Consider the following 144,179-nt stretch of genomic DNA (forward strand, 5'->3'; position numbering starts at 1 on the left):
TGATACCAATAATAATAATACCTTTCCATTATGCTTAGGTGCTTGTGGAGATGTGTCCAGGTCTTGTGCTAGAGAAACATGTCCTGAGTGCTGATCAACTCACTTCCCACTCGTCTACTGTGTATGCCTGGCCCCCGGCGGACATCTACACATCCTTGCTTGGCGGTGGTGTGCGGGCATCTCTTCATAACCCATTAACAGAGAAAGATGAAACATTCTCCCAGTTAGTGTGTTTTGGATCACAGGATGTAAGTGTTGGTTACATTAAAATTGAATACATAAAGATACATAAGACCATATAAAGATATTTTATGTAATCGGGAACTTTCATAAAATATTTTTCAAGTAGAGTATAACTTTACCTGATTAATTAATTATTTTACCTTTTTCACTTCTTGTCCCTAATTGACAAGGCATAATAATATGATAAAGAATATATAACATTATGAATGTTTTAGCAATTTAGATCATTTGTAAAAAAAAAAAAAATGATCTGTTGAAAAAAAAAAGTTGTATACTGTGCTGTATATAAATTGAATAAATGATCTTTTAGATTACCATGTATGGATGTTGCCAGGTTGTGTCCAGTTTAGTGGTTGGTGGTGAGGTGCACATCTCCAGCCTCTGTACAGTGACTGTCCAGCGTCTAGCAGCTCTCATGGATCCACCACACCTTCGTGGCTCAGACTGGTGAGGACTTTACTACCTCTTTTATTCTAAGGGTCATTAATGAGTGACCTGTAAAATACTCATCCATTACTCACGGTGAGTTCCTTCTTCATCCATCACAGGTCCAGTGTTGGTACAAGAGGAACTGAACCACCTAGAGTAGATTGTTCATATTATTAAGCCCTTCACTACAGGGATACTACTTTTAATATTTTATTGGGTTAACAGCAAACAATTTTATTCAGTTCAGAGGTGAACCCATACACAAGAATTGTACATGTTAAAAATCAACTGGAAATTTTTGAATTTATAACTGGTTTTCATGATTTTTAATTTTCTAAATTTTGAAAGGGTATATGTTATTTGTTTATGTTTTTTATGTGTTAGTTTTTATATTTCTTGGTGCAAGTCCCTCACCTCTTAGAACTTAAAACTTAAGCCTGGTAGGTCAACTATGAATAAGACATATGGATTTACATGTTAGTTAGGTCTTAAAGTATACCAGTTGTTCTGAAGATGCTGTTTTGTCTAAATGATTGCAACTCACAGTGTATTTTTACTTTTTTGACATACTCTGGGAATCAAAATGAAATGATAGAGGAGACAGAGAAAAGGTACACAGACACAGGATATTTGTGGTGTTTGCGGTGTGAGGTGAGGATTGGAGCACAGTTACAGTGGTTGAGGTGGACCAGATGTGCAGCAACCAATCGTGGTGTGCTATATTTTACACCTATAATGTGTAACTCGTATGTTTGTATGTGTGTGTGTGTGTGTGCACGCTCGCTGGCATCAGTCACATTGAGAATTTGGTTTCCCTTAGGTGTGTTCTGGCAGTCAAATTGGGACTACAACATCTATTGCCCTCACTGGACACGCAAGGTGGCTCCTCCCAACACTCCCCAACTGCCACTCTCTTGCACTCTTGGGGTCAGGCTCCCACAGCCACACTCGGTAAGTTAAATACTACCATCTGTAAGGAGCTTGAAAGTTAGGAGTGACTGTGTGATTATTCTTGTAAACTTCATCCACTCTCCCTCCCTCTGTTTCTTAACCCAAGTCAAGGTCCTCTCTTTTGTTACTTCTGTGGGTGAGCTGAGATAGTATCATAATATTTTAACCATTAGTCTCCTCTCTCTATTTAGTAATAATGGTTTCTTTTGTAAGAACTTTTTTATTTTCTTAACCTTCAACAACAGCCATCATCAGTGTAAGTTATGTTAGCTGTGAGGATGCAAATTATGCTATGCCTGTAAGTTTCAAATGACTTTTTATCGATATATAGACTGAATTATCCATTTAAATATGTTACCTATCACTTCCCAGGGGAAAAAAATATTTTTGACCCAAAACACAACTGTCATATTATCCTGCATATACAGTGAAGTGTTTGGTGTGTGGAGATAGTTCAGTGTTTTTTGTTAATTTTGACACATTTTTATTATTAATAATCAGTACAGTATATGCCACATGATCTTTCTTAAAGGTGTGCAAAATAAAGAGGTTCTACTGTAACATTAGTTTTAAGAGTTTAAATGTATTTAGGGTAACATATACTAATGACTTGGGAGGCCGGAACTTAACTGTACTTTCATTTTAATCCTGGATATTTACAATGTGTGGGATCTTTAGGAATCTGTTGGGAATGAGATATGTATTGAGTATATATAAACTATTACTAAATGTAAACAAATTGAACAGGTGCTCTAGTAAATGAACTCCGTGGAATGGAACGCGAGGATGCGGCAATAGCTGTGATGTGTGGTGCTCCGCTGTACCAACTCGCGCCCCCGGACGACGACACAACATCAGACTCTCCGCCAATATCTTCCACCTCGGCCACGTCCACTTCTAACCTTTCCAGATGAGCTACAGCACCACAGGAACCCCACCAGACCTCAACACCATCTACATAGAAATACCATCTACCATTGCAATAATATTCTTATGGCTAGTCTCTATTCCGCAGATAGGATAATTAAGACATGTTACGTCACTTTTTGATAATACCCTGTTTTCCACTTCTCGAATACAAAGACTACCTGACATGAAGAACCATTCGGGTATTGTAGTTTGGTAGGTAGGTTGTCGTGTTTAAATACATTACTGTACTACAATGAAAGGTGCAGCACAAAATGGTCCTAGGTGTTTCTCTCCGTTGTTTTAGCACATGTAATAAAGGCTTGAAACTACTGGAAAGTTACTGTATGTTTTTAGAGCTTCGGAGTAACTTTTCACAGAGAGAGAAATAGAGAGAGAGCATCAAGAGCATCACATGAAGCAACAATCCAGAAAGTGTGTGTTATGATCTTCCTGTCCAGTTCAGTACAGTATGCAGTGCAGTTTGATACTGTAGTTATACATATATTATGTTTGTGTGCCAAGTTGTTTCTTTCTTAATGTTATTGTTGGTCATTTATACTTGTTATGTAGGGTTTTTTTTTTTTTTTGTATTTATTGGGTAAAGCTAAATGTTATATTTTATACATCTGCCCCCACTGAGAAAGGCGACATCCTCCGAGGCAAAAGGTGTTGTGCTCAGTAAGGCCTTTTCTCCCATTTGGTCTGTAACTATAATGGTCCATAATGCTTCATACCACACCATGTTGTCTCCTTGTTTGTAGTGAACACCATGTGACTATGTGATACTTATGGTTTATTTATTGTAGTGCAACAAATTCAGAACAAATAATCACCAATTGTTGTCCGTAATTTACCTTTAAAATTAATGAAGAAATTCCTTGGAGTTCTTGAATTATATAAAGTTACACACGTTTTTGTAAGAGTACACAGAGTTTCAAAATCTCTCTTTTTTTCTTTAAATGCCAAACATAATTCTAACTTGAATCCTATCATGTTTGGTAATGTTGTTACATATCTAAATGCATTCATGTTGTATAAATGTTCTTACTATGTATAAAGAATCACATCTTTTCATGAATATGTCATTTTTTATAGTATTTGGAAATAGCTTAAAATAACTTATACACTCATTTGGTATTCTCAGATGAGTGTTCACGATTGTAGGTACAGAGTCAGGAACCTGTGAGAGCATTGTGATAATACTCTCCAGAACAGTGGACTCTTTTTAGTCGGCCAGCAACGCCTTACAGATCCTGCACAAAGCTGTTAGTAAATCTTTGTAGAAGCTTTTGATATGGAACTTGGTGGCCGGTTGCTAGTCTCATGCCGTCCTTCCAGCGCGAATATTATGTCCATCGGGGGGCTAAAAGTCATCGTAGGTAAATGGTTTTCATCTTATTATGTCACCAGTTGCATTTACAGTCTTATATATTGTAAATGGTTTTCCATTATATAACTTATGAAGATTTTTTTATACCTTGAACATGTAATGTGACTGAACAATTGCATAATCATACACAACTCCAGCATCCAGTGATAGTCCTGTACCTTAGGTTGATGGTGTGGGTTTAGGAGCATATTTATCATTAACTTAGTGATAAAGTTTCCTGCAGTGTAGAAAAAATGTAGATGGAGATAGAGGTCTAGTCTGCTGTAGCATTAAATAAGCTAAATTGTAAGGTATTATTTTATGTGATATACTAAATTTGTAAAATGTTGATTATTTTCCTTGTTTAAATGTTTGCAATTTTTTTGGTGCAAAGAACTTCATAGAGTTTGCATTCTGCTGCCCTAAATTGAGAACACGAAAACTTGCAAGCTGGACTCTACTTTACCCAGGATCAGCATCTAAGGAAGCGAGTTATTAGAAGCAGGGAAATGAACTCTCCAATTTACTGTGACTAAGAAACCATGCACAAGCTGGTCCTTAAATTGAGTTAATTCCCATTGTGCTAATGTTAGGTAATATACGATTAAAAGAAAGGGTCGGAAATGACAGAAAGACTTAAAGAAATGATGATAGAGCAAAGTCAAAATATACTGTATGAATATAGTAATGTAGTAAAAATCTAGTACAGGTACCCATATATTCACCCTTTTCCTGTGTGTTTGTTTTAAAGCTCAAATGGTTCACCAAGAACAGTTGAGTGGGAAGAAAACAAATTCAATATTTTTTTGTTTAAACAATCATGACCTGCTCAAAAGTAGCTGTAGCTATATTATTAATTCTGCATAGCTTAGTGTTCCTTCGTGCATTCTCATACTCCACACTGTACTGTCTCTACAGACATATTTTTTTTTCTCATCTGTCTTTCTAAGCTTCCTTCCTTCCAGATACACGAGTCACCCTGGTTTTGTATCACATTCCTGTACAGTATTGTATTGCAGATGCTTGGTAGCATTTCTTGTGTATCTACCATATCAAAATGTAAAATTATTTTGTATATGTTTCAAATACTTTTCGTTTTTGACACAAAGGTGTGTAAAGTAGTCAAAAGGCAGTAAATTTGGAGGCAGTTTTGTCTGGGCCAGTGTGCATTAAATGTAAGTAAAGGGATTATTTATTGAGTAGTGAACACTTTGTTATTCAAACAATCTTGTAATAAAGTCTTTGAAAAGTATAATTAACATATCAGCAAATAATGGCCACTAAGCCACTCTAGTCCTTTAAAGCTTATTTCTTCATCAATGCAATCAGAATTCTCTAAAATACAAAATTCAATTAATTTCAAATACTATACACAAACATCTTTCTAATCTGGCATGATAGTATAATAGTCTGGTGCTTTTCAATTACAACATAGCTCTTGGTAAACCAATTATTCAGAATACTTTTCACTATCATACTCTGGCAACACAGGACAATACCTCTTATTGGCTGATGCTTGGTAATGTTGCCTTGCCATTGGCTGGGGCTTCCAGCACGCTTGCCACTTCCTGGCCTCCATTGCACAAGGAGTGTGGGAAGAGGGTACACCATTGGGAAATATAGAACCCTTGCTGATAAACACCACAACTGCGCATCTCCCAGCAGTTATGTTCAGGCACTGGGGAAAGCTGGGCTGGTAAAGACTAAAGCTCTTGTCAACCTTTTTTATTAAGCTGAAGTGTTTTAAAACCTTAGTAGAGACCACCAGTGTTGCCAGTTACAATTTATTAACATATTAGTGTATCAGGGATGTGTACCAGGTTGTAGGGGGAACATTTAGAAGTTCAGAAAATCCACTGATCTGGTATGACTGGTACTAATCATGCTGGGGCTAAAGAGAGATTGATGTATTTGTATCTGAGAACTTAAATAACCACATAATTATTCCCCAAATCTGTTGTGTTTCAGTGTCCAACATCCAATACAAGAAATACTGGAAAATTGTATTTAGCCACAGATAGTGACTAGTAAGGCTATATGTTTGCTAAAATTATCCCTGAAGAGTTTGAAACCAGTAATGGCAATTTTGTTCAACAAGAAATTGCATATTATGTGTTTGAAATAGTTAATGTTATTTACCACTATTGTTACCCAAAATTGTGCTTTCAGGTCTTTCACCCACTTCGGTTCATGTGTGATAACTGACCACTAGCTTAGTAACTCCTAATGAACTGTATTTGCCTTTGATATTTAAAGCAGTGACAAACAGTTATGTAGAAAAGTGAATACTATATGGAAGTAGCATAATATTCTGGGGATTTTGTTTAAGGGATGCCATTCAGACCATAACCAGATTCCTAAATGTAAGTTTTAATCATATCACAAAATGATAGTTAATGTTGCTTTTTTCACATTCCATTATTGTATAGCGGTGTGGCTGTCTCTCCAAGGTCTTGCGTGGGTGCCATATGCACTTATTTATTGCTTTTATACACATCTTAATTTAAGGAAAATAATTTATTTGACTTGTTTTATTATCCTTACAGTATTTAATGTTCTTTGATCCATTCTGAAAGACTAAGAATTCCAGAGAGCTGTACTGTATGACTAAAGGTTTGAAAAAATGGACTACCTACAACATAGAGCTTTTCATACTGAACAGAACTGTATTTGTCTGATTAACTTTTGGTCTTTAGTCTGCCTCGAAGGGTTTCAGTAGGGGCACAAGTCAACCAGGTGTCATGGGGATTATGTATAGGAAGTACAGTAAAAATCTCCATTATACAGAGATTTTATGACATACTGGATGAGGGACACCCGAGAAAAAACAACAACAATGGTACTTTTCCTTTATGTGCCCCCAATCAAAACTCAATCCTTTCTAAGTACAGTACAGTACCAGATTTAGGCTTAACAGACAAAATGGCTTAAACACTGAGCAATGATGGAAAAACAAGTGGAAGAAGCTTGTGAGGCATGCACTCTGACTGACCAAGACCAACAGTGTTGTCATTATTCCACATGCATGTATAATGTCACATTTTCTCCGGTTTATTTTGAGACCTTGTGTTAAGGTTTTTTTTTCCCAATTAAAAGCTACATGCAAGTTTGAAAAAAAAAAATACAATCATGTAGCATACGTGCGTTTAATTTGCCTGCATTCAACTTGGCGCTTGGCTTAGGAAGAGAAAAAGAATGACGCAGTGAGCGTAGGTGCTTACAGCTTGGGGAGATGCTTCCAAGGACTAAAATCAGTAAGGACACACCGCTGTAATGTCATAAACTTTAGCTCCGCCCCATTCAATAACATTACGCAAGCACACGTCATCTGAAGACTTGGAGGCAGTCACGAGATGGTGACGGCCTTGCCTTGGTGGACGTTTGATGTTTCATTTTTTGAGAATACTGTACTGTACTAGTAAGGCTGAGGCTTTTCTATGGTCAAAAAAATATGTGAAAAAAGCAAAATATTACAAGGACAAAGGATGGTGGGATGCCAGACATTTTGCTGATGACATGGACAAAGCAACTCTCAACATTTTGAGCATATTAGCAATGCAAAGATTTTCCTTTTGCCTGACATGGCAAGGTGAATGTCTGGTGAACAGTAATAAAGTCAGAAAAAAAGAGTCACAGTTTTGGCTAGGAAAAAAAGTCACATTAAAGGTAATACAACTAAAAATATTTTAAAACAGTTATTAACTGACAATACATGACTTTTACATATTGACAACACAATTTATATATGATGCACGTAGCTTTGGTTAGGTTAGGTGACTTTTTTCTGTGACTTTTTTTACCTGGATTCGAATGTCTGAGGGTACTCTGGACAACTGGATATTGCCTTACAATGTAGACCTAAGAAAAAGAGAAAGTTTCTCTAAGGGTTAAGCATCACGACCGTTGCTGGTGATTGGTGAATTAAGTTAGTATGTAACTCTGGTTTTCTTAAAGTTTGGGCTATATTATTGTTTTCGGTAAAGGTGTAGAATAGCGCTAACACCAGAAGTTGTTTGATTTTCTTTATTTTTCCTTTACTTATTGTTTTGGTGATTTTAAGTACAAGTATATTAAAAGAAACGACAACTTTCTAGTATAATTTTTATTTTAATTTGTTTTATTTACTCTATCCCGCGTCACAGTTCTCCCGGCGCCATTTTTGTTGTTTGCCTCGCTGAATCCCTTTTTAAGAGACGTTTCCTTAATGATGGTGAACGTTTACACGAATTCCTCCTCGCCATTGCTGATGTATATAAACCTCAATATTAAGGTAAGTATCGGACATGAGGCTTGAAGATGGTAGTTACGCAGATTCTGACCAGAGGATGCGAACAATATTCCTGCGTTTAAGGATAGACGGTTTGGCACAACACTGATCCACATTGTGTTCGCAGAAGAGGTTATAAGAAATAAATTGTTAAAGCTAAAGGTTCATAAGAGTCCCGGCCCTGACATGGTGCATCCCAGAGTGCTAAGAGAGTTGTGCAACGAGCTTGCTGAGCCCCTGAAGATCCTGTTCTGTAAATGCCTGGATGAGCAAAAGGTCCCCAGTGATTAGAAAATGGCTTATGCGAGTCCGTCTTCAAGAAGGGTGATCGTCACTCCACGAATAGCTATATATACCAGTGAGCCTGACCAGCATAGTATGCAAAGTACTTGAGAGCATTATAAGAGATGCCATGATGGAACATCTACGAAACAACCTTGCAAAGGATTGCCAACACGTTTTATGCCGGGACGCTCCTGCCTAAGGTAATGGATGTTTGTACCCAGATTTTGCCGAGGCTTTCGACAGCGTACCCCAATGAAAGCTGAAAATTAAACTGGAAGGATACAGGACTCGGGGAAGTGTCCTAGCGTGGACCGGAGACTTTCTCCATGATCGCAAGTAGTGTGTGAGGTGATTAATGGCACAAAATCGTCAAGTGTACCCGTCACAAGCGGGTTACCACACAGGGCAGTGTATTGGGCCTGGTTGTTTGTTTGCTTCATAAATGTTTGCGGGTGATGCCAAGCTATTTCGGGAAATTAAGAACGAAAGCGGACTGTGAAGAGCTGCAGAAGGATATCTGTGAGCTTCAAGAATGGTCGAAGAAATGGCTGCTAAGACTCAATGTCACGAAGTGTAAGAGGCTGCATCTGGGACGTACCATCGATAAGGATGCGTATCATATGTCCCAACGGGACGAAGAAACTGCATTGAGACAATGTAAAAAGGACCTAGTTGTGTATGTTGACAATGAACTGGAGTTCTCGAGCCATTGTGAGAAGGTGAATCAGGATACTAAATTATTAGGTCTTATAGTGAGGTTCTTCCCCGCATTGAGTACTGTCACCCCGTCTGGTCCCTAAGATATGCTAGGGACTGTCAGTTGATTGAAAATGTCCAAAGGAGGTGTCACCAGGCTGGTGCCAGCACTTCGGCACCTCAGCTACCCTGAGAGATTACTTCACCTGCAATTGCCTAGCTTATACTGCAGACGGGCAAGGGGGGGCCTAACTGAGGTGTATAAACCTCTTAAAGGGCACTACTCAGTCGAGTGTCCTTACCTGGAGCTGGCGGACGCTCACACCACAGGGGGTCACAGCTCAAGGTTGAAGAAGCCGCAGGTCCAGAAAACTGTGAGAGGTAACTTTTTCGGAGTGAGAGTTGTGAACTCGTGGAGCAATCTGCCAGAGTGTGTTGTGACGGCACCGAGTGTGAGCTCTTTCAAGACCAAACTTTACAAGCACTGGAGCAGTGTTCAGGTACATTCAGGAGCCGGTGCATGCCCAGTTCTTGCCAACAGTGCGTAACAGAGACGTGACCGATCGCCCAAGCGGCTAACGAGCCGATCAGTGGTTAAGAGGCTAAAAAAAAGAAAAAAGTAAAAAGTAAATACTAGGAAGACACTTCAGTATTATAATTCGATCTATTCGGCCACAGATCCTGAATGTGCGCGTCAAGGACTACCTATAACAATATTTTAACCAAAACTTCGAAACAGAAAATGCTAAAATTAATCTGGGAAATTAATTATCAAATTTCAACTTTTAGACAACAGATCCATAATCTACATGTCGAAGAATACCTATACTGAGATTTTAACTTAAAAAAATTGCAAGGTATGAGCCTACGCAGACCCGATAAATTGAACACAGACATTGTGATACCCCATGTGGCAGTAATATTCCACCAGTTGCAAATATTTGTACCACATAATCTCATGTACAGTATATTACAGTGGTAGGGAGCTGGTACTAATTAAATATGAAATATCGGTTCCTTTTATCTCATAAAATTATACATAGGCCTAAAATGTTGTTATAACGGCTAACGGGGAGATTACTGTACCTGTAAAAAGGATAAATCAGATAAAGTTATTAATTTTTTTTAACAGAAGTAAATTATGGAGCGCACTGCTTTATATTGTAAAACTATGTGTTCAAAATCAAATCACATAAATGTGTATAAAAATTGCTGAGAATATGATAAATACTTTTATTTAGAGGAAAAAACTGCATGTAAAATAATAATTCAGTTACACATAAATATTTCCTTGCATCTCATCAAGGAAGTTTTTACAACCTATATAATTATAAACGAGACGAACCCAAACCTGCCACAGTTGTTGCACCGTTTCAAAGTACCAACTTAAGTATACTAGTTATGAAGTATTTATTGGCAATATTGGCTTATCTGAGTTGAATTATTTCAAGAGTAAGATGAATTTCAAGTAAGTTATGTTCACCTTGAGAGTAATAAACTACATGAGAAGTTATTATCATTTACTTACACAATGAATAACTGATATTTATAACTTCATATAGTTTTAAATTAACTGTCGTCTGCTATGAAAGCTACAAAATTTTCTAGCATAAAAATACATTACAAGTATTATTAACCGTCACTTGTAAAGTTTAATAACTAGAGAATAGTCAACTATACAGAAAACTTCAAAATTAACCTTATACCGTAGTTTTAACTTCACTGATGCCGAGTTGAACAGCTAAATTACCTGCTCAGGTGTACAGCAACACAAAACTGTACAGCACCTCAACAGGTGTAAGAGTTCAACACACGTACAGGGTGAGTCACTCGCTGGTAACCCCAGAGACTAATATAACCCTTACTCATGAGACAACAAACAAGAGAGAGAGAGAGAGAGAGAGAGAGAGAGAGAGGAACACTTGAGAATAAAACATAAAAAACATGACTGAAAATACACAAAACACTTAATAGACCATAAATAATTGATATATTAGCAGTACACGGGGGCTACCAGCTAGTGACCATCCCGGGTATATAATATTATAACTTTTAGTGCAGAGTTAACAACACTGCCAGCTACAGCCTCCTTGAGTGTGCAGTCAGCAGGACGGATCCAGGAACAGGACTTGAGGAAACGGGTGTGCATAATGTAGTCAAGTAATCATTTATGGTATCATTCATGAGATCTGCAGGTTTGTACACTTTTTTTTTTTAGGTAATTCATTAAGCCTTTGAACAATTATCATTTTAGAGAGAGATTGTGTATTTGATGTATAAAAATTGTTTGTTTTTTTGTGATCGATAAAAAAATAAAAATATCCGTTTCGTATGTACACCCACCCAAGAAAGTGCTATCAGTCCTCGCTCTTATCCATGAACCCTGTGAATCCGAAACAACACACATAGTGGAACCTTTTTTTTTCGGATTCACAAAGACATAATGGGAGAGAGAACTGACAGGACTTCTTTTGGTGGATGTACATAAAACTTATTAGATATGTTTGAATTATTATTTTTTTTTTACATATGAGTATTATTAAGGAGTGAACTAATGTTTAAATCAAGTTCATTATTATAACTTCCTTTAAATACCAATATATTACTTATTTTTTTTTTAACACGAACTGGAAATATTAGATCATATTTACCTTGGGGCTATTGTCGTCATCAGCAACCTCTTTCTCTACATGGAAGCAAGTGCAGTAAAAGGCTGTGATTAAGACATAGTTATCTATATTTCATTATACTATAGATTAGCTATTTTAAAAGCAGATATATAATGCTGTTTATATAGAGAAATTTGTTTTAAAAAGCAAGTTAACCCATAAAAATCTCCTGAGATACCAAAAAAAAAAATGTTTGTAAGTTAGAGCACACGCGGGAGGAGTCCTGATATATTTCTATGTGTGTATGTGTCTATTTCAATCATAATTACTCTAAATTTACTCTATTTTATTTATTAATGAGGAAAAAAATAAAATAGGCCTTGTTTACATACACCTGTGATACTCTTCCTTATCAATACCCAACTCTCATTTTGATACCAAGTTCTTCCTTCCCTCATAACTTCTGTAGATGCCAAAATGAGAGATGGATAATGTAGGTAAGATCATCACACAGAGAGAGAGAGAGAAAAAAACAACATTATTTATGGGGTGTGTCGATAATTAATTTACTTTGCATGTTTGTTTAATTAATGGTATTGGGAGTGACTTTATGAAACTTACACAGGGCGATGGATAGATGCATACAGGGTCTAGTGGAGAGTGTTCAGTGGCACTATACTATGAGGGAGTGTGTTCAGTGGCACTATACTATGAAGGAGTGTGTTCAGTGGCACTATACTATGAGGGAGTGTTCTGTGGCACTATACTATGAGGGAGAGTGTTCAGTGGCACTATACTATGAGGGAGTGTGTTCAGTGGCACTATACTATGAAGGAGTGTGTTCAGTGGCACTATACTATGAGGGAGTGTTCTGTGGCACTATACTATGAGGGAGAGGTGGCACTACAGATACTGGACAGGTGAGACAGGTAGCACTACAGCTACTTCTAATGAGAAACAAGTATCTTTTGGAGTTAGGTAGTACTGTAGTTACTCGGGAAAGGAGAGGGGACAGAGAAAGAGAAGGAAGAGAAAGAGATAACTAAGATAAAGAATGAAAGATAGATATAGACACTGAGATAAAGATGTAGCACCTTTTTTTTACTGGAGTGAGAGAGAGAGAGAGATGCTGAAGTACAAAGGGGAGGGGAGGGGGGCAGGACTGGCAGACGAGCCTGTGAAGAAATCAAATAAGACAGCTTGTGTTGGGTCAAACAGATGGAATGTGTGAGGTGCTACGGAGGACGTGAGTAGGCAAGAGAGGTGAGTTGAGTACCGAAATGTGTTAGTAAAAGTGCACTGAGACTACGACTGTCGACATACTGAATTTGGGGAAAATCGTGGATATTACTAATTTACTGATACATACAGGGACGGGTTGACAATAGTCACTGTATACTGGTCTGTAAAAACAGCAAGGCAAATTTTAAGTGGGACTAGTATGATCACCCTTTAATTAACCAGTATCTACATTTTTTCCGGTTAGTTGAAATTACAACAAAGTCCTGATATTAAACTTTAAGACAAATTTCAATGGTATAAAAATCTCTTTCATAGTCCAGAAGAATGTGAAAGGTATATACATATAGTGTGGGTGATTATCCAGGTTCCTGTGAAAATTGTCCTTCCCAAACAAGGGCCACGTGTGTGTTTCAGTACGAGGTCTCACAGGGTATGAGGGAGCTGAACCACCTGGTACAAGTGATCTTCCTATATCACAAGCAGCACAGGCGAACTTAGTACCGAGTCACCCATAAAATACTCCGACTTACTTATTACTACAGTGAAATACTGTACAGGTATCTTCTAAATTAATAAATAAATAAATAAATAAATAGAATAAATAGCACCATCTACTTAATACCTAATATAACAACCACTTCACAGGTATTTTTCTCAACTATTTCCAGCTAACAGACAACAATGTTGTTTCACCTGTCTCTTCCGTTATCTTCATCAGATTATCTTTCCAAACTGCTTTTATCTTGATTGTGATGTACACTTATTGAGCTTTTCTTCTCACTTGCTATATCGTGGTAGCGTTTGTTATCACTATTTCCAAGATTACAGAACCATCAGCGCTGGTCACTTACTGAACACACAACACCATCAAGTGTACCTATAGCATCTCATATGATACGTCTATGCTTCTGAGGAACACACTGTTTTGCTAATCAATAAACATAACACTTAGTTGAGCATTTAGCTTCCAGATGCATGAGAGATGTTTATCAGAGAACACCTGGGGTAGCAGCAGGAGTACTTCCACTTGGAGGGAGGGCAAGGGACCAGAATGGCCATCACAACCATGAATGTATAAGACACATCAGAATCAGAGTGACAACCGCCTTTCAAGAGCGGGTGTGTAGGTGGGGGTTTAGTGTGGATGGGGTGAGCGTGATGGGTGAGCATGAGTGGGTGGGACCGATATGGCCCAAGGCTATGGGGGTCAGAAGCGAAACTCTCTGAAATCTGGGTGACTATTGGAGGTGCGAGCTGAGTGACGAAATGGCGGAGCAGCCATAGCTGAGTTGGTGGAGGCATTTGTGGAACGGTTACGTCTGCTGGAGAAACGGCCAGGTCTTTTGGGCACTCGCGGCAGGGACCAGGGCTTGCCCTTACGACTCCAGGAGTGAGAAGACATATCCTTTTGAATGGCCCCCCGAGTACCTGCGTGGTCTCCAGCCATCAATGACCTGGAAGACAGTGTGAGCGAAGTCTGGGGAATATCCAGTGTGTTTCGGGTTGATGGCTGTGGTGTAGGGGCAATGCTCACATGATGACCACCTATTCCTTTACAATTTAGATGATCCAGGAGGTGTGAGCTGGGCAGAACAGGGCCTGAGACAGTGTGTACTGGGCGGGAGTACGGGGCAGGTAGAGGCAGACGTTGCAGTCCAGAGTATGACGAAGCCGCCATAGCCAAGAAGGAATCGGGCTTAGGATGACACGTAGATGTTTCTGCAGTTGTCTGGGGAAGGGGGTGACACGAGGAGGGGCGCCGGCTGCCCTCACACTGACAGGTCCGTCCAGCACGACACCCGCGTACCCGCAGTGTCATCTCCACCCCAGTAAGGCACGGACACGGACACCCTTGGGTGCCCGGGGCCATCTGCAAGATAAACTCATAATTATTTTTCTGTTTAAAAGTAGACTAAGAAATAAACACAAGTTCATATACTATATACATGGAAAAATATTAATAAAGACCCTCCAAGGTTAATGACAATGTTTAAAATACGGTAGTAAATTGTTTATCTGCAGTAGTCAAGTGTTCTGTTACGTTTTATATATATATATATATATATATATATATATATATATATATATATATATATATATATATATAAATTCAAAATCTTGTGTCCAGTATTGCGATAAATTTAAATGTTGCAAACGGTATCAAGTTGTGTTGCTCTATAACCAGCTTGCCCCATAGACAGTTAGGTTAGGTTAGAGTTCGCCAGATAAGGGCTCCTTGCCAGTACTGACGTTTAGTTAAGTACGGCTTAGTCATAATAATGACTGTCACCACTGATTAGGCTGAATGTGAAGTCAAAAAATGGCAAGGGGCGAACGGGTAGGAGGCGAACGGGTGACGGGGCAAAACAGCTGTACACCGCAGTTAAATACAATATACAGTACTCATAACCTTATAACATCACCACAATAGCTACTCATCAACAGATAATATTTAACTGATGTGCATTATGAATGACGCTAATCCTCGTTAGATGCATAAATAATATTCACACCTATAATTGGACGATTAATCTTGATATCCCATTTTAAGACTGAGTTTGCCCCAGGTGACTCATAACGAGTGCAGTAAATCAAAGACGTCCGTAACCAGAAAATCCCCAAAACTATACTGGCTGATGACAATAACCCCGTTACTGTCATTACCTTAAAAACATGAATAATTAGAAGCAAAATTTACAATAAAGGCTGAAGACTAACGAATTATGGAGTTAAATATCCCAGGTACCTGTCACCCAGATTTCAAACCATGTCAGGAGTGTTGAGGTAAAAGTCACCCCTTTGATGGCTGTATTTACGAACACTGAGGAATAATATTTCAGGATAAAGATCTATTATTTACATCTATTATTTATAACCTATCGGCCATCATAGGTAACTCGTATAAGGAGGCAGAAAAGGCACTACAAAATCTAATGTGATGCGCATCCCACTAAGAGACTAAATTACTGAGAATTACATACAAGAAACTGACTTCATGAAATCGACTGATGCCCCAATGCTGTTTTGAGCAATGTTATAACCTCAAACTAACCCAGTGATTCACACATTTTCCTGGAGGAGTCCTGTCAAACACACTCACACACACACACATTTATAGAACCAACACGTGTCATTCCACCAGCCAGACGCTCCCAATGAAAACAAACATATCAGATCTACAGAATTGAGGATTTTTTTTTACGAGGATTAGCCCACCCAAGGCACAGGTCACTGACCCACATCGGGGCCTGGGGAGGCGAAAAAAAGAACAAAAAATATATACAGAAATGGAAAAATTAAAAAAAAAAAGAGAAACGATACATATGTTGTGTTGTCAAAGTAAGAGAAACAATTGAGACCCTGCAATTGTGTGTAAATGAGGCAGAAAGTCAGATCATGTACCTAGGACTTGGTCACAATTTTCGTGATGCCATATGGCAGCAGAGTCTACCATTAGACAACACATAATGCTTCCAATATCTTCCCAGGCGGTAGTACCTCCCTGTCTACTACCTACTTCTATTAACATCATGAAAATAAATGTACATTTCAGGAATAAAAAAAATGTGATACGAAACAACTATATAACTAAATTAGGTTATTTTACTTTGCTTGATATTTTATTTTATTTAATTAACCTCATTATCGAGTACAGATCTTGACTTACCAACGGAAATAGGAGAAGGTAAATGGGAAAAGACCCTCGAAAAGTTGACGCAAAAAGTTAAAAATAAATCTACGACAATAAATAACAAATAAATAAATAAACTACTACTGTGTTGAAGTTAAGAAAGGAACTTAACTCTAGTAATAAGGTCAATGGGTTTTAGTGCTGTATACTGTACGGCGCAGAAGAACTACTTAAATAATTCTCCCACGTTCTCTCCATCCTCTTATGGCGTCTTATTCCATTAACCTCCAAACACCGTGTTTCTTTTATTAATTACGATTTACAGTATCTATGTAATTACAGTGAAACCGATATTGTTGACGGACTATATGGAGAGGAAAGTCCATTATATAGTGTTTTCCGTTAATGTGAAGCCTCCATCTAACAAACTATTCGTCATTCACTATCTGTCCAGCCCTCATTCACTACATGTTCAGTCCTCATCCACTATCTGTTCAGCCCAGTCCAGCCCCTATCCACCACAATAAGGCGAGGAAGACCACACACTTATAAGATATCTTAAAAAAAAAAAGTCAACAAATTCACAAATAAATATATAACCACAAGAATATATTTTAAGTGCTGAAATCATGGTAGTCAATATACGTACAGTAATTTATAATTTATGATTAATTTATAAGCGATTTTATCATAGTGTTTGTATTGAACTAAATAAACCACCTGGCAAGTGTTTGTCATCTTTGTTTATAAGTTAAGTTGGGGGGAGGGATACGAAGCGGTGATACGGATTCTTTTAATAATATGGGCGACGGTCCTCACACCAACCCACCCTCCCTCACCACTCAACTACACTGTCAAGCTCCTCAAAGAGCGTCTACCTTAATTAATAACTCCATCTATTGCGACTGTACATAAAAACTGAAATGAGTTAAGAGTGTTCGTTCATTAGCTGTCGTGTGGAGGACGTCTTGCCAACACCCTCGGCTAGTGGGACTGTAACGGGAGTGGGTGAGATAGTGACGTGTGTAGGCGAGGCAGTGACGTGTATAGGGATGATAGTGATGTGTTAGGATGATAGTGACGTGTGTTAAGATGATAGTGACGTGTGTAAGGGAGGTAGTGACGTGTGTAGGGGAGACAGAGATGTGTGATTTGATAGGCGGCTTGTCCACCTTCCTTGCCCACACCTCACAACACCCTCACCTCATCTCCCATTCATAGATCACTGACCACTCCCAACACGAGGGGACACGAACATAAAATTTACTCCTAAAATTTATTACATCTGAGGAGGTTAAAATATTACAGGTAATAACAGAGACCAACCCGATACTGTACCTCTAACTACCCGTCATTAGTTAACCTGTATCTTTTATGTATTTTCTGCATTAGTACGTTTCAGGTGAGTACAATATTTCTCTACGAATGTTACACAAATAATATCAAGACTGGGAACTTGATATATAGCCACACACACACATACAAGTATAGTCATAGTTCTGTATCTTCAATGGACTGACGCTTTCAATTTATATATCTCTTAACTTTCCTTCTGTCTTTATACTGTTGTTATCAGATCTCTCTCTCTCCCCTCCATCATCAGGGTTCATAGATCATTCTTTTCTTCTCTAGAGAGGTGAGTGTTACGTGGAGTGTTAGAGAGGGGGATGTGTCACCAGCCTTCAACAAGTGTGAAATTCAGGTTCAGATTTTGCTAGTTTATTAGACACCCCCTTACATCCTGTGTAAGGCGAGGTGTAGGAGGGTATATGTATACTGTATATATATTACATCGCCCATCAGGGAAGCATGTGTAGTTCATGCTCGTTTTCTTTTGATTTATAAGGGACGTAAGTACCTGAGAGGCCATTGGTTGTGTTAGCAAGTTACATGTAGTGAAGGGAGGGAGGATATAATGTGTATACTCCCTGAACAAGTGCATCTGTTTATGGCAAAGCGTGGCAGTTCCTTAATGGTGATGATGATGATGATGATGATGACGATGATGATGATAATAAGGATGATAATAATGATGACCGTGATGGTGATGATGATGATGAGGATGGTGATGATAAGGATGGTGATGATGATGAGGATAGTAATGACAATAATAAAGATACTGATGATAATGGTGATAATGATGATGATGATGGAAGTGGTGGTGGTGGTATCTCGACAGGGAGGTTTATGTGGTCAGGCATGGATGACGTGAGGGTGATGGCTGGATACCTGTAGGAGGAGGAGGAGGAGGAGGAGGAGGAGGAGGAGGAGGAGGTACTAGGACAGGTATTGATGTATTGAGGGAGGGGGGTATGAGAGTCGGGTTGCCCACAGTGTTTTATACAAGTAGTGGGATGAAGTTCCGAGTTGTTGGTGTACTCCAAGTTGCACCTATATCCAAGGCGCGGTCTTGGATACACAATCTGTTGAGACCAAGAATGCATTCACTGTAGACACAACTGGGATGGGAAGACGGGCATCGTAATACTCAGTTGGCAACACAATACCAAACCTTCCTCTACCTTACGAAAGTTGATTATAATGTTACGTGTATGCAGTTTCCTCAGTGGTGTGTGTGTGTGTGTGTGTGTGTGTGTGTGTGTGTGTGTATGTGTGTGAAGTAATGTGGCTCATTTGTCACACCTCCTCCTATGTCACACCTTCACCTGTCATACCTCCACCTTCACCTGTTGTCATACCTCCACCTTTGTCATACCTCCACCTGTGTCACATCTTCACCTGTGTCATACCACCACCTGTTCACACCTTCACCTGTGTCACACCTCTGTGTCACACCTCTACCTGTGTCACAACTTCACATGCGTTTGTTTACATACTGATAACTCCTCACACAGTCTTCGTCTCTACCTCTCTTCTCTTCTCTTCAGCATGATTCTCCAACCATCATTCCTCTCTCCCAACTCCTCCTCCTTTATCTCCTTTTACTCTTTCTTCTTCCTCTTTCTCCACATTCCTCCTCCTCCTCCGTCTCACCTGCTAGACATCATCATGCTCCTGTAACAGAGGCTGGGAAGCGGGGGCGTCCTGAGCAGGGTCACAGGCGGCGTGGGGACAGGCATGTAGGTCCAAGGCGCATGACCCCCCGCCCATGCCCATGCCCGACGCTGAGGTAGGGGTCATGGGCGTTAGGGGAGACATGGGAGTCACCGGTGTCAGAGGCGTAACTGTAAACAAAACATGGTCAAATGAGTTAAACATTTCTTGATAAATTGGTCAAATGAGAGTATAAAATAAGAAAAGTTAGAGGGCAGTGTGGATATAGTACACTGTATACTGAAGCAAGGAGGTAGCAAGGCCAGTACTGCACTCGACCGCATTCACTTTCTATTATTGTACATTAAATTCTAGTAAATATGAATATCTACATTCTGGCTGTCCAAGAATTAAGGTTCAGGTAATGACAGCAGATGAAGCATAACTCAGGCAAGACATGTCATGAAGTCGTAAGTCGCTACCATTCGCGTGACAGTCGCACATTACGCTCACTACCTGACACTGTACTCCGGGTGCTCTGATCGTGATTGCCAGTATGTTGGTTCGATCCCCCCAACAACCAGGTCATGGAGTAAATTGAAGTCTTATAAAATATTAACAAAAAAAAAATTAATGTGCCTTAATAACACACGTCTACACCATAATGAGAGAGAATGAGGGAATATATTTCAAAATAACCGAAAACAGATGAGAATTGAGAAGCGCAGTGAGTTTGTAGTGGTGAGCTGGACAAGGATAAAAATATTACCCGTTGTCCCCCCAAAGGCTTTATTCTATACCACATACGGCTGGCCAAGGTCGAAGTGGCTCAGCTTTAAGTATATTTATGTGCTTGTAGTTACGTTATCTACCCAATAGTAACCATATTCCTAAGTTATCTATCCCCTTTCAATATTTCTCTTCTTCTCTCTTCTCCCCACAGTTTGATATCAAGGAATTACTGTATCTCCCCTTTAAACATCCCATACCTCGTCTCCCATATTTATTTTATTCTTCCCATCACCCTCCCCCTCCCTTCTTCTCCCCTCTAGATCTGTAAACATCCGCTAAGTGTACAATGACAAACTCCTCACTTCGTCTTTATCTACTCACAACACGGTACAGTATCTTTAAAGTCTCTCTATAATTACATTCATTTATGTGTTATCTGATCCATCAATATGCTATATAACCCTGAAAATATAATTCGTATAATCATTTCGCAATATGTAACAACCTTGAAAACGAAACTAAAAAAAAAAAAAAAAATCCGGGCGTAAGCCAACCACATTTAAAATTCATTCAGTAATCGACTTTGTAATCCCGTAATGTAAAATATCTCATCAACAGTTAGGAAAAAAACCACCCCAACCCCCCACACTACTACTGCTACTTTGTTGTCACTCTGAGGTGACTCGAAAGGCCGATACGGGACCGGCAGGGCCGTCCACAGATGTTGCATGTGTGGAGAGCTACGTCTAGTGCGGGAGGGGCGGCGGCAGCGTCTTTCCGGAGCTGACACTTGTCTGCCTCAGTGATGCTTCTCCAAGCGTTAAGGTGTGAAGTTATCGTCTCCCAGGTGAGGGGATCGATTTGACACTTTTTCAGGTTTGTTTTAAGACTATCCTTATACCTTTTCAGTTGCCCACCAGCTTTACGTTTACCAATCGTTAGGTGAGCGTAAAGTAGTTGCTTTGGCAGTCTACTGTCGTCCATGCGGGTAACATGGCCAGTCCAACATAGTTGTTCATGGATAATGGTAGTCTCGATGCTCCTACAGTTGCTGTTAGCGAGAATACTGACATTTGTTCTCTTGTCTTCCCAGCGAACTCGGAGGATGGAACGTAGACTACGTTGGTGAAAGTTTTCAAGTGCCTTAAGGTGCCTCCTGTATGTGACCCATGTCTCGCTGCCATATAGCAGGGTGGGGAGGACCACTGCTCGATATACGTGCAACTTTGTAGATAATTTCAGCTCCATACAGCTGAGGACACGGATACGGAGTCTGCCAAAGGCTTGAGATACACATGTGATCCGATGTTGAATCTCTTCATCGATGTCTGCGGTGGTGGACAGGTGGGAGCCGAGATACTGGAAGTGGGTAACGTTAGAGAGGGTAGTACCGTTAAGCTGGATAGATGGTGGAGGTGTGGTTGAACCAGGGGCGGGCTGAAAGAGAATCTGAGTCTTATGTACATTCACCTCAAGGCCGAAGTGTGCATACGCATCTCTGTAGGTGTTCAGGATCTCCTGTAGATCGCGTTCAGTGTGAGTGACAAGGGTGAGGTCGCCTTCATATTGAGGTTCAGTAATGGAAGCTGCCAACACCTTTGTTCCTGCCTGGAGTCACCTTAAAAAGACCCTTCATCCGGTACTCGATGTCCACCCCGCAGGCTAAATTGGCACTGGCCTAAGTAAGGAAGGCAGCCAAGAAAACTGAAAAAGAGAGTTAGTGCCAGTAAACATCCTTTTTTACCCCCGTTTGGATGGGGAAGATCTCAGACTGGGTGCCATTGTGCAGGACATTGCCGTTCATGCCATTGTGGAGCCTCACAATGGTGATGAATTTTGGTGGGCAGCTAAAACGGCTGAGGGTCCGCCAGAGGACTTCCCTGTTGACCGAGTCGAAGCCCTTGGTTAGGTCGATGAAGGCCATGTACAGGTCACGATGCTATTCTCTGCACTTTTCCTGTATCTGGCGGGCAGCAACGATCATGTCAATGGTGCCACGTGATGGTCTAAAGCCACTTTGAGATTCTGGGAGGAAGTTTTCCGTCTCAGGAAGAAGTCTGTTTAGGAGGACTCTGGCAAAAATCTTGCCAGTTACGGACAGCAGCAAGATCCCGTGGAAGTTGCCACAGCCTGACCAGTCTTCCTTGTTCTTATAAATATTGACAATAGAGGCATCATTAAGAGTATGGGGGATTTCCTCCTATTCCCATATATTCTCCAGGAGAGAGTGTAGACGGATGGTAAGCAGAGATCCTCCTGCTTTATACATCTCGAGACGGATGGGAAGCAGAGATCCTCCTGCTTTATACACCTCGGCTGGGATTCCATCAGGCCCTGAGGCTTTGTTATTTTTCACCTGTTTGATGGCAGTAGCTACCTCATCCAGGGATGGAGGATAGCTGAGGTGGGTCAGGTCTGGATGCTGAGAGACCTGCTGGGTAGTCAGGACATCCACATTGATGTTCTGATTGAGCACTGAATGGCAGTGCTCTTTCTAGCGCTGAAGGATGCCTTCTTCGTCTTAAATTAGGGAGTTACCATCGGAGGAGTGGAGGGGGGCTGTGCCATGAGTGATTGGCCCATAAAATATTTTAATGGAATTGAAAAAAATCGCCCATCTTGTGTTGATCTGCAAGTTTTTGCATTTCACATGCTTTATTTTTAAACAAGTCGTTCTATAGATTGGGAAAGTTCGCACTGGGACGCTTTCTTCTTGCAGAAGGTGTCAGCTTTGGTTTGAGACTGAGGGTTGTTCTGCCAGTCAGTTAAAGCAGCACGTTTATCATCGACGAGTACAGTACATTGATTTCCGGGTTATTTTCATCAAACCAGTCCTGGTGTATTCTTTCGATATGGCCGAGGGTGTCTCTGCAGATTTTGTCATGACTATGTCGAGATTACCCCATTCGGCACTGGGAGTTGGGTTGTTTGTTGCTGGGTTGTTAATCAGGCCATGTTCGAGCTGCTCTTTGAAATCATGTGCTACCGCTGGACCCTCTAGATTCTTAGTGTGCTGTCTTCGCCGTTTTGGGGCGACGTGAGGTGAGAGCTTGGCTCTGACGAGCCGATGATCAGTGTCGCAGTGGTCTGAGCCATGCATGGCTTGGGTAATGAGGTTATCTCGGCGATCTCTTTCTCTGACAATAATGTAGTCAATGAGATGCCAGTGTTTGGATCGTGGGTGTTGCCCAGAACCCTTGAATTTGTCGGCCTGCCTAAACAAGGTATTTGTGATAGTGAGGTTGTGTACAGCACACTAGCTGAGGGGGAGTAGGCCGTTGGGATTACACACACACACACACACACACACACACACACACACACACACACACGTGTAAATTTCATCATGGTGGTGTGGCTCGTTGAGAGTGACAGCCAGGGCTATAACGCTCAACCAAGGAAGGAGGCGGTGGAGTGTCTCGATCGGCGCAGAAGTAGATAAGTGACTTGAACCCAGCGAGTCAGCCAGCCAGTCATGCTATTTCTAGTCACGAGGCTTCACTGCTGCTCCTCGCCTTCTTCCCTTTAACTGGAATGAATTTTAAGCGCACGGAGAGTGAATTATTCAAAGACAGCCAACCAGCCTCTCTCTCTGTCTCACCTCCGGGATGATGGGGCGTTTGAGACACATGATCCGATGCCTGAGATTATATACTAGGATGATGGGAAGTCTGAGAGACACACGAGGATGATGTGGCGTTAGGATGATGTTCAGTGTTTATATTAAGTGTCTAACGTCCGATGTTTGTTGAGCATTCGATGGGAATAAACATATGATATGACTGTTGGGTTTCCTTGATCGACTTGCTTTCCTGTTTACTATTGCTTATACAGTACCTACACTATCTCCTGTAGGTACGTTGTGTGTTTACCTGCCCTGTCTAGGCACATATCTTGTAGACCTGCACAGTTTTTGTACAATGTACAACCTGTATCGTCTTAATACATGCTGAATTAATGTATACATGTATAACGACAGAACCTTTAAACTCATCGAAACAAAGAAATTAACTAGGGGACAGTTACCCAGTTAGCGTAAGAAAAGAAAACGGAGCCTTAACGCATCAAAATATACAGGGGAACTACTGAATATTGAACCCGTCCGTTTATTGCTTTACATCCCACACACTACAAGACTTTATCGATGTATGCACCGGGTATGTATCTATTCAAGTGATTGTGTTTACAGGGAAAGGTTTACCAGTCAGAAAACGAATCAAGTTCCTACTGAAATAAGACCTCTCTGGTAAACCTTCAGGGCACGGGGGACCTACCTATATATATATATATATATATATATATATATATATATATATATATATATATATATATATATATATATATATATATATATATATATATATATATATATATATATATATATTAGATAGTAATGAGGAATAATATCATGAATATTTTTCGTGGAGTATTTTTTTTTTCGTGTTCCAGTTATCATGTTTACCAAATCTATCTATCTATTTATCTGTCTATCTGTCTATCTCCCTTGTTTCTATGGAAGGGGGTAAGGAAAATAGAAGGAAAAATAGACGAAAGGGTAGGGAAAGACGTGGGACAGGAAGAGGAGGAGGAGGAGGCGTGGGCGAGTAAGGGGTGAGGAGGCAATAGAAAGAGGAGAGAATAGTGAGGTGGTGGAGGTAGGAGAAAGAGTGTATCGAGGAAGGGAAGGAGGAAATTAAAGAAATATCAGAGGTGAGAAGTGTGACGTCAGACATAGGGAAGTTACGTCATAAATTGGAAGCGTGACCCCAGAGGAAAAAAACCCAGGGCGTCATAGAACTGAATGACGTCATGAAGCTGCGTGACGTCAGGGAGTTAATTGATGTCATCGATCGGCAAGAGAGAAAAACAGATGATAAGTAATAAAAACAAAAGAGCATCGAGAGGAGAACAAAAAAAGGATAAAAATGGCGTCAAGGATAAAAATAAACAAACCCGGTGCAAGAAAAAAGAGAAATGTCAAGAGGGGAAATAAATTGGGAGATTTTCGTAAATGTTAGAAATAAGAAATACACAAAACAACATTGCTATGGCCACCGAGGAGGAGGAGGAGGATAGCCACAAGGAGCTCTCAAGTACCCACAACCACTCACAAGTGTGTACAGGTGCGCGTGAGTACCTAATGAGCTTTCCTCCTCACTCCTCTAAGGCACGACAGGTGTGGTTGACAGGTGCCAAGACTGTCTCCCTCAACCCAACACACGTGGGAGGGAGACTGTGTTGCGTGGTACCTTGTGTTGTGTGGGGTGAATGACTCTTCTCTGGTGTGTGTGTGTGTGTGTCTCAACCCAGGTAAGTGTCCAACCGGGTGTTTCATTAATGCTGTTTACCTGTGATGGAAGACCCACACCCACCCACACCCACCCACATACTCGTACACCTACATGCAAGAACATACATGACCTTCGTAAATCCCCTATATACGTGTACACATCACACACCCACACATTCACCAACACACCCACTCTCCCATCAACACACTCACTCTCCCACCAACACACCCACACATTCACCAACACACCCTCACACCACAACACACCCACACGTCCCCCACCAACACACCCCCCCTACCAAAACACCCACAACACGTCCCCCACCAGCACACCCACACGTCCACCACCAACACACCACACACCCACACACGTCCACACACGTCCACCACCAACACGTCTCACCAACACCTACCAAACACCACCACCAACACACCCTCATACCACAACACACACCCCCCACCAACACACCCAGGACCAGAGAGGTGAAGACAACACCCAACTGTCCCCTCATATATAACTCGCTACCTGGGACCACACCTCCCCCACCTGTTACGTCACGGTACCCCCCCACCGACGAAACTGCAACACGTCATCAAACTTTCCTCGCCAACAGTGACGTCACAGAACGAACCATGATGTAATATTGACCTCCATTCATCTTCTCTCTCCCGATATACTGACCTACGAGACCGCTGAAGACTCCATACTAGTGACGTCATGGTTTGGTATTTTCCCCTCCTGGTGACGTCATGGGTTTGGTTCTCCTCATACTAGTGACGTCATTGAGGGTTTCTACCACATTGATGACGTCATAGAAGGGTTCCACCACATTGATGACGTCACAGAGGGGGTCTTGTACCTATGGCCAGTTAACTACAGCGCCATCTTCAGGACTTAGGGTTGGCTTCCACGGCCCACCACGGTAATAATTTTTTCGGGGTAACTTTATTAATTCTCTTAGTGTGTTTATAAATAACTCTAAGGACTTATTATTATGTCCTTCCTAACAATGATAAAAGATCTTATATGAGACAATATGACACAACAGACGAAGAATTATAATAACCCTACTGAGACAACAGGAGTCATAGTGTTCATTCTGAAATTTACCGACCAAACCGTATAGATATTTTTTGGGGGTGAGGGGGGGGCTGTGGGGGGTGGTAGTGTGTTGTATAGTCAGGGTCGTGTTACAAAATTATGGTAGGTCAGGTCAGAGGTCACATCAATATTGGTAGGGTCAAATTTGGTGACCTTTTTTTTTTTTCAAATACACAAGATACATATAGTTTGTCATATATAAACATACTGATGGGTTAAAAAGCGCGCGCGCGCACACACACACACACACACACACACACACACACACATTAAAAAATCACAAAAACACACAAAACTCCACCCAAATCACACAAACAAACACAAACAAACACTATAATACCACAAAACTAATCACTATCAATAATACAAACACACAGACAAACAACTTCAAGAAGGGCAAGTAAAGCCTCTAGAGTCTATAAGACAACAACTATGACTTATCAAGGCTAATGTACAAGACTTTAGTAGTAGTAGTAGTAGTAGTAGTAGTAGTAGTAGTAGTATTTTGACAAAAAAGTAGCTATAGCGCAGGAGGTGGGCGTCGAACTGGTTAACTACGTTACCGGGATATGTTATAAATGGCTCTTGGTAACAAAATGGGTAACTCCAGGATGCTAATGTTTCAAGGTAATGGTTACCAGTAGATGGTTTGCCCTCCCAATGCGTGTGTGGCTATTCCTATGATGGCGATCACGCCATGGTTTGCAAGAAGGGGGCTTCATATGCATGAGGCATGACGAGGTAAGGGATCTCACAGCAAATATGTTGAAGGAAACCTGCCGGGACGTCATGGTAGAACCGACCCTCCTTCCACTGGATGGCGAGATCCTCCAACACAGGACTTCAAACACATCTAACGAAGCCCGTGTGGACGTCAGTGCTCGAGGATTCTGGACGCCGGGACAGCGAGCCTTCTTCGACATCAGGATTTTTGATCCCATGGCCGTTTGTCACCGTAACCTAGCTCTCGATGCTGCACATAGGAGGAACGAGAACGACAAGAGAAGGGCATATGGGGAGAGAATTCAAAATGTCGATCAAGGCAGCTTCACTCCGCTAGTGTTCACAACCTCTGGTGGGATGGGCCCAAGCGCAAGATGTTTCTACGCCAGACTCGCGGAGCTGATCTCCGAACAGAAGCAGCAGCCCAGAAGTTGTGTCACAGCCTGGATGAGATGTCGACTGTCCTTCTCTCTCCTTCGGTCGGCTTTGCTCTGCCTCAGGGGAACGAGAGCTTCTGCCCCTACTCCGTCAACTGCTGCAGATATCGACTATGAGGCTACAGTCACCGAATGCCGCATCGATCTGCGGCTCAACTAATTTAACACAGATAGGATAGTTGCTTATGTATTAGGATATTTAATATTAAGGTAAATAAATGGTGGCGAAGGTGTGGCTATTGGGGGAGGCTGGAGGCCACGTTTAAAAAAAAAAAAAAAAAAAAAAAAAAAAAAAAAAAAGTAGTAGTAGTAGTAGTAGTAGTAGCATGCAAAACAATTCTCCATCCAGCTATTTAAGAACACATCAAGCTAAGGTATAAACACAACTACTTAATAGAAACTCAAATAACAATCATGGTTTCTAATATAGTTCTCTAAGACAACGATGTGGTCTCAAATAGCCGGAGTTGAGAGAAAATCCAAACAAATCACGTACGGATGCTTGAGGTCTGGGAGGAGGGTGGTGATGGTGGGTGGTGGTGAGGTAGGTGGTGGTGGTGGTGGTGGTGGAGGATCAGGAGGAGGAGTACCTGGTAACATGATCTCCTGCTGAAGGGACGACGGAGGCTGTGGCTCTTCCTGCTCACGCTCTGGGGGGGGGGGGGCACCGCCACAGAGAGAGAGAGAGAGAGAGAGAGAGAGAGAGAGAGAGAGAGAGAGAGAGAGAGAGAGAGAGAGAGAACAGAAGATACATTAAGTCATGGATAACAAGAGTGTGCTGTCATGCAGAAAACAATAACAAATCCATAATTAGCAACAGGTACAGGTGATGAAGAATACACCTGTCATGCACTAATACATCAACCAGATAATGAATACAACAATATCTACTACATTATGAAGAAATACACTATAGTGAATAAAGTAAAGATAAATACCACAATTATAGATAATAAGGAAAGAATGTGCCAAGAATTATACGTGGCTAAAGTTTCCACAGCTATAATAAGAGATGTGAAGTTTGATATATTACTTATGGTGAAGGGAATTACTACTTAGATATACAGTACATAAGTAAGGAAGGAGCTAATTACCATGCATTTTTTTATCTGGACAGAGAGGTAGTAGGTGCCACGTGTACATACATACATACATACATAGGACAGAGAGGTAGAAGACATATACATACATAAATTTAGTTGTCAGGTCATGTCATCCACCAGATCATGTCATCCATTAGATCATGTCATCCACCAGGTCATGTCACCCACCAGGTCATGTCACCCACCAGGTCATCATGTCACCCACCAGGTCATAGCCACCCCACCAGGTAAGACAGGTGGTAGCAGAGGGTCTCCAGGTAAGTGGAGGTGAATCGTCATGTGTGTACCTGGTCTCAGGGAGGGGGGAGAGTTTTAAAGGTACTTGGAGGTGGCACGACGTAGGTAATTGGGAGGGAAGGTGTCAGAACTATCACCACTGCCACCACCACACCAAAACATCACCACCACACCATAGCATCACCCGCCACATCAACACCTTCAGGAGGGCGTGGCAGGTGTGACAGTAATGACAGGTGTAGGCAGGTGTTGACAAGTGGCCAAGCGAAGATCCTCCTAAAAAAAATGTACACACACACACACACTGTACACCAGCCTGAGATCCACCTTTTCTCTTCCTTCCTTCCTTCCTTCTCCCTCCTCTTCCTTCCCTGTCTCCTTTCTTCTCTCCCCTTCTTCCCCCCCCAGTGAGAGGTAGGTGTCATGAGGGAAAGTTGACAGACAGTTTGACACTCGAAGGAGGTGCTGAGGGACAGAGCCTGGCAGGAAGGAGGAGGAGGAGGGAAAGGGAGGAAGGAGGAGGAGGAGGAAGAGGGCTAGGACATTACACACACACACACACACACACACACACACACACACACACACACACACATATCAATAACCCAAGTTAAAACCAACAATAATAACAGAATAACTACAATAATTGTCTTCCTTGCACCAGGTAAATCATTGTCCAGGTGTATATAAATAATAATTAACGAGACGCTAAAGTGCTTGAGTGCGCACGCAAAAAAAAAAACATCACACAAGAATATATAGTTTATTTTTAGACACGTAATTATATGGTGTTAATAATACCTCTTAATGAAATAAGTTATGGTAATGGGTTGGTCTTTAGAGTACGAGGATAATCCCTTGAGTACTATGGTTTAACGTGTTGAGTACAATGATGGTTTTAACCTTTTTGAGTACGACATCGCTTTGATCCTTTGAATACGATGAATTAATCCCTTGAGTACGATAATTTAGTTCCTTGAGTACGAAGATTTAACCCTTTGAATACAACGTTATCGTACTCAAGGGGTCAAGTCATTGTACTCAAGGGATTAAATCATCGTACTTCCAGTTAGCAGTTACCTACAGTCACTACCACCAGTCAGCTACCTTCAGTCGATAGCATCAGTCAGTTACCTTCAATCAGTAGCACCAGTCAGTTACCTTCAGTCACTACCACCAGTCAGCTTAACAGTTATAACTGGGGTCATCACCTGGGTTACATTAGGACAATTCGATACCCTCCCTCCAGGTCAACGGCCCTATGAATATTTAATGATCCTCTGGCCAGTGTGGAGGGAGGGAGGGAGGGAGGGAATGAAGGTGGAATGGAGGGAAGGAAGGAGGAATAGAATGACGGTGAAGGGACAGAGAGAGAGAGAGAGGTAGGTGAGCCAGGTATGGACAGGAAGGGATGGAGGTGAGGGAGGGTTGGGAAATGGCGCAGTCAGGTTGATATGGACAAAGGTCAAAGTTTATATACCCGGAAAAATTTGGGAGGGAGGGAGGGAGGGAGGGAGAGTGGAAGGGAGTTTCGGAAAGATAAAGGAAGAGGATGAAAGAAGAGCCAAGGAAGAGGAGAGAGGGAGGGAGGGAGGGAAGAGGATTGTTGTCATGTAAAAGGAACCACAACAAATCCACATCCACCTTCACCACACAAACACATACAATCATCATCTTCACCACAACACCTCCAGCCCATCCAAAAAAAAAAAAAGAGTTAATCACAAAGACACAACAGACTACTCAACAAACACACGATCCCACTTGTATGTAAAGCTTACCTGGTGTAGACTCTTGGCTGTTGAGTCTGTCGAGCTCTCTAGCGGAGTACAGAGGCGTGTTAACTTGATAGGTGTTGTTGAAAAGAGAATAATCCACGGCATACTCCCCCATATCCTTGCTAAACGTCACTAGGGGCTCGAAGCGGTACCCCCATAGGATCTCATTGGGTAGATAGGACGATCTAGCTTGGGTGGTCATACCTGTAGGAGTCGTCGACGAAGGAAGAAAAAAAGAGAAAGGAAAAAAAGGTGGTGAGTGAGGTGTTTCCTGAGATGGTTATGATGACTTATGATCTACATACAGGACAGATGTTGATGGGAGTTTTGATGCGTTCCTAACTACACTGATTTATGGGTTCAAACGTTCTAACTACACTGATTTTGGGTTCAAACGTTCTAACTACACCGATTTATGGGTTCAAACGTTCTAACTACACTGATTTATGGGTTCAAACTTTCTAACTACAATGATTTATGGGTTCAAACGTTCTAATTACACTGAATTATGGGTTCAAACGTTCTAATTACAATAATTTATAGGTTCAAGCGTTCTAACTACACTGATTTATGGGTACAAACGTTCTAACTACACTGATTTATGGGTTCAAACGTTCAAATAATATTAATTTATGGGTTCAAACGTTCTAATACCACAAATTCGGGGTTCAAACGTTCCAACAACACTGATTTGTAGGTTCAAACGTTCTAATTTCACTGATTTATGTGTTAAAACGTTCTCCTAACACTAATTTATAGATTCAAACGTTCCACCGACACCTCAAGTAACACCATAAGAGGTTCAAGCACAGCAACAACAAGTAGCACATACTGTAAACTAACCTGTCGACTCAATAACACCCTCGAGTATGACGACGATCTCAAACTTCTCTCTGAGCAGGTCGTGGGCGGACAGGTCATAGAGAGGTGAGTTCTCGTTGATCTTGTGCACGATGGTCATGGGCCAGATGAAGAAAATCCGATCTTCACCGATATCGTAACCCACATCGAGCTCGTATTGGAAGAATGGTAAGATTTCCCCCTCTCTCGTTACTCTCTTCCGGATAAGTTGGGCCCTCACGTGTGCTTCGATAATGTGGGATTTCCTCATGTCTCCTACACGGAAGAGGAGACACATTTCACCGTCACGGACACATAGACACGCATTCCTGGAGAACATCAACGTCTGTGTCCGTTTTTTGGGTCGTGATAATTTGGCGAAGACGATGCCGACCATAAATGCCTGTGTGGGGAAGAGAGAGAGAGAGAGTGAGTGAGTGAGACGTGGTGGGTGTTGAGGTGGGGTGGAGAGAGAGAGAGAGAGAGAGAGAGAGAGAGAGAGAGAGAGAGAGAGGAGGTAATAAATATGACAATAGTATGACAGACAATTCCAGAAAGTGCTCATCAACTACCACACACACACACACACACACACACACACACACAGTAATTACCATGAGCATCACACCTTGACACCACCACCAAAACACAGAGTTGCCTCATTTACGTGTGGTTATGTCAGGTGAATATTTCAACAGGTTTCACCACAGGGTTCCCAGTCATGTGTTAGTTACCCGAGTCCTACATATCCTCAAAGTGAACCATTCTTAACTTTTATTTAACCCCGAGAGATGTGAAGGATCCCCGTAGCTAACTGAGTGAGAAATATTATACAGAAAACAACAAGTAATTTGAGAGAGAGAGAGAGAGAGAGAGAGAGAGAGAGAGATAAGGGAATAATAGGGAGGAGGAGGTGTTTAACATTTATGCAAGAACTAAAGTCTTACTGAAACACCTGTGATATAGAGACACCTGTGATGAAGGAACACCTGTGACTAAATAACACACTATGGAACACATATTTGACTTAACAACACACTTATGACTCAAACACACCTGTGACTCAACAATACACTCTCATGTGACTCAAAAACACACCTGTGACTCAAAAATACACACCTGTGACTCAACAACACCTGTGACTCAACAACACACCTGTGACTCAAAAATACACACCTGTGACTCAACAACACACACCTGTATCATAACACCTGTGATGCTCTGGATGCACATGACAAATATGGCCTCGGGACACTTCTCGGTGGTGTGTCTGGAGCCGTAGCCGATGGTGTGCTGAGTCTCCACGCTGAAGAGGAAACAGGACGTGAAGCCGAAGATATTGAACACACACGGCGTCCACCTGGGGGAGGAAGAGCCACCTGATTACACCTGGGTAGAGGAATCTTAAGTTAATTTCACCCATAACTCGCTTCTCATATTTACCGGGACTGTAACTTGCCTCTCACACACTATAACTGACCCCCCCCCTTCCTTCCCACACACACTATAACACCACGTTCCCTTTATACTTACTGGGAATCGGTCTGTTTGCCGGGAAGGTTCTGCTCGTCGAAGTCACCGTGGACATAGGCGATGAGCCACCACACCACAGCGAACATAAGCCACGAGCTGATGAATGACATAGCGAACACCAACAGCGTCCACCGCCACTGTAAATAACAACACAACCTACGTCAGATGTAGAAACAAAAGACGGATGATACTTTTTTTTATTCTAGATATTTGAAAAACAAAAGGCGAAAGATTCTTATTTTTTTATCTGAATAACAAAATACAAATGATTCTGTTTTTAATCTTAATAACAAAAGACAAACGAATCTTTTTTCTTTAAATCTCAGTAACAATAGCCGAGCGATTCTTATCTTTATATCTGAATAACAAAAGACTAATGATTCTGTTTTTAATCTTCATAACAAAAGACAAACGAATCTTTTTTCTTTAAATCTCAATAACAATAGCCGAGCGATTCTTTTTTTATATCTGAATAACAAAAGATTAACGATTCTGTTTTTTAATCTAAATAACAAAAGACAAACAATCCTTATTTTTTAGATATCTGAAAAAAAACCCAAACGTAATCATTTTAATGTTTGTAATCGACAAGAAATTATTATTTATGTTTACACCACAGAATAAAATATTGAGAATTACTAATTATTAAGAGGACAATGTTTACTTTGTGATGTGTTTACCTGTCCGAAGTGTTTGAGGATAATGTTTAATGGTTAAATAATAGTTTGAGGATAATGTTTAATGGTTAAATAATAGTTTGAGGATAATGTTTAATGGTTAAATAATAGTTTGAGGATAATGTTTAATGGTTAAATAATAGTTTGAGGATAATGTTTAATGGTTAAATAATAGTTTGAGGATAATGTTTAATGGTTAAATAATAGTTTGAGGATAATGTTTAATGGTTAAATAATAGTTTGAGGATAATGTTTAATGGTTAAATAATAGTTTGAGGATAATGTTTAATGGTTAAATAATAGTTTGAGGATAATGTTTAATGGTTAAATAATAGTTTGAGGATAATGTTTAATGGTTAAATAATAGTTTGAGGATAATGTTTAATGGTTAAATAATAGTTTGAGGATAATAAAGTCATTAGTTCCCAAGGCCACACTACAATACCAGGATATCGTAGGAAATATAGCACAACACAATACCTGGATATCAACAAGCGTGGTGAAGATGTCCTGTAGGTACCGTCGGCGCCTCTTGGCAACGTTGGACGGGGATACATTACACTCGCCGTTTTTCTGCACCACTCTCTTGCGCATCTTCTTGCTGCTGATGCGTGTGTGTCTGTACCTGCCGACATCAAAAATCTGGATTACTTATGGATTCTCAATAAGCGGGATAAGAAGGCGAGATAATTAAGTAAGATTTTTCCTGGATTTTTATTTTTATATTTTGGGGGAGGTGGATTCAATTTTGGATTTTTCACCAACCCAAAACCAAATAAAAAAGTGGATTGATTTGTAATTAAAGAGATTTGATTGTTGGATTAGGATGTTATTGAATGATTGTGTGTGAAATATTAAGTTTATTCGAATTATTTATGTAAACCCAGAGTTTATTAGATTAAACAGATTTTAACAGTTTACTGTAAATATGAAAATTTGTATAAATCTTTCGTTACTTTATTAACGTCAAAACATTTTTTTTTCTGGGATACAAATAGTTTTTAATGTCCAGGTTTTTATGATGGTCAACCTTACGACTAAATATAGTATAGAAGGGGTTGTGTTGTCTTAATACTATGTCCGGGTTAAATGAGTGATTTAGAGTACGGGTTGCAGTGTTGTGAGAGAACTTGAGGAGATTCTCGTGGTTTGTGAGTTTAGAGGCAGAAGATACAAAGCGTGGAGTGTAAAGATGGAAAATACATCCAATAACATGTAGAAATGGGAATCAGATACAAAAAAATTATTCACACTAAATATGGCAATAGTTCACAACAGCGCTCATGAGAAGAAACAACTTTCGGGGAAAAAATCTATAGATGAAAATTATTTCTTATTTCTCAAATAAAAATAAATAGTTTGAGGAATTACGACTTTCCTACTTTAGTATTTCTCTAGTTATTGTTAAGATCCGGCGGGAAAGTGAGGGGAGCTGCCTTCTTGACGGTTAAGCGACCTTCCTAGCGAACGTTAAGTACAAGCTATTAATAACATAATAACACCCTAACCAACCTAACCTAATCTAAAATAATGCACTACCATCCTTTGATAGGTACGTTAGGTTGGGTTAGGTAGGTTAGTTAAGGTTTGGTTGGTTGGTTTATCTTATTTTCGAGAAAAAAATAGCTAGTCGCTGGGAAACGTTCGCGGGCATGATGTATAAAACGCTGGCCCGGACAAAATCGCCACACTAATAACACGAATATTTCCTTAATACCTCGTCGTTTGTTGGTATATTAACTCAAAAAATAAAATTTAAGAATGTCTGTACATATATATTTAAAAGTTACAACCAGTTTTCCGAGTTTATGTAACAGCAGCATTAATAACTGTGAGAAGTTGATTTGTCTTATAACGCTTGCGTAAACAGCTGACAATGGCGGCGTCAAACTCGAAACAAAAAGTAGGAAAGTTACAATTACTCCAAACTATTTTTTTTTTAATATTCAAGAGATAAGAAACATTCCTTTCTATATAAATTTTTCCTCCGGGTTTCTTCTGACGAGCGCTGTTATACACTATTACCCTCAACACTACTACCAATGCAGGTTATTGCTTAAACTATCAAGTGAATAACTTAAAATAGGTAATGCAAATATTGACCTGTGATATAAAGGATCCATAATAATATAACTTAATGTAAAAGATAAATGTATTCAACTCATTGCCTCTAAATGTAGTCATGTTGCCTCAGTGCCATTATGCTACCTTAGTTGCCATTATTCCTAACCCCAGTGCCATTTTCCTAACCCAGTGTCGTTATTATTAAACCCAGTGCCATTTTTCTAAACTTCAGTGCCATTATTCTTAACCCCAGTGTCATAATCCTAACCCCAGTGCCATTATTATTAACCCCAGTACCATTTTTCTAAACCCCAGTGCCATTATTATTAACCCGTGTCATAATCCTAACCCCAGCGTCATAATCCTAACCCCAGTACCATTATCCTAACCCCAGTGCCACTATTCTTAACCTCCGTGCCATTATCCTTACCCGTGTCATTATTCTTACCCCCATGCCATTATCCAAACCCCAGTGCCATTATTCTTACCCCCATGCCATTATCCAAACCCCAGTGCCATTATTCTTACTCCCCGTACCACTATCCTAACCCCAGTGCCATTATTCTTAAACCCCGTGCCATTATCCTTACCCCAGTGCCATTATTCTTAACCCCCGTGCCATTATCCTTACCCCAGTGCCATTATTCTTACCCCAGGACCATTATCCTTACCCCAGTGCCATTATTCTTACCCCAGGACCATTATCCTCACCATAGTGCCACCCATCCTGTAAACCTTTAGTGGTAACCCTGCTAAAATTACTAACCAATCTAGGAGTTATCTTGGCACCCCTGAGCCAGTAGTGCCAACCTAGCGAGACACCTTGTAGTGCCACAAACCGAGCGTCAGGTGAGGTGTGTGCTTGTTAATTAGTTACCTGAGATAATTAAGGGAGGTTCAACACATCTCTGGGATCAAAAGAGGCTGCCAACTGTGCTCTTTTTTCTGTCTGTCTGTCTGTTTGTGTTTGTCTCTGTCCATGTCTCTCTTTCTCTCTGTTTGTTTTCTCTGTCTGTCTGTCTATCTGTCACTGTGTGTGTGTGTGTGTGTGTTTGTTTGTTTCCGGGAATCCAATTGTATATTTCTATTCATTTACAATTAATTTCTTATCAACATTATTACGAATCACGCCATCTATTGTGTCATGATCTAACTACCCAGCACTACCGAGCAACGCCATCTAGGGACGCGACCCGAGTATGACTAGTCTTAGTCACCACTCCGGGTTTCCTTTCTCCATATCCTGGTTGTTGAATCACCCCCTCCAACTCTTCCTCATCAGCTCCGGATCGAGGAGAGTTCAGTTCACCCTGGGAAGTGACCACACTTGGATTACATATCCTGGAAACCTACGGCACAGTGACTACCTACCATCTTCTTCAATACTCAGCCCTACTCGTCAGACACTTCAGCACCGCACGTGAGTATTGTAACCCTATATTACCTCCCACCTCCACTTGTTTCAGATTGTTGTATGTTGTATAAATATGTATATACTGTTAAGCCAATGTTGCGTATGTTTAAGTTAAGTATGGTTAAGGGTAAATTATAGAAAGCTGGATATTTTGTTAAGGAATTTATTGTACTTTATTATACACAACAAAAACTCGCATCCTTTGTCTACCCTTTTATAGTCCGATTGTCTTTGTTTGTTTAGTTTTTTTATTGTTGTTGCCTGTTGGGATCTGCGTAGACTTTTAACCATATTCTAAACCAGTTTCTAAATCCCCAACTCGTAACAACATTATATTAAAAATAGAAAAATAAGAAGATAAATCTTGAACATAATAATAAATTGTATCACACATACACACACCACCAACTCTTAATATAAAAGAAGCCACTATCAAGCCATTAAGTAATACACCAATAATGCCAGTGTATTATTTTGGTGTTAAGTTCTTTCATTATTATGTTTTAGTAACTTGTAATTTGGGTTCGTCTATGTAGCACCCTCAAACACCACATATAATGAGACTTGGAAGGCTCATGTGTTGTCGTTTGTCCTTATGTTCTGTTATACATACAAAAAGAGGAGAAAAAATGAACGTCAACATTACTATAGGGAGAGAAAGGAATAAACAAAAAACAAATGAACATAAAAATTACTATAGGGAAAGAAAAGAATAAAAAAAAATGAGCATCAAAATTACTATAAGGAGCGAACAGAATAAAAAACAAATGAGCATAAAAATTACTATACGTAGAGATAATAAATCAAACGAGCATCAAAATTAATATAAGGATAGAAAAGAATAAAAAAAATGAGCATCATCTTTACTTCACTTATACCCTCGTTTATAATATGCCAATGATATAATAGTGTTGAATTTTGGATTGAATTTAACAACGAAAAAAAAAATGCTCTTTGTTATGTTAGGAGAATTGTCCTCAGTTCAGGCTATTTATTGTAGTGATATGAGAGAAAGATAAAGCAATTTAGTTTTGTTATTCTGTATGACTGGACGTGATAAGGAGTCGACCTTCAGTTTTCGCGGGTTTTATTTCTGGCTATTCACCGTGTTTATTATTCTTGTTTATTATTACTATCATCATTTTTGCTTATTATTACTGTTATTTTTTATTATTATTATTATTATTATTATTACTATTATTACTATTATTACTATTATTATTGTTACTATTATTATTACAGTCTTTGTTAATAGTGAGCTTCAAGGTCGTGTTGTGATTTGTGTTGTGTTAATTTCTTTCGTACTGTCTAGTGTGGTGGTGAGAGTAGTGGTGGTGATGGTGGTAGTGGTGATGGTGGTAGTGGTAGTGGTGATGGTGGTAGTAGTGATGGTGGTAGTGGTGATGGTGGTAGTGGTGATGGTGGTAGTGGTGATGGTGGTAGTAGTGATGGTGGTAGTGGTGATGGTGGTAGTGGTGGTAGTGGTGATGGTGGTAGTGGTGATGGTGGTTGTGGTGGTGTTGGTTGTTAAGGTTTTAAAGTTAGGCTAGGTCATGTCTCCTCCTCCTCCTCTTAGCTTTCAGTTTAATAGCCTTTTATTGAAGCGTTTTTATGGCCCAGTTTTTATTACACACCAAGAGACGATAAACTACGAACGATGAATTAAGGGAATGCGGCGAGGAAAAGGTAAATAAAAGTGTAGAATAAAATAAACAGTTAAAGTAGCCACAGTCAACACGCAAGGTGAGAGGCATTTGTTTCTGTCGACCCCAAATGTAAACACGAAGCGCAAGAGGTCGTCCGGCAATACTCACTTTGGGACGTAGAACGAGGACTTTTTCTGACGTCAGGGGCGGGGTGGGGGGCACACACACACACACACACACATGCTTGCTTGCTACTCCAAAAGGTTCAACCAAAGTGTAATGATCTCAAAGCAAGCATAGATACGCACAACCAACCCACGCAAGCACAGACAGGACTGATTACTTACACACACACACACACACACAAACCACTGCGTCAAACACGCCATGTTATTACCAAGATAAGATTATGGCTTGCTGCAAGAACCAGAGGTGGGGGTATGTGAGAGGGGGAGGCGAGGTGGTGGGGGAGAGGGAAGGGGGAGAAGGGGGAAAGGTGTGGGAGGGGAGAAAGGGGAGGGTGGGAGGGAAGATAGATGTGGACAAAGGAGGATGAGGAGGAAGGAGCAGAAAGAGGAAGAGGGAAGTAAGGAAACGGTGAGGGGAAGGGGTAAGTGAAGATGGAGGAGAAAGGTGGAGATAGAGGGAGGAGAAAGAGAAGGGGTTGGGGAAGGAAGATCGGAAGGAGGAGGAGGAAGAAGAGGAGGAGAAGAAAGAGGAGGAGGAGGAGGAGAGGGCAGACTTCATGACGCCCCTACAGGTAGAGACACTCACTAGACAGGTAAAGGCTTATTCTCATACACCTGACCTTGGTACTGTCGGCTCCTTTACCCGCTACAACTCTTCTGGTCCGACAATGGCGTAGTTTAACTTGTTTCTGCGTATATATGTGTTTTTATATGATTTGCGAGTTGTGTCAAGAGCCGTAGTTATATAGGAGAGGTTGAAACAAGAACCGTGGTTATGACAGGTTGATGGGTTAAGTCAAGAACCGTAGTTATATATGACAGATAAGTCAAGAGCGGTAGCTGACAGGATGAATCAATAGCCGTAGATATACATGACAGGTTGAGTCAAAAGCCGTAGTTATACATGACAGGTTGAGTCAAAATCCGTATATACATGACAGATTGAGTCAAAAGCCGTAGTTATACATGACAGGTTGAGTCAAAATCCGTAGTTATACATGACAGATAACAATAGTGGCGTGGTGGTAATTTGTCACTTGGTGGTGTTGGGTCAGACAGTTGTGTGGTTTATTCAACAGATGTGGCGGTGTAGGTTGCTTAGTGACGTGGAGTGTCGTGGTTGTGTAAAATGATGTAGTGTCGTTAGTAATGGATTTATTCCATATACTGCACTTGTTATACACTATAACTACGTCACACACACTCACTCACTCACTCACTCTCTCACACACACACACACACACACACACACACACACACACAGCTCAGTTTCAACCAATTGTGCCCTAAATCATTGCTCTAAAGGAAAATATGACCACCTGAAGATTAACCACCGCCCTTATTTCATCATGCTAGAGTGCCTATCCTAACTTACAGGTGCCACAAGTGCCAAAAATGTGACACCCAGAGCCAACTCTCTTAATCTCTCATCAGCCGCTGCCAGGCTAGACGGGTCACTGAGTCATCTGTATGGGGGGGGTATCTCCATCATCAGAGGGGAGGAGAGGGTAGAGGAAGGGGGTGAGAGGGGGGGAGGGAGCAGAAGAGGGAGGTGAGAGGGGTGGGGAGGAAGGAGGGAGGTGAGAGTGGGAGGAGGAGAAGAGTGAGGGTGGGAGGGGTGGAGGGGGAGTGAGAGGGGGAGGAGAGTGAGGGTGAGAGGAGAGTGAGGGTAGGGAGTAGGGATGGAGAAGGGGAGGGGAGAGGGAGAATGAGGGAAAGGGGAGGGGAGGGGTGAGAGGAGAATGAGATAGGGTGAGGGGAGAGGGAGGAGGAAATGAGAGGGGAGGGGAGGAGGATAAGGGGGAGAGGAAAGTGATGGGGAGCAAAAACAGAGGTGGGGGAGAGGAAAGAGAGGGAGTGGGAAGAGTGAAAGGGAGGAGAATGAGGTGGAAGGGGAGAGTGAGGAGGAGAGGAGAGTGGTGAGGAGAGTGGTGAGGGGAGAGTAAAATTACACTTGTACAACACACCTGTACTAAAATCACACCTGTGCAACTCTTCAGGTTGACTCGTTACACCCGAGAGCTTTCGTTAAATACCATGACAGGTGCACGTACATAAAACTCCTATAATTCACAGTTGTTGATATGGTTAAATCGTGTATGTTATTGTAATCTACAAGTGAAGTTTATCAGTGTGTACTTGTGCGACTCTGTGTCCCATCATAATAATAATAATAATAATAATAATAATAATAATAATAATAATAATAATAATAATAATAATAATAATAATAATAATAATAAAATTAGCAACATCAACAACACAATGGTAAAATTTGGGCTAAACAGTGACACACACACACATCACACACACACACACCTCGCCTTTCTACCCCCACCACAACATACTACCTCCACCGACCACCAACACGAACTACCCTCATAGACATCCAAAACCCGATCCATCCTCGAGGTAAGCGAAGGTAACCTAAGTAATGTCACCTGGGGAGTTATGTAAGAGGAGGAATAATGCTCTTATCTAATTCAGTCAAGATGGAGTTAATGATCTACTTTAATAAATTATACAGAAAAAAAGGATATATTTACGTTTTAGTTTGTCCAATTAGCGTAATGTATTGACCTACTGATTGATATTTTCAGTTGATTATTGAGGTACAGGTAGACCCAAACCCAGGTGAAGAGGACGTCTCCCTCCCCGTGACTTACTGTGGCTTGGATGGTCCACCAGCACTACACCAGGCCATAACCCAGTCCTGTGTCAACCCTCCGACACGACGGCACACATGCCTATGTCAGAGCCGTCGCATATGACACAGAAAGCAGGGCAAGGTCCTCGGTAACTGTGGCATGACACTCGTCGTCAGGTGATTGCCGGAGATAATGTTGGCGACGTTCTTGTCTTGTACGAGTAGCAAGATCCAAGCTGTCGGACCCCTCTTAAACCTGAGTACTTGTCTGTACTCTCACGAGTACAGATCACTTCCTTGATCACTCAGTAACCTGAAAGGACGACCACCACTAATTCCTTTAATACAATTTTGAAACTGACCCACTTTGTGCAGCACTTTACTGCCCCGAGCCGCGGCTACTGTGCGGTGAACGGCTGTCAACACCTTCCCGACCTCTGACACTCGACAGTGCCGGAGCGCCTCCACCTCCTCCTCCACTATAACTCTTTCACTTGTCACAGGCAAGAACTCTGGCCTCGAGGGCTACGTGTACTGGAGGAGGTCTTAAGCGTACACCACTCTCAGGTCACCAGCCTCACCCAGGATGGAACAGTCCAGCTCATAACCTGTAGAGTGTAAGCAAGACCTCTGAGCACCAGTGAGCGGAGGCACCTAACTCGGGCGCGTCCACCAGGTGTGAGAGCCAACACATGAACACCTTTAACCTCGCTGCAATATTCACGGGTCAGCGCCCTGGCGCCCATTGGGTCCGTGGCTTCGGGTCTGTAGCCCAGTTATGCCTCTAATCCCAGTTTTCTGTCTACTCATCCCTGTGGTGGTGACCCCGGCGGAGACCGTCTCTTCTGAGCTGATATACAGCAAAAACTATTCAGTTGTTTGGGTCAAATCTGTATAAGCTTCTCGTCCACATCTCGCCTGACCTAAATGCTCATACAAGTTTGACTTAAGGCAACTGGATATATCCAACTAAACATCGCTGTTTCAAATAACATAACCGTGTTTAATTATCATCATCTAGTTTCCCGCAAGGTGAGGATTCCACGCAGATTCTTCATAAACCCTCATTTTTTTACGAACATCTTTAAAACCCAACTTCTATAACACCCTGAGCCGTCATGTCTCCAATCTCAAGACTCCCACTAAGCATACCATCCTAAACAGACCAAGTACATTCACTAAAAAATTATTCGGCACCCTTACGGCGTGATACAATATGACACGGGCGCCGAATAAATTTTTAGTGGGTGTACAATATGACACAACAAACGAAAGATTTTTGACAACTCACCCGAGACAACAGGAGTCGCGGTTGATCATTTAGAAATTCACCGGACCTCTCCGTGAAGCTAGCGAGTGTATCATACCTTAAACAACATCCATTAGCTTGGTGTAGCAGGACCCTCCCTCAGCGCCTCCTCTCATGATTTTAGACTCTGCTGTGTGTTCCCTATCGAGTGACAAGGTTCCCCGGTCCCTTTAAGTTCCCCCTCTCCCTATACCTCCTAGGACAGTGGGATGGCCTACTATATCTTGCCCATGTTTCATTACCCTGTGAGACCGTGGGAAGGAATACAGCCTCCACCCCCTCTTTCCTTTTCCCCTCATCCGCCTCCATCATGGTCAACTTCTTCTCTATCCTCGTAACCTTCTCGTCCTCCTTCACTCTTCATCATCGCTGTCTATTCCCTGTCACCACCATCCCAAACCTATCCACCCACCTGCCACCACCATCATCCCTAACCCACCACCACCATCCCTAACCCACCACCACCATCCCTAACCCACCACCATCATCCCTAACCCACCACCACCACCTCTGGCCCACTACATACCTCCAATTGCCACACCTTAACAGTAATACACCTCATTCATTAGTCACATCTACATAATTCTTCTCCCTAAGTAGGTTCTTTGTTTTAGTATCTCAAGAAGGTTAAATATCAGCGGTCAGATACTTTTTTTTACCCCTGATGCAGAGTCAACCAAGCAATACCTAAAGCTTCTTGTACTTTATAAACAAGAATACGAATTTCCTGTCGAATTATTAGTCTTATTTTCGTTTTTCTTGTGATTACCTGTACAACAGCTCCTGCCCCTTAGCTTATTTCACCTGATAATTAAATACTCTAACACTAAATGGAGGAGGGTTAGGTTAGGTTAAGTTGCATTATACTAGATTAGATTTGGTTAGATTAAATTAGCTTTAGATTAGATCAGGTTAACTTAAGTTGTTTAATCATCAAATGAAATAACAGGGGGGAGGGGGGGGGAGGGGCTAATCATCAGGTAATTTCTCACATGATTGGACAGTAAAGGCTCTAAGAAAAACACCAGCCATTTTTTCTTCTCGGTTTTCCTTCTCACAGTGAGAATAATCGTCTCTGAGGGGATAAATAACATATTGTCTGATCAAGTATTTATCCAGCTAGCGCTTAAGAGTTGATATACCAAGAGTTTTCTGCCACCTGGTGTAGGATGGCTGATGGATTAGCTCACCTGAGGGAAGGGAAGCTTTTTTGGCTTAACACATAGATGGATACAGACACACGCCAGGAGAAACACATACATATACGGACACGGACACACACACGGACACACACACACTAGGAGGTGTGGCGTCACACTATCTTCCCCCCCCCCGTCTGACCTACATAGTTAGTCGACCAAGAAATCCTCACGAAGGACACTGTCTGGCCATTCTTGAAGCCCTTGTTAAGAGAAGCCCCAAGAAGCACATTAAAGGACTACCACGCTAAACTAGAGAGAGAGAGAGAGAGAGAGAGAGAGAGATGACTCCTTAACCTGCAGACAACGATATACTGAACAGGACACAGAAAAATAACCAAAATCACCATATTTAGCATAAAAAACTAGTTACTTTTTTGTTTTACGAAAATAACGGTTATAACGGAAATAACAGTTATAACGGAAATAATGGTTATAACGGAAAGAAATATTTGTAACTGATAAAAATAACAAAACCATATAAAGAATTTAATGGGAAAATAATTATATAAACGGCAAATAATGAACGTAACGGAAATAGCGGCTTTAACTGAAATAACGTTTAACATAAATACCCACTTTAACGTAAATAACTTCTTTAACGGAAATAACGACTATAACCTAAATAAATTCGTTAACGGAAATAACGACTTTAACAGAAATAACGTCCTTGGTAAAATAATAACCGCTTATAAAACCAAACTTTAACGGAAATCACAATATCAACGGAAACAAACAATAAATACCTAAAAAATACACCAAAAATAACGAGATAAATTACAAAGACTCAAACACTCAATCATCTTAACCACTTGAATACGATGTCATTCCACTGAGTACTTTAAATCCTCCCATTAACTAACTAACATAAATTCTACCCCTTGAGTACGACGTTTCTTGACTTAACCACCACCACCACCTTTGAGTACAATAACACTCTACTCATGAGATCAAATCATCAGTACTCTAAAGGATTAAATACTGAAGAAAAAAAAAACCCTACACCTGACACTCAAACAAAGAGTAAATCGGTCTACAAAAGAATACCACACACACACACACCCCCCCCACACACAAAACCACCCACCCCCTCATCTCTTAAAAAACTAACTACACAAACCAAACAAAGACAATACCTCCCTCTTACCTGTGAATAATTAACCCGTACCTGAGATATGAAAAAAAAACCGAATGCGCCTATGACAAGAGAGTATGACCCCTTACCCTACCTACCTACCTCCCTCCTTCTCGTCACGTTTCTTGCCCTGTTGTTCCCGTTGAATGAAGAATCAGATACGAAGAATAACGAAGAAGGAGGAGGAGGAGATGGAAAGGTGGGCAACGAGAATCACGTTTCTTAACCTGATGCCGATGAATTAAGAATCAGACACGAAGGATAAAGGTTTTAATAGACATAACGAAGAAGGAGTAGGAGAAGGAAGGGTGGACAGTGACAAGAGAAGAATACCCCCCCACCCCCCATCACCTCCCACCACCACCTCCTCTCCTATCACGTTTCTTACCCTGATGTCGTTAAATGAAGAATTAAGAAAGGTTTTAAAAGACAAAAGAATGGTTGGTTGACGACTATTTCTGCACACACACACACACACACAGTCACACAGTCACATGTCAGGTGTTGTGTTGCGGTGTTTCTATTATGTTGTGTTGTGTGTAGGTGTAGAGAGAGAGAGAGAGAGAGAGAGAGAGAGAGAAGGAACGAAAGAAAGAGAGAGGAGAAAGAAATATAAATAAAGACATAGAGAATGATAAGATAAAAAGACAGAAGAAAAGAAGGAGAGATAAAAAGAGAGACAGACAGTGATAAAGAAAAAAAAGAGAATACAGACAAAATTGAAAAGAGAGAGAAAGAAATAAGAAGGAGAAAGAGAAAAGAGAGAGAAAGGACGAGAATGATAGAAAGTTATAAAGAGGAAGAGAGAGAGAGAGACCACACCTCCTCAGGTTCATTTCAGTCATCAATTATTCTGTCAATTAGTGGTAACCGAGTCGACTTTTCCGCCACTACCAAGCCATGATAAACTCTCTCTCTCTCTCTCTCTCTCTCTCTCTCTCGCCAACTTAAACTTGTCTTCGTCAATATTGTTGTCCTCGCCAACTTAAAACGTCCTCTTCGCCATCTTTAAACATCCTCTTCGCCATCTTTAAACATCCTCTTCGCCATCTTTAAACATCCTCTTCGCCAACTAAAACTTCCTCTTCGCCATCTTAAAACATCCTCCTCGCCAACTAAAACATCCTCTTCGCCATCTTAAAACATCCTCCTCGCCAACTAAAACATCCTCTTCGCCATCTCTAAGCATCCTCTTCGCCATCTTAAACCCTCATCTTCGCCAACTTCTTGAGACCTTCTTTGAGATATCTCGGGAATCTTCAGGTTTCTTACAAATTTCTCATCTATACATCTCTTGTTTCGTCCCTTGAGTCAGTTCACCTGGAGGTCAATTTGGCCCAGTCGTCAAAATAATTATGAAAACTTTTGACGGTGTGATCAGACCTTTGACATTAACTTGACTTGACCTGACCTGACCCAATCAGACCTGGCCTAACCTGACGTAATGCAATCTAACCAAACCCAATCAATCCTGACCTAACCCAACCTAACCTGATCTAATCCAACCTGACCTGACCTAATCCAACCTGACCTGACCTAATCCAACCTAACCTGACCTAATCCAACCTAACCTGACCTAATCCAACCTAACCTGACCTGGCTTAATTTTGAAAATAGGGCAATTTTTGTTATTAACTTATGTATTCAGTACACAGGGGAGGGGGTGAGAAAGTCAATCCTCTCATTAGCGGAAACCTCCCAATAAAGGTCAGAGCTGGCACGAATTAGTCCGGTATTGGGAGGGTTTACTGTATTCTTGTAACCTGTTGCTTTCATATATGGATACAGGAATGTCGATACAGCACTGGGTCTCCCCTTAGTGGCTGGGTGGGTGGGTGGGTGTCTGTTCCTTCATTCCTTCAATTATAGGAGACAGAGTCCTTCACCAGTCCTTCATTCCTTCAATTATAGGAGACAGAGTCCTACACCAGTCCTTCAATTATAGAAAGCAGAGAGTTTCATTCATTTCCATAAAAAGGCACCAGTCCTTCGTTCCTTCAATTATAGAAACAATAGTCATTCGTTCCTTCAATTACAGGAACAAGAATCCATCATCAACCACAATAAAATGCACCACAGTCCTTCACCAATCCTTCAATTACAAGAACCAGAGAGTCCTTCAGCCCCCCCCCTTAATCTGTCTGGCTCCCCCGTCTGGCTCCTTCGTCAAGTCCTAACAAGAGAGCCCCGGAGACCACTGTTGTCATCATCAGTCTGTGTTGACGCGTTCCAGTATAAATATATATATATATATAGAATCACTTCGTTGTTGACCTGTAAAGATTTTTACGGAGGCGCGTCTACACTGCTCGTGAACTGTGTTGTAACGTTACTGTACCCTGCTGTAATGTTACTGCATCGTGCCTGTAATGTATTGTAACGTTACTGTATCGTGCTGTAATGTATTTTAACGTTACTGTATCGTACTGTAATGTATTGTAACGTTACTGTATCGTGCTGTAATGTATTATAACATTATTGTATCGTGCTGTAATGTATTGTAACGTTACTCTATCGTACTGTACGGCTGCTGTAATGTACTGTAGGGTTTCTGTAGAGCACTATAACGTCACAGTACCTTCCTGTAACACTCATTACAGTGACTTGACGTAACTGTACTTCTCCACCACAGGACTACCACCTACATGTAACTCAGCTCTGTACCAGCTTTAAATCCACCTGAAGATCCCAATATGGCCGTACTTCTGCATAATGACTCGACCTGTGACGTCTTGGAGAGTTATATATAGATAAATCAGCGAGCGAGAGAGAGAGAGAGAGAGAGAGAGTCTTCCCTAACTCCGTATCATAAGTAAAACACCACCACCACCACCAGGTCGAGCAATGACCATCGCCAGACGTTCTCTCCTGTACAACCTATAAAACAACACCACGCTTTATGGATGGTTAGCCAGACGACTGCTTCTCCAGCCTTCTGCCTGCAGGGGCGATCTTTTCATGGTATTGATTGAGCGGTGCCACTGATAGTGCTTATTGCTGCCGCTACTACTACTACTACTACGCACAACTATCATTTATCACGAAGCTATAAATACTTGCCTGTGATAAAAAAAATCTAAACATACTATTCTTTCACTATGTCTAGCGAGTAGCGATAGAAGTGTGCATTAGTTATACTGAAATATGGAAGAGAATGAACCACCAGCATATGGGAGCTAAGCATCATAACGTGTTGCCAGAAGAAATTGTCGTACAGCAAACAAACAGTCGTACAGCAGGCAGAAACAGTCGTACAGCAGGCAGAAACAGTCGTACAGCAGGCAGAAACAGTCGTACAGCAGGCAGAAACAGTCGTACAGCAGGCAGAAACAGTCGTACAGCAGGCAGGAGCAGTCACACATTAGGCAGGAGCAGTCGTACAACAAGAAAGAGTCATACAGCAAGCTGAAACAGTCGTACAGCAAGCTGAAACAGTCGTACAGCAAGCTGAAGCAGTCGTACAGCAAGCTGAAACAGTCGTACAGCAAGCTGAAGCAGTCGTACAGCAAGCTGAAACAGTCGTACAGCAAGCAAAAACAGCAGCACAACTTACTTCAGACAGCATTCCTTGATCCTGAGGGCGAGCCTCCTGAAGGCGCCCACTTTGGTCACCTGGTACTTGGCCTCCATCGTCACCTTGACCCCTTGCCCACTGGTCCCAGCCACTACCAAGTTCCCCTCCGTCGTCCGTGATACTCCTTTGCAGGCGACGGGAGACTTGCCAGCCGCTAGGGGCACAGAGAACCTCCATGACGCAGGTTCCGAGATGGTGGAGAACCTGGTGTTGGGGGTGAGGAGGCCAGTGGCGGAGGCGCTACTACTCCTCCGACGCCTCTTGACCGGGTCTGACTGTGCAACGAGGCAGTCCCAAGCGCCGCTATCGCCACTCTGGCCTCTAAGACGAACCAACGTGTCGACAGAACTACCCGGGGTATTAGGCTGTATTCGTTGCATCCTCTTACTGTTACTGCTATTACTGCTGTTACTACTGTTACTACTACTGATGCTGCTAAGACTGCTATTACTGCCGTTCATAGTCGTTGTCTTCTTCTTCTTCCTCCTCCTCATGCCGCTGTTGTTGAGGTGTGTGGTGCTTGGTTTAGTGAAGAGCTGCTGTTGACTCTGGCTAGTTTTCAATGTCCTGTTCTTGTCGTTCGTCTCTGATTGTGACAGAAGCTCAAACGTGCGTCTCTTTTACTCTCGATTAGTCTTTGTTTTACCCTTCACTTCTGTAGCAGCTGTAGTGGTGGTTAAAAGTCTCTCTACACTGCACCAACTTGGGCTGCGACACTTCTCTGTAGGGTGGTCGTTATTATATGGTAGATGGTGTCACATATTTACTCACCAAAACCCACACATACATACATACATACATACATACATACATACATACATTAACACTCAATATACATCACTATGAAAGAGACAAAATACAGAAGATCGGTTTTATTCAATGAAAAAAACAAAACAAAAAACACATTGCATCACGTACGGTGGAATAAAAAAAATCACGTACAAGAAAAAAAAATCACGTACGGTGCAGGAAAATTACATACGACCATAACTTTTAAATATCTTTGGTTAAAATACAGACGTGTAAAAGAAAACACTCTAAAAATACAACTGGTGGTAGTTTCTCTCTCTCTCTCTCTCTCTCCTTTAACCAGTGACGTACACAAAGTACTTTAACAACTCGTTCGTAGATTTTAAGCTTTCTCCTAAAAATGGCCACAAAGGGACAAACTTTCACCTGGTAACCCACAATGCACCGCCACCCTCCCTCCTACAGTGTCTCGGCTTTCTTTTGTAATATTTTGCTTTCACTCTCACTCTTTTATTTCTCTTTGGCTATGTTACTTTCATCTAACCTAACCTAACCTAACCTAACCTAACCCCCATCTAGCCTAACCTAATCTAACCTAACCTAACCCCCATCTAACCTAACCTAATCTAACCTAGTCTAGCCTCAACTCACATAACCTAACCCCTCCCAACTTAGGTAATAATGACGACTAATTCGCCTACGTCAGGTGATATTTGTACCTACTGACGTGTGTGTGTGTGTGTGTATTACGGTCCTGTGTGTGTGTGTGTGTGTGTGTGTGTGTGTGTGTGTGTGTGTATCACTGCCCAGTGATATGTGTCATGTATAATTAGTTCTAAGTATTGATAGTTGTGCCTGGCAAAGATGATTGTGTGGGTGTGTACTGTACGTGTGTGTGTGTGGGTGTGTACTGTACGTGTGTGTGTGTGTGTGTGTGTGTGTACTGTACGTGTGTGTGTGTGTGTGTATTGTACGTGTGTGTGTGTGTGTGTGTGTGTGTGTGTGTGTGTACTGTACGTGTGTGTGTGTGTGTGTGTGTGAAAATATATGCATATACAGGTACGCGTATGTATCCGTGTCATCATTAACTATGAATACACCTTTATACATAATTACCTGATGCGTCACACAACAACATCTACCACCCCCCATTACCTTCTCCCGCGCCTCTAAAGCCACACACCAATAAAAGACTTCAATGGCGCACCAACGATAATAATAACTCGTAAATATATTCCGCTTAATAAAAAAAATCCACTATTTTATTTACAACATGTCAGTTTTATCGTAAAGTAAAACAATTTGATATTAAGAAAGTAAAGCGCTCCCTTCCCCTCGGTCAGAGAAGTAAACAAAGCACTGCAGATGGTTGCCTCATTAAACTTGGGTCGCGTTACTGTGGGGTCGTCATTTTTCCTCTTATGCGTATAATCACCTTCCTTCCTCACTCCTCGCTGTTAAACTACAAGTAAGAAGACACGACACCTCCTTTCCTTCCTTGTGTTCAAAGTACAATAAGGAGGAGGAGGAGGAAGGATGAAGGAAGCTAGAGACGTTGCTCCGGCACCAGACAGCCTCACACCCTCGCCTGCGGCCGCCTCTCGTCCCGTTCCCCCCGACCTCCATACTCAACATTTTCTTGCCTAATTTTTTAACACTTAAATGGATACGGAGAATGTAGCTAACTCACTCAATCTACGACGCGCTAATGATGACTAAAATCAGACCAAAGTTACTGTGACTACATTTTATATACGTCAATTACTACGTGAAATCCTGGACAAAATTCCCTGGACACTTTACATCGAGCATCTATCTACTTAAGGGTCATGTAAATAATGAGGAATTGTAATTTTTAACATCTACTCAAATCTCCTTTGTATTAATGATTTTACTATCTTGGTGTAATTGGATAATAACAAATACAGTTTACCAATTATACAAAATAAATTCACGTGTTAGACCCAAACTACAAGCCAGAAACTGTCTTAGTAAAAAGTTGTTAATGAAATTTGTCCTTCACCTCAACAACTTATATAGCAATCATTTCCGGGTCACGTAGATCTTGAAACCTTGAACCACTAGTATATAACAAGACACACGAATCTTTGAGCTAATCGTTTTAAACAACATTCTTTTGGTGTCCCTCACTCACAAACAGATGCAATTTCCACCAACATCTACTTTTTAAACATAATTTCACTTCAACTCTGCGTAATCGACTTTTATTTTTTTATTTTTTAAGTTACAGGAATTGCTATTAAAATCCTTCATACCGTCGTCATAGCAATCACAAATGTTCTCAGTAAAAAAAAAAAAGTCCATTATCCCAGCAGGTATACAGTAACACGCGAGGCTTGACTTGACTGGCTGCCACGCGATAATCGGCTACAGACTTACATAATTTACCCCTCTCTTACGTTTAATTTACTATTTGTTACAAGTTAAATTAAAAAAAAATTCTATATAATTTAACAAAGATACAGTACATATGAGCTTACTAATAGCATAAAGGAGACAGATATCAAAATAATTATACAAATGTCAGTCACTCATATGAATCCAACTGATGCTTCAAAACTAATTCTCACTTTTCTCAGACATATTGACATCAGACACTCACTCCAGTCATCTCAAGTACACTTACATCTATGGAGACAACGACATAAAAATACCAACATAGTGAATCTTCTAGTACTGAAGGATTATTGAAAAAATTCCACCGTCTACCGCAACACGAGTAAGCAAACTGATTTGATTTTCACGCGGAGGAAATAACGGAGATAAAATTTAACGGCATAACTAAAAGAAAGAAAACTGCAATAACATAAAACTAACCAGGGAGACTAAAAAATATAATATATACACAAGTAATGATTTAATTATATCAGGGAAATACTTGCTATAATAATTTGGTCTTAATGTTGATAGTTGAAGCAAGGTTAGGAAAAATGTTGGCGTCTCTGCACACTCAGTCATTTACTCAAATCACTCAATCTCTCACACCGGATGCACCACCACCTGATATAAACAGCTGAATAAATGTATGATGTGTTATCAAAGTAAGTGTGTGTGTGTGTGTGTGTGTGTGTGTGTGTGTGTGTGTGAAGAATCTCTAAACGTTATTCTTATCTTCAATCTCGATTACAGGAATTTGACTAAAGTTGCCCCTTAAAAAAAATACAATTCTTTTTAATATTATTTTACACACACACATACGGTTTTCTCTTTAAATAGGCCTAATTTCTTAAAACATAGGCCTATACCGTGGGGAGGCCTTGAAGATTCATATAATTCCTTGTAATATTTTTAAACTCTTGTTAAGTATCTAGTTCCTGAACCTTTGATAAGATAAATTACATCTTTATTCACTAACGACAGCTCTAATCACAACACAAAACTGCCCCATTAAATGCACCATAAATACCTCCATTAACCGCACCACTAACACCCCATTAACCGCACCACTATGTATGAATCTAAGATATATGTGAAGCAGAATCTAAAGTATGTATGAATCTTTGGTATGTGAGGGAGAGAGAGACATGTGAGGGAGGAAGAGACATGTGAGGGAGAGAGAGAGACATGTGAGGGAGAGAGGGTGGCACCTACACCAACATGGCACCCTCACAACACACAGCAGCCGTCACAGTGCCACAGACCAGGTAACATGTGGCCACTTAGTAGTTATCACAAGGCCACATCAGTTATCACAAGGCCACATCAGTTAACACGTGACACATCAGTTATCACGTGGCCACATCAGTTATCACAGGGTCACCTACCAGTTATCACAAGGCCACATCAGTTATCACGTGGCCACATCAGTTATCACAAGGCCACATCAGTTATCACAAGGCCACATCAGTTATCACAGGGTCACCAACCAGTTATCACAAGGCCACATCAGTTATCACAAGGCCACATCAGTTATCACGTGGCCACATCAGTTATCACGTGGCCACATCATTTATCACGTGGCCACACCAGTTATCAATGGCCACAACACATCAGTCAATACCGGGCCACACACCAGTTACCACAAGGCCACACATCATTCATCACATGGCAACAACACCTCAGTCAATACTGGGCCACACCAGTTACTACATGGCCACAATACATCAGTCACCAACATGGCCACACACACACACACACACACACACGAGTTATCACATGGCCACACTACACCAATCAATACAAGGCCACACAACATGACCTGAAAATGGCCCAAAATCACACCAAAAGTCGATGTTTTATGAGTCGTATCACCAACTCCAGGGCCCGGCACACACACACGCTTGCTTGCTTCCCTCCCTCCGTCGCTCGCCCACACCCACCACCTAACCTAATGCAGCACCAACACACACACTTTACACTCGATACAACACACGCGTCTCATTCGGTACACCACACTGCACCTGATCTCAAAATGGGAACCAGTACATGATATTCGATACAATATATAATTTCTACTCGGATACATGCACACTTATATAGTTCAGTATGTTATAATATGGTACAAGCACAGTTTATAAAGAACAGTACACTTATATAAGGCACAGTAGCACAGTTCACTTAGGACAAAAGTTCTAAGTGGTATAGTAAAGTTCAAGTATAACACAACACAAATTCACATCAAGAAACACAATTTACGATAAGAAAGGCAGAACACACACTATACAAAGTTCCCTCCAAGACACAGAGAGACACATATCATCGCTGTAGTAGTCAAGACACACGCACATAGACACATACACACACAAACACACACACACACATACACACCACCGCAACAACTACCATCGTCTTTGGTGACAGGGTAACGCTACGAGAGACCAACACCGAATGAGGGGAGCCAGACAGAAAGGCAGGCAGGCTAGGGGAGAGGGAGAGAGGGGGAGAGAGAGAGGGGGGAGGTAGAGGAGGGACAGTGACTCAGGATTGCGGGAGAAGGGGAGGGGGATAAGTGAGGGGGGAGGGGGGCAGTGAGAGAGAGAGAGAGAGGGGTAGTAGGAAAACCAGGAAAGGAGTATTCGTAATATTAAGGATCACTTCAGTAAGATCAGATGGAACTTGTAAAGGGAATTTTTCTCTCACAGTTGCAGAAAAACCATTACGACTTGACTAACTGTAAGGGGAAATGAGGGGAAAGAGGGTTAAGGGGGAGTCTCAGTAGTGGTAGTAAATGGGGGGGGGGTGTGAGGGCGGTTACAGAGGGAGGCACGGTGACAGGGGGTAGGTGAGGGTGAATGAGACAAGCGTGATAGATGTACTGCCAGACTACACGCACAGGCCTTCCCTCCTTCCCTTCCTTCTTTCCCTTCCTTCCTTCCCTCCCCCTCACCAGTATTTTCCATAAGGTGTCAAAAGTGATCACACACACACACACACACACACACACACACACACACACACACACACACACACTGAAAACATAAACAAAATACGAGTGACTTTATTTACAAATACACCAAAATTAAAAAAAAAAAAAATCATAAAAACTTTTCTTCAATATTTACAAATTAAAATAACAGGTGGATGGCTGAATGGATAAATGGATATCTAAATAGATTAAGTTTGGATATTGTTGGATAAACGAATGTGGAGGCCAAGTTACTTTATTGTAGTAAACTGGAGGGAGAGAAGAACCAGGGTAGCGTAACAGGGATTCCCGCACGCGACTACCACCACTACCACAGACAATCAATACAACAACCTGCAGAATACCACGTGTCTCGCCCCTCCCTCTCACTCCCTCTCACTCTCTAACTCCCTCTCACTCACTCACCTTCCCTCCCTAATCACTCAAGAGTAATCCCAGTTGGTTTAAATACAATTTCTTGAAGGGATTGACAAAATGTGGTGATGTAGGCAGGCTGGTCATTGATTGGTTAGTTGCTTGGGGGTAAATGAACCAATCAGGATGCGATTTATAGAGAGAGAAGGAATGAGGGAAAAGTCGTCAATTAGTTTATGTGTGTAGAGACGTCACCATACACACACACACACACACACACACACACACACACCAAGGACGGAGGGGACATACAAGGACAAGGTCGATCATAAATACACCGGCACAGCGACACGGACAGACAGAATGATATACGGAATGATATACGGCACAGCGACTCGGACAGACAGACACAGACAGACAGACAGACAGATAGACAGACAGACAGACACACAGGACAAAGACATCACAAAGACATATACATACACCCACACACAGAAATAAACACATACAAAGACATAATCACACACACACGAAAACACACACACACACACACACGTAAACACACACACACACGTAAACACATACACAACACACACACACACACGTAAACACACACACACACACACACGTAAACACATACACACACACACACGTAAACACACACACACAAACACACACACGTAAACACACACACGTAAACACACACACACACACACACACACGTAAACACACACACACACACACACACACACACACACACACGTAAACACACACACACACACACACACACACACACACACACACCTCTCCAGTAAATGCGCAAAGCACTTAACCCCTACATGACTACACACGAACTGTCACGTCTCTCTCTCTCTCCTTCCTCCTCCTCCTTCCTCCTCCTCCTTCCTCCTTCCTCACCTCGTGGGAGTTCCGGCAGGGGTGAGGGTGCACACTAGACCCTGGTGGGCGTGCAATCCTTCCAGCACTGTCGATGAGAAGGGTGTGGGGGCAGGTGTGGGGTGTTCAGGATAAGGTGTGGTAGGTAGGGTGAGGGGAGGTGTGGGTGTAGGGGTGAGGGGGGGGTGGGGCGGGGTGTGGGGGCAGGTGTGGGGAGGTTCTAGGGGAGGACGTGGGGAAGGTGTGGGGACGTAGGGGTGAAAGTGTGGGGCAGGACGTGTGGGGCAGTGTGGGGAGGTGGGGGAATGAGAAAGAGAGAAAGGTCACTTGTTTTATCTTCTTGTGTGTGTGTGTGGTCACGTTAAAACCAGTGTGTGTCCTGAAGGAGGGGTGGAGGGAGGGGTGGAGGGAGGGTTACATTCAGCGACCCCCACCCCACCCGTTTCTTCCCGTTCTTCTTGACCCAACTGGCTCCATCCAGCTGGTCTTCTACACCGAGTGGTTTTGCACACACACACTCACACACACACACACACACACACACACACACACACACACACACACACACACACACACACACCAGCTGTCACAAACAATTACTTACGTACACACATATACTGACAATGTACACACACAGATTTGAATAAAACATACCCATACGTACACAGAATACACTTTACTACATATTTGCACACACACACACACACACACACACACACGGATAATGATACAGCACACGCACACACGTACCCAAATACAGATATAAACTACGCAATTGCACACACACACGCGATAAAGAGCGACAGATAAACATAAATAAGATCACAGTAAACAGACAAAATGACAGACAGGCACAGAGAGACACAGAATGAGAGAGAGAGAGAGAGAGAGAGAGAGTTGGAGGAGGGAAAAGAATAAGGTCGAGAGGAAGGGAAGAGGAAGGATGTATAGGGGTGTGAGAGTAGGGGGGCATGAGGGGAGAGGAGGTAGGGGGGCATCAGGGGGAGTAGGGGAGCATAGGGGGGAAGGAGGGAGAGGGGGGGGGCATGAGGGAGAGTAGGGGGGCATGAGGGAGAGTAGGGGGGCATGAGGGAGAGTAGGGGGCATAGAGGGAGAGTAGGGGGGCATGAGGGAGAGTAGGCGAGGGAAGTAGCATGAGGGAGAGTAGGGCATGAGGGAGAGTAGGGGGCATCAGGGAGAGTAGGGGAGCACATCAGAGTAGGGGGGCATCAACACCAAAATTTAGGCCTGACGCCCTCCCACCTCCCTCACTCCTCCCACCTCCACACCTCCTCACTTCTCCTCCCACCTCACCTCCTCCACCTCCTCACCACTCACTCCTCCCTCTCCCACCACTCCTCACCTCCCACCTCACCTCCCTCTCCTCCTCCTCCCTCCCCCACCTCCCACCTCCTCCACTCCCTCCTCACTATCGATCACTATGGTGAGTCGAGAGTACATATAACCAGGGGGGGAGAAGGAGGGGGAGAAGAGGGAGAGGAGATAAGAGGAAAGAGATATGGGAAGATATGAGAATGAACGATTGAGAGGATGATGGGAAGAGGAGACAGAAAGAGGGGAAGGAAGGAAGGAAAGAAGGGGTGATGAAGAAGGAGATGGAAGTGAAGAAGGAGGAGGAGGAGGGGGAGGAGGAGGGGGAGGAGGGAGGAGGAGGAGGAAAGAGGGAGGAGGAGGGGAAGAGGAGGAGGAGGAGGAGGAGGGAGGAGGAGGAAGAGAGGAGGAGGAGGAGGATGATAATATTTGTGATGGCGTGAAATGGGAGGGACGGCTACTGACAAATGAGGGAGGGAAAGGTGAGGAGAAATAAGGGTGAGGTGGTGGTTACAGGAGGGAGGGTGAGGGAGGGGAGGGGAGAGGTGAGAAAACGAGGTAGCAAGATTGATGGATGAGGGGAGGGGAGGGGAGGGGGAGGGAGGGTGGGAGGGTTAATAGAGGGGTGACAGTACTATGAATGTGAGGGAGGGAAGGGGAGGGAGTTACTATTTATATCACACCAATCTAACACCTTCTGGATGGTGGGAGGGAGAGGGGGAGGAGAGGGGGAAGTGAGGAGAGAGGGGGAGGTGAGGAGAGAGGGGGAGGAGAGAGGGGGAGGTGAGGAGAGAGGGGGTATGAGGTTATCAGATTTATAACAATGTCATCTCTCTCTCTCTCTCTCTCTCTCGTTTCTCTCTCTCTCTCGTCTCTCTCTCTCTCTTTTATCTCCTTTGCGATGCTCATGTCTCTCACCTTTCCCAGCAAATTGTGTCCCACCTTCTCTCTCCCTCTCAGCTCCAAGTAAACTCCTTCCTCTCTCTCTCTCAGCGACATATTTCATCCTCCAACCATTATTGACACACACACACACACACAAACACCTATCATACCAGGCGAATGTACACTATCTTGGCCGAAAATCACCTCCCTTCGTCAGGAGATACACGAACGTCTACCTCCCTTCGTCAGGAGATACACGAACGTCTATCTCCCTTCGTCAGGATATAAGTGAACATCTACCTCCCTTCGTCAGGATATAAGTGAACATCTACCTCCCTTCGTCAGGACATACTCGAACGCAACAAAGACACCCTCCAGCCTCAGGTACTGGCTAACGAGTGAGGTGACAGTACCGAGCGCTGTGAGTCATCGGGGGTCAGTGTACACATGATTAGGGGGACTCACAGTACTCGGGTCGATTCTTGCTCGAGTATGTAGGACAGTGTGGTCGTCTGGCTGAGAGGAAGAGAGGGGAAGAGTGAGGAGAGAGGGGAAGAGTGAGGGGAAGAATGAGGGAGAGAGGAGAAGAGTGAGGAGAGAGGGGAAGAATGAGAAGAGAGAAGAGGAGGAGAGAGGGGAGAGTGAGGAGAGAGAGAGGGAAGGGAGAGAGGGGAAGAGTGAGAGAGAGGGGAAGAGTGAGAGAGAGAGGGGAAGAGTGAGGGGAAGAATGAGGAGAAGAGTGAGGAGAGAGAGGAGAAGAGTGAGGAGAGAGGGAGAAGAGAGGAGAGAGAAGAATGAGAAGAGAGGGGAAGAGTGCAGGAGGAGAGGGGAAGAGAGAGAGAGAGGGGAAGAGGAGGGAGAGGGGGAAGAGTGGAGAGAAGAGGAGGGGGGGGAGGGGTTGGTGTGAGACGAGAAAAGAGGGCCAGAAATAAGAGAGGAATTGAGGGAGAGGAAGGAGAGAGGTTGGTGGGAGAATAGGAAGAGTGAAGGGGAAAAAGGGAGGGGTGGGGGGAAGAGGAAGGAGGAAAAAGAGGACACGAGGCATGACAGTAGTAACCCACCACCATCACCTCACTGATGTCCCTCCGTCAGATCTACCCAAACCTGATAGTTCTCAGCGCTAAGGACAAAATCGACGGTGAATCTCATACACAGGGCGTGGGTCAGGTCCCCTAACTCAAGACCGTCGTTATAGTAGGGTCTTTACACACACACACACACACACACACGCGTAGCAGCGGGTTCCCGAGGCACAGGTCAGCAAGCAACACTCCCACACACTCTGCCAAGAATTTCAAACTCGCGCACCAGGACACACGTGGTGGCCAGCACTGTTCTCAAGCAAGCCTTCCTTTCCCACCCCGTGCTTACGCTGAACACCTGTACCTCACCCCGTGCTGATCCTGAACACCTGTAGCCCACTCCGTGCTGTTGCTGATCACCTGTACCTCACCCCGTGCTGACATTAAACACCAGTACCTCACCCCGTGCTGACGCTGAACACCTGTACCCCACCCCAGGCTGACACTGAGTACCTGTATCTTACCCCTTTCTGACACTTAGCACCTATGTCTTACCCCGTGCTGACATTAAACACCTGTACCTCACCCTGTGCTGACATTAAACTCCTGTATCTTCTTACCCCGTGCTGACACTGAAGAACATCAATACTTTACCCCGTGCTGACGCTAAACACTTGCAACACCTGTATCTTACCCCGTGGTGACGCTGAGGAACATCTTTACTTCTGTGTCTTGCCCGTGTTGACCCAGACACCTGTACCTCACCTCGTGCTGACGATGAACACCTGTAACCTCTCACTCCCCCTTTCTTTCGTGCTGACGCTGGACACCTGTTGTCTCTTGAGCCGTGCTGGATGCACACCTTTTCCTCAACACCTTTGGCGCCAGATCACACTATCGTCTGAACGTGATATTGAGTACAAGGACTTTACATACTCCCCGCGCTTGTTCCGCCTCGCCCACGTCCTCAACAATATTCTTCAGTCTCATCCTTTCGTTGCAAAACTCGGTCCTGACGCACCTTTACCACGCCCCTAACCCCTATATTTCATAACAAAGTCACTCCCTGTTGCAAAAAACCCGCTCCTGACGCGCCTTTACCACGCCCCCCACGCCCAATTTTATCACGAAGACGTACTCCCGAATGCAAGAACAACCATCTCCCGACGCGCCTCTGCCATGTACCTACGGCTATTATTCATCACCAACACGATGCTTAATGCAAGGACTTTTCCAGTCACGTTTCCGCACCAGCTCCCGGCACGAGGACCTGTCTGAAGACGCATATGTCTCTATCCCAGGTTATGTAGTTAAGTGAGTATTTATAACAAGAAACTTTAAAACTGTAGGTAAATATAACAAGAAACTTTAAAACTGTAGGTAAATATAACAAGAAACTTTAAAACTGTAGGTAAATATAACAAGAAACTTTAAAACTGTAGGTAAATATAACAAGAAACTTTAAAACTGTAGGTAAATATAACAAGAAACTTTAAAACTGTAGGTAAATATAAAAAGAAACTTTGAAACTGGAGGTAAATATAACAAGAAACTTTAAAACTGTAGGTAAATATAACAAGAAACTTTGAAACTGTAGGTAAATATAACAAGAAACTTTGAAACTGTAGGTAAATATAACAAGAAACTTTAAAAACTGTAGGTAAATATAACAAGAAACTTTAAAACTGTAGGTAAATATAACAAGAAACTTTAAAACTGTAGGTATATATAACAAGAAACTTTAAAACTGTAGGTAAATATAACAAGAAACTTTAAAACTGTAGGTAAATATAACAAGAAACTTTGAATCTTTATAAATATACTGTATCAAGCTGGAGAAACTTTGTAAATATATATATTTAAATATATAAACATGAACTTTAAAATTATAGGTACATATATAACGTCGGGATTCTGAAACAAAATACAAAGCTGATATATAATTCACCAATAATTTCTTCATAATGTGGTAGATATACATGTTATACATTATACACGATGCTTAATATATATTACAATGAAGAGAATAATTACTTACCTTTTCACCACATACAATTATACAATATAAATACTTAATAATGCATAATTAACAACTAGGTACTTACTGGCCGTGGTGCCGCATTATAGGGGACGCGTGAAGACTTACCCGCATTATAGGGGGCCACGTGAAGATTTACCCGCATTATAGGGGACGCGTGAAGATTTACCCGCATTATAGGGGACGTGTAAAGACTTACCCACATTATAGGGGACGCGTAAAGACTTACCCGCATTATAGGAGCCACATGAAGATTTACCCGCATTATAGGGGACGCATCATACCCTAAATGGGATGATTTAAATATATTTACGGATTTATAATGAGAAGTATGATACCAAAAGCTGTCTCAGAAATATGTATACACAACCTGACCTGACCTAACCAAGGAGGGAGGGTCGGGGGGAGGGGAGGTGACGGTGGCTAGTTGTATGGGAGGAACACACACACACACACCTCTACCCTTCCGTCTTGGTCTTCTGTCCCATCTCAGTCCCAATTCTGTTCCATAAAATCCGTTAATTGGAATTTTCACATCTAACGGACCCTTGATATAACGGACTACCCTCTCCCACACTCTTCACTTGGTCTCGAGGAGGTGAGTCACTACTTAAGTCAGCCCCAGAGCCATTAAGCCAGTCCCAGTGTCATTAAGTCCGTACCAGTGCCATTAGTTTAGTACCAGGGCCATTAAGTCAGTCCCAGTGCCATTAAGTCAGCCCCAGTGCCATTAAGTCAGTCCCAGTGCCATTAAGTCAGTCCCAGTGCCATTAAGTCAGTCCCAGTGCCATTAAGACAGTCCCAGTGCCATTAAGTCAGTCCCAGTGCCATTAAGTCAGTCCCAGTGCCATTAAGCCCCAGTGCCAAAAAGTCAGTTCCAGTGCCATTAAGTCATTCCAACCTTACCTAACCTAATCCGTCTATATTTTAACATTAATCTAACTAAATATTCGGACGATGTTGGGTCACGGATGTTAATAATTTCCTTAAACATCGTGAAAAAAATAATTTAGGGTCGTAATCACCTGTATAACATTTAATGAGATGTTTCTATTTCAAGGTTTAATTATATCCCACTCATGGGTTTAAGGTCTGGCTAAAGGTAGATGACTGTCGTGATGTTTTACTTAGTCAGTCAGTCAGTCAGTCAGTTAAATACAAATACTGACTTCAGACTAGCCATCGAAAATAATGGCCTTGTAGCTAAAATTCTGTTATTAAACCCAACACACACACACACAAGGTACTCCTCTTCCTCCTTCTCCACCTGTTGCTATCATCTGCAGGAGATGAAGGTCCATCATACACGTGAAGTTGTCAACACACCAAGACCTTCCCCTCCTTCCTCCTCTTCTTCCTGAGGGTCCCCAACCTGGAGTGTAACCGACTACTCGTTTGTGTCAGTCGCTGGCTCGCTAGATGACAAGCTGAGGGGTCGTGTAATGGCTAGAGACAGACAGAGAGAGAGAGAGAGAGAGAGAGAGAGAGAGAGAGAGACACACGCAGTAACAAGCTCTACTGCCAAGATATGAGAGCGAGGTCGAGGGTGACTCTGGCTGGCAAGTATGAAGCATTGACTATGTATGTAGGGAAACGGTGACGGAGGGGAGGGGGGGGGAAGTGATTACCATAGAGGACGCCGTTATGAAGTCAACCAATATAGATCACTAATACCCTAACTTAGTGACCTGAAATACACCCTAGATTGTGTGGGGGGGGCTTATCGGTAAACAAGGGATCAAAATAAAGACAGTACTGGTAGGGTGACAATGTTCGCTTGGGTCTATTTCCAAAAACCATGTCATATTTGTGGGATAGAGAGAGAAACGCCTGATGATGTTGACTGCTCGTACTGGAGTTGGTTTTATGATACGGATATAATATTTCTGGATGTTGGTTGACGGGGGCCACACTACACCTAGGCGGCCATCACCGACGTTGGGATGGGGGGGGGGGGCCGGGGGTAAACAAAACAAGGTGTTATCCAGGCGATCAGCTGATGTTTGTTTTGACGATCAGCTGACATTTATTTTGATGATCAGCTGACATTTATTTTGACGATCAGCTGACATTTGTTTTGATGATCAGCCGATGAACACACAATGACGTGTCACTTCTCATGCACCATAGAGAATAAGTCAATAATATATAATAGATTTTAAAGAATAAAGACACAAGAACAATTCTACATCATCTATAAGTCATGCATCAGCAAAAAACAAATGAATAACGTCAACTATAAACATGATGAATATAAACATTGCAGGCTGTGTTTATAATGAATGTGTATGAATGTGAACGTGAAATATGTTAGCTCCTTCACATACCAACCTGTGACACCAACACCTGTACAAACCCATAGAAACAAACACTCAATATATAGAACAAATATCTTCAAATACCTGTTAATAATAAATGTCATAATATCCATCACGTGTTAAAAAATATACTAAGCATATTTGAGAGAGAGAGAGAGAGAGAGAGAGAGAGAGAGAGAGAGAGAGAGAGAGATTCAACAACACTGGCTACCTGCATCAGCTCGTCCAGGTAAGGGCAGGTCAATAGGCTCATCATGCAGTACAACACCCGGGAAAAAGTTTACGGAATATAAAGGAAGAACACCTGTCTTAGCACCTGTCTTAGCACCTGTCTTAGCATCTGTCTTAACATCTGTCTTAACACTTGTCTCAACATCTGTCTTAACATCTGTCTTAACACCTGCCTCTGAACACTTGACTAAACACCTCTCTTAACACTTGCCTTAACACCTGTCTTAACAATTGTCTTAACACCTGTCATAACACCTGTAATAACACATGTTTTAACAACTGTCTTAACACCTGTCTTAACACCTGTCTTAACGCCTAACTTAACTCCTGTCTTAACACCTGTCTTAACTCCTGTCTTAACACCTGTCTTAACACATGTCTCAACACGTGTCTTAACACCTGTCTTATCACTTGTAATAACACATGTCTTAACACCTTCCTTAACGTCTGTCTGTCTTAACACCTGTCTTAACAATTGTCTTAACACCTGTCATAACACCTGTAATAACACATGTTTTAACACCTGTCTTAACACCTGTCTTAACACCTGTCTTAACACCTGTCTTAACACCTGTCTTAACTCCTGTCTTAACTCCTGTCTTAACACCTGTCTTAACACATGTCTCAACACTTGTCTTAACACCTGTCTTGTCTTAACACCTGTCTTAACACCTGTCTTAACGCCTAAAATAACTCCTGTCTTAACACCTGTCTTAAAGCCTAACTTAACTCCTGTCTCAACACTTGTCTTAACACATGTCTTAACGTCTGTCTGTCTTAACACCTGTCTTAACACCTGTCTTAACACCTGTCTCAACACTTGTCTTAACACATGTCTTAACACCTGTCTTAACTCCTGTCTGTCTTAACACCTGTCTTATCACTTGTAATAACACATGTCTTAACACCTTCCTTAACGTCTGTCTGTCTTAACACCTGTCTTAACACCTGTCTTAACACCTGTCTCAACACTTGTCTTAACACATGTCTTAATACCTGTCTTAACTCCTGTCTGTCTTAACACCTGTCTTAACACCTGTCTTAACGCCTAACTTAACTCCTGTCTTAACACCTGTCTTAACACATGTCTCAACACTTGTCTTAACACATGTCTTAACACCTGTCTTAACACCTGTCTGTCTTAACACCTGTCTTAACACATGTCTCAACATGTGTCTTAACACCTGTCTTAACTCCTGTCTTAACACCTGCAATAACATGTCTTAACACCTTCCTTAACTCCTGTCTGTCTTAACACCTTCCTTAACTCCTGTCTGTCTTAACACCTGTCTTAACTCCTGTCTTAACACCTGTCTCAACTCCTGTCTTAACACCTGTAATACGGTGACTCAATACATCCAATTTGAAGTACCATGACTATGTACTCAAAGGCCATTACATTACTCAAAGGATTATCATGTACAATTCAAAGGGTTATTCTAGTACTCAAAGGTTATGATATAGTACTCAATATGTTACGAAAAAGTACGCAAAGGGTTATTATATTATGCCCAAAGGGTTAAGACATAGTACTCAAATGGTTTAAGTCATTGTACTCAAAGGATTGTCATCGTACTCAAAGGGTTAAGACATCATACTCAAGGTATTAAGACATCGTACTCAAGGTGTTAAGTCATTGTATTCAAAGGATTAAAACATCGTACTCAAGGTGTTACGCAAATTTAATCAACTCAGAACTTTTGTGGAGTGAGTCAGTCTGAGGTCGAGAGAGAGAGAGAGAGAGAGAGAGAGAGAGAGAGAGAGGCATAGTAAGAAAGACAAAGAGATAAAACGAAAGATAAGAGAGAGACAAGATTATGGAGGAGGGGAGTGGAGGAAACAGAGAAATAAAAGAGAATCGAGAAGTGAGGGGAAGAGAGGTGAGGGGGAAAGGTGAGGGGAAAAGAGGCAAGGGGAAGAGGGATTGAAAGAGGTGAGGGAAAGAGGTGAGGAAAAGGTGAGGAAAGAGGCGAGGGGAAGAGGTGAGGTGAAGAGAAGGAGGGAAAATGTGAGGGAAGAGAAGTGAGGGGAAGAGAGGTGAGGGGAAAAGGTGAGGGGAAAAGAAGCGAGGGAAAATGTGAGGGGAAGAGAAGTGAGGGAAGAGAGGTGAGGGGAAAAGGTGAGGGGAAGAGGGGGAAGAGGTGATTGAAAGAGGTGAGGGGAAGAGAAGTGAGGGGAAGAGAGGTGGAGGAAAAGAGGTGAGGGGAAGAGAGGTGAGGGGAAAAGGTGAGGGGAACAGGTGAGGGGAAAAGAGGCAAGGGGAAGAGGTGAGGGAAGAGAGTTGAGGGAAAGAGGTGAGGGGAAGAGAAGTGAGGGGAAGAGAGGTGAGGGAAAGAGGTGAGGGGAAGAGGTGTTTGAAAGAGGTGAGGGGAAGAGGTGTTTGAAAGAGGTGAGGGGAAGAGGTGAGGGGGAAGTGAGAGGAGGAGAGATAAAGGGACGAAATTGAGGCAAAAAGTGGGAGTAGAAGAGAAAGGAAATAGAGAAGAAATGAGAGAAAAGAAAAAGAAGAAGAAGATGAAGAGGAAGAAGAGGAAGAAGAGGAAGAAGAGAAAGGAGATGAAGAAGGAGAGGAAGAGAAAGAAGAAGAGGAGGAAGAAGAGGAAGAAGAAGAGGAAGAGAAAGAAGAAGAGGAGGAAGAAGAGGAAGAAGAGGAAGAAGAGGAAGAAGAAGATGAAGAAGAAGAGGAAGAGAAAGAAGAGGAGGAGGAAGAAGAGGAGGAAGAAGGAAAAAAGACAAACAAGCAGACAAACGACAACAAATAATTAATACTCTATCTTAGAAAAGTGAAAGGGAGAGAGAGGGGAGTGAGAAGAGTGAGAGGAGAGGGAGTGAGAGGGAGTGATTAGAGGGGGTGAGGAGAGAGAAGGAGAGACGGAGAACAGACAAACACACACACACACACACACACACACACACACAGGACCAATCCCAACGCTGGTCGCCTCTATTACTCCTTCCCTCAGTACTAAGTAATCTATCCCTCGTGTAGAGAGAGTTAAGTAACCACAAAGGCGCTCAGCGATCGATTGGTAACTGAAAATAAGAAGTCAATTAGTTATCTATGCTAATAAGCCCATTAGGTGGTTAGAGTTTAATGTTCTCACTAAGTAATGACTAATTGTTGAACACTATATAAGCACAGGTAATAGCCAGTCAGTTGAGACCAGTTAGCAGCGCCAGCCAATTAGGTTCAAGGCCAGGCAGCACCAGCCAATTGGGATTCAAGGCCAGATAGCACCAGCCAATCAAATCAGGCAACGTCACAAGCATACACAGCCAATAGGCGGGGCAGCCAGTGTACGGTTTCCTAGATTCTTACGTTTAATTTCCTCCTTAGTTAATGATAATCAACAGTGTCGTAGGCTCAAGTGAACGAATTAAAACCAAAAATATACGTTCTACTGTGTCCAGCCAGGAGGAAATAATGACGTAAGAATCTCTGAGAATCCGGTGTTGGACGGTGGGAAGACTGAGGTGCACTTACAAGTCGGTGAGCAACAGAAGTGGGATATCCGTAAGAAAACTGGAAGAAAGAATAACGTGGGGGGTTAGATAGGGGGGAGGGTGGAGGCGAGGCAGTACACGTCAACACTATCCGGAGAAAAAACGCTAGAACTTTTTTTTTTCTTACCCCCGCGCCCACCAGCTGATGGTCCCGGGTTCTGTTAAGTTTCCCGCGTTAATTTGTTTACCCAGAACTCATTTTGTTCCATTTAAAAGTCTCTTAGGACAGTCTAGGTGTATTTTTAACGCCATTTTGACCATCTACCTCGTGTCGGGAATTTAAATGGGAATAATTTTACAACTATATGCGTTCTGTCATCATTACTTCGTGGTTGAACCCTAAAGAACCCAGGACAAGACACTTACTGTTCCCGCTAAACTGAACAACTAAAACAACAACAACCTCTAACTTTAATTCAATCTATAAATAATATCACTTATTGTCTTGTGAAATTACGTCAACAAATATTACTTTCAACGAGGAAGAGAAAGAAAAACGCGGAGCTATTTTCACAGGAACAGGAAGCGTCGTTTTAACCTCAAGTCACCCCGTCAAACCCCCCAACAGCACACGTCATGGTTCAAACACGATCTTTTCAAGAAGATCAAGACCCATTAAATGATCTTATGAGGAAGGGGAGAGGGGGGAGGGTTAGAGCACGTGCGGAGCGGGGGGAGGAGCGGGGGGAGGGGAAATTCTTTTCATATTGGATCCAGGACACACACACACACACCGGGAGAATATGCACCCTCTGAATACAAGACGTGAACCTTTTATACCTCGAGACACTGGGAAGGACACGATATGGTTGGTGGTGGGTGAACACGTGCTGTGAAAGGTGAGTGAAGGAGCAGTGTTTGGTGGAGATGATGATGACGTGTGCCGAGATGAACTACAGGTGTTAGTGTAATGTAAGTAGACTAATATCATCTAAGACCTATTTGCTATCTACTTCTACCAAAAGGTAGATATATATATGTACAGTATATATATATATATATATATATATATATATATATATATATATATATATATATATATATATATATATATATATATATATATATATATATATAACAATATTACTAAAGAAACTTGCATTTATATCTAACTGCAAAAAGGAAGCATGGAAGGAAGAGGGAAATCCATGGGAAAAGGAAGAGAGAGAGGGAGGAAGAGGGAGAGGAGGAACCATCTGGTGAGGGTGGTGGGGGGCAGGTAATTTTATCCAGTCCAGACTCCTGAAGTAGGCGCAGGTGTAGAGACGTCGACAAGTTTACATTCTTCACTTTCTCTCCAATATCTAATGCAGGCCCAAAAGAATATATATAATTCTTAAAAGGGGACGAGTCATGCTTCACAAGTCTCGCTAAGGAACGACTATTAGTTCTCATAGAGGGAAAGAACATGGACAAGTAAAACAATATGGGAAGGGACAAAAAATAATAATCTCAAAAACTTTAATTATTATATCATTCCAGGCAGCCATAACACGACGAGACGACAAGACAGACTGAGGGACACGACATGTTATAAATCATTCTCTACGAGGACAACAACAACAATCTGAGGGCAACGGCGACGACGACCAAAACGAGAGAGAGAGAGAGAGAGAGAGAGAGAGAGAGAGAGAGAGAGAGAGAGAGAGAAAAACAAAACTCATCTTCTCACTCGCTGGATCATGAGACAACGAGGTAAACAAGTGTGTGTGGCATTGTTGTTGTTGTTATAGTCTAGATCACCACACTTAAAACAAGTACTTGTGTGTGATCTTGTACCTGGGACTCTTCACACTCTACAGGGACGCACTAGTAACTAAACACACCAGGGGGAGGGGGGTAAACCACAAGGTATAAATAAATTCTCCAACAATACTTTATACAAACCTCGAGGGATCATAATTATAAAGCTTTGTTTACCTATGGCCAGGCATGAGGTGGACTCGTCTAGGTTACCGTATCTATGTCCAAATTCTCAAATATCCCCAAATTATCTATTTTCCTCTTAACTGGTAACAAAAGAACGTATCTAACTCCCTCAATAACACAAACAAAACCAATATGGCGTTGAAAGTGTACTGAGACTTCCGTAGTTAGATGTGTTCTCTCAAACCAGTTAAGTAAAAAAAAAAAAAATCTCATAAATATTTGAGAATCCAGATCCTAATGTCAGGTGTGTTAGCAAGGCCAGATGCAAGATGTACTGGGGGTCCTTTTGTGTGATTACTAGTGGAGGGAAGACCAAGAACTGGGTGTACTGGGACCTAGAGAGAGAAGACTAGCACTGGCAAGGTTCTGGGGTGACGTTGGAACCCTTACTGGCACCAAAAAACTCAAAGAGACGGTGGGTTCTAGAATCACTGGAGACGTTTAAGACAACAAAGGATAATTCTAAGAACCTAAGAGGCATTGATAAGAGTTCCAAGGATCAGTTCTGGCACCATGGGATGCTTTCAGAACCACAGGGGATCAGTTCTGAGTCCACTGGATATGGTTCTCAGAGGTACTTGGTAGGCTATGGGAGCTATTGAAAACGGTTCTAGGACTTAGAGGGTGTTACTGCAACCACTGGGACCATATGATCGGTTCCAAGACCACAGGGGGCGGTTCTAAGACCACTAGGGACGGTTCTGGGACCACGGGAGGATGATATGAGGATAAGGATCGTTCCAGGACCACAAGGGGCGGTTCTAAGACCATAAGGATGAAACCAGGACCTCAAAGGGTGGTTCTATAACCCCAAGGCACGGTTCTAGGATCACAAGGATGAACCAAGACCCTAGAGGACGGTTCCAGGATGACTAAAGACGGTTCAAAGACCACAATAAGCGATTCTAATACCACAGGCAGCGGTTCTAAGACCATCAAACGACTCTAGGACCACAGGGGCGGTTCTAGGATCCAAACAAGAGACCCATACTAGAAGCACAAGGTATATATAGATAGGGAAGGAGGTAAGGAAGCACGACAACCCAGGCAGTGTTACCGACGTTCACTTACAGATCAATCATGAACTGGTAGGGCAGCCCTGAGAGAAAGCTGCCGTGGAGGAGCCCAAGAGGGGAGGGAAAACACCTTTTAATAAACATTGTAAACACAAGATATTTTCAGTATGCTAATGAGAACCTTTTTTTTGTAGACATTTTAAATATAAATTGATATTAAGTGAATTTTTTTTAATATAATTCTAAAGAAAATTATTAGTCTAGTTAAAATATCAATTATTCTAGATATGGATGAGATAATTCTAGAGTTATTGATGGAAATACTCATACGAGATGTGAGTTATAATTCTAGTTATTAGTGAAAGTATAGTTGAATGATTCTCTATATGGGGTGAATTATTTGATAATTCCTAATACTATCATTCAATCATTCGATATAAAGGGAAATATAATCCTATCAATCCTATTTAATCAAGATGAAATACCTTGCAAATTAATTATACTGTATATATATAAGCTTGTAATAATTATTGATTAATTATATATGAAACCCTAGAAATGTGACTTACAAAATGGCTGTAGTTTCTGATAATTAAACAAGATTATAAGTTAAATAATTATAAGTAAAAATAATTATAATTTATAGTTTACTCAATTATATATCTTCAATAAAAATTAATTATTAAAGTTGATTTGATAATTTTTAATAAACATTACATATTTCTTAAATAATTTTATATAATCTATAATTGAATCTTATAATAATTCTTAAGTCTAGATTATTATAATTATTATAAACACCATGCAGTAAGTAGCAAGATACACACGAAATATATAATTGGCGCACTGTCTTTGCTGCGCCTGTTAGCGGATTGTTGCACAAGTTTTAGGGTATAATTGCGCATATTGGGGTATAACTGCGCATGTTAGGGTATAACTGCGCATATCAGGGTGTAACTACGCATAATGCACTAGGATATCATTGGGCCTATTAGCATATAACTGCGCATATTAGGTTGTAACAGGGTATAACTGCGTATATTGGGGCATAACTGCGCATATTTGGGTATAACTGCGCATATTTGGGTATAACTGCGCATATTTGGGTATAATTGCGAATATTTGGGTATAACTAAGCCTATGAGGTTTTAACTACGCATATTAAGGTAAAATGCGCATATCAAAGGATATCTGCGCACTAAGGGGGTATTCAATGGGGTTGGTTGAGATCCATGCAGTAAAGGTAGCACTGCGCATATTGGGAAATCACCACTTGGGTTAAGAGGTTTGAAATCTATTGCTAGTCTGTGCGCAGATGGTAAAATAGTTCACTGCGCATTTCAGGGTTTAGCTGCGCCTCTTTGGGTAGAATTTGATGAATGACTATTGCCAAGGCGAACGACTCAATGGAAATTATAAGCGTTTCTTTTTCAAATCTCTCTCTCTCTCTCTCTCTCTCTCTCTCTCTCTCTCTCTCTCTCTCTCTCTCTCTCTTCCCCAAGACTTGGAAAATACAGATGCATCTGGTCGTAGCTTAAACCAACAAACATGATACTCAACATAGACATACCTCAGCCCCGTACGCCCACAAGGTCGCCGCCACCCCACCAAAAACGCCATCACCCACACTCACCCTCTTTACACGCCCTCCCACCCTCTGTTTAGTAATACTTAACAAATATTTCCAACGTTCAGGAATTCATTTTTAGGTAATACACGTCAAATTATACTATACCAACTATTATAGGAAATATAGTGTCACCAAAATAAGGAATCGCCGTAAAACACGTCCAGATGGTGTAATTTTCCGACATGGCTGCGACAGATATAACGGTAATACGGGGATATAATAGTTACCCCCTCCAGTAAAGAATTCTCGCGGGATATTCAAAGAAAACGGTACCATTTATGTTTACTTGTTATTGCTAGTTATTTATGTTTACATGACAACTAAATGGACCAGCAAAATAGAAAACGAGATTTGCACTCGACGACTGAACAAAATATTAACTGTACCAACCTTGAGTTATGATTCACTAGTTAAAATATTTCCTAGAGAGAAAGAGTAAGTGTGAGTCATTTCTGAAGTGTGTGTGTGTGTGTGTGTGTGAGTATGGTGTAGCCTTGCTTCTTTGTGTTGGGGAGAAGGAAAGCAGACGTAGCGCGTGGAAGTTTGTTCCTGTGTGTGTCTGTTTGTGTGTGTATGTGTATGTGTGTGTGTGTGTGTGTGTGTGTGTGTAGCGCGACATGGAAGGTAACAAAATGAATTTCGTCCCTGATTACTTCATCTCGTCTCACGTTACTTTTCTATTACTTCCTCCCTGACCGCTACTCCCTCACCCCCTTACCCTCCCCCCCCTAACCTCTACTCCCCAACCCCTTCCGCCTTCCTCCCTCTTCCCCCTCCCTCCTAACTCTTCCCCTCCCCCCCCAACATCAACACCCTCTCCTTTTTCTCCCTTCCTCCCTTACTCAACCCTCACCCCTAAACAGCCCTTCTCTACCCTCCCACTCCTCCCTAACTACCTCCTCCGCCGCCACGCCCTGCCACCACGCCAACAAGACAGATGTGGTGAACGACGAGGCTGACAGACCACAAGTAATACCTCCTGGTGGGGATGTTACCTCTCTCTCAGCACGCCACCAAGACGTCCAGGTTATCACGCTGTTAAAACCAACTTAACGTCATTGTATGAAGAGTCGCGAGGGGAGGAGGGAAGGAAGGGGGGGGGTGAGGAGGAGGAAGGAAGGACGGAAGGGGAGAGGAGGAATGGGAGGAGGAACAGCAGGATGAGGGTGAAGGGTGGATGGGGAGGAAGGAAAGGAAGAGGGAAGGAGGAAGGCAACAGGGGGAGGGGACGGGAGGGGAGGAAGACGGGAGGGGGAGAGGGAGGAGGGTAAAGGTCTTTCATCTTGGATTTTAATAGTGTGAGAATGTTAAGTTTGGAACAATGACTCGGTGTCTTTTTTGGTATGGTGTCTGTCTATCTGTCTATCTATCTATCTGTCTGTCTGTATCTATCTATCTGATTGTCTGTCTATCTATCTATCTCACACTCATAGAATGTCTGTATTTGTCTGTCTTTCACCACACACACACACACACACACACACACACACACACACACACACACACAAAAGCGTTGAAAAAAATCTAATTTTACTTCACAATAAGCAGCACAAAAATGAGATGCCTTTCACAGTGAGATAAAAACCACAAGAGAGACACTTAAGAGACAGTAAACTTCTCACAACAAAGAAGAATGAGAGACAAAGAGACAGGAAACAGGAGAGAGACAACGGTGGAGGCTTTTGTGAACACCTGCCACCATCTGTGAACACCTACTGCTATCTATGAGCACCTACCACCATCTGTGAACACCTACCACCATCTGTGAACACCTACTGCCGTCTATGAGCACCTACCACCATCTGTGAACACCTACTGCCGTCTATGAGCACCTACCACCATCTGTGAACACCTACTGCCATCTATGAGCACCTACCACCATCTGTGAACACCTACTGCCGTCTATGAGCACCTACCACCATCTGTGAACACCTACTGCCTACCACCATCTGTGAACACCTACTGCCATCTATGAGCACCTACTGCCATCTATGAGCACCTACCACCATCTGTGAACACCTACCACCATCTGGAACACCTACATCAACCTTGAACACCTACTGCCATCTATGAGCACCTACCACCATCTAGAACACCTACTGCCATCTATGAGCACCTACCACCATCTGTGAACACCTACTGCCGTCTATGAGCACTCTACCACCATCTGTGAACACCTACTGCCATCTGTAGAACACCTACTGCCATCTGTGAACATCTACCACCATCTGTGAACACCTACTGCCATCTATGAACACCTACTGCCATCTATGAGCACCTACGCCATCGTAACACCTACTGCCGTCTATGAGCACCTACCACCATCTGTGAACACATCTGTGAACACCTACTGCCCTGAGCACCTACCACCATCTGTGAACACCTACTGCCGTCTATGAGCACCTACCACCATCTGTGAACACCTACTGCCATCTGCAGAACCTACCACCACTACACATCACATATGCTATCCACCTACTGCCGTCTATGAGCACCTACCACCATCTGTGAACACCTACTGCCATCTGCACCTACTGCCATCTATGAGCACCTACCGCCATCTAGAACACCTACTGCCGTCCTGAGCACCTACCACCATCTGTAACACCTACCCATCTGTGAACACCTACTGCCATCTGCAGAGCACCTACCACCATCTGTAGAACACCTACTGCCATATGAACACCTACCACCATCTGTGAACACCTACTGCCTGCCAGACACCTACACCATCTAGAACACCTGCCATCTGCATACTGCCATCTATGAGCACCTGCCACCATCTGTGAACACCTACTGCCATCTATTGAGCACCTACCATCTGTGAACACCTACTGCGTCTATGAGCACACCACCATCCAGAACACCTACCACCATCTGTGAGCACCTACCACCATCTCCAGAACACCTACTTGCCATCTATGAACACCTACTGCCATCTGTGAACACCTACTGCCATCTCAGAGCACCTACTGCCATCTATGAGCACCTACCCATCCACCACTGTGAACACCTACCACCTCTGCCACATATCTATGACACCTACCACCATCTGTGAACACCTACTGCCATCTATGAGCACCTACTGCCATCTGTGAACACCTCTATGAGCTATCTGTGAGCACCTACTGCCACACCATGAAATTACTGCCATCTATGAACACCTACTGCCATCTTCAACACCTACTGCCATCTATGAACACCTACTGCCATCTATGAACACCTACTGCCATCCAGGCACCTACTGCCATCTATGAGCACCTACCACCATCTGTGAACACCTACTGCCATCTGTAGAACACCTACTGCCATCTATGAACACCTACTCCATCTATGAGCACCTACCACCATCTGTGAACACCTGCCTATGAACACCTACTGCCATCATGAACACCTACTGCCATCTATGAACACCTACTGCCATCTATGAACACCTACTGCCATCTGAGCACCTACCACCATCTGTGAACACCTCTACTGCCACCTATGAACACCTACTGCCATCTATGAGCACCTACCACCATCTGAACACCTACTGCCATCTATGAACACCTACCACCATCTGTGAACACCTACTGCCATCTAGAACACCTACTGCCATCTATGAGCACCTACCGCCATCTGTGAACACCTACTGCATCTATGAGCACCTACCACTCTGTGAACACCTATCTGTTATGCCATCTATGAGCACCTACCACCATCTGTGAACACCTACTGCCATCTATGAACACCTAGAACACTGCCATCTATGAGCACCTACCACCATCTGTGAACACCTACTGCCATCTATGAGCACCTACTGCCATCTATGACACCTACCACCATCTGTGAACACCTACTGAGCACCTACTGCCATCTGCAGAACACCTACTGCCATCTATGAGCACCTACCACCATCTGTGAACACCTACTGCCATCTGTGAACACCTACTGCCATCTATAGAACTGCCATCTATGACCTACACTCTGTGAACACCTACTGCCATCTATGAACACCTACTGCCATCTGAACACCTACTGCCATCTATGAACACCTATCTATGAACACCTATCTATGAACACCTACTGCCATCTATGAACACCTACCACCATGCACCTACTGCTATGAGCACCTACTGCCATCTGAGCACCTACCACCATCTCAGAACACCTACTGCCATCTGAACACCTACTGCCATCTATGAGCACCTACACATCTAGAACCTACCACCATCTGAACACCTACTGCCATCTATGAACACCTACCACCATCTGAACACCTACTGCCATCTGCCATGAACACCTACCACTATGAACATCTGTGACCAAATACCACCATCTGTGAGCACCAACTAAACTAACATCTGTAACCAACAACCATCATATATGACCAACTACCACCATCTGTGACCAACTACCACCATCTGTGACCAACTACCACCATCTGTGACCAACTACCACCATCTAGACCAACTACACCATCTGTGACCAACTACCACCATCTGTGACCAACTACCACCATTTGGTCTACTTACTGAGGGGAGGGGGGTAGCTTGCAACAACTAATTTGGTATATATATATTTTTTTTTTTATCTAAACGTGAATGCTGGCGACTGATGATACAATGTAGGCGTCTATGTGTCTGGCTGTCTGTGTGGGCGTCTATGTGTCTGGCTGTCTGTGTGGGCGTCTGTGTGTCTGGCTGTCTGTGTGGGCGTCTATGTGTCTGGCTGTCTGTGTGGGCGTCTGTGTGTCTGGCTGTCTGTGTGGGCGTCTATATGTCTGGCTGTCTGTGTGGGCGTCTAGGTATGTGTCTGGCTGTCTGTGTGGCGTCTATGTGTCTGGCTGTCTGTGTGGGGCGTCTGTGGGCTGTCTGTGTGGGGTCTGTGTCTGGCTGTCTGTGTGGGCGTCTATGTATGTGTCTGGCTGTCTCTGTGGGCGTCTGTGTACGTGTCTGTACATCTGTGTATATGTCTTTACGTCTGTGTATGTGTCTAAGCATCTGTGTATGTGTCTGTACGTCTATGTATGTGTCTGGGCGTCCGTGTGTGTGTGTCTGTACGTCTGTGTGTGTGTCTGTACGTCTATGTATGTGTCTGGGCGTCTGTGTGTGTGTGTCTGTACGTCTGTGTGTGTGTCTGTACGTCTGTGTAAGTGTCTGGGCGTCCGTGTGTGTGTGTCTGTACGTCTGTGTATGTGTCTGGGCGTCCGTGTGTCTGTACGTCTGTGTATGTATCTGTACGTCATGTATGTGTCTGGGCGTCTGTGTGTGTGTGTCTGTACGTCTGTGTGTGTGTCTGTACGTCTGTGTATGTGTCTGGGCGTCTGTGTGTGTGTGTGTCTGTACGTCTGTGTAAGTGTCTGGGCGTCCGTGTGTGTGTGTCTGTCGTCTGTGTGTATCACGTCTGTGTATGTGTCTGGGCGTCCGTGTGTGTGTCTGTACGTCTGTGTAAGTGTCTGGGCGTGTGTGTGTCTGTACGTCTGTGTGTATGTATCTGGGCGTCCGTGTGTGTGTCTGTACGTCTGTGTAAGTGTCTGGGCGTCCGTGTGTCTGTGTCTGTGTGTGTGTGTGTGGGCGTCCGTGTGTGTGTGTGTCTGTACGTCTGTGTAAGTGTCTGGGCGTCCGTGTGTGTGTGTCTGTACGTCTGTGTAAGTGTCTGGGCGTCCGTGTGTGTGTGTCTGTACGTCTGTGTAAGTGTCTGGGCGTCCGTGTGTCTGTACGTCTGTGTAAGTGTCTGGGCGTCCGTGTGTGTGTGTCTGTACGTCTGTGTAAGTGTCTGGGCGTCCGTGTGTGTGTGTGTGTGTCACGTCTGTGTAAGTGTCTGGGCGTCCGTGTGTGTGTCTGTACGTCTGTGTAAGTGTCTGGGCGTCCGTGTGTGTGTCTGTACGTCTGTGTAAGTGTCTTGGGCGTCCGTGTGTGTGTCTGTACATCTGTGTAAGTGTCTGGGCGTCCGTGTGTGTGTCTGTACGTCTGTGTAAGTGTCTGGGCGTCCGTGTGTGTGTCTGTCAGCAGTTATAAATATTCTATGCACAATTAGTCCTCATTTTACTCCCACTTAACTTCTAAAGGGACCTCTTTCTGGGTGAGAGCTCAGGTCAGTGTACATATTTGAGTGGTTGGTGACCTTATATGACCTTTGTCGACCTATAACCTGGTTTGACCCTTGGAGAATGACCGGTAGTAGAGTTAGGTAGTGGTACTGACCTCCCTCCCTCCCTCTAGCGGCACCAACAGGAGGGTCAGGTAGTGGCACTGACCCATCTCCCTCCCTCCCTCCCTCTAGTGGCACCAACGGGAAGGTTAGGTAGTGGCAATGACCCATTGTCCTCCCTCTCTCCCTCCCTCTAGTGGCACCATCAGGAGGGTCAGGTAGTGGCACTGTCCCATCTCCCTCCTCCCCTCTAGTGGCACCAACGGGAAGGTTAGGTGGTGGCAGTGACACTCCTCCCTCCCTCCCCTCTAGTGGCACCAACGGGAAGGTTAGGTAGTGGCACTGACCTCCCTCCCTTCCTAGTGGCACTTAGTAGTGGCACTGACCTCCCTCCCTCCCTCTAGTGGCACCAACGGGAAGGTTAGGTAGTGGCAATGACCCATTTTCCTCCTCTCTCCTCCCTCTAGTGGCACCATCAGGAGGGTCAGGTAGTGGCACTGTCCCATCTCCTCCTCCCCTCTCGTGGCACCAACAGGCGTGTCAGGTGGGATCTCTGTTCTCGTCTTGATAACTCGTAATTCTGAGATCATTCTAGACAGTGGATGTGGAGGTAAAGGGTGTGGGAGGTACAGGGTGTGGAGGTAAGGGGTGTGGAGGTACAGGATGAAAGGGTGTGGGAGTACAGGGTGGAGATAAAAGGTGAGGTACAGGATGTGGAGGTAAAGGTGTGGAGGTACAGGATGTGGAGGTACAGATGGAGTAAAGGGGAGGGGGGTGAGGGGTGTGGAGGTAAGGTGTGGTGTGGAGGTACAGGATGTGGAGGTAAGGGTGGGACAAGATGTAAAGGAGGTAAGGAGGGTGTGTGGAGGTACAGGATGGGAGAGGTACAGGGTGGGAGGTACAGGGTGTGGAGGCAGGTGTGGAGGTACAGGGTGTAGAGGCACAGGTGTGGAGGTACAGGGTTTTGTGGGTACAGGGTGTGGAGATACAGGGTGTGGACAGAGGTAATAGGGGTGGGAGATACATGGTGTGGAGGGGAGGAGATACAGGCTTGGGAGATACAGGGAGAGATACAGGGGTGGGAGGTACAGGTGTGGGAGGTACAAGGTGTGGATACAGAGGTATATGTATATGTGGGTACAGGGTGTTGGGATACAGGGTGTGGGAGGTACAGGGTGTGGAGGTACAGGGTGGGAGGTACAGGGGTGGGGGTGTGTACAGGGTGTGGAGGTACAGGGTGTGGGGAGGTACAGGGTGTGGGAGGTACAGGGTGTGGGGGGGTGGGCAGGGTGTGGGGAGGTACAGGGTGTGAGGGGTACAGGGTGTGGAGGTACAGGGTGTGGGTGGGTAGGGGTGGGAGGTACAGGGGTGTGGAGGTACAGGTGGACAGGGTGTGGAAGCAGGGTGGGAGGTACAGGGTGTGGAGGTACAGGGTGGAGGTACAGGGTGTGGAGGTACAGGGTGTGTGGAGGTACAGGTGTGTGGGTACATGGTGTGGGGGTACAGGGTGTCGAGGTACAGGGTGTCGAGGCAGGGGTGTGGAGGTACAGGGTGTGGAGGTACAGGGTGTGGTGGTACATGGTGTGGGTACAGGGTGTCGAAGGTACAGGGTGTGGAGGTACAGGGTGTGGAGGTACAGGCTGGAGCTTTGCGTCTTGTCTGGCGCTAAAAATACTCTCAGTTTAACTCCTGTTTGATGATACGTCTGACTCTTAAACGCTGATTGGTCGTCGCAACTGACTCATGACCGCTGATTAATCATCGCGTCTGACTTGTGACTACTGATTGGTCGTTGCATCTGACTCATAACATGTGATTGGTCGTCGCAACTAACTCAAGCCTTGTGATTGGTAGTCGTATCTGATTCATGATTTCTGATTGGTCGCCTTCACCACAACTTCCGCCATTACTATTTTCGACTCGTCTTACATCGATCTCGACTCAAACGGAAATAAATATTTAGTTAATCTGTTAAAATTGAGGCAACCAAAGAACACGGAGGAGGTTAGGTTAGGTTAGGTTAGGTTAGGTTCTGGCTCTCTCTCTCTAGCTAATAATACCCTCAACGAGACTCAACTAGAGACGCTTCTTCTATCAACAACTCTCTTGTTTATTCCACCCCAGACTTCTGTCCTTATTAGCCCACCTGTTATAAGCCCACCTCCTACACCTGTTATAAACCCACCTCCTACACCTGCTATATGCCCACCTCCTACACCTGTTATAAACCCACCTCCTACACCTGTTATAAACCCACCTCCTACACCTGCTATAAGCCCACCTCCTACACCTGTTATAAACCCACCTCCTACACCTGCTATAAGCCCACCTCCTACACCTGTCACACCTGTTGGCAAGCCCACCTCCTACAATCTGTTATAAGCCCACCTCCTACACCTGTTATAAGCCTGCGTCCTACACCTGTTATAAACCCACCTCCTACACCTGGGTTATGCTTCTACCTCCTACACCTGTCACACCTGTTATAAGCCCACCTCCTACACCTGTTATAAGCCTGCGTCCTACACCTGTTATAAGCCTGCGTCCTACACCTGTTATGCCAGTGTCCCACACCTGTTATAAGCCTGCGTCCTACACCTGTTATAAGCCTGCGTCCACACCTGTTATAAGCTCACCTCCTACACCTGTTATAAGCCCACCTCCCACCTGCTATAAGCCTGCGTCCTGGCACCTGTTATGTAAGCCTGCGTCCTACACCTGTTATAAGCCCACCTCCTACACCTGTTATAAGCCTGCGTCCTACACCTGGTTATGTAAGCCCACCTCCTACACCTGTTATAAGCCCACCTCCTACACCTGTTATAAGCCTGCGTCCTACACCTGTTATAAGCCTGCGTCCTACACCTGTTATAAGCCTGCGTCCTACACCTGTTATAAGCCTGCGTCTTACACCTGCCCCACCTGTTTTAAGCCCACTTCCTACACCTGTTATAAGTCCACCTTCTACACCCGTCATAAGCCCGTCCTACACCTGTCACACCTGTTATAAACCTGCCTCCTACAGCTGCTACACCTTTTATAAGACCGTCATACACACCTGTTACAAATCCCCGCCCTACACACCTGTCACATTAAAATTCAATCTTAATTAAAGTCTCCCTTAGCCAATAATCAGACCATGAAGTTAGTTATGGTAAAACATCTAAGACCAGACCAGACCAGACCAGACCAGACCAGACCAGACCAGACCAGACCAGACACTCCCCGATTCTCACACTCACTCACTCACTCATTTTTTTCTCTCTCTCTCTCTCTCTCTCTCTCTCTCACACTTAAGTCCACTCACCCAGCGTTCCTTCAGTCACTTTGTATTGATATTCCACACAATAACAATGGCCGCCACCCGCTATTTTTATTCTCATTGACAATTTATCATGGCGCACATCCGGGTATTGTGCCACTTAACTGCGTCAGATAACGATAAAACTCGGTATATACAGCAACTAAATTATAATGCCAGTTTAATACGGAAGAACGGATTAACAGACAAACGGGTATATATATAAAAATCAACAGACAAATGAGGTCACATGGGGTCACACTTTACACGAGATTAAACTGGGGTCACATGAGGTCAAAGTTTACAAGGGGTCAAACGGGGGTCACGTAAGGTCAAAAAGGGTAACGAGATGTCAAACGGGGGTCAAACTTTACATGAGGTTAAACGGGGGTCATTTGAGGTCAAAGTTTACAAGGGGTCAAACAGGGGTCTCGTAGGGTCAAATGGGGGGTCACGTGGGGTCAAATAAGGTCACGTGGGGTTAGACGAGGTCAAATGAACCTGAGTCCATTTCCGGTTTGTCTGTTAAGGGGGAATAACCTTGAGACGCTTGACCTAGTGCGTTGTAGTGGCGCCTAACACTCACAGCTCACTCACTAATACAGCGGCTGTGTGGTGGTGTTGGTGGTGGCGAGTGGTGGTGGTGGTGGTGGTGAGTAGTGGTGGTGAGTAGTGGTGGTGGTGTTGGTAGTGGTGAGTGGTGGTGGTAGTGGTGAGTGGTGGTGGTGGTGAGTGGTGGTGGTGGTGTGTGAGTGGTGGTGGTGGTGGTAGTGGTGGTGGTGGTGTAGTGAGTGGTGGTGGTGGTGGTAGTAGTGGGGGTGGTGGTGGTGGTGTGGTGGTGGTGGTGTTGGTGGTGGTGGTGGTGAGTGGTGGTGGTGTTGGTGGTGGTGGTGTTGTGGTGAGTGGTGGTGGTGAGTGGATGGTGGTGAGTGGTGGTGGTGGGTGGTGGTGGTGGTGATTGTGCTATTGTTGTTGTTGGTGGTGGTGTTGTTGTTGTTATTATTGCAGTTGTTGTTGTTCTGCAGCAGGTGAGGAAGCTGAGGTGTTATTGGTTATTGAGTCTCTGGTAATAACTAATACACAAACAGGAAATACAAAACTAAACTATATTTCCACCTCAAATATTAAGTTTTAATTCAACACGAGGATGAAACGAGTCGTGTTTCTCCCCGTAGATAACTTAAGGGGGATGGGGGTGATGGGGGGGAGAGGGAGGAGGGAGGAGTGGGTAAGGGTGAGGGAAGGGGAGGGGGTAAATTTATATATATATACACACACACACATACAATGAAACCTCCATATAACGGATTTCTCTCTCCATAAAGTCCGCTAAATGGAGGGTTTTACCGTATTTAAAAGTTCATTATCATATAAGGAGATAAATTTTCCACAGACCATCACCATATTGACCTCAGATTTCACCAATTTCTCAACAGTTGAGTAAAACAAATTGCGTTTCTTATACACAATTTTTTTTCAGGTTAAATTTACACATATACATATATTTTTTGTGTCATAAATCAGGAAATTTATGTATTTTTTTTACCATAAATTTCATGAATATTTTGTGAGTTAAATTTTCAAGTCTGCCTAAATGTCTGCTTCGATAAATGGGTCAAATCTCTTAACTGTAGGAAGGAAGGAAACAGTCAGTCAGTCAGTCAGGTCACACAGTCTCATACAGTCAAATTCATCACTTCACTTACCCTACGTCACAAACATGGCGTCAAATATTATACCGAGACTCTACTGTAACTAGATAGCTTCCTCCTCTCTCCAGTGAGTTGGTAAAAAAAAAAAAAACATTAACCACACTAATCTTTCTTATTTCTCGACACTGCGATCCGTAAATAAAAACAATACTCTTTTTTATATTCTCAACATCTTAAACCGTATATAAAAACAATATTCTTTCTTATTTCTCGACACTGTGAACCGTAAATAAAACACGGAGGCGCCTCCTCTCCCTTCTCCCCAGATGATCAGAGATGCGTCGAGTCGCAGAGCCACAATGCAGTCAGAAATAATGTACACACACACTCACACACACACAAACTCACACACACACACACACACCTTGACCTAATGACCTTCCTGGTAGATGTGGTACATTATTCAACAACAACAACTCAAGCAGCACCGTCCACAACAATCCCTGCCTGGGTATTGGTTCAGGGGCTGGCTGGTAGCTGGGTGGTAGGTGGTGGTGGTTGGTGGTAGTGGGCACTGAGCTGGGTGTTGGATAGTGGGTGGTGTGGGTGGTGGTGTGCAGTGGTTGGGTGGTGTGTAGTGGGCGCTGTGGTGGATAGTGGGTGGTGTGGGTGGTGGTGTGCAGTGGTTGGGTGGTGTGTAGTGGGCGCTGTGGTGGTTGGGTGGTGTGTAAGGGTGAAGTTAATTTAGGATCACCTGAAGAATCTCTCTCCATCCCAGCTGATTTCACCTTAAGATTCACCAACCTAACACTATTTTGAGGTTAGGTTAGGTTAGCATTAGGTGGTTAATCTTGAGGTAAAATAAACTGGGGTGGAGATTCTTCAGGTGATCCGTTAATTGAATGTCATTACCAGGCAGGTGTTCACGATCAGGTGGTTAAGTTCACCAGTAGACAGGTAAATTTTCGCTCGATTAAATTAAGTTTCCTGGTGAGTAAGTCTGACAGTTATGAACAACACTGTCAGATAAATATGTTTCCCTTTTAGCAAATTCCTTGTTATTGTCAGCAAATTAAACCTCCTCCTGTCAGCTAATTAATCATTTCTTTCAACACAATTCGTTTTTATGTCAGCTAAGCCAAATCTCGTTGTCAGCAAACTATTTTCATATTTTGGCTAAATATTTTTTTCCGACCAACCTTAAAACATCGTCGTCAACATTACATCAATTATCACAACATCAACATCAATTACACCCATGGTATAGTCTTCCCTCTAGCGACTATAACTATCCCACCATAGAACTATACTTGATGGTGTCCCCCTGGTAACACAATACAATGGTTCACTGTAGCCCAAGAGTAGATGTCACTGTACCAATACCTTCATTCTCATCTGACTCACAGTACCCAGAGGAGAAGAACCTGTTTGTCATATCATCTTCAGGAAATACATACAGTAGGTTGAGGAGCCTTTCACTGCCTCTTCTTGTTCATTTAGTTCAGAAGGTAGAACACATTTTTCATCTATGCTAATACTTTTCACTCACATGTTTAGAGTCGAAGTTTTTTCACTGCAACACTTCACTGGTTTCCCTTCCCTCCACGGTCCCCACTTCACGGATCCCACTACCCTTCAGCGTGTTCATGCCCACCCCACCAGACGTTCACACACACACTACTACTCGAGCTCACTGTCACTCCTATATAAAACACTTCAAACTGACGCCCGGTGATCAACATACCTCTTCTCCTCCATGGGGGTGAAGGTCTTGCGCAGACGCCTACGCCTAAGAGCCTGCTGGAACCGGTTCATAAGGCCGGAAGCCGCCATTAGGCCCGAGGCAACTGGCGCAAAAATCACCCGCGCGCCAACAATATGTAAACAAGAAGAAAACGCGGGAAACCGAAGACGAGACGGAAAGCTTGACGACCTCCTGACGACCGCCGGAGGACGACCACGAGGCACAGCAGCGGCGGTCCGGGAGGCTCGGCCTTTACTACGTCAGCGAGATGTTGGCGCCAAGCCCATACCTGGCACCCATGGGCAAGGGGGGGGGTAGCAGGAGGGGAAGAAGAGGGGGAAAGTGGGAAAGGGTAGAGGTTATAGATGTGGGTAGGAGATGGGGGGGGAGGAAGAGTGACGAAGTTACAAGTTTGGAAGGAGGAGGAGGGTGGGGAGAGAGGGGTGGGGGTGGGGGAGAGGGAGGAGAGGCAGTTCGGGGCACGGAGAGAAATGGGTCGGGATATGGGGAGGTCAGGTTAGGTGTTGTAAGGTGAAGTAAGGTTAGGTTAAGTTATAGGGTTTAGGTTAGGTTAGGGTCAGGTTAGGGTTATAGGTTAGGGTTATAGGTTAGGGTTATAGGGTTGTGGGTAGTCGTCCATCACACAAATAATCCCGATCTTAAGTTTATATTTTATTTCCTCATGGACGGCAGTGTAGGTCGACTCTCTCACCTGTTACGTCAATATTAATTAAGACAGGTAAATTATCTCTCTGCCAAGTGGAGATAAGTCACCATTACGTCAGCAGACCTTCATTCTGTCTCTCTCCTACCTGTCTGTCTCTCCCTTCCTTCCCTCCTCTCTCCTTCTCTTCATCCTCTCTCTCTCTCTCTCTCTCTCTCTCTCTCTCTCTCTCTCTCATCATCTCCCCTGCCTCACCATAACACCGCTTCTTACCGCTTTTCCTTTAATTAGACTTGAGCGTTTCTCCTCTCTCCTAAGACCCTGTTTATTCTCTTCCTCCTCTGTACTATTTACATCTTTCATTCCCTCCTCTCTCTCTCTGTCACTATCTTCTCTCTCCTCTCTCTCTGTCATTCTCTTCACCCTCTCTCTTTATCTCACACTTACTCTTTTCTGTCTGTCTGTCTCTCAAACACACACACACACACACACATGCCTCCACAATCCTTCCACATCATTGACTCTGACGCAAGAACAGAGCTTAAGTATTTATCTAACTCATTTTACATTCCCCTTCACTATTATCTTTACTGCCACTCTGTGTTTTGATTGGTGGGATATCGAGCGTTGTGTCATTAATGTAAAATACAATTGTTAAAGTGGAAGTATTTTTTTTTGTGTGTGTTCATTTGATAATATTCGTAGTTGACGTCAGAGGAAGTTGGGTAATGTTCGCTTAGACAGACAGACAGACAGACACCTTATAAGTATCTACCTCCCTCACTTCAGTTGATACAATATAACAGTCGACAACTTATTACATATTAAACACTTAAGTACCCTGAGTTTGTCTCCGTTAACGCCTTCTTCATGACAACAAAAACATATCATCATCATCGTGTTACTACAGCCAGCGACTAGAAGACTCCACTGTTCTTAAGACTCACTTAACTGTAGCCTCAAGAGCCTCTGTATCTTAGGTGTCTCTCCCTTGGCTTGCTGAAGGTTGAGTACGAATCTTTGTACTTCTAACGTTAATACTTACCTGGAGGAGGACCTGAAGGAGGACTCGGTCAGACTTACTCATCGGACATCTGCTCCTGACATAGTGACAGCTTGATGGGGTCGAGAAGGCTGAAGCCGACCCGACTCTCCTCGTCGTCTTCGCTGCTGGTGCTCAAGCTTTTGACCTTCGGCGGGGTTGGTGACGCCGGGGAGGAGTTCAGGTCCTGGCCGTTCACCTCCATCCTCACCACGACGTGCGGCATACCTCTAGACGCGGAGTTCCTGGACATGGGAGCTTCTGGACACGAGAGCTCCTGAACAAGGGAACTCCTGAATACGGGAACTCCTGAACACGAGAGTTTCTGGACACGGGAATTCCTGAACACGGAAGGTCCTGGACACGGGAACTCCAAGGTAGGGAGTTCCTCAAGGCACTAAAGGACTCTTCACGTGACACACAACACTGACGGCCGCAACGTGTGAAGACCTCAGCTCTTGTACGGCCTCCAGCCCTCTAAGACCTCATCCTCCAAGGGTCACACACTCTCAACAGCCACATCTCGTCCTCATATTCTTCTTCCTCGAGGGTCACAGATCACTCGTTCTACTAAGGGCCGCCAACCACACCCAGAAAGATCACTACACTGTTATCACTCCATCACGAAACATCACACCATAGTCCCCCATCCCCCACAACGACCACCACCACTTGGGTCGTCTTCGATAGTAGTCACGTCTCAAGACCCTCCAGCGATCCTCAACAACCTGCCACTGTCCACACGATAGTTAGAGTTGGAGAATATTTACTGATTAGTTCCTTATATCAACTATAAGAACAAAATACACAAATAGTAATAAGGAGAATAGCTGTTAACTCACTTCTCTTACCTAACCTTACCTCAAAGCCCCAAACCACAGTATTTACTTATCAATGTCGTTTATCTACTTAAATACCTTCGACAAAGAAATTCTATTATGACGTTGAAAATCTATATCTCTCCCCCCCCTTAACATAACATCACATCACACAACGCCTCATCCCCCCTCCTCACACCACGCCTCATACCCCCTCCTCATCCTCCCCTCCTCCCTTACCCCAACAAGTGACAAATGCTTCGATAAAATGGTGCTTGTCAGGTGTAATACAGTACAGTATATCTCTGTGTCTCTTGAGGGCCATAGAGAGAGAGAGAGAGAGAGAGAGAGAGAACAAAGAAGTTACCCCTATCTACCATTCCTCGATACGCAACAGAAAACGATAACATCAACACAAGGAGACGACAGTGATGATGAATAAAAACATACAGTAAATATTAGTAAACAAAGCAATGTTGTTATTATTATTATTATTAGTAGTAGTAGTAGTCACTGAATGCCCCATAGATCTGCGGCTCAACTAATTCAACACAGATAGGATAACTACTCTTGTATTAGGATATTTAATATTAAGGTAATAAAATGGCGGCGAAGGTGTGGCTATTGGGGGAGGCTGGAGGCTACGTTAAAAAAATAGTAGTAGTAGTAGTAAGACTATTATCATTACTAATATTATTGTTATTATTGTTATTATTGTTATTACTGTTATTATCGTTATTATTATTTTCGTCATTGTTATTATTAGTTGTCAGGACATGTTTTTATCTTCGTCGTCTTCCTCCTCCCACCCCCTAACCCCCCTCCCCCTCGGGCACAGTTTACGAAAGGTGTCCGCCACGTCAAACACCGACAGAAGCCTCGGGTGTCGGGTTAGACCAGGTCCCCGACAAGTTGTGATGGACACGAGTGTTTATGACATTCTGTTTTTGTTTTCATATCTTGTCCCCTTGTGTTTGTTTGTTTGTGTTTGTTTGTTTGTGTGTTTTTTCTTATGTGGGATATGGAAGAGGGGAGGGAGATGGAGGGGGAAGAAGAGATAGAACGAGGCAGAGGAGAAGGAGAAAGAGGAAGAAGAAGAAGGAGGAGGAGGAGGGGTAAGTGAACGAGCAAGCAGGAGGAAGAGAAAGGAAGAACAGCAGGAAGAAAAATATGAGGAAACAAGAGAAAGATAACTAAACGATAAACAAAGAAAAACAAAAACACTAAAGAAAAAAGAAATAAAAGAAATAGTAAATAAAAAACGAAAAAAACAGGAACCAATAATTAAAAAAAAAACACAAACAGTAATGACCAAAAAGTTGAGGTGGAATTAGTTTTAAAAATGATGTAATATTTATTAATATGAGTCTATGTTTATCTCTATTATTTTCATTCATCTTTATTTAACTTTTGTCTGTTATTTTTTCCTTCTTTTTATTTTTATCTGTTTGGGTTAAGTTAGGTTTGGTTTGGTTGGGTTTGGTTGGTCTGGGTTGGGTTTGGTTGGTCTGGGTTGGGTTGGGTTGGGTTTGGTTGGTCTGGGTTGGGTTTGGTTGGTCTGGGTTGGGTTTGGTTGGTCTGGGTTGGGTTTGGTTGGGTTGGGTTGGGTCGGGTCAAGTCCGTTCGGGTTGGATTTAAACTCTACTCACTTTTACTTCCTTCCTTTAAACAACAAAGACAATATAGTTATATATGTATCAATTTTCTCAAAGACGAAGAATTTATTCAATTGGTCACTATTTTTTTTCCACGCCAGAAATAAATTTAATCATCCATAATTATTTCCCCCATCAGAAAAATCTATTCATTTCATCGTAATTATTTTTAACTTGTTTGTTTTGCCATTTAGCGATGATTAAATAGCCAAAAAAAGAAAACAGTACACAGATAAAAGCATTTGACTCTTGACCAATTTTTAGGCAACAAGTGACAGGCAGGAATCACACACACACACGCACACACACACACACACACCTGACACTCGAGGTTCAGTGCGTCAAGAAGTACTACTAGCATACTCCTAACACTGACACTCGACGCTACTACTCGACCCTCTTGTCACTTATGTCACCTACCACATTGTATGTCACACTTCCTCGAGGTTAAGACGATGTTCAAGTCGAAGCCGTAACACCCTCACTGAACACTGGTAGCGCTGCCTGCTCAACACCCTCACTGAACACTGGTAGCGCTGCCTGCTCAAAACGCTCACTGAACACTGGTAGCGCTGCCTGCTCAAAACGCTCACTGAACACTGGTAGCTCTGCCTGCTCAACACCCTCACTGAACACTGGTAGCGCTGCCTGCTCAACACCCTCACTGAACACTGGTAGCGCTGCCTGCTCAACACCCTCACTGAACACTGGTAGCGCTGCCTGTTCAAAACGCTCACTGAACACTGGTAGCGCTGCCTGCTCAAAACCCTCACTGAACACTGGTAGCGCTGCCTGCTCAAAACGCTCACTGAACACTGGTAGCGCTGCCTGCTCAAAATACACACGAATGGCACCTCTCTTCCCTGTTGGCACTACGGAGTCATACAGCTGCCACTCTAATCAATAATAACTTCTTGTATAATGACCATCACACCTCCGTTATACAGCACACACCGCTTTATACCATAGGGTAGTTAGGACAGAAGGCTCAGGGGACAGTTACAACCGTTAAAACCGTTGTGGCGGTTATAACGGGTATAAAAACCGTCGAGGATATGTAAACCAATGGGCGATGACGTATGAAATTGAAAAAAAAAATGCAAATTGTATTTATATTTCCATATTTGTTTTCAATACTATTAAAAGCTACATGTTATTACTATATTACGTATTATTAAAGGGTGAGAAAATATATTAATACACTTAAGAATTAATGTATTTATCCTCCATTGATCGTGAACGAGTCTTTAATGTTTACACGTTCCTTATTAGTCAACGTGTCCCTTCAATTTCATAACGACCTATCGACCAGTTACAGGCAGTTATAGTTGATCCAGGAGTTAATATACCAGTTATAGGCAGCCATAGGTGATCCAGGAGTTAATATACCAGTTACAGGCAGCCATAGGCGATCCAGGAGTTAATATACCAGTTACAGGCAGCCATAGGTGATCCAGGAGTTAATATACCAGTTACAGGCAATCATAGGTGATCCAGGAGTTAATATACCAGTTACAGGCAGCCATAGGCGATCCAGGAGTTAATATACCAGTTACAGGCAGCCATAGGTGATCCAGGAGTTAATATACCAGTTATAGGCAGCCATAGGTGATCCAGGAGTTAATATACCAGTTACAGGCAGCCATAGGCGATCCAGGAGTTAATATACCAGTTACAGGCAGCCATAGGTGATCCAGGAGTTAATATACCGGTTACAAGCAGCCATGGGCGATCAGGGTTAATATACCGGTTACAGGCAGCCATAGGTGATCCAGGAGTTAATATACCGGTTACAGGCAGCCATGGTGATCCAGGGTTAATATACCGGTTACAAGCAGCCGCGATTGATCCAGGAGTGTATACCAGTTACCGGGCAGCCAAAGGCGATCCAGGGATTAATATACCGGTTATAGGCGGCCATGGGCGTCCAGGGATTAACCATATACCAGTTATAGGCAGCCATAGGTGATCCAGGAGGTTAATATGCTCAGTTATAGGCGGCCATAGGTGATCCAGGTTAACATATATACCAGTTACCACAAGCGGCCATGGGGCGTCCAGGGTTAATATACCAGTTACAGGCAGCCAAAGGCGATCCGGGATTAATATACCGGTTATAGGCGGCCATAGGCGATCAGGTTAATATATACCAGTTATAGGCGGCCATAGGTATCCGGGAGTTAATATATCAGTTATAGGCAGCCATAGGTGATCCGGAGTTATATATACCAGTTATAGGCAGCCATAGGTAATCCGGGAGTTAATATATATCAGTTATAGGCAGCCATAGGCGATCCAGGAGTTAATATACCAGTTATAGGCAGCCATAGGTAATCCGGGAGTTAATATATCCAGTTATAGGCAGCCATAGGTAATCCAGGAGTTAATATACCAGTTATAGGCAGCCATAGGTGATCCAGGAGTTAATATACCAGTTACGGGCAGCCATAGGCGATCCAGGAGTTAATATACCAGTTATAGGCAGCCATAGGTAATCCAGGAGTTAATATATCAGTTATAGGCAGCCATAGGTAATCCAGGAGTTAATATATCAGTTATAGGCAGCCATAGGTGATCCAGGAGTTAATATATCAGTTATAGGCAGCCATAGGTAATCCAGGAGTTAATATATCAGTTATAGGCAGCCATAGGTGATCCAGGAGTTAATATATCAGTTATAGGCAGCCATAGGCGATCCAGGAGTTAATATACCAGTTACAGGCAGCCATAGGTGATCCAGGAGTTAATATATCAGTTATAGGCAGCCATAGGCGATCCAGGAGTTAATATACCAGTTATAGGCAGCCATAGGTGATCCAGGAGTTAATATACCAGTTATAGGCAGCCATAGGTGATCCAGGAGTTAATATACCAGTTACAGGCAGCCATAGGTAATCCAGGAGTTAATATACCAGTTACAGGCAGCCATAGGTGATCCAGGAGTTAATATACCAGTTATAGGCAGTCATAGGCAATCCGGGAGTTAATATATCAGTTATAGGCAGCCATAGGTGATCCAGGAGTTAATATACCAGTTACAGGCAGCCATAGGTGATCCAGGAGTTAATATATTAGTTATAGGCAGCCATAGGCGATCCAGGAGTTAATATACCAGTTACAGGCAGCCATAGGCGATCCAGGAGTTAATATACCAGTTACAGGCAGCCATAGGTGATCCAGGAGTTAATATACCAGTTATAGGCAGTCATAGGCAATCCAAAAGTGCATTAAACATTATAGAGAGTTTCCTATACACGATATTCATGACGTGAATAAAAAAAATAATATAAAATAGTGTATACAACTATGGTCTTTAACCCCATACACATATAGACAAAATGAATATGTATAGCCACGGTGAAAGAGTCATGTCGCCTCATTCTACTGCTTCACGAACCCTGAGATTCAGACTCGTGAACCCGAAGCAGAAGACACTAATGCATTATTCTGTTTCGGATTCATCGGGTACATGAATCTGAATCTCGTGAAGCAGCAGAAGAGGTGATATGCCATTTAGACCGTGGATGAACTAATTACCTCAACCAAGAAATGAGATAACCACACAACCACACAGTCACCACCCAACCATATCGACAATATAATGATGAAAAATAACTCAAGAGGGTACAAATTTGCCTATACTTTAACCATCTTTAATTACAAAGGCGGATAAAAGTTCTGGTGGATAAAAGTTCTGGTGGATAAAATTCGCATCATCTAAAGATTAACCCCAACGGAGCTTATTTCACTTGAAGAATAATCACCCTCATACTAACTGGGGTTAGGTTATGTTAGAAATTAATATTACAATTGTAGCCCAAATTCGCTGGACTTTTTTTATGATAGATGTTATTTGGGTATAAAAAACAATATTACTTTTTTTTATAAATAAACTCAAAATAAAAACAAATAAAATATACACAAATATAAGGTAAAACAAAAATCAAGAGAATATATTGTGTTGAATCTTTAATTACTCTTAATTTACATATAGATGACCCACAGGTAATGCCAAGAGTGTTCAGAGAATTTTGTCCTTGAAACAGGTAAACTTCCCTTCTTTCCCTCACCTACCCACCTCCACCCCCTTCCTTCCCCTCACTTCACCTGTCCCTCCTCACCTCAGTCACCATGATAAAGTGCTCAAGGGTTAAACACCTGTCACCTGCTTGACTCACCCCCATCAGCCCAAGCCAACCCCCCCTCCTCCTCCTCCTCCTACCCTACCCTACTCTACTTGAGGTCAGCTGTCTATCTGTTTGTCTGTCTGTCTGTCACTCTGTCTGTCTGTCTGTCTGTCTGTCCATGACGTGGGTTTATCATTATTTCGTTTTATGTCTGCCTGTTCGTTCTCTATATCACCACGTCTTTTACTACCACACACGTTCATCCTTAGTTCCTTACCACCACACGTTCCCTCAACCGCCACACGTTCCCTCCTATCACCATACGTTCCCTACCCACCACACGTTCCCTCTACCACCACACGTTCCCTCTACCACCACACGTTCCTCTACCACCACACGTTCCCTCCTTACCACCACATCCTTCTCTTATACACACGTTCCATCTACCACCACACGTTCCCTTTACCACCACATCGTTTCCCCTTACCACCACATCCTTCTCTGGTACCACACGTTCTCTACCACCACACGTTCCCTTTACCACCACACGTTCCCTACCTTACCACCACACATTCCATCTGGTACCACACGTTCCATCTACCACCACACGTTCTTTACCACCACACGTTCCCTCCTTACCACCACATCCTTCTGGTACCACACGTTCCCTCTACCACCACACGTTCCCTTTACCACCACACGTTCCCTCCTTACCACCACATCCTTCTCTGGTACCACACGTTCCCTCTACCACCACGTGTCCCTCTACCACCACACGTTCCCCTTTACCACCACACGTTCCCTTTACCACCACACGTTCCCTCCTTACCACCACATCCTTCTCTGGTACCACACGCCTTTACCACCACGTTCTTTACCACCACACGTTCCCTCCTTACCACCACATCCTTCTCTGGTACCACTAGTCTCTACCACCACACGTTCCCATTTCGGTACCACACGTTCCATCTACCACCACACGTTCCATCTACCACCACACGTTCCCTCTACCACCACACGTTCCCTCTACCACACACGACGAATCATAACTCCCCACCAAACAGCACCAAGATAATCGCATCTCGTGTCACCAGACCTTAAAGCATAAACACACAAACCTCTAATACAATACTGAGCCATACACTCACTATACAATCATACATGAATGAATAAAACAGAGAAAGAATTATACACGTCACAAAATACATTAATGGAATAAACAGATGTATTTTCTTAAGGATTGTCTGTCAGTATGTCTCAAAATTGTGGTCTTTGCTCGGGTGGGGAGCCGGCGGTGGTCCAGCCTGGCAATGTAAATAAGAAAACACTGTACATGTGGAGTCATCTGGTGGACAGACTCAGCAACACGGGAGATGGAGAGGTGTGTGTGCGTGTGTACAGGAACATGCATGGGTGCTTGAGTATGTGTAAATGTGTGTAACATTGCATACACACTCACGCACACATACATACATACATACATACATACATACATATACACAGACACACACATACATACATAACACACACACACACACACACACACATGTAAGTATGTATCTTGGCACTGAGGTTGACACTCACCCCACCTACAAGTGCCACACCTCCCTAACGTCACTGCCCCTCCTCCTGCACCCCCCCCTCCCCACCTCCACCAAACCCCTTTTATAAGTTAAATACAACCCACTCATGGCCGTCATCACTCCACTCATGACCCGAAGACATACAGACCACACTGTCCATTGCAGATCGCTCACCCTACGATAGACTTTGGTCAGTACCGCCCTCTCCTGCACTCTACTGTCCGTAATCTTTCGCTCAGTGTCCCATGTTTTCTTGGTCTTATCCGGATGAAGCTTCGAATCATCTCGGTTTAAAAATATTATATTCTTGGGTGATATAAATGTGGTGTGTGTGTGTGTGTGTGTGTGTGTGTGTGTGTGTGTGTGTGTGATCTCTATTCTAGCCATTCCTCAGCTATCATCACCTCACCTTCCACCTTTCCTCGTCTTTCCTCACAACCCCTAACCTAACCATAACCTATACAACCTGCTAACCATAACTAACTCAACCATAATAACATAGGTCTATGATACAGTTAACAGTTAATGAGATTCTCTTGTCTGGAATCATTACCGTAGTGCTTATAATTATATGAGAGTTATGTTTAGTTAGGGTAGGTAGGGTAGGTTAGGTTAAGTTAAGTTAGGGTAGGTAGGTAGGTAGGGTAGGGGTAAGGTAGGGGTAGGGTAGGGTAGGTTAGGTTAGTTAAGTTAGGGTAGGGTAGGTTAGGTTAGGGTAGGGTAGGGTAGGTTGTAAGTTAGGGTAGGTTAAGTTAAGGTAGGATAGGTTCAGTTAGGTAGGGGTAGGTTAAGTTAGGGTAGGGTAGGTTAAGTTAGGGTAGGGCAGGTTAGGTTAGGAGTAGGGTAGGGTTGGTTAAGTTAGGGTAGGGTGGGTGGGAGTTATTAGGGTAGGGTAGGATAAGTTAGGTAGTGTAGGGGTGGGGTAGGGAGGTAGTTAGGGTAGGGTAGGTTAGGATAGGTTAGGTTAGGGTAAGTTAGGTTAGGGTAGGGTAGGTTAGGGTCAACAATGAACAATACAAAAAGAATATCGCATTGTTTACATCGCTCATTACTCCTGCGGCCGCTAGATGGCAGGCCGGTCGTCATGGAAACCTTAATTAGACCACAACAAACCACTCTGTCTTAACCTGGCCCAATACCCCAGCTATGGTGATTCAATTAACTTATGACAGACAGGCAGACAGATGGATGACGACCATAATAAACCTCATTCACTCCACCTTGGGAGCCTGAAGGTCAACCAGTCAAGGAGTCAGATGAGAGCCCGTGTTAAAAAACTTAGTCGTATATATGAGTCAATTGAGGATCTATACTTTAAAAGCAATAGAATATAATTAGACTAAGGGCAAAGATGTTAGTCAAATGAGAGACTAAACAACGACAATAATAATAATAATAATAATAATCAAACGAGACTAAAATATATTGGCCAGACGAACACCAAAATACTAGTCAAACGAGAGCCTGAATTAATGATGTGATGAAGGTGTAAAGAGAGGTAGGGAAGAAGGAGGGAGAGGAGGGACGAGAGGAGGGAGAGAAGAGGAATAGAAAGAAAATAATAGGTAAAAGAAAGAAGTAAAAGATGGGAGAAAGAGAGAGAGAAGGGAGGGGAACATAGATAAGAGAAAGGACAGGGAAGAGGGTAGGAGGAGGGGAAGAGAGAGAGAGAGAGAGAGAGAGAGAGAGAGAGAGAGAGAGAGAGAGAGCCTGGTAGAGGGAAATAAGGGTAAGGGAGAGGAGGGGAGGAGTGGAAGAGGAGGGAGGAGGGAGGAGCGGGGGAAGAAGAGGAAGGGGAAGGAAAGGAAGAAGAGGAAATAGAGGGAGGAGGAGGAGCTGGGAAGGTGTATGACCATCATGAGCAGGTGTTGGGTGATGGTTTACCTGAGGGACGGTCACCTGTCTGCTGGGAGCCGCCCTCAGTCAACAGGTGTGCTGGAGTGGCCCTTACACCTGAGGAGGTTAGGGGTGAGGGTAGGTGAGGGTAGGGGTGAGGTAGGTGAGGAGGTAAGGGGGTGAGGGTAGGTGACAGGTAGGGGGTGAGGGTGGGTGGCGAGGTAAGGGGGTGAGGGTAGGTGACGAGGTAAGGGGTGAGGGGTAGGTGAAGGTGGGGGTGAGGGTGGGTGACGAGGTGGGGGGTGGTGGGTGACGAGGTAAGGGGGGTGAGGGTGGGTGAGGAGGTGGGGGTGAGGTGGGTGAGGAGGTAGGGGTGAGGTAGGGGTGGGGAGTAGGGGTGAGGTAGGTGAAGAGGTAAGGGGGTGAGGGTAGGTGAGGAGGTAAGGGGTGAGGGTAGGTGAGGAGGTAAGGGAATGAGGTGGGTGAGGAGGTAAGGGGTGAGGGTGGGTGAGGAGGTAAGGGTGAGGGGTAGGTGAGGAGGGTAGGGGTGAGGTATGTGAGGAGGTAGGGGGTGAGGTAGGTGAGGAGGTAAGGGGGTGAGGGTGGGTGAGGAGGAGTAGGGATGAGGTAGGTGAGGAGGAGTAAGGGGTGAGGTGGGGGTGAGAATGGGGGTGAGCGTAGGTAGGGTAGGGGATGAGGGCAGGAGGACAGGTAGGGGTAGGGTGGGTGGGTAGGTAAGAGGGGTGGGGTAGGTGGGTGGTAGAGGGGGTGGGGTGGTGGGTGGTAAGAGGGGTGGGGTAGGTGGGTAGGTAAGAGGGGTGGGGTAGGTGTGGGTGGGTAGAGGGGTGGGGTGGGTGGGTGGAGTAAGAGGGGTGGGGGTGGGTGGGTAGAGGGGTAGGGGTAGGTGGGTAGGTAAGAGGGGTGGGGTAGGTGGGTAGGTAAGAGGTGGGGTAGGTGGGTAGGTAAGGGGGTGGGGTAGGTGGGTGGGTAGAGGGGTGAGGGTGTAGGTGGGTGGAGTAAGGGGTGGGAGGGTAGGTGGGTGGGTAGAGGGGTGGGTGGGTAGGTAAGAGGGGTAGGGTAGGTGGGTAGGTAAGAGGGGTGGGGTAGGTGGGTGGGTAAGGAGGGGTGGGGGTGGGTGGTGGAGTAAGGGGGTGGGGTAGGTGGGTGGGTAAGAGGGGTGGGGTGGGTGGGTGGGTAAGGAGGGGTAGGGTAGGTGGGTGGAGTGGAGGGGTAGGGTAGTTGGGTGGAGTGGAGGTGGGGTAGGTGGGTGGAGTAAGAGGGGTGGGGTGGGTGGGTAGGTAAGAGGGGTGGGGTGGGTGGGTGGGTAAGAGGGGTAGGGTAGGTGGGTGGGTAAGAGGGGTGAGGGTGGGTGGGTGGGTGGAGGGGGTGGGGTGGGTGGGTGAGTGGGGTGGGGTGGGTGGGTAGGTAAGAGGGGTGGGGTAGGTGGGTAGGTAAGGAGGGGGGTAGGGTGGGTGGGTGGGTGGAGGTGGGGTGGTGGGTGGGGGGGTGGGTGGGTGGGTAGGTGGGGGTGGGGTAGGTGGGTGGAGTAGAGGGGTGAGGTGGGTGGGTGGGTAAGAGGGTGGGGTGGGTGGGTGGGTAGAGGTGGGGGTGGGTGGGTAGGGTGGGTGGGTGGGGTGGGTGGGTGGTGGAGGGAAGGGTGGAGTGGGGAGAATAGGGGAGGTGAGGGAGCTGAGGGGATAGGTGGGGGAGGTGAGGGAGGGAGGGTAGGAAAGTGGGTGAGGCAGAGACATTTCAGTAATCCCCGAGTCAATACGGACCCTGGGATATATTGTACGACTTAAATGATGGTCGTACAATGAAGGAGGAGGAGGAGGAGGAGGAGGAGGAGAGGGAGGAATACTGAGGAGGAGGAGTAGGAGGAAGAGGGAGGAGGAGGAGGTATGAGGAAGAGGGGGAGGAGGGAGGAGGAGGAGGAAAGAAGAGAATACTGAGGAGGAGGAGGAGATTAAGGAAATACGACCCTCTAAGTATCGTAAATTTGGGATAATGTGTGAAACTGGGTCGTTGCATGAGGAGAGAGAGGGTTGTAGATGATGAGAACTAGGTCGTACATGATCAGAATTTAGGTCGGAAATGCCTAAGAAACTTAAATCGTACATGGTCACACAATAGTCGTACATGACCACACAATAGTCGTACATGACCACACAATAGTCGTACATGGTCACACAATAGTCATTACATGACCACACAATAGTCGTACATGACCACACAATAGTCGTACATGACCACACAATAGTCGTACATGACCACACAATAGTCGTACATGGACAAAATAGTCGTATATGACCACACAATAGACGTATATGGTCACACAATAGTCGTACATGGACAAAATAGTCGTACATGACCACACAACAGTCGTACATGGTCACACAATAGTCGTTGGGTCACACAATAGTCGTACATGACCACACAATAGTCGTACATGACCACACAACAGACGTACATGACCACACAATAGTCGTACATGACCACACAATAGTCGTACATGACCACACAATAGTACATAACCACACAATAGTCGTACATGGACAAAATAGTCGTATATGACCACACAATAGACGTATATGGTCACACAATAGTCGTACATGACCACACAATAGTCGTACATGACCACACAATAGTCGTACATGACCACACAATAGTCGTACATGACCACACAATAGACGTACATGACCACACAATAGTCGTACATGACCACACAATAGTCGTACATGACCACACAATAGTCGTACATGACCACACAACAGTCGTACATGTCACACAATAGTCGTACATGACCACACAATCGTACATGTCACACAATAGTCGTACATGACCACACAATAGTCGTACATGACCACACAATAGTCGTACATGACCACACAACAGTCGTACATGGTCACACAATAGTCGTACATGACCACACAACAGTCGTACATGGTCACACAATAGTCGTACATGGTCAGACAATAGTCGTACATGACCACACAATAGTCGTACATAAACAGAAAGTCGACGAGTTGCAGTAAATTCCAAAATCTAGAAAAAAAAATCCTACATTTCACTTAAAACTAAAAAAAATTCTGAGACATAAATGAAAAAAAATTCTCAATTCTCTAGAGTAGATAAGAAGACCGTAAATTCTCGACTTAATTCCCACATATATCCAAGAGACAACAAGTGAGTTAACTACTACAGTCTAGTGAAGTAATTCTAATGTAGAGAATTTGACAAGTATTTACGCACCTACCTATTAAATGCCAACATCTCAAGAATTTATATATAAGTGATCTTTTTCACTGAGAATTTTTTGTCTTTTCACAGAATCGTAATTTTCACCAAGAATTTATTTGTTTACACGCAACTTATTCAATTTTCACTGAAGATTTATTCAACTTCACTCATAATTAAAAAAACCCCCACAGAATATCGTCATTTTCACAGATAATTAATTCGTCTTAACCGAGAATTCACTAAAAACGCGTTATTTTCACTGTTAGATCTAAGACGTCACTACACTGCTAAAAAAAATAATCACTGCTGTGGCTTTAATACACTAACTGAATCACTGCCACGATGCTTTCACTAACAAGTACTTCACTATCACACAACATATTTTATTTATTCCTTAACAAACACACTAATTTATTTCTTTTTTTTATTTTCCTCTTCGTTATCTTTCTATCATATCCTAAGTAATTCTCCAAGTATTTTTTCTTATCAATTCCACTATTTTCTTATCAAAATCGTAAATAATTCTCTGGTTATTTTCTTATTATCTTCACTATCTCTGAATCACATCTTTCTTATCTCTTATCAGTAATTTTCTTTATTATCTACACCATCTTTTAATCAATACCTTTCTTGAGTAAACACTGATTAACAATTCTTTCTAGCGAGTAATGTTTCCTTCAGGTGTGATGGCCTCCTTCAGGTGTGATGGCCTCCTTCAGGTAAACACAGAAGGGGGGGTGGGTACTCGAACTCACTTGTGGCCGGTCTTGCATCGTCCATCTACCCCGGGGTCACTTGAGGAAGTTCCACAAACAACTGACACACTGACACCGCCCCAGCTGCTAATTGGTGGCGCGAGTGTGGGCGTGGGCAGTGTGGAGTGGACCTGTGGGGGTGGGGAAGCAGTAGTGTAGACGGAGGGGTGGGCAAGATGGCATGGAGCTGGGGGTAGGGGAAGTGGTGGTGGTGGAGAGGAGGGGTGGTGTGGAGGTGGCATGGTGATGGTAGTGGTGGTGTGGTGGGGTAGTGGTGTGGTAGAGTAGGGGTTAGGGGTTGGGGGGTAGTGGTGTGGGGAAGCTTAGGGACGGATGGGGACATATAGTTTATGTCCCTAATACCTTAAATGAGGTTGACCAGGTATTGGGGAGGAGAGAGAGAGAGAGAGAGAGAGAGAGAGAGAGAGAGAGAGAGAGAGAGAGAGAGAGAGAGAGAGAGAGAGAGAGAGAGAGAGAGAGAGAGAGAGAGAGGCAGGTATGTACTCAAACACACTAGTAATTCTGGCCCTCACACCTGGTACTGTTGCTACTGGTGTTCCTCTTCCTTCTCCTCACCTACTTCTTTCTTCTTCTTCTTCTTCCTTCTTTTTGTACATCTTTTTCCTCTTCCTTCTTCCTTTTTTTTCAATTTATCTATTCTTCCTTTCTCCTTCCTCTTCATCCTCATCATCTCCCTTCTCTCTTCCTTATATTCTTCCTTTTCGTCAACATCATCTTCCTCATTTCTTCCTCTTTTATCTTCCCTTTCTAAAGCCACCGATCTTATGGTATTTATTCACTACTTATTGGTACCTTCATAATAATACCATACCTCCCTGTGCTTGTATACCATTCTCCATACCAGATGTGCTTGACCTCTATACCCATAATACCAGCCGCATATTGGTATTGGCACATGTGGTGATAGTGACCTCGGGGTGCTGCAGCAAGGAAGGAAAATAATACCATTCTTGGCTCTAAACGCCTGGATGCCTACACACAAACATATCTGTCTCATAAGCCATAGTTGTTGTCTACGAGGAACAGGTCATTGTAGTTGGTATTTATGGATGGGTAAGTGACTGGGTTTAATTATTTTCCTAACTCACTCTCTCAAGTCTAATTAAATTTAACATAAAAATCTAACGCGAAATTTATCCCTAATGAAGAGTGAGATGTGTTAAATTGAATTATTACGTCTAAACTAACATTTAACTTCGTCCAATTCAATTTATGTTAAAATTAGGTTAACTTGCATTCAATTTAATTAAATCCAAGGCTTACATCGGCCACACCTAAATTGTTGGTTGACTCCCGTAAAAATAAAAAAATTTCAATCTATTTTTCTTCCAAATTTTACTGTTTCAAAGTTGGTGATATCGGTACTGGGTGAGGTGCATTGACTCGTAATCTCCCCACCTTAGTCGTATAGAGGCAGAGGTGAGTGTGTGAGGGTGGGCAGGTGAGTGTGTGAGGGTGGGCAGGTGAGTGTGTGGGGGTACAGGTGAGTGAGTGAGTGTGTGGGGGTACAGGTGAGTGTGTGAGTGTGTGTGTGTAACAATAATAATAAATCAAAATAAAAGGTTTATTAATAGCGTTGCAGCCGGTGACTGAAAATATACAGACTTACATTTGATTTAGACAATGATATAATATGCATTGAATACATTTACAGGGCTGTACAGTACATAAATCAGGAGTTGTTTGTTATTTTAACAATAGATGGGATGGTGCTATTCTTATATCTATCGGTGAGGGCTCTTATGGGCTGAATTTTGTTGTAGTGGCGGACTGCGCGAGGTGGGTGGTGGACTGCCGGTGACAGGAGGTGGCGATGACGAGGATGGTACAGTAGTCCCCTGCCAAACCTTGCTAGTGCTTGGTGGTGGAGGTCACTGAGGGATGGCATTTCCAGGGAGGAGAGAGCGTTGTTGTAGCCGGAGTAGTCTGCGCCGAGCATGATTCTGCAAGCCCTTTTCTGTACCTTCTCTAGCCAACGTTGTTGGGTGGAGTTGAGAGAAGACGACCAGGCTGGTGACGCATACGCTAGTTTGGGGAGAATAAAGGCGTTGTAGATAGTCCTTTGCTCTGGCGTGGGTGTCCCAAGTGACCTGAGTCGTCGTAGCATGTAGAGTCGGTACGAGGCTGCATTTGACTGTGTTATTTACATGGGCCTTCCAGTCCAGTTTGTTGTCTATAGTTACACCCAGGAGTTTGGCAGACTGCACCAGCTGGAGAGGATGGGCACCCACTGCGACTGCTGGGGCTTGCACTGGAGTGGTGGCGGTATTGATGTGCATGACTACGGTTTTGGTGTGGTTGATGGTGACCTTGTTCTCCGTAGTCCATGCCTGTAGCCTGTCCAGGGTGCCTTGCAGCGATGAGTAGTGTGTGTGTGTGTATGTGCGTGTGGTGGGGAAGGCAAATGTGCTGTATCATCAACTAACTACAGTACAGCACAAGGTTTGATCATTCAGATATAACAGGGATATATTCTCAAGTATAATAATAAGTTTTAAACGTTGATACTAAATAAACATTGACGAACTCGTGTAATTCCTTCAGTATATTAGCGGGAGATATATTCTAGTATATTTCATAAAGTATTAACATGAATAGAAAACCATAAATGAAAAGAGTACACTAATATAATCTTAGAGGTTTTAACATTTGTATCTGTAAAAAGAAACGACATCTAGACTATATTTACAAGGTTTAGGAAGCGTTAAGACGGTCATAAGATACAAGGAAGAGGCGATAAATGAGTTAAGAATTTAAGGAGCCAAGGCTTTGTGACAAACTGGGAGCTGTGTACTGTCTGGCGCCAACCAAAACGAGGAACGCAGAGAATTATGTTGGGCAGGTGAGTATGTGGGGGGTACAGGTGAGTGTGGGGTACACACACACACACACACACACACACAAAGGTGATTTCGCAAGAATTTAGCTCGACTTAAAAAAAAAACAGCGATGATTTTAAATGAAAAAGAAATCTTATATTAAATCCTATTATTAACAAAAAACTCGTAAATTTCTCAGGTTAAGAATGAAAAATGTTAAAACTAATCATGAACAAGACGTGTATAAACGGTGTATAGACCATGTACAGCCCGGAAGTTATGCTGGTACAGTCAGTACTATAACACACTAGCCAGCAGCGTACGCCCTTGGCTGGATGTCAACAAGCAGGTCTCGCTCGTTTTCTGTGAGTTGAGAGCTTTGATATATACAGCCCCGGGGGGTTTTAAGACACTGTTACCGTGATGTAAAAGACTTCAAGGTGTGATTTAGTACTAGAACACAACAGGGAATTATTTGATATCGTTAGAAGTAGTATGAAAGAAATTAAAGAGAGAATAGGTGGGTGAGTGCATGACGATGGCTGCGTGAAGAGAGGAGGAAGGAGTGAGAGGAGACCACGTCCATTCTTTATGAGACGTTTAGGGGAAGGGGGGGGGGACTATGGTAAAAATTATCATCGCGTTTAAGAAATATTGGTAAATAAATCGTCTAACTCTAAATGAAGAAATATACGAATAAACGTGAAAACTAAATTGTAGCTTTTAAAGAACACTGAAAAAGCTAGAAAGATGAAATTTTAGTTAACTGCACAGTAAGCTAGAGTCTAGACGAAGGGGTAAGATGACAAAAATAAAATCAAATTATCGATTATCGTAATATCCGATAATCGCTCGCTACTAACGTTACATAATTAGGATCATCAGAGTATACTGCTTATTACACTTATCTGTACTGTAATCTCAATGTTGTTGTTGGTTATTGAAAGTGTAATGAGTTTATACACCTGATTCCTTTGTTCAATTGTCGTAACATCATCATTTACGCCTCTATGTGGGTCACGTTCCTTCACCCCAACAACAGAAAACAAAAAAAAATGAATTAAACAAGAGAAAACTGTATCTCACCTTGGCTCTTATCAGGTGTAAATGACAACAAGAGTCTCCTACACACACACACACACACACACACACACATACGTCTCTTAATTGGTCTTATATGTTAGGTTATCACTGAGGCACACAACACACGGGCGTCATCTGGGGTCAACACAGGGTCACCGAAGGTCATCTTCTCTCACATGGGGTCAGAGAGAGTCACTCAAGGTCACAAAGGGTCACCCAAGGTAATAAATTATTGGCCCCGAGTTTTCACACACACACACACACACACACACACACACACACACACACACACTTACTTTCCAGTTTAAATTATGTAACTCTGTGTAGCCTCTGAGAGCAGGAGGTCATACGTTATTCATCCTTCCCCCCCCCCCTGACCTGTGGCGTCTACTTGACCTTTGACCCCTGGTAGGTAGATCAATAACTCTTCTACCTGAGATGCCTACACTGTCTGTCCTCACTACACCTGGAGTACGAGGAGGTTATCTGAAGTCGTCACGGTGTATAACTATGACTTGTGGTTAGGTTAGGTTAGGTTACTGTTGGGGAGCTTAATCATCAATTGAAATAAGCTGGGGGGGCTATTCTTGATGTGCTCCTCACGCTCCTCTCTCACACACACACACACACACACACACACTTAAATGTAACAACAACAACAGTGTAAATTAAACGAGTCTCCCACTACCTTGCGACAACCTCTTACACACACCACTGATAAATTAGTAATGATTAATTTCACAGATAAATTTGATGTTCGAATGTGTGTGTGTGTGTGTGTGTGTCGATGAAACTGTTGCCAGGGTGAAATTATGTTTTTATGCCAGGGGGAGGGGGCTTGGGGGCCAGGTAGGGGATGGGGGGGGAGATGAGGGAGGTGGTGGGGGGGAGATGAGGGGAGGTGGTGGGGGAGATGAGGGAGGTGGTGGGGGAGATGAGGGGAGGTGGTGGGGGAAAAAGATGATGGGAGGTAGTGGAGGAAAAAAGGAGGGGAGGTGGTGGGGGGAAGATGAGGGGAGGTGGTGGGGGGAAGATGAGGGGAGGTGGTGGGGGGAAGAAGGGGAAGGGGTGGAGGAAGAGAGGTTTAGTGAGATAAAGAGGAAGTCAGCGTGGCCACGGTCAGCTGCAGTAGTTGTGGTCAGTAAAGTGCACTGTAATCGTCAGACCACCACCACCACTATTACCGTCGGCGCCACCATCACCAGGTCATGATGGAGTAGAGGTCGATGAGAGGTAATGTTTGGCCATCACCCGAGAGGTCAACCCAGATAGACCTGATAACCACCTCCCTCTGACACCCTCTAACCACGTGTATGATTCACCACCACCTATTTATAACCAAGGTTTCAATATTTAGTTTACGTCGATAATTTATCCATTTTCTATGATACCACTGAGCTGAAGTAAGGGTATTTAGGTACCAAGATTTTATTATTTATTTTTTGCCTTGCATGAATTAACCCACCCAGGCACAGGTCACCGACCGACATCGAGGCCTGGGGAAGGGGAAGGGGGAGGGGGAGGGGGGGGGGACCAAAAATAAACGCAGAAATTGAAAGATAAAAAAAATATATATGTTGTGTTGTTAAAGAAAAATATTGAGACCCTGCAATTGTGTGTAAGGCAATAAGTCAGATCAGCAACCTGGGACTTGGTCACAATTTTCGTGATGTCATATGGCAGCAGGGTCTACCATTAGACAACACATTATGCTTCCAGTATCTTCCCAAGCGGCAGTACCTCCCTGTTTGGTAGCTGCCTACTACCTACTCAGATATTATCAAGCTTTGGTTTGTTCTACACACTACCAATACCAAGTAATGTCGCACCCATGGTCTCCTAACGGACCCTGAATGAGCCTTGAGCCCAGTAGTGGAGTATAGAGAGGGACTAATATTTGATAAACTGGGCCATGGACTCGCCAGGTGATGACCCACTAGCTATGATGATTGTATTCGTCCGCCGTCACCCTGACTCAACGTACTCACCTCCCTAGTCCCCTCTTCCTCCTCCTCCTATTCTTCTCCGTCCCCCTTCTCTCTCACACATGTAAAACCCATTTCCTTCTTTCTTTCTTTCTTTCTTTCTGTTACACACACACACGTACGACCTCTCTCTCTCTCTCTCTCTCTCTCTCTCTCTCTCTCTCTCTCTCTCTCTCATACAAACACCTATCCCCAACACACACACACACACACACACACACATACCAAAACATCACACAGAGAGATGACGTCAGGCAGCAGAGAACTCACCCCGGCAGATAAACAAGAACCCCAGCAGGAAGAGAGAAAGGAGGAGGAGGAGGAGGAGGGGAAGGAGGAGGACCGTGTTGGTGGTCTCAGTTGCAGGGTGTTGTTGTTGACCTCCTTCACCTGGTGTTAGTGATGATGACGGCACCAGGTAAGATTAGACCCCAATTAATGTTTTGTTACCTCGTACTTAGATGTCAACCCTTATGAGGATATGTATATAGATGTTTTTGCTTCTTGTTTGTAAAAAAAAAAAAAAAACACATAACAATTAGGCCTGTATACCTTCACCACAGGTCCAGAAAAAACACTATACTGTAACCCACTAAATTCCTAGACCTACAGTAACCCTCTACAGATACAGGACTCACGTTGGAGGTTGGATACAGCGACCACTACTGTATCTCGCTTGTATTCCTGCAGTCACCCCTTAGAAAGTCTCCTTAAGGTATACACTACAGTCGATTCTTCACAGGGACACTAAAATGGTGTTCCTGAGTCACAGTGTAAACAGTGTACTGACTTATGTGTGTCTTAAGACTGTAAAGCGTTATATATATAGGGCGATCGAAAAGTCCCTCTGCACCTATGTTAATTGATAATATATTTCTTATTTGTTTTATATATACATTATTATATATTTTGATCGACCTACAGTAAATATTAGGTATGGTATCAACTTCTAATATTAGGTAGTAGGCAGCTACCAAACAGGGAGGTACTGCCGCTTGGGAAGATACTGGAAGCGTAATGTGTTGTCTAATGGTAGACCCTGCTGCCATATGGCATCACGAAAATTGTGACCAAGTCCCAGGTTGCTGATCTGACTTTCTGCCTCATTTACACACAATTGCAGGGTCTCAATTGTTTCTCTTACTTTGACAACACAACATACATATATTGTTTCTCACTTTATATATATTTTGTTTAGTTTTTTGTATTTATTTATTATTATTAGTATTATTATTAATTTATTATTTTATTTTCATATTTTTTATTATAAATTTTATTTAATATGAATTATTATTATTATTATTATTATTATTATTATTATTATTATTATTATTATTATTATTATTATTATTTTTATTATTATTATTATTATTATTATTATTATTATATTTTCGCCCCCCAGGCCCCGATGTGGGTCAGTGACCTGTGCCCGGGTGGGCTAATCCTCGTAAAAAAAAAAAGGTATAACAAGGGCCAATTATACGGTTTCATCAAGACAGGTGCACAGGGATCACCTTGTAGGAGGGTGACTTGGGTTATAAATGTCTCGACTTGTTATTGGTGGAAAAACAACCAGGGAGAAAATGGTACTAAATCCCTGGCTGTTACCTCACGACACGAGGAATTTACCTGACACGCACAGACAGCCAAAACACGCGTACACACACAACACAACACACACACACATACATACACATATACAAAAAACACACAAACTACACATTAGCAATAATTCACAACTAAAATATACACATGCAGAACAAAAACACATAACGCAACTACAATAATACACGAGAGAGAGAGAGAGAGAGAGAGAGAGAGAGAGAGAGAGCATCCAACAAAGAACCCAACTTTGTCAGGAAGAACTTTTAAATACATCGGAACTAAACCCCTAACTCACAACAACAACAAAACAAATACAGACCAAATCTTCAGAACAAATAAAAGTCACACATACTACCAACTTTTGTACTTAAAACAAAAACAAAATCTACCAAGAGCAATAAGAACTTTTGTAGATAATGCAGGGGAATAGAAGGCTTTTGTTTTTTTATCACGGGACTTATATAACAAAGGAGCATCACCGGGGAATAGAAGGCTTTTGCTATATTATCACGGGACTTATATAACAAAAGAGCATCACCGGGGAATAGAAGGCTTTTGTTTTTTTATCACGGGACTTATATAACAAAGGAGCATCACCTAGTTTAATGTAAATAATGACACAAATATCTTGATGCCCTGAAATTAAAAACGAACGGACAGACAGACAGACAGACGAATTTATAATAGATAAAATGACGGACGGACGGATGATGGATAGTTTAGACAAATGGACAGATGGATAGATAGACAGACAGACAGACAAACAGGAGGACGTGTACATGATCAAACAATACCTCAGCCAGTATCGTGTTGTGGGGTATAAAAGAAGCAACCTCTTGAACAATGTTTGTCATCCTTGTGTTTAATTAATGGTGTCTTGTCGCTGTGTGTGTGTGTGTGTGTGTGTGTGTGTGTGTATATATGTATTCACTAACACACATACTCACTATAAAGAGATGAAAATCCATTATATCGAGGGGATCAGTATGTGACCCCCTCCCCTCCCCCTCCATTTAACGGATTATATGGAGAGAGAAGTCCGTTATATGGAGGTTTTTAATGAATCCGTTATTAACAAAGGTGGAGTTGTTTACATGGGAAGGTAATAACAGTGTGTTGAGTGTGTAGCCCCCCCCCAGGTAGGCAGGTTGTTAGTGGCCCCCCCCCACACACACACACACTAAGATACAGCCGAGTCCTTTCACCTGGTCTAGTTATAGTCTCTCTCTCTCTCTCCACCACACCACCCTGAGATGCCAGGTGGTTAAGGTATGGAAAAAAGTAAATAGCGACCCACCTGCTGGGATCAATATTAATTAAAGGTGGAGATGATAGCAAGAGAGAGAGAGAGAGAGAGAGAGAGAGAGAGAGAGAGAGAGAGAGAGCTGCCTGACACCTTGCCAAATATCGTCGTTCTTGTTGTCCAATCTCAGTCGCGTGTAGTATATGACCACCGAGACACCATAACACCTGGGCCTTGATGCACCACAAACCCTTCTCTAAGACACCATACCTTCCCCGACACTATAACTCTCTCTAAGCTTTCACCATACCTTCCCCGGCACCATAACCCCTCTAAGACACCATACCTTTCCCCGACACCATAACCCCTCTAAGACACCATACCTTCCCCGACACCATAACCCCTCTCTAAAACACCATACCTTCTGACACTACAACCCTCTAAGCCACCATACCTTTCCCCGACACCATAACCCTCTCTAAAAACATCATAATCTTCCCCTGACACCATAACACCTTCTCTAAACCACCATACCTTCCCCGACACCATAACCCCCTCTCTAAGACACCATACCACCCCTCCGACACCGTAAACCACCATACCTTTCCTCCGACACTACAAATCCCCCCCCTTTTAAGTCACCATACTATTACTACGACACTGTACACACACATAGTCAGTGTAAATAAGCATTATATATATATTAAAATAAGTGGTACAGTAAAAGACACAAAACATTTATGAAACGAAAAACACAAAAAAACACTCAAACAACACAAAACGAAACATACAATAAAACAAACAGACAAACATTATAAAAGGGTGAAAACGATAACGACCGACATTCATATATGCCACAGAAACTAGGCTGAAGTGGCCATCATAATAAGGTGGGTTGCTTTTAGGTCATTCATTACAATGTATTTAACTGTTTCACTGTCTCGGATCTATAGTGAAGCTGTGAACTGATACCTCGAGTCTTGATTCGAATCATAACCTGATGAGGGGTTGTGTGTTGAGTGTGTGTGTGTGTCTGTGTGTGTGTGTGTGCGTGCAGATACAAGCGTTGTGTAGGTTTAAGATATTCAGACAAGCATATACATTTAATGCACACATCATGTACAGTACGTGCTTCTTAGCTTACAGCCATGAGTGTATACATGTGTACGTGCTACGGTGTGTGTACATGCAGACGAGTAAGTGTGTGGAAGCAGCTGTGTTGTATTTGGCGACATGCCCGCCCTCTCTCTCTCTCTCTCTCTCTCTTAAATATATTGTTGTCATGCAAGCGTAACACATCAATTAATTATTTTCCACCTGTGTGTGTATGTATGTGTGTCCCAAGTCGTGAATCACACCTGTACTTTTATTTCTCATTTTAGGGTGATTTATGCCAACTGCCGTAAGCTAAGACTGTCTTGTTTTCATGTGGCGTTGTCTTGCCATTGTACTTTGTTTTAATGTTATCGACATTTAGTGTGTTTGTTTTCATGTTTATATCAATTAATGTATTTGTTTTCGTGATTATCGCTATTCAGTTTGTTTACATTGTGTCATTAGCTGTCGTCCCATCGATAGAGTATTATCGTTTTGTTTATTTTGTACAATTTGTTCACTTTATTCTGTCTCGGCTTTTGTTATTTGCTATTTTTGTTTTGTTTTGGATCGTGAAATGAGAGTTTTTGTCTTTAAAAAATATCGTATTACTGTTTATTTTCATTTCTCTGTAAACAAAATATCGTATTCTCTCTCTCTGTCTCTCTCTCTCTCTCTCTCTCTCTCTCTCTCTATCTCAATAGCACTCTGTTTTGGTGTTATCTCTCTTGTGTTTCTATTTTGTTTTTCATTACACCGTTTATATATAACCAGCTTTAGTATTTTGTTTTTATAGCGTCATTTACATATCGAAAGTGTTAGTATTTTGTAGTCATTTATACATCACAAACTTTAGTATTTTGTTTTTATTGCGTCATTTATACATCACAAACTTTAGTATTTTGTTTTTATTGCGTCATTTATACATCACAAACTTTAGTATTTTGTTTTTATTGCGTCATTTATATATCACCAGTGTTAGTGTTGTGTCCCAAGTCGTGAATCACACCTGTACTTTTATTTCTCATTTTAGGGTGATTTATGCCAACTGCCGTAAGCTAAGACTGTCTTGTTTTCATGTGGCGTTGTCTTGCCATTGTACTTTGTTTTAATGTTATCGACATTTAGTGTGTTTGTTTTCATGTTTATATCAATTAATGTATTTGTTTTCGTGATTATCGCTATTCAGTTTGTTTACATTGTGTCATTAGCTGTCGTCCCATCGATAGAGTATTATCGTTTTGTTTATTTTGTACAATTTGTTCACTTTATTCTGTCTCGGCTTTTGTTATTTGCTATTTTTGTTTTGTTTTGGATCGTGAAATGAGAGTTTTTGTCTTTAAAAAATATCGTATTACTGTTTATTTTCATTTCTCTGTAAACAAAATATCGTATTCTCTCTCTCTGTCTCTCTCTCTCTCTCTCTCTCTCTCTCTCTCTATCTCAATAGCACTCTGTTTTGGTGTTATCTCTCTTGTGTTTCTATTTTGTTTTTCATTACACCGTTTATATATAACCAGCTTTAGTATTTTGTTTTTATAGCGTCATTTACATATCGAAAGTGTTAGTATTTTGTAGTCATTTATACATCACAAACTTTAGTATTTTGTTTTTATTGCGTCATTTATACATCACAAACTTTAGTATTTTGTTTTTATTGCGTCATTTATACATCACAAACTTTAGTATTTTGTTTTTATTGCGTCATTTATATATCACCAGTGTTAGTGTTTCGTTTTTCGTCATGTCATTTATACATTAGCAACGTTAGTATTTTGTTTTTCGTCTCGTCATTTATAATCTCACTTATTACTCATGACGGTTTTACGGTTTCATTCATAAATCTTTTTTTTTCCCCCACTCATAAATTCAAGTCCACGCTCTTGTTGTTGTACTTATTTCTCACCACACAAGTCATGAGTCAATGTTGTTGTTTTGATTACAGAGAGTCATTCATAAATTCTAGTACACGCCACATTGTTTTCCCGAGCAATTCTAACATCAGGAGTGTGTTGTTTTATTTATAGCGATTCGGTTTTGTTTTAAAGTACGCTCCAACTTGGGTTTTCCCGCGCAATTCGCAAAACCCGAACTTGCTTTCTGTACAGCGTCCCAGTTTACAGAATGTGAAGTGTTTACAGCCCGTCATTCATAAATTCAAGTACGCGCCTCATTGGGGTTTTTTTTTTTGTTGTTTCCCGCGTAAAGTCATAAATCAGGAGGATGTTGTTTTGTTTACGTTACACCACTGTTTACAACCCCTCATTCATAAATCCCGGTGAACATAACCAGCAGAGATGAAAGGGGAAAGAGAGAGAGAGAGAGAGAGAGAGGTTACCTTTAATTAAAGCTTATATACACATCAGAGTATCATAAATATGTATCTAAAGTTATATACCAGCCTGAATATGTAGCAGAATGTATAAAAGCTTGAATATGCAGCAGCTTAAAAGCATACCAGCTTAAATATGTAACAGTTTATGTATGTATAAGCTTAGGTATGTCGTTTGAATATGTATAAGCTTATGTAACAGTATATATGTACAAAAGACTATCGCCACCTGTAACAACAAAAACAAAAGACTATCGCCACCTGAACCTTGATACACAAACCAACATCAAACTCCTTGACTTAAACGACTCGAGACCAACACAACGAAAGAACCAACACAGATATATTTTTCCCTCCTCGCCCCCAACAGGAAGACAGGCAAGTGACGGTCGTGAAACAGGAAGACAGGCAAGTGACGGTCGTGAAACATGATGCAAAAATACCCACATGATAATAAAGCCCTATCCTCCGTCACCACCTACCCCCCCCTCCCCCCTCCATCCAGCGGCGTCACGTCTGGCAAGGTCATCTAGCTGTGACGGTGTGTGACGGCTGAGAAATCCCGTCGCAATTCAAAATTTCAAGCTTCTGGGGGGAGGGGGGGGGGTATTTATTCAACAGCAAAAAGCTTAGACAACAAATATATTTCAGTTAGTTACGGCGTCACAGTGAAGACAGGGTCGTCACACCTCAATGAGTCAGGTCTAGATATCCCGTTCCGCTGCCGTAACATCTGCCGAGGCGAAGGAAGGAAGGAGGGAAGGAAGGAAGGAAGGAAAGAAGGAAGGAAGGAAGGAAGGAAGGAAGGAAGGAAGGAAGGAAGGAAGGAAGGAAGGAAGGGAAGGAAGGGCGAAGAAGGGGGGACTGGGAATATGACGAACTGACTGCAACAAGGTAAAAAATGGGTCTCCTTGCTCTTCACACACCCGCGACATTTTGCTACCTGGTGTTGGAGGTGAACTCATCTAATTATGTAAGAGACTCAGGTGTAATTTCTATACCATCTCTTGTACGTTAATAGGTTTTTTTACTCTTTATGTAGAACCAGGTAAGTACATATTTTGGGCTCCCTCACACACGCCTCTCTCTCTCTCCATCCCTCCCCACACACGCCCCTCTCTCCCCTCTCACACACGCCTCTCTCCTCCCTCCTCACACACGCCTCTCTCCCTCCCTCTCACACACACGCCTCTCCTCCCTCTCACACACGCCCTCCCCATCCCTCTCACACACGCCTCCCTCCTCCTCACACACGCCTCTCCCTCCCTCCTCACACACGCCTCTCCTCCTTCCCTCACACACGCCTCTCCCTCCCTCTCACACACGCCTCTCCATCCCTCTCACACACGGCCTCTCCTCTTGCTTCACTCCACGTTGGGGAAACTGTTATGGTTGGGCTGTTGCGTAGAATGAAGTGATGAGCGTAGATGCGTAGAATGAGGGTAAGGACCATAGATGCGTAGAATGACGTGAGGACCATAGATGCGTAGAATCAAATATGGGTCGTAGTTGCGTCAGATAAAATATGGGCCGTAAATGCGTAATTGTATAGAATGAAAATTTGGGCCGTAGTTGCGTAGAATAAAGAGCCGTAGATGAGTAATTGAGATAAAATATTAACCAAAGAATTACGGCCAAGAAAGATGATTACATGGTAGTTACGCAAACGAAGGAACGGCGTTAAGTGTGTGTGTGTGTGTGTGTGTGTCGTAGTTATGGAAGGGAGATAACGGCCGTAGTGCATCAGCAGGTGAGGTAACGGGGGTGGTTAGGTGTGGCAGTATCGAGCGGTGGATTGTGAGTGTCCCAGAGTCCCTCACCCATCACCACCCCTCACCCATCACCACCCCTCACCCATCACCATCCTCACCCATCACAACCCCCTCACCCGTCACCACCCCCTCACCCGTCACCATCCTCACCCATCACCCTCACCCACCCGTCACCATCCTCACCCATCACCTCACCCATCACCACCCCTCACCATCCTAACCCATCACTTCACCACCCCCTCTTCACCCTCACCCATCACAACCCCTCACCCGTCAAATTTCACCCTCACCTGTCACCATCCTCACTCCATCAGCCTCACCCATCACCACCCTCACCCCTTCACTCCATCACCCATCACCACCCCTCACCCACCACTTCCCTTCAATACCGTGATGGACGGCAGCAAACATTGATAAACAAAGTGAATGTTGAACAAACACTCACCCACCTGCTGCTGGTAGTAGTGGTGGTAGGCGATGGTGATAGATAATAATTGAAGTAGATGGTGGTGGTAGGCGATGGTGGTAGATAACTAAAGTAGGTAGTAGTAGTAGTAGGTGATATGTGATGGTAGATAATGGTAGTAGGTAACGAATGGTGGTAGGTGGTAATGGTGGTAGGTCATAGTATTAGTTGGTGGTGGTAGTAAGTGATGGTGGTAAAAACTACGTCATAATATCAGGTAGAAGAAGGGAGGGAGAGAGAGAGAGAGAGAGAGAGAGAGAGAGAGAGAGAGAGAGAGAGAGAGGACCTAAACTAATATAATAAACGATACTCCGTTTTTTTTTGTTAAGATCTTTAAAAACAACACAAAAAGGCTTAAAGACCCCATGAAGAAAGTAGGTCACGGTGCCATACTTTATAAGGGGGACAGTGCCAAGGTCAACAGTGCCACGGTGCCATACTTTATAAGGGGGACAGTGCCAAGGTCAACAGTGCCACGGTGCCATACTTTATAAGGAGGGCAGTGCCAAGGTCATTAGTACCTATAAAGTGTAGCCATTATGTTGTATCACTGTATAATGGAAGAGGAAGAGGAGGAGGAGGACCAGCTGTCGTCAAGAGGAAGAGGACTAGCTAGCATCAGAGAAGAAAGAGGAAGAGGAAAGAGGAAAGAGGAGGAGGAAAGAGGAGGAGGAAAGAGGAGGAGGAAAGAGGAGGAGGAAAGAAGAGGAGGAAGAGCCTGGGAGTAGGTAAGCCATACTTGAGAGGGCTGGGGGTGTGGCCGACTCATTACCTGTACCTAATTAAGCTTCTCCCGCCAGGTATATATCTTACTCTGTCATGTAGACTGGGTGTGCTGGTAGTTGTGGTAGGTGGTGGTTGTGTTAGGTGGTTGTGGTAAGTGGTAGAAGGTGATTATTATGGTAAGTGGTGGTATTGATGGTTGTGGTAGGTGGTGGTAGTGGTGGTTGCAGTTGGTGGTTGTTGTGGTAGTAGTAGTGGTTGTGGTAGGTGGTGGTAGTGGTTGTTGTAGATGGTGGTAGTGATAGTTGTGGTAGAAATAAATAAAAAAATACCTTATGGCCAGCCCAGGCGAGAGAGAGAGAGAGAGAGAGAGAGAGAGAGAAGGTCGGTTCTTTCATTAGCTATATAAACCTGTCGGTGAGTTCCTCCGTAAATATAAATAATGCAAGGAGGTAAAAATAAGGTAGTCCCCCCCCCCTTTTGTTATGGCGTTTTCTCTCGCACTATCTTCCTATATTCTTGTTGTTTCCCTCTTTCTTCTTCTTCTTCTTCCTCCTCCTCCTCCTCCTCTCCTCTTTCTTCTCATCTTCCCCTCTCTTTTTCTTCTCCTCGTCTTCTTCCCTTGTTTGTACTCCTCCTCCTCCTCCTGCTCTTCCTCTTTCCCTTCCCCCAACTCCTTCCGTCCTTCCATTTCCCTCTCCCTTCTTCCTCTACTTCCTCTCCCCTCCCTCTCCCTCCCCCTACCATACCTGAGAGAAAGTGGGCCTTATTAACTCGGGTAAACACACACACACCAGGTAACGTTAATCTCCACTGGGTCTACAGGTGCACCTCTTACCACGCTCAAGTCATGAAGACCTGCCCGAAGGAGGCCACCAATTACCTGTCTGTTAACGATGGTGGAGAGTTAAAATGTACAACGTAAGGATGAGGCAAACTAGTTCAGGGTTTTATTAAGGCTGGCAAGGTAAGGTTATGTCAGGTAAGGTAAGGTAAGGTAAGGTAAGGTAAGGTTAAAAAAAATTTAAATATAAAAATTGTAACAAAAGATTCGGTTAAAAATTAGAACCAGAAATTGGAGAAAAAAAAACAGTACAATTTAGGTTTATATGTCACTAAGACACATTACACCACAATAAAAACCAATTACAAATATCATACAAAATTACAGAATTACACAACACAAACAAGACTTTTTTTATGAGCGAGTGAGACGAATACACACCTGGTACTAATTAAGATGCCAGAGGGTTAAAAATAAGGGAGTTATGTGCTCTTTCTCCTCTAATTACGATATACCTGTTGTGTACTCAGGTATGGTCCAGGTACTGCATCTCAGGTGACTATTGTAAGGTGTATAGGAACGTCTTTGGGGGGAGGGAGGGAGGGAGGAGAGGGGAGGGAGGAGGAGGAGGGAGGGAGGAGGGGAGGAGGAGGAGGAGAGGGAGGAGGGAGGGGAGGAGGGAGAGAGAGAGAGGAGAGAGAGAGAGAGAGAGAGAGAGAGAGAGAGAGAGAGTTAATATTGCTACATCTCATTAAATAGGGGATGGAGGAAGGAATGGGTGGAGGGAGGGATGGAAGTAGGGAGAGTGAGAGGGAGGGAGGTGTGGGGAAGTGTGGGGAGGTGAGAGGAGTGAGAGGAGGGAAGGGGAGGGGGCAGTACCTTTGATGGGTAGTTTTGGCGACACCCAACAACGTCAGCTAGAGAAGGTACAGAAAAGGGCCTGTAGAATCATGCTCGGTGCAGAATACTCCGGCTACACCAACGCTCTCTCCACCCTGGAAATGTCATCCCTCAGTGACCTCCACCACCAAGCACTGGAAAGGTTTGGCAGGGGACTACTGCACCACCCTCGCCATCGCCACCTCCTGCAGCCCCCCACCCACCTAGCACAGTCCGCCACTACAACAAAATTCAGCCCATAAGATCCCGCACCGATAGATATAAGAACAGCACCATCCCATCTATTGTTAAAATAATAAACAACTCCTGATTTATGTACTGTACAGCCCTGTAAATGTATTCGATGCATATTATATCATTATGTCTAAATCAACTGTAAGTCTGTATATTTTCAGCCACCGACTGCAACTCTATTAATAAACCGTTTATTATTATTATTATTATTATTATTATTATTATTATAATTATTATTATTATTTAAAGGTGTTTAGATGAGCTTCAGATATGTACTTCTCTTCTCTTTTTATTTTTCCTTCTCCTTTTAGTTCTCTCCTCCATTCTCCTCTCTTTTCTTTTCCTTCTCCTCTTCTTCTGACTTCCCCATATTATGCCCACCCACCCTCTCTCTCTCTATACTGACAGGGTAATATAAGCAACATGGCGTGGCATACTTCACAGAGATTAAAATTAAGTACTTCCCATCAACTTCCCAACACTATCAACTCTTCCCATCACCTCATCAACCCATCCTTACCACCACCCCATCAACCCTCATCATCCTTCCCATCACCCCCATCAATCTCCCCACTGTCAACCCACCATTGACCCTTCCTATCACTCCATTATCCTTCCCATCAAACCTCCATCACCCCATCACCCTTCCCATCCAACAAACCTCCCATCACCCATCAATCTTCCCATCACCCCATCAACCTCCCATCACCCCATCACCCCATCAATCTTCCATCAACCCATCAAACCTTTCATCATCCATCAACCCTTCCATCACCCCATAATCCTTCCCATCACCCCACCAGCTTCCCACCCATCAACCTTCCCATCACCCCATCAATCTTCCCATCACCCATCAAACCCTCCCATCACCCCATCAACCTTCCCATCACCCCATCAACCTTCCCATCACCCACCCCTTCCCATCACCCCATCAACTGCCCATCACCCCATCAACCCTTCCCTTCACCCCATCAACTTGCCCATCACCCCATCAACCTTCCCATCACCCCATCAACCTTCCCCTTCACTCCATCAACCTTCCCATCACCCCATAAATCTTCCCATCACCCCATCACCTCCCATCACCCCATCAACTTTCCCATCACCCATCAACCCTTCCCATCACCCCATAATCCTTCCCATCACCCCTCAACTCCTTCCCATCAACCTCTTCCCTTCACCCCACACTTTATCACCCCATCAACCCTTCCATCACCCCATCACCTTCCCATCACCCCATCACCTGTCCCATCACCCCATCAACCTGCCCATCACCCCATCAACCTTCCCATCACCCCATCAACCCTTCCCATCACCCCATCAACTTGCCCATCACCTGTCCCATCACCCCATCACCTTCCCATCACCCCATCAACCTTGTAAGATATAATACTCAAAAACAGAATCTCTTTGAAGTTCTCGAGGGTCACCAGGCGTTAGTTATACACGAGATCTTGCTAATTAACCCGCAGGTGTGGTGGTTTAGGTGGCATGGTCTGTGTGGTGGCTCAGGTGTGGTGGTTCAGGTGTGGTGGCTCAGGTGTGGTGGTTCAGGTATGGCGGTTCAGGTGTGGGTGGCTCGTGTGTGGTGGTTCAGGTGTGGTGGCTCAGGTGTGGTGGCTCAGGTGTGGTAGTTCAGGTGTGGTGGTACAGGTGTGGTGGCTCAGGTGTGGTGGTGGTGGTAGATGAGGTGCGGCACACTGACTCTATCCGGCTACTCCTCGAGCCAGCTGGCACTCTAAGGTCCTCCCTACCCTCAAGTTGCGTGAAAATTACATCTAGTCAGCGTGTATCAGGTCAAGGTAAGTCACTCCTAAATTAATTATCTCCTCCACATAGTGTTAAGAGGTCAAGTTAAATGTAAGTAATTTTTTATATTGTTATTTATGTTGGGTTGGGTTAGGTTGGGTTAGGTTAGGGTTGGATTGGGTGGGTATAGGCTGGAGTTAGGTGGGTTGTGGGTTTAGTGGGTTGGGTTGTTTGTGGGTTGGGTTGGTTGCTGGGTTTAGGTGGGTTGTCTTTAGGTGGGTTGGGTTGGGTTTAGGTGTGGGTTGGGTTGGGTTTAGGTGGGTTGTTGCTGGGTTGGTTTAGGTGGGTTGGGTGGGTTTAGTGGGTTGGGTTGGGTTTAGTGGGTTGGAGTCCCGATATCTGAATACAGTACCTGGGGCCCTGATATATGTAAACACGAGTCCAGACATAGAGCACCTGAACACGATACCTTGGTGGAAGAGGAAGATAAGAAAGAGAAGAAGCAGAAGTAAATGATGGGAAGATAACGAGGGAGATGAAGACGAAGATGGTGAGAAGAAGTAGATAATGAGGGAGAGAAGAACCACCACCACCAAATACAACGCAGCACTGGCTTATCCCTCCCCGAGGCAAGGGTTGGGGAGACGTTAGGACTCCGGTGCCAGTCTTGAAAGAGTTAAACCCCTGGCACTCTCTCGTTCCTCACAGGTGGCACTATTGACCTCCCCGCCAAGTATGGCCACTGGGGGTCACTCATTGTTGCTGCTTGTGTGACCTGTTAAAAGTAGTGGAGAAGCCCCTTGCTCTCATCAATAAGCGAGCGTGTGTGTGTGTGTCATGGCGACCTGTGGTGTAATGGTCAACATGCTCGCCTTGCAAGAGAGCGAATCCCGGTTCGATCCCGGGTTCGATACCCGGTCAGGGTGAACTATGGGCAAGTTTCTTTACGCCATTTGCCTCTGTCTACCCAGCAGCAATTGGGGACCTGGATGTTAATCGATTTGCGGATCGTGTTCCGGGGTAATGGTTAGCCAGTGCAGTTGGCGAGTTGTCCGGTCTTCTAGGACTATTCCTTGACACTGGGTCATGCAACTCGTTGACTCAGGGTGTGGTTGTTGTGTTGGCGACAGCTTCTACACCTTAAACAAATTCACGCCTTGGTGGCCCTTGAGCCGGCCATCCTCATTACTCTAGGGGCAATCATTATTGTTTATTTAGAACCATATAAGCCCTTCCTCTGATCCGCAAATTCTCTCAGTTCAATGACTTTCCGTCTGGTCAGAAATCATACGGCCGCCTCTTGTGGTTCGAACCTTTCTTCTCGGGCTGATTCGGACCCTATCTCTCGCTTCACCTTGAGGTTATTTTCGACTCTTGTGGTTCACTCACTCGCCTTTCGGTCTTGCAGATGCTAATTCACCTCGGCACGTTATCTTGGTACAATTTTAAAACTCGGTATGTTTCTGTCAACCTGCCGTGCCTACACTACCAAACTTGGCTCGCAATAGGTATTCGCTTTACATTAACCTCATATCGTATGTAACTAAAAGATATATTTACTATTTTCATTAATCGTAAGGGTAAAAGCATTCATTATTTAGAATACGTCTCTAAAAATTTTTATTTATTTACCCCCAAAAATAAACACAGACGAGAAACATTAGCCTGCACAAGGTCTCCAAAATCGACGTCCCACTACCAAGAGACAAAAGAGCCATCGATGTTTCATCATGGGAACTAAACGAGAGAACGCGTGATATCTTTCATACTTTTTGTGTGTCTTAAACCATATAATTTCACTTTAAGTTGCGTATCTTGGTGTTATTTAGGACGTCTTAACTTACGTTGTTCATCAGACACATTATTGCCTCACCCTCGTAAATTGTCCTCTGCTGGCGTCACACTAAAGTCTTGTATATAATGCAACAGATGCCAGTCGTCGTAAGTTAGGTTGGCGGGGTTACGCTTCTTGGTAGTGTCTTGTGTCGGAGAGGAAAACATCGCCTCTCACCTGCCTGGCTCACAAAAACCCTTCTCTGTTTGTCAGCTTCTTGTCCTTGCCCTGCTTGTCTGCTTGTTGTCCTTGTCCTGCTTCTCGTCCTTGCACCTGCCTGTCTGCTTCTTGTCTACTTCTTGCCCTTGCCTGTTTGTCCCTCTACCGTCTAAAGTTCTAAACAAACAATCTACCAACCTACCTCCCTACCTCTCAAGGCAGCCACTACTCACCCTGCCATTATAACTCTCCCTTACACCGTACCCTCATTCCCTTTTCTTCTCTCTACTCACGGGCCACAGAGTGAGGAGAGTGGCGATGAAGGAGGAGGAGAGTGGCCAGGTGAGGAGGAGAGGGTCATGAGGGAAGAGGAGAGGGTCATGTGAGGAGGAGTGTGGCCAAGGAGAAGAGGAGAATGGCCATGGAGGGAAGAAAAAGGGCCAGGCGAAGAGAAAGTACCCTTTGGGAGAGGAAGTCACACTATGGGAGGGTTGTGAGGACCATGAGGAGGAGGGAACAGGTCCTAGGAGGTCTTGAGGTTCTGGGAGAGGTCTTGGTCCTAGGAGATCTTCGGGTCCTGGGAGAGGTCATCGGGTCCTGGGAGAGGTCATCGGGTCCTGGGAGAGGTCTTCGGTCCTGGGAGAGGCCTCGGGTCCTGGAGAGGTCTTCGGTCCTGGGAGAGGCTCCGGGTCCTGGGAGAGGTCTTCGGGTCCTGGGAGAAGCTCCTTGGTCCTGGGAGAGATCCTCGGGCCTGGAGAAGTCTTCGGATTCTAAGAGGTCTTCGGGTCCTGAGACAGGTCTTCGGGGTCCTGAGACAGGTTCGGGGTCCTGAGACAGGTCTTCAGGTCCTGAGACAGGTCTTCAGATCCAGAGAGGGTTTAACACCCCCCTCCCTTCCACAGTCTTAGGTCTCCACACAAATATTTTCCGAGGTTGTGGTTTTTAACATGGAGATTGTGGGTGGTGAAGGTGTTCCTTACACCACTCGGGCCAAGGAGAAGCACACGAGAGGGAGAAAGGAAGCAGGAATGAGGAAACAATAGAGGAAGGAGAGAAGGAACGAAGGAAGGAAGCAAGACATGAAGAAAGAAAGGAAGGAAGAAGGGAAGACGTGAAGAAAAGGAAGGAAAGAAGGAGGAAAGGAAGTAAGGAAGGAGGAAGAGGAAACGAGAGAGGGAAGAAAGTAACAATTGGCTTTTGATGATGTAAGAATAGAAAAAATACAAATTAAAGAGAAAATTAAAGCTACCAGGTGAGAGAGGTCAGGTGGGGAGGGAGACAGGTGAGAGGGGGTACAGGTGGGAGGGAGGCAGGTGGGAGGGAGCAGGTGGGAGGGGACAGGTGAGAGGGGGGTTAGAGATGAGAGGGGGTACAGGTGAGAGGGAGCAGGTGAGAGGGGGTTAGAGATGAGAGAGGGGTACAGGTGGGAGGTACAGGTGAGAGGAGTACAGGTGAGAAGGGTTAGAGGTGAGAGAGGGGTACAGGTGATAGGGGTTAGAGAGAGGAGGCACAGGTGAGGGAGTACAGGGGGAGAGGGGTAGAGGTGAGGGGGTACAGGTGAGAGGGAGTACAGGTGAAGGGGTACAGGTGAGAGAAGGGGTACAGGTGGAGAGGGGTAGAGGTGAGAGAGGAGTACAGGTGAGAGGGAGTACAGGTGAGAGGAGCAGGTGAGAGGGAGGACAGGGGAGAGGGAGTACAGGGGGAGAGGGTAGAGGTGAGAGAGGGGGTACAGGTGAGAGGGAGTACAGGTGAGAAGGGGTACAGGTGAGAAGGGGGTACAGGTGGGAGAAGGGGGGTACAGGTGGGAGAGGGGTTAGGGAGGTGAGAGGAGGAGTACAGGTGAGAGGGAGTACAGGGGAGAGAGGGAGTACAGGTGAGAGGGAGGCAGGTGAGGGGAGTACAGGTGAGAGGGAGTACAGGTGAGAGAGGAGCAGGTGAGAGACGGGTACAGGTGAGAGACGGGTACAGGTGAGAGACGGTACAGGTGAGAGACGGGTACAGGTGAGACGGGGTACAGGTGAGAGGGGGTACAGGTGAGAGAGGGGTACAGGTGAGGAGAGGTACAGGTGAGAGAGGGGTACAGGTGAGGGGGTACAGGTGAGAGGGTACAGGTGAGAGACGGGTACAGGTGAGGAGGGTACAGGTGGAGGGGTACAGGTGAGAGAGGGTACAGGTGAGAGAGGGGTACAGGTGAGAGAGGGTACAGGTGAGAGAGGTACAGGTGAGAGAGGGTGGGTGAGAGAGAGGGATTGGTGAGAGGAGGGTCCAGGTGAGAGAGGGGGTACAGGTGAGGGCAGGGTGGGTGAGAGACGGGTACAGGTGAGACAGGTACAGGTGAGAGAGACGGGTACAGGTGAGACGGGTACAGGTGAGAGACGGGTACAGGTGAGAGACAGGTGGGTGAGACAGGTACAGGTGAGAGACGGGTACAGGTGAGAGAGGGGTACAGGTGAGAGAGGGTACAGGTGAGAGGGGTACAGGTGAGAGAGGGGTACAGGTGAGAGAGGGGTACAGGTGAAGAGGGGTACAGGCGAGACGAGGGTACAGGTGAGAGGTACAGATGAGAGGAGTACAGGTAAGAGAGGGATACAGATAGAGGGCCAGATGAGAGAGGGGTGCAGATGAGAGGGCTAGATGAGACAGGGTACAGGTGAGATGGGACAGGTGAGAGGGATACAGACTAGAGAGGGGTTACAAATGAGAGGGCCAGATAAGAGGGCCAGATAAAGAGTGCAGATGAGAGAGATCCAGTAAATATAGACACCACTAAACCATTAAATTGTGGCGCCTTACAGTGGGTATTAATGACTGTATAATATCAGATGACAGGTATACAAGACGCCATTAAAATACCACCATAGTTACGGACACAAAACACACACACAGACACACACACACACACACACACACCTATACCTGTGTGTTCTGTCTCTAAATCCTTCAAGGTTTGAGGTCGACCTTTAGTGCTGGAGGACAACATGGGGAGGAAGGGGAGAGAGGGGGTAGGAGGGAGGGAGGAGGTGGTACTTGAGATTTTATATAGGTTATGGTTATTCCCCCACCTCCTCCCTACCTACCACCCACCACCTCTCTCATCCATTCCCCACCTCCCCAAGTCATAAGCAGGGTAGGGGGAGGAGATGGGGAGGGAGGAGGGAGGGAGAGGGGAGGGAGAGGGGGGAGGGGAGGGAGGGGGAGGGAGGGAGGATAGAGGAAGGGGGAGGGAGGGGTGGAGGGAGGGAGAGGGGGAGGCTCTTAACATCGTCTACACCACCACAACCATAGAGTCACGTACAACAACGTAAACTTTGTGGAGGGTGACACTCGAGGTCTTTCTTGAAGTTTTAGGGACGAGCTAAGGCCCTCAGTTGAAGCTCTCAAGTCAATGTGCTGAGTACGACCTTGGGAGCGGGAGGGAGGGTAGAGAAGGGTGAGGGGGAGGGAGAAAGGGAGGGAGGGAGGGAGAGTGGTAGGAGGAAGAGGGGAGAGAGAAGAGGGAAGGGAATACTTGGTTATCTAGGAAGCTTATTTGGGCATTATTTACACACACACACACACACACACACACACACACACACACACACACACACACACACACACACACACACACACACACACACCGGCCTACACACACACACACACACACACACACACACACGTAAACCATAACACCAAGCTGCTGGAAGGAACGAAGCCTCAGGCCACTCGTAAACAACACTACACTGTCTCACTTAAGGTTCGGAACAGTTTCGAACACTCCAAAAAGAGACGTTTCAACCAAGGACTGTACCCACACAACAACAACAACACAAACAATAGAAGCACAAACAGCTACAACAAACACACAAACAATAGAATCATAAAACAACAACAAAAACACAAGCAACAACAAAAATACAAACATAAAACACAAAATAAAAACAAAAACAACGAAAAAAACACAAAACAGCAAAACACAAACAACAACAAAAACACACAAACAGCAAAAACAACAACAAAAACACAAACAAAACAAAAAACGCAAAAACAACATTCTATTCTACATACTATAAATATTTTCCATCCCAAACACAAAATATACAAACTTTTCAACTAGCTCAAACTAACTAGCCGCTCATATTTCTCTTGTGTTGCTATTTCTGGCTTGTAAACTTTCCCTCCCTTAAGTGTTAGATGGTTTACATAACGAGATCACTCAAGTGCTCCCTTAAATAACACCGTTTCTGTTTCGTCTTCCCACTATATTGTACTGAATAGTTTATAAGAGGACGATTAATGAAGGTGGGGTTGGGTGGGGTGGGGTGGGGTGGGGTGGGGTGGGGTGGGGTTGGGTTGCGTTGCGTTGGGTTGGGTTGCGTTGCGTTGGGTTGGGTTGGGTTGCGTTGGGTGGGTTGGGGTTGGAGTTGGGGTTGTGGGTTGGGTTGGGGTTGGGGGTTGGGTTGGGTTGGATGGAGTTGCGTTGGGTTGGGTTGCGTTGCGTTGGGTTGGGTTGCGTTGGGTTGGGTTGGGTTGCGTTGGGTTGGGTTGGTTGGGTTGCTGAGCTGGGTTGGGTTGGGTTGGGTTGGGTTGGGTGTTCTTACGTGTTTATTATTGATGGGGTTGAAAGATAGTGTTTGTTTGTATTTCTTCCTTGATTTTATTTGTAACCCATTCCTTCCTTCCTTCCTTCCTTCCTTCCTTCCTTCCTTCCTTCCGTCCCTCACTCCATCCATCAACCCTTCTCCTTCCTCACTCTGTCCCTCCTCCCATCATCCACCCAGTCTCTCTCTCTCTCTCTCTCTCTCTCTCTCTCTCTCTTACTCCCACCTCCCTTCTCTCCTTCTCACTCCTTCTCTGTTCCCTCCCAAACTCCTTCCCTCCTTCCCCTCCCCCTTCATGCATCCTCCTCACCCTCTCCCTCCTTCCCACTCCCTCTACACCCCTCCCCCCTTCTCTCCCCTCCCAACCCACCAGCCAAGACCACTCCTGCCAGGCCTGGAGGAGGAGGAGGTGGAGGAAGACCCAACTAATGACCTCACTGCCAGGGTGACTTAATGAGCCTCGTAATGGTCAGGTCAACTGGCACCTGTCTGGCACTAATATTATGCCAAGACACTCGCTAATGCCATTGTTTCCGACCTTAGTGGGTGTTAAGACAGGACGGCGGGGGGGGGGGGATTGTGACGATTGGTTTAGCCGCTGGGATCACCTAATGATTAGACACCCTTGTTTTATTTCACCTGCTGATTAAACACTACGAACGCTTACCTAATCTAACCTAACCAAATTGAACCGAACTAAACCTAACCCAAATCAAACTAACTTAACCTAACTTAACCTAACTCAACGTAATCTAAGTAAAGTGAAGTGAGGGAGGTGAAGTGAGGGAGGTGAGGTAAGGGAAGTGTGGGAGGTGAGGATGAGGTGAAGGAGGGGAGGGGGAGGCGAGGTGAGGTGAAGGAAGTGTGGGAGGTGAGGATGAGGTGAAGGAGGGGAGGCAAGGTGAGATGACGGAGGTGAGGTGAGGTGAAGTGAGGTGATGTGAGGATAGAGAGCGATACAGGTGTGTCCAAGTGGTGTGTGTGTGTGTGTGTGTGTGTGCGCGCGGCTTCAGACAGACAAACACAGCCCGTGGCGTTATCCCACAGGTCCACCTCACGCCGGGGACACAGCGGGCGGTGGAAGGACGCCACCACCTACCCTTTGATGCTGCTGACGGGGAAGGGGGGAGGGAGGGAAAAGAGGGGGCAGGGGAGAGAGGGGGGGAAGAGGGGGAGGGAGGAGTAGGGGTAGAGAGAGGGAGAAAGTGGAAGAAAGAAAAGGTGGGGAAGGTATGGGTGGAATATAGGTGCACTTAGGACAGGTGTGTTGAGGACAGGTGCACTTAGGACAGGTGTGTTGAGGACAGGTGCACTTAGGACAGGTGTGTTGAGGACAGGTGCACTAGGACAGGTGTGTTGAGGACAGGTGCACTTAGGACAGGTGTGTTGAGGACAGGTGCACTTAGGACAGGGTGTGTTGAGGACAGGTGCACTTAGGACAGGTGTGTTGAGGACAGGTGAGGACAGTGTTGCACTTAGGACAGGTGTGTTGAGGACAGGTGTTTTAAGAACAGGTGTGTGTATAAAGATCTGTGTCAAGACCTCAGAACATGTTTAGTTGAGAGTTAAGAGAACTGTTTTTATCAAGGTCGTCTTCATCGTCGTCATCCTCCTCCTCCCCTCTCCTCTTCCTCCTCCCTCTCCTCCCCCTCCTCCCTCCTCCTCCTCCCTCCTCCTCCTCCTCTCCTCCTCCCTCCTCCTCCTCCCTCCTCCTCCCTTCTCCTCTCCTCCTTACTCCTTCCCTCTCCTCTTCCTCCTCCTCCCTCTCCCCCTCCTCCCTCATCCTCCTTCCTCCCCTCCTCCTTCCTCCCTCCTCCTTCCTCCTCCTTCCCCTCCTCCTTCTTCCCTCCCTCCTCCTCCCCTCCCCTCAACCTCCCTCCTTCCCTCCTCCTCCTCCTCCTCCTCCCCCTCCCCCCCCTCCCCCTCCTCCTCCTTCCTCCCTCCCCTCCTCCTCCTCCTCCCTCCTCCTCCCTCCCTCGCCCTCCTCCTCTTCCTCCCTCCTCCTCCTCTTTCCTCCCCTCGCCCTCCTCCTCTTCCTCCTCTTCCCCTCCTCCTCCTCCCCCTCCCCCCTCCTCCTCCCCCCCCTCCCCTCCTCCTCCTCCCCTCCTCCTCCTCCCCTCCTCCTCCCTCCCCTCGCCCTCCTCCTCTTTCCTCCCTCTCCTCCTCCTCCTCTTTCCTCCCCTCGCCCTCCTCCTCTTTCCTCCTCTTCCCCTCCCTCCTCCCTCCCCTCCCCCCTCCCCGACCTCCTCTCCTCCTCCCTCCCCTCGCCTCCTCCTCTTTCCTCCCCCTCCCTCCCCTCCCCCCTCTCCTCCTCCTCCTCTTTCCTCCCCTCCCCCCCCTCCTCTTTCCTCCTCTCCCCTCCTCCTCTTCCCCCTCCCCCTCCTCCTCCTCCCCTCCCCTCCCCCTCCTCCTCCATGACTCACACCCTTGAACTTAACTCCCCAACTTATTTACTGGTTGTGTCTGTCTTGGCCAAGAACCACATTTGCCTACACCCAGCCTGCATCATCTACACCTCCCTACACCCACCTTGTGTCTACTACACCCAGCCTGCATCATCTACACCCTCCCTGCACCCAGCCTGTATCACAATACATGTACACAGCCACCAACACACACACACACACACACCACGTGAGGCCCCTCATAACACCATCTGTGAGGGAACTACTACACCACGTGAGGCCCCTCATAACACCGTCTGTGAGGGAATTACTACACCACGTGAGGCCCCGCATAACACCATCTGTGAAGGAATTACTACACCACGTGAGGCCCCTCATAACACCATCTGTGAGGGAATTACTACACCACGTCAGGTCCCTCATAACACCATCTGTGAGGGAATTACTACACAACGTCAGGTCCCTCATAACACCATATGTGAAGGAGTTACTACACCACGTGAGGCCCCTCATAACACTACCTGTGAGGGAATTACTACACCACGTCAGGTCCCTCATAACACCATCTGTGAGGGAATTACTACACCACGTGAGGCCCCGCATAACACCATCTGTGAGGGAATTACTACACCACGTGAGGCCCCGCATAACACCATCTGTGAGGGAATTACTACACCAAGTGAGAACCCTCATAACACCATCTGTGAGGAAATTACTACACCACGTGAGGCCCCGCATAACACCATCTGTGAGGGAATTACTACACCACGTGAGGCCCCGCATAATACCATCTGTGAGGGAATTACTACACCAAGTGAGAACCCTCATAACACCATCTGTGAGGAAATTACTACACCACGTAGAGCCCCTGTACTTACCATCTGTGAGGTACTACACACGTAGAGCCCCTCATAACACCATCTGTGAGGAATTTTACACACCACGTGAGGCCCCTCATAACAACATCTGAGGGAATTACTACACCACGTCAGGCCCCTCATAACACCATCTGTGAGGGAATTACTACACCACGTGAGGCCCCGCATAACACCATCTGTGAGGGAATTACTACACCACGTGAGGTCCCTCATAACACCATCTGTGAGGGAATTACTACACCACGTGAGGCCCCTCATAACACCATCTTTGAGGGAACTACTACACCACGTGAGGTCCCTCCTAACACCATCTGGGAGAGAGTTACTACACTACGTGTTTGCTGTTCAACACCTACATTAATCTGAATGTTCACTGTATGTTCCTTTACCTTTCTCTAATGAAGGCTTTTGTTAAACCACCAATGTATGTAATAAGTCATTTATGTCCAATGTATATTTTCAGCCTTCGGGCTGCAGAACTTTTTCAATAAACCGTTAATTATTATTATTATTATTATTATTATTATTACACACATATATAAAACAGCTCACAGTTCAAATAATACAAGCGATAACGGTTACACCCCCCGGCCGTTACTACCCACCATTCAAATTTTAACGGTCAGAGTTTGAAAACGCAGGATGGTCTCTTTTATTACTTCCACAAACAACAATAATACGATAGGTTCATTGATGTTGTCTGGCGGATGGTTTGTAGTGTGTTAAATATACTGTAAAAAAAATAAATTGGTCAGTGGATTTTATTTAAAAATGATATATTGGAAGATGTTTATTTTGACTACAGGTTGAACGAAGGAGGTAGAGGAGGAAGAGGAGGTAGAGGAGGAGGAAGAGGAGGTAGAGGAGGAGTAAGAGGAGGAGTAAGAGGAGGAGGAGGAGGAAGAGGAGGTAGAGGAGGGTGGAGAAGGAGGAAGAACGAAGAGAAGGGAGAAGAGAAGGAAGGAGAGGAACAGAAGGGTAGAAGAGGAGGAAGGGAAGAAAGAAGAAGTGGAGGAAGAGGAGGAGGGGGAAGAAGAAAAAGAGGAGAAGGAGGAGGGGGGGGGAGAAGATTAGGGAGGATGAGAAGCAAGAGCAAAGCCAAGAGAAGCAAAGGGGAGAAGAGAAGAATAACCAGAACAAGAACAACAAGGCAAAGCAAAAACAAAGAACAATACATTAAGACTTCCTCAAGCACTCACCTCCCCCAAAAAAAAACTAACTGGTGTTTGTTTTAGTGAGTGTGTCAGTAAACAGTCTCTTCCTATACACCAGTTACCTCTGAACAGTTAGTAGTGGCCAAGAGGTGACAGTCACTCGCTTGTAGTGTGTCATGTCTTGGGGTCAATGATGGTTAAGTGGGCTTACTGTTTTGCTTGTTTTGATGTGTGTGTGGGAGAGACGGTACGTGTGTGTGTGTAATACATTGAGGGTCACGCAGGTAATTAATATAACATCTGTAGTCACCAGGTAATTAACGTCACACCTGTAGAGTCACCAGGTAATTAACGTCGCACCTGTAGTCACTAGGTAATTAACGTCACACCTGTAGCCACCAGGTAATTAACGTCAAATGTAATCACCAGGTAATTAACGTCAAATGTAGTCACCAGATAATTAACGTCATACCTGTATTCACCAGGTAATTAACGTCAAATGTAGTCACCAGGTAATTAACGTCATACCTGTATTCACCAGGTAATTAACGTCAAATGTAGTCACCACGTAATTAACGTCACACCTGTAGAGTCACCAGGTAATTAACGTCGCACCTGTAGTCACTAGGTAATTAACGTCACACCTGTAGCCACCAGGTAATTAACGTCAAATGTAGTCACCAGGTAATTAACGTCATACCTGTATTCACCAGGTAATTAACGTCAAATGTAGTCACCAGGTAATAAACGTCACACCTGTATTGCTGAAAAGACTCAATTACCGAGGGTCAATAAAGTAATTAATATGTCGCCGTCGGACCAGTAATGGTGGTGATAGTGGTAGTAGTAGTGGTAATGGTGGTAGTAGGGGTGGTAGTAATAGTGGTGATAGTGAGAGTGGTTGTGGTGGTGGTAGTTGTAGTAGTGGTAGTAGTGGTAGTAGTGGTCGTGGTGGTAGTAATAGTGGTAGTGTGGGTAGCCAAGGTGAGGTATGTTACCGTGGCCGCACCTGTGTCGTCTTTGGTGGTGGCCCGGCACCCTCTATACTGCACAGCCAGGTAATTATAGCAGCACCGAGGTATTATATGCTTCGGGGTGAGAGGGTGTATCTCCTCTCTCTCTCTCTCTCTCTCTCTCATTCTTCCTTCAAGCCCCCTCCCCCTCTCTCTCCCTCTCTCATTCTTCCTTCGTAACCCCCCCTCCCTCCCTCTCTCTCTCTTTCGGTAAGTACTTTAAAATGTAAGGAGGTTCTGAGTGCAATGTACAATTTTTAACACGACCGACTGACTGAATAGATGTGTCTCACTTTACGTTCAGGTTTCTCATATGTGTCTGTCTTTGTTTTTTTACTCTCTCAGTCTGTCTCTCTGCTTCTCTCTCTCTCTCTCTCTCGCCGATAGATTGAGATCTTTGTCGCAAGATGGCAGAGCCGATTTAATTAGTGTCGCCGCTGACCACCAGGTGGCAGAAGCAACTTGGCAACAGTCGCAGCTGACCGCCAGATGGCTGCAGCATCCAGGGAGGTGACTGAACCGTTCCACATCAACAGGTGGATCAGTAGGAGTGGACACCGTCGCTCTGTACTGAAGGAGGAGGACCCGGTAGAAGAGAATATAGTAACACCTCCTCAGAGTCTTCAGTATACCTGAAGCTTGGGGGCGCCTCTGACAGCAGGAGCGACTGTGGTAGTACATCTTTAGCCCCTGGGTGACAGAGATGGGTTATCTGGCGACAAATCACCTTTAGATTAAGCACCACAACATATTTCACCAGATGATTCAACACCCTAACGCTAACATATAACCAAACCTAAACTTAATCTATCCTAACCTAGACCTAATCTAACACCCATCAACCAGGTGTAGCATTAGGGTGTTTAATCATCAGATGAATTATGATAAAGGAGGGGGAGCTAATCTTCAGGTGACTCCAAACTCCTCCTCTTCCCCAACACTTTTTACCAACAGGAGACTTCACTAGTAATTCACCAGAACAACAGATGGCGGTAGTAACAAATCTTCCTGTGTTACGAGAGACCTAAGGGAAGTTTCACATCTTAGTTATATAAGGAGGGAAGGACTGTGGTGGTGACTCCTCTCTCTCTCTCTCTCTCTCTCTCTCTCTCTCTCTCATACTCTAGACTAGACTATTAAAGAAGAGGAGGAAAAACCGAGTGCCAGACAGTGCTACCCCACGTCAATAGATGGTATCTTCGTCTCAACGCCAGAGGGCCAGGTTGGTGGTGGCTCTGATAGTGCCACCTAACACCATCATCAGTGCCAATATACCACCGGCTGAGGGCTAACATATAGGCTAACAGTGCCATCTGACACCACCAAAGGGCCAAAATAAAAGACAACAGTGCCAGTAACGCCATCTCTCACACACTTTAACACTCTCACTCTTACACTGACTCTCACACTCTCCCTCATTCTCTTACATAAACACACACATACAGTACACACACACACACTCACTCTCTCAACGACAGACGCACTGATACCTACCCTCCTCACCGCTCCCTCCTTTAACAGTAAACAAACAGGTAGTTCCTCAGCTTGGTGTAGTAACAAGTGTATTGATTACCGCTAATGACGCCATCAGGCCAAGGTGGGGGGGGGGTGAGGAGGGGGGTGAGGGGGGTGTAGTGAGGTAGAATTAGAGGTGATCATTTCCTCACTGTCTGACGTAATGTGTGTGGTTGACTTGACGCTGTGGTAGGGTGTAATTATGAGAGAGGTGGGTGTATGAGCTGGGACCCCGTGATGGCCGACAGATAGTTATATACCTTTCGCCTACTGCATCTTGTATACTCTTCTCTTATAATATCCGAGCAGGATAGGACTCGTAGCAACGGGTTTAAGTTGGATAAGTTTAGGTTTAGGAGGGAGATAGGAAGGAACTGGTTTAATAAATAGGGTGGTAGACGAGTGGAACAAGCTTGGAGACTTTGTAGTAAGTGCTGGGACGCTGGAAAGTTTTAAAGGGAGGTTAGATAGATTCATGGATGATAGAGAGTGGTAGTAACTCTCGACAGGAGCTGCCATGTATAGGTCAACCGGGCTATTGCAGACTCCTTATTTTCTCTCTCTCTCTCTCTCTCTGTCCCCATATACTTCTTTGTCTGTCTGTCGTCTGTCTGTTCTGTTTGTATGTCTTTCTGTCTATCACACACACACACACACACACACACACACACACACGTCACCACACAGCCAGGGGTCCACCTCACTATACGGCCAATTAGGAAGACCCGGCAATAGAGGACTCATAGTTCCCGGGTGGTGGACGGGGGAGAGAGAGAAGGACCTCGTCAACATCACCCCACCCCGCCCCGCCCATTTCCTCTACTCTTACACTATGCCGCCCATAACACATCTATTTCCACACCCTTTCTACCTCTTCTCCTTCGTCTTCCTCCACAACTTCCATCCCTTCTCCTCCTCCTTCCTCTTCTTCCTTCTCCACATCCTCCTTGCCTTCTCTATCTGTCTGTCTCTGTCTCTCCCCTCTTCCTTCCCCAAAAACCTCTCTATCTCAACATTCTCTCACTGTTCTCTCTCCTCCCCTCCTCTCCCCCCCACCCACTCAACATTAACTCTAAATTTTCGTATCCTTTTATTTTCAAGATATGCCCTGGCTGCTTCTCCAGGTTATGAGGAGTCGTCACAAGGTAGGAGATTAATGAGGTGTGCTGAGGCCTGTGGTGGTGGGGGGGGGGAGGGAAGAAGAGGAGGGAAGGAGGAGGAAGATGAAGGACAAGGCAGGGAGAGGGAGGAAGGGAAGGGGAAGGAGGGATGAGTTATTTTTAGCCACTTGTCCTGTTATCCTTAGGGAGGAGTTCCTTGGCAATTGCTTCCATCATCCTGTAGGGACAAGGGTGAGATATGGTCAAGGTGGGGGGGGGTGAGGTTTGGTGGGGGTGAGATCACGGTGAGGTAAGGTCAGGCTGAGGTGAGGTCAGGCTGAGGTGAGGTCAGGATGGGGGTGAAGTGAGGCGAGGTCAGGGTGATACTGTATGTTTACAGAGTCCCTTGGTATTTATGTTTACAGAGTCCTTTGAGATTTGTGTTTACAGAGTCCCTTTAGAAAGTTGCTCATCTAAAACACCAGTAAATTCCGAGATATCGAATGCCGAGTTATCAAGGGTTTATTGTACTACATCATTTTCTGTGCATTCTCTTCATCTCTTTCGCTATGACAGCTTCTCAGACCTGCTCGAGGAATTGTAAGGAACATATCATGACCTTCCAAGAGGCATTTCTTTAACTTATATTTCCTTCTGGTTTATGTTACAGCGGGTGAAGCAAAAAAATATTCTAATGGGAAAAACTGATTTGGTTTGGTTAGGCTAAAATTAGGTTAGGTTAGGCTAAAGTTAGGCTAGGTGACGGAGGAGGTTATAGCTGAGAATAAGGTCAAAGATCCCTCACCGTATAACACCTGTTGGGGTGAGTGACCTCTCGTAAGGTAAAGGCAATCAATACACCTAATGGGACTTAATCACCTGAGCATAATGTACAATTAACCTCAAAAGGTAATTGGATTTGTGATCAAACTAATTACAGAGTCTTATTAAAGTCAGTTTACAACACATCAAGTCTTATAGAGATAGTTTTACGCCTAAGTAATTAGTGTCATTTGAATTATTCTATTTCTTACGTGTCCAATTGTGAAAGACAGACAGGTGGAAAAAAAAGGTTATTTCTATATTTTCCTTTGATGTTGAGGGGCATAATAAGGCTTGTTTCTGGTTCATGTTTGTTTGTTTGGTTCAGTTTTAAGTTTTATGTTAATTGTGGATGATTTTTTGCAGAATTTCTCACACATTTACAAAATTTCCCACGCTCTTAAAAATGTTCCCAAGGTTATATGAATTTTCCCACGCTCTTACAAATGTTCCCACGCTTACTGTACATACTACTTCCCAAACTAAATTCTTTTATTCAAGGATATCGAATATTTCAATCTTAAAACAAGCCCCACCCACCTAAAAAATATGGTTACACTGAAAAACAACAAAATCCCAAAGGTTTAAACAAATATATATATAAAATAGTTTCATCCAATCAACCGTTGCACCATAATCTACCTTCCCACACGAGCGTCCCCCCCAAAAAAAAATCGACCCCCCATGTTTTTCCCAGTTCTTGCAAATTTCAAGGTCTTTCCCCACAGCCAGGAATAAAAACACTGAAATTCCTGTGTTGTTTTTTTTTTCTCTCTCTCTCTCTCTCATCTTTCAGGATATGTTTGATACAGCTGATAGATTCTGTTTGTATTTTTGTCTTTCCTGATGAACGATTTTTATATATTACAGTATATGATTCGCAATTTTTTTTTCTTTGCTTCAGTTATAAATTTTTTATGTTGAAATTTATGGTTAATGTCAAAATTTGTCAAATGATTTTATGAGATTTTTCAGTACTGACAATTTCCCACGCTACTACGAAATTTCCCACTCTTTTATATTATTTCCCAAGGTCTGGCATGTTTTCCCACGGTCTGACACAATTTCCCACGGTCTGATACAATTTCCCACGGCCTGACAAAATTTCCCACGGCCTGACAAAATTTCCCACTGTCTGACACAATTTCCCACGGTCTGACACAATTTCCCACGGTCTGACACAATTTCCCACGGTCTGACACAATTTCCCACGGTCTGACACAATTTCCCACGGTCTGACACAATTTCCCACGGTCTGACACAAAACTTCCCAGGGTCTGACACAATTTCCCATGGTCTGACACAATTTCCCATGGTCTGACACAGTTTTCCACGGTCTGACAAAATTTCCCACGGTCTGACACTTTCCCACGGTCTGACACATACTCCATGGTCTGACACAATTTCATTTATCTGACAAACTTCCCAAGGTCTGACGCAAGTTTCCTCGGTCTGAAATTTCCCACGGTCTGACAATTTCCCACGGTCTGACACAATTCCATGGTCTGACATTAATTTCCCAAGGTCTGACACAAGTTTTTCCACGGTCTGACAAATCAACGGTCTGACACAATTTCCCCACGGTCTGACACAATTTCCACGGTCTGACACAATTTCCACGGTCTGACACACTTCCCACGGTCTGACACAATTTCCCACGGTCTGACACAATTTCCCACGGTCTGACACAATTTCCCACGGTCTGACACTAATTTCCCACGGTCTGACACAATTCCCACGGTCTGACAATTTTCCCCACGGTCTGACACACTTCCACGGTCTGACACAATTTCCCACGGTCTGACATAATTTCCCACGCTTTACGATACTTAAGATAGTATCAACAGTTTCGTTCTGAACGCCACCGTAATTTTGACACCTGACACCACCGTGGCTCTTGACACCTGACACCACCGTGGCTCTTGACACCTGACACCACCGTGGCTCTTGACACCTGACACCACCGTGGCTCTTGACACTTGACACCACCGTGGCTCTTGACACTTGACACCACCGTGGCTCTTGACACTTGACACCGGTGTTAATGAAGTCAATGGACACCTTGTGGATTGGATTAACGAGGTTGATTAGTCTGTTAGCCTATACCACCCCCCTTCCTCCTCTTCTCTACGTTGCCTCTTCTCCTCGTTGCCTCTTCTCCTGTTCTTCTTCTCTTCCCTTCGTTGCAAAGTTATCTCCTCCCTCTCCTCCTCCTACTCCTCTTCCTCTTCCCTTTGTTGTAAATTTAACGAAGGATTAAGACGAGGACGAAGGATTAAAATGAGGACGAAGGATTAAGATGAGGACGAAGAAGGATTAAGATGAGGACGATGGATTAAGCGCCAGAGAGGGAGGAGGAGGAGAGGGAGGGGAAGAAGGGGGAGGAGGGGAAGGGGGGAGGGGGAGGAGTAGGAGGAAGTGAAGACCACCAGCACCTCGTCGTGACATATTAATAACGATAGTTCTACAGCAACAGGTGATGGTGGCGGCGGCGGGACCATATTTAAGAGAAACAATGCAGATGTCGCCTGATAACACACACACACACACACCTTGCACCACTGCCAGACGAACGACGTGAAATATATACGACAGACAAAAGAACACTCACTAGTTGCCACATCATTCACGAAGCCTTTATGAATCTAAGTGTGTGTTTATATTACAAGAGAGAGAGAGAGAGAGAGAGAAGCCGGGATGGATCCAGGAGGGGTCAAGGGGGTCCGGACCCCCTCTTTTCATCAGAAAATTCCAATACCTTTTCCTTAATGCAGTATTGTACTCAGGCATTTTTGTATAGTGAACTGTAATTACTATTGACCAGAATTTCCTAATATCAAGTGCACATGGCTTCTAAATGGCCTCAAATTGTCCAGGATATATTGGTCAGATTTAAAATATATTTCTGGGGGGCTTAGAGGCCTCCCCCCCCCAAAAAAAAAACAAGAACAACAACAACAACAACCACCTAGCTGGGTGGGCTCACCAAGTAGCCACAACTTCTTGGACCGCCCTTTTGATATTCCTGGATCCGCCCATGGAGAGATTGAGAGAGAGAATCGCGAGGGGAGGAAGGAGAGTGTGCGCGCTTTCATGGGTCTCTCTCTCTCTCTCTCTCTCTCTCTCTCCCCTCGCACTTGGCAGCACTGCACCTCTATGACGTCACGATGATAAACAATGTGACGTCACCGAGATGAAGCGACAGGAGGGCCACTTTGACAAGGCCGCACCCCGAGCTGAGAAATATTCCTTCTTTTTTTCTCATTGTAGTTTTTTGTGTGTCTTCTGTGGGTCCATAAATAGGATAGAATGTCAAGGGAGTAAGATGAAGTGCCACGTAAAGACGCCGCCGCCAACGTGAGAAATTAGTTCGCTGGTGGAAGTGGTCGCCAGGGCATGTTTCCCGCCTCGCCCAGCAGTGACCACTTTGTTTACATACCTCCGCCATTAAATACACGTTAAATAATGGGTATAGCGATGACGATCTTGTACACAACGTTCACATAAATGGCTAGAAACATGTGGCAAAAACTTCCACAAGGGTTAAATTTACTGAGAATTTAATGAATAGGCATTTATATAAGGCCATAATTATTAAATGTGAGATCAGCGATAGCGAGGGATGACGAGGCTATGTTGGCCACAAAATGAATCTACATCCGGGTGATGATGATGTAGCCAGACTATAACAAGACAATTTATCTATACGGTGCTTATATATTACAACCTTTATCAAATACAGGAAGAATAATACGAGTTATATACGTGTTCCAACTGAGAAAAGGTGTCAGTTTTGTGTATAATAATATATTCAACCATATTTATATTGTGTCGTAAATATCTGGGCGGGAAATTTACTAACAAGCTCTGAGACATGGCCGCTTATAATAGTCAAAAATTCCCCACAAAGTTAGTCCATTCCTGAAACAATTTAAATATAGTCCATTCACATTATATATTATACGATCTTTCGGTAACGAGAGAAGAACAATTACCATTATTTACACAGTGGATGTCATTGTTTACTGTATTAGGTGTGGAGAGTAATGAGAGTGGGTTAACACTTTACTGCCCTCAAATACTTAATATCGATAATAATGTTTTGCTGCCCGAGGCCCGTGTATCTTGACGGCCATGACAGCGAAAGAAATGCAGTGACGTGTGCAAGGTCGACTCACTCCTCCTAATCTGAGGTATAGAGAAGGACCATGGAGTCAGAAACACACATACTTACATACACACACATATACAAACCCCAAACACACACACACACCTGTATCAACATTGCAACAGTTTTAATTACCGCTACAAACATTGCGTGACGGCGGAACAATTAGCTGTGTATAGTGAACGAAGGTGAGACAGTGAACGAGGGTGAGACAGTGAACGAGAGTGAGACAGTGAACGAGGGTGAGACAGTGAACGAGGGTGAGACAGTGAACGAGGGTGAGACAGCGAACGAGGGTGAGACAGTGAACGAGAGTGAGACAGTGAACGAGGGTGAATAAATAGTGATAGTGATGAGAGTGAAGGGCTGGCGAGGGTGAGGGAGAGGTAGGGGTGAGGGAGAGAAAGGGGTGAAGATATAAAGAGGAGCAAGGGAGAGAGAGGGAAGGGAAGGAAGAGTAAGGGAGAGAAAGAGTAAGGGGAGGAAGGGAGAGGAAGAGAGAGGAAGAGGAAGGGAAAGACAGAGACGAGGGGGAGGAATAGTAAGGAAAAGGGAGTAGCAGGGAGGGAGAGCAAGGGAGAGAGAGTAACAGGGAGGGAGTACCGAGGTGTGTCAACAAAGGGTGATAAGTACCAAGGGTGGTGTAGGTGGTGGTGACTGATAAGGAACTCTTGGTAACACTTTTACTTTATAGCACTCGGGTCTGTTTGGGGCCATTTGTTGACATAATATTCACATCACCTCAAGATAAGGCACCTCAGCTTATTTCACCTGAAGATAAGACACCCCCAGCTTATTTCACCTGAAGATTACACGCCAAGCTTATTTCACCTGAAGATAAGACACCCCCAGCTTATTTCACCTGAGGATTATACACCCCAGCTTATTTCACCTGAAAATTAAACGCCCTCAGCCTATTTCACCTGAGGGTTAGACGCCTTCAGCTTATTTTACCAAAAGATAAAACACCCCCATCATATTTCATCCTGAAGATTACACGCCAAGTTTATTTCACCTTTAGATTAGACACCAAGCTTATTTCACCTGAAGATAAGGTACCTCAGCTTATTTCACCTGATGATTAGACACCTCAGCTTATTCACCTGAAGATAAGACTCCCTAACATTATCTAGAGTTGGGGTTAGGTCAGCATCGGGGTGGTTAATCTTCAGGTGAAATAAGCTGGGGAGTGTCAAATCTTCTATAAGCTGGGGGTGTCTAATCTTCATATGATCCGAATATTTGTAGCTTGAATATACTTGTTAAAAATTGTGTCAAAAATGCGAAAAAATACAGCTGTGAATATACGATACTTACGACAATGATACGATACTTACGACAACAAAAGACAAATATTTTAACTATGCCTTATAGCCTTCAACAAATTAACAAACTCCATCAGTGAATTATGTCTGGATTTAGCTGGAACGAACTATCAAGTACTGTAAACTTCTCTATATATCGCTCAGTAGTTCATTCTTGTTTAAAAATCATACATCGAGATTAATTTTTGGTAATAACGCCCGAAATTATGGATCTTCTGTTTGTTTAAATATTTCTCCTATATAAACAAGCCCCCCTCCCCCTACGAGAACCACTAGTACAGCATTTACCGCACCCTGATCCAAATAATAACTCAATTAAGTCAGGTTTAAAACAAAAGATAAACGAATATCAATACTCACAGCCTCACGATACACCTCCACGGGTCAGCCATGTTGGTAGCCCAGCCTTCAGTACTCCTGGGTGAACCGATAAGACCATCATTACCTTGTTCCTTCCTTGCTCACACTGTCTTCTATCCTCGCTGGCAAAGAGTGACTAGGCCAGCAAACACCCTATCGCCGTTCTTTCCTCACTTGTTTTCCATCCTCGTCCGACAAACACAAGAGAGAATGACTGAATGTTTGTCTTCCAGTCTTAAACCATTACCCGGCACAAGTTACCAAAGGGAGAGGTAGTACAGTGCCATATATCGGCTCGGTGAAAATACTAGTTGGCAAATTATTTTTTTTATTTTTTTTAATTGGTTCTGCCCCTTTTAGAATACATAAACATTGTTAGGGTCCAATTTACGGGAAGAAACGTAATAAACTGGACTTTTTTTTCCATAAATATATAATATACACAATATATATACTATTATTAAATATACAATATACTTTACGAAATATATAATACCGGTATATATTATGAAAACGATAAAATTTGTGAGGATTTTTTTTCTGATAATGTAAAGATTGTATTGTAAACTTACAAAAACAGGAATTAGCACAATAAAAAAAAAAGTCAGAGGAAAATCTAAAGGCGTATATTATTTTGACCACTTTAAGAATGACGCCTTCACAGTTGACAAGAAGTACCAAACGGGTGGAACCAAGTGATGAATGATTAATTTTATTTTTTCATTCAGTATCAGTGGCTCCAATCCCAATAAAAAAATACCCTATATCATATACTAATGTAGCGTTTCATATCTTAAGTAAACTTCAAACAAAACCTCAATTTTTTCTCGATTACTATAGAGCCTTATGGGAGTAGGGCAAAGCTCTTGACATATGATACCAAGAACGTTACACTTCCTAACATCAACAAGCTGGGGGAAGTAACGTTTGCTTCATCTCACCGCTAGAGGGCAGGCTTATTTTTTTCGTCTATATATGCAAATTTAGATTCACAAGTAGAATCGGTTCTTTCAGTTTATTTCACCTGAAGATTAATAACCCCAAATCTACCTGGAGGTTAGGTTAAGTTATTATAGGTTAAGTTAGGTTAGCATTAAGTGAAGTTAGATTAGCATTAGGTTAAATTAGGTTAAGTTTGGTTAGCGTTAGGGTGGCTAGATTAGATGAGGTTAGGTTAGCATTAGATTAGCCTAGATTAGATTAGCGTTAGGGTAGTCGAACTTAAAAGTGAATTAACCTGGGGTGGGTTAATCTTGAGATGATCCAAACATATAAACAATCTGACATATATAGTTTCAGAAGTGGTTGATCAGACAGCCTAAACACCTGCAGTTGGCCACCTCAGTAGTTCAGTAGTTAATTCATGGTTGTTGTGGCTGCCGTACGAGTTTTATTTACAAACACCTAAATACCGAAGGAGGCAAACGACCTCTTGGGATATGAACCGCTGTTAGTGTGTCATGTCTGATAGTGGTGAGTGTGTGTCATGTTGGTAAGTGTGTCATGTTGATAAGTGTGTCATGTTGATAAGTGTGTCATGTTGATAAGTGTGTGTCATGTTGATAAGTGTGTCATGTTTTAAGTGTGTCATGTTGATAAGTGTGTCATGTTGATAAATGTGTCATGTTTTAAGTGTGTCATGTTGATAGAAGTGTATCATGTTGATAAATTATTGTCATGTGATAAATGTGTCATGTTTTAAGTGTGTCATGTTGACAAGTGTATCATGTTTTAAGTGTCATGTTGATAAGTGTGTCATGTTGTTGATAAGTGTGTCATGTTGTTGATAAGGGTGTCATGTTGTTAAGTATGTCATGTTATTGTTAAGTGTATCACCTTGATGACAAGTGCGTCATACTATCGATAAGTGCGTCATACTACCGATAAGTGCGTCAAACTACCGATAAGTACGTCATACTACCGATAAGTGCGTCATACTACCGATAAATGCATCAAACTACCGATAAGCGCGTCATACTACCGATAAGTACGTCATACTACCGATAAATGCGTCAAACCACCGATAAGTGCGTCATACTACCGATAAGTGCGTCAAGCTACCGATAAGCGCGTCATACTACCGATAAGCGCGTCATACTACCGATAAGCGCGTCATACTACCGATATATACGTCATACTACCGATAAATGCGTCAACGTCACTTAAAACGTAAAACCGTTCTTTATTGGTCAACTTTCGCTCCAACGCCACGAAAACAAACACCTCAAAATGGCGTCATAATCACACGGAGACTCCACTGTATACCCTGTCATGATGGTCAATGTCATAGGATGAAGACTAACGAGGTCATTAATCACCCTCTCCCCCCCCCCCACCCTCTGGCACCACATGACCTGATATGTTTAACCTGCAGAGTCAAGGTTGTCTTAGGTCAGGTCAGGTGATTCACAATACTGGATATCTATTGACTTTTCTTTCAACAATCTGTAATATATATTTTTTTCATATCCAAATTAATGTTATTAGTTTTTTTTTATTATATAGTTTCAAAGTTTTACACAGGAACTATTTAGTAAGTTTAGTTAATGAAGAGAAATCCTTTATTTAATATAGGTAAATATTATTATTATTATTATTCGTTTGTTGGATAGAAAAAAATTGTCTTAGTTCAATTGTCTTGTGTGTGTGTGTGTGTGTGTGTGTGTGTGTGTGTGTGTGTGTGTGTGTGCTCTACTGGTAAAACATCAGGAGTTCATTTACAGCAAGAATATCCCCCTTGGGTACGCCAGTGTTTAGTTCCAATATATAATTATTTTCAATAGACCTAAAAATGTCTATAATTGTGTAATAATTCTGGAAAAATCTCTCACTTACGAATGGTTCTCTGTAAATATTCACCCATATTTACATTGTCATATACGTTTGCTTATATTTCATCTTGTTTACATAATAAGACAGGGCATGTAAAAAAAACTGCCCTGTAAAATATCCTCGTCC

At 43.9% G+C, this 144,179-nt stretch overlaps 2 protein-coding genes across 14 annotated transcripts in view; one reads left to right on the forward strand and one right to left on the reverse strand.

Annotated features, from left to right (window-relative positions):
- The window catches only part of LOC121878682 (death-associated protein kinase 1-like), a 94,216-nt gene extending 87,795 nt beyond the window's left edge, over positions 1 to 6,421 (forward strand). For all 8 annotated transcript variants that reach the window (XM_042385009.1, XM_042385010.1, XM_042385012.1 and 5 more), the window contains 4 exons: positions 39 to 248; positions 578 to 690; positions 1,493 to 1,623; positions 2,371 to 6,421. In XM_042385009.1, coding sequence (XP_042240943.1) covers positions 39 to 248; positions 578 to 690; positions 1,493 to 1,623; positions 2,371 to 2,537 — 621 coding nt within the window. In that variant the 3' untranslated portion in view covers positions 2,538 to 6,421. The remainder of the gene's footprint in view (positions 1 to 38; positions 249 to 577; positions 691 to 1,492; positions 1,624 to 2,370) is intronic.
- A 6,774-nt stretch (positions 6,422 to 13,195) lies between these two features.
- LOC121878688 (G protein-activated inward rectifier potassium channel 3-like) lies at positions 13,196 to 101,164 on the reverse strand. 6 transcript variants are annotated; one of them, XM_042385035.1, is made up of 10 exons: positions 101,098 to 101,164; positions 87,125 to 87,817; positions 34,558 to 34,702; positions 33,401 to 33,537; positions 33,065 to 33,227; positions 31,871 to 32,270; positions 31,031 to 31,231; positions 28,500 to 28,559; positions 19,626 to 19,816; positions 13,196 to 14,870 (listed from the first exon to the last, which is right to left on the reverse strand). In XM_042385035.1, exons 2-9 carry the CDS (start codon positions 87,334 to 87,336, stop codon positions 19,629 to 19,631), a joined length of 1,506 nt encoding a protein of 501 aa, XP_042240969.1. In that variant the 5' UTR covers positions 87,337 to 87,817; positions 101,098 to 101,164; the 3' UTR covers positions 13,196 to 14,870; positions 19,626 to 19,628. The 6 variants fall into 6 exon arrangements, with proteins under 6 accessions (XP_042240969.1, XP_042240967.1, XP_042240970.1 ...); XM_042385033.1 differs by lacking the exons at positions 87,125 to 87,817; positions 101,098 to 101,164 and adding exons at positions 49,233 to 49,974; positions 54,807 to 54,843; XM_042385036.1 differs by lacking the exon at positions 101,098 to 101,164 and having other exon boundaries at positions 87,125 to 87,876.
- Positions 101,165 to 144,179: the final 43,015 nt, after the last annotated feature.

Source organism: Homarus americanus, unplaced genomic scaffold (genome assembly GCF_018991925.1).
Source record: "Homarus americanus isolate GMGI-L3 unplaced genomic scaffold, GMGI_Hamer_2.0 scaffold23518, whole genome shotgun sequence".
In the NCBI taxonomy this organism is placed as follows: domain Eukaryota; kingdom Metazoa; phylum Arthropoda; class Malacostraca; order Decapoda; family Nephropidae; genus Homarus; species Homarus americanus.

Excerpts from the sequence above, each read along its gene's own strand:
- LOC121878688 (XM_042385033.1), bottom strand. The coding sequence starts at position 49,747 with ATGAGGAGGAGGAAGAAGAAGAAGACAACGACTATGAACGGCAGTAAT. Across the intron at positions 33,538-34,557 it reads CCACGCTTGTTGATATCCAG|TGGCGGTGGACGCTGTTGGT; the intron begins GTATTGTGTTGT and ends TGTTATTTACAG. Across the intron at positions 32,271-33,064 it reads TCACAGGTGTTATGATACAG|GCATTTATGGTCGGCATCGT; the intron begins GTGTGTGTTGTT and ends TTCCCCACACAG.